Source organism: Gymnogyps californianus, chromosome 19 (assembly GCF_018139145.2).
Source record: "Gymnogyps californianus isolate 813 chromosome 19, ASM1813914v2, whole genome shotgun sequence".
NCBI classification, from domain to species: Eukaryota; Metazoa; Chordata; class Aves; order Accipitriformes; family Cathartidae; genus Gymnogyps; species Gymnogyps californianus.
The window spans coordinates 10,508,139-10,652,317 of record NC_059489.1 but is presented as its reverse complement, the minus strand read 5'-3'; the positions used below and the strand labels follow the sequence as shown (position 1 = coordinate 10,652,317).

Genomic DNA, 144,179 nt, shown 5'->3' with positions numbered 1-144,179 from the left:
GCTCCTGACAGCGCTGGAGACTACATGGATTTGGCACAGGCTGCAGCAGCGTTCTTCCCTTGCCATCTGATTTCCAAGCTCCAAAGGCCTTGGGGTGACTGATGAAACTTTGCTACACAACATTTTTGGTTTTATGTGCCGTTATATCACAATGAGCCTTGAATCTTGTTCCACGCAAGGGGCTGTTCACATTTATTCTTAACATTTTCCTAAAAGATTTTGCTACCCATCAATTCACCCCCACCCTCACAGATTTGATAGCCCATAACAGAGTTATTAGCCAATAGCAGGTACTCCATGATGCAACTTTCAGTCATAGTCATCTTTTATGACCAGGACTCATTCCTTAAACCTTTTCTTTTCCTTCTATCTTGCTTCGATTTTGGCTTTTCTTATTAATTAAATGGCAAGTTTCAATAGGCTAAGATTGAATTATAAGGCTTGTTTAGAGCAAGCAGAACGATCAGAGCAAAGGGTGGAAGCTATATATGTAATATATACATATACTTAAGATACAGAACTTTGCTTCCAGACGTTTGGAACAAATTAAATAGAGGATCAAATTAACTAGTGATTGAATTAAGTGGAAAGCATCTCATTACCTAAAAGACAGAAACATGTGTCATTTTAAAACAGCTAAAAATAAAGCAAGAATGGGTTGAAATGAAAAGCAGGAACCTTGCAAATGTCAGCCAAATTTGAGCTCTGTTGAGCCCTCCAAATGCGAAGGCTGTAAATAAGGTGGGTTTTGCTGCATAGTGGGAGCTGCCGGGAAATGATGGGCTTGGAAAACAGATGTTGCAAAAAGGAGCTGCTACACATCACATTTCATACGTTTGCAATCAAAGAAACGTGTGCAGGGTGAGAGAGGTCTCATCTGCAGACCACAGCTTAGCAGGAAGAGTTGGGATGCCCAGGACATCATCTTCACCCACAGGCAGGCACCCTGGGCTTTGGATCTATTACTTGGTTGAAAATCCAGAGTAACTCTGCTTCCTCTGTCAACTGGATGAACAGTTCACTGTCAGTCAACGACTTTAATTTGCTCTTGCTGCTCACTGCCCAGAGAATTATTCAATCAGATTGAATTTCAAGTATTTCACAAAGAGGACCAAACCTGGTGATACAAATGTATCTTTTTAACCCAAGATTAAGACATCTTGTTGCTGTCTTAATTCAGTACCTTTATTCAAGGGCTCACTCTTCTGTTTTCCAGACACTTAATTTCCCTTGAAATAGATGTGAAAACCAGAGAGAGCATTCAGATCTAGTCTTTTGTTTCACCATGAAAGAACCGAGATCATTTCACACGTTTTGCCCCTCCTGTGATATTGATGCTCATCTTCCTTCCTGCTCATCTGGACCTTACAAATTCCAGTCACTTCTCTTCCTGACACAACACTTCACTTAGCGATGCATCAGATGGAAATTGTAATGAGCTGCCACAGAGCGCAGGAAATCAGTTTTTCACTCCACCAAACTCCAGTCCCAGATTCAGGATGAGGAATAAGGCCTTAGCCCTTTCCTATCTAATGTCGTATTTTTTCCTTTTGTTCCTTTTATATATCACTTCTTGACAAATGCAAGTGGAACTTTTCCAAGATAAATAACGTTATCTTTGCAGAACCCTACGGCATCCCATGGCAACTCATTATTTTTCAATTAAATTTACTGTTCATTGGCAGTTGCTCTGCTTTAATTTTCTGCCATTTGTTTACTGAAGAACGAAATGCATAACACAAAGCCCTATAAAAGTCAGACTAAGTTAATTAAATGTGAAACTGGGAAACCCTAACTTTGCCTCCAGAGCAATTTTATCATGAGATCCCCTTAAAAATGTCACTTTTTGCAGAAATTTATTTAGACATATGCATCCACTATTAATTAAATGTGCGGTCCCTTCACAACTCTCTCCAAAAGACACTTAGCAGTATTCTGTAACCACTGATTGTAGAAATAAGAGTTCACAAGATTCACAAAGCCAGATGAAGAAAACATTTTTCAGTCAGACCAGCATTTTTAGACGCCTTACATGTTTCTCAGTTATTTCGGCTGAATGTAGGATACCTAAGTACCAGTTTGGAAGCAATGCACCATATTATCTTCCTTCTATTGTCAAGAAGACCTGATCTCATTCCTTGATAGGACTATGGGTTCGATCGATTGCAAAGCTGTCAAGTACGCAGGCTTTTATCAGCCATTTTACATACTAACAAAAATAGTCTGATTAGGGTCCACCACTAGCTGCACACTGCACGTCGCATGAATCAAGAAATGACTGCATGACAGATGTCAAAAATTAATCAAGACACAAACCTTGGCTGATGACGTTCCTGGACAATGTCAGAAATAATTTTTAAGCAACAGTATTCAGTATTTGAATGCCCCTCTCCATCTGAAGCTAGATAAATCACACCTTACAAGTACCTATTTCTCTGCATAGGTGATAGAGACCTTGGTATCTTCTCAGATATGGATGTCTACACTGCAAATCATTGTATCTGTTCAGGTGAAGTCCGTCCTCACAGTCTCAGAGCGGGGTGTCTAACACAAACCCACCACCCAGACACCTCTGCCAACCATGGAAACATGCGCCTTCATCCAACCCTAAGAGAGGTATGTAAAATAGGTGAGACGAATCACCACTTGGAAGTGCCAATTTCCCACCACTGTTTGTGGCAACAGCCTATACAATTTCCTTAGATAAGTCACCAAATTTTAGGTTGAAAGCTGGAGGCAACTTATTCGAATCTAAGAGTAGAATTTGACAGAATTTGACATGTCAGAAATAGCTTTCCAGTGCTAAAAGATTCCCAGCTTGGAATTTGAAACTCCAGATTTATTTCTAAAACCATCAGTCGTTCTGACAAGGAAAGGAAAAGAGCAATCTTTTCTGAGAGACACAAATTAGAAACAACACGAATAATTATCAGAGGACTACGAAGCTGGATAAAAGTCTCCATTTAAGTACCCAAAAGCTAGTCTGAACAAAACTGAAGCCAAGGCTTCAATGTTTTGTTGGGACAAATTACTTCAAAAGGGAGATGTACTGATTGCACCTATAAAGGTTTGGCTCAGGTTCTCACTGCAGGAATTAGCAAGCCAAACTCCAGCTCGATGGGAAAAAGGTTCATCCCGGTAGGAGCAACAGACAGAGGTCTGGCCAGAGCATATCGCATGCATCGGAGTGTGCGCTTGATCTCTCTGCTACTGATCTCCTGGGAGGCAAAGAGTTGTGCCTGAGACGGCAGCACCTTGAGTCAGGTGCAAGTGAAAGGCAGTGTGACGGTGTTGAGGTGAGCTTTACATCTTGTGCAAGGTGAGAGAAGCACAGTGTCAGCAGCTAATAAGTTTATAACGGGGTTTCTTCCTCAAGCCAAATTCAACCCAGATTTATAACTCCCCCATACCACTCTGAACTTTCCGACACTCCTCCTGAAACATTTCATTATTGCTCAATTACTGTCATGTTCTCTTAAGGACCTGAAGGGGGGAGAAGGTCTCCATTTGGAGACCAGATGCCATTTCCATAGATACTCACAAAACCGCGCTGCGCAGTTAATAATCCATTCACCCTTCAGAAACAGGCTTTGAGGGTATGATAAGTTAAAAAAAAAAAAAGTGAAAACCTTGACATGTTCTATGTGTAATGGAAACTAACCAGAAACTAAGATGTTAAATTGGTGGCGGGGTACCTTTGGCTTGTAGCGGGGCCAGACTGTCTGTCTGACTTGGAGGTAACAAAAGAAATTCTCCACAGCCTCAGCATAGCACTAACACCGGTCACACTTAAAGACACCAAACGTCAGGGCTGTCAACCCACCATCAGGAGACGCGCCCAAAACAGGCCCATAGCAACAACTGGCAGCGGCTTGTCCCAGGCACTCGTGGTGGGCTGGCCCCAGAATGGGAATGATGCACCACGCAGGAGGTTAACGGTGAGAGCACAAACCTGAGCCCACTCTCCAGGACACGCTTACCATCTACACACAAGCAGGCACTCAGCGCCCACCTAAGTTGAGCTCTGGAAATTGAGAAACCAAGTATTTTCCAGATCTAAAAGTGGGTTTGACCTCTTGTTCATAAGGTCTGGGTAGACTGGACTACAGGCATTACAGCCCACTCCAGCACTAGATATCTTAAATTCAGTATCCTTAACCAGAAGACACAGGGTTCGTAGATCCTACTGGGCTTAAACCCCACCCTTGAGCTAGGTCTCTGTCTTAGGATTCGTGAATCAACTGACAGCTCTCATGCATTCACTGGACAGACACTTCCACAGCACATTATCATCCAAAACGTTCTTTCTGCTTTGATACTTGTAACAAGTCTCTGTTTGTACATATGGAAACCACATTATATATTCCAGATGGAAATTCATACTCTATTTCAGTGAAGGAAACGAGAGCTATTTCATACTAGATGCATAATTTGTTGTGTGAATATGAAATACGTGACTGCCTCACATGTTATGTTGTGAGCTAATCATAAAAAAATATAATGAAAAAGGTCCCATCTGTCTCTAAATCCTATAATCCAACTGTTCTCGGCTAACTCCAGCTCTGCCAGTACCTGGTATACATACAGCAGGGAGAGTTTTCTGTGCCAGGGAAATACTGAAAACCAGAAGAGCATGTACAAAGCTGTAGCTAGTTTCATCCGAGGCAGTGAGAAAACATCTCGGAGAGAATAGAGACCTTATGACACCTCTTCAGCTGACTGAACTCATTCTCCAACTCTTCAAATTGTTCTTGACCTGCCTTTTTATCCGGGCTACCCTATAATTATCTTCTTAACATAATTTCCCCACAGTTCCCTGAAGAGCCTTAATGGGATCACTGGGAAAGATCCAGCTGCACATTAGAAAGTGTGGGGGCAAAGTGCTGTCCCCGAAAGACGATGGGAATATTGCCACTGACGTCGGCAAGGCTGCGATTTCAAAATGGAGCTTGCTGGCTGCAGAAGCAGCTCTGACATGCTAAGTCAGTAGATCTGTGGCAAACAGCACTAGGTGGGTCTGACATGCTCTGCCTCTTCTGTCATGGTCTCATTTATCTGCAACCAAATTCCTGAGCCTGACCTTACAGTTCTACTGCAATATCACCAAAGGAGCTCCTCCTCTGGCATCTAAGGGACCATTTACGGAGATTTACTCCATAGGAAATAGCAATATTTTTCTGTTCCTTTGTACTTAGCTTTCAGTGTGTTACCGCAACTGCTTCAGCTTGCTCACCTCAAAAAATAAAACGGATATGAAACGGCAGCAGGAGGGGTTACCAAGTTCCCAGGACCGTTAGGACATTTTCATCTAAAGGTGCAAAAAGAAACCCCAACTCTCAGCTGGCAGCTCACTGCAATTCTTCATGCTTTCAGTCGTCCATATTAACAAGTTCAGTTTGTTAGGTGGTTTGGGGTCTGGTTTGGACCTAATGATGGGCAAGGGACATAAATGGGACGGCTCCATGCTCTCCTATACTTAACGTCTATCACATGGTTGCCTGGAGTTTAGGGAGTGCCAGACCTTTTCACAAACACAGTGGCTTCCACTTCCCTCCATTAACTACATCCCTTCTCCTCCCTATGGGGACCATTGCTACCCCTTCGTCACCTTCTGCACCATCTGAGATGCTGTGCTACAGCCACAGCAGCATGGCTATGCTCAACCAGCCATGGAGGATTTGCATCCTTCTTGGTGCTGGATGAGGACAACGGCAAGGTGAAGGAGATCTGTCACTCATGAAGGATGGTGGCACTCCACAGCTGTATCACTGGATCACCATGCCCGGGACCCATGGTTTTAATGCCAGATGGTGCAGCTCACTTTAAAGGGCTCTTTTTTAACCTCAAAGAAACTATTTTCAAACAAGAGCCCTTTTATTGCTATGCCAGTTTTAAGCCATGCTGAAGTTCTTAAACATCTGGGCCGTTGCCTTTTAAATTTAACCGGTCCATCAGCAATTGCATTCCAGTTGTGTCTGTCTCTCCCCAGGCCTGCACTCGATTTCCTCTTCAAAATGGGCCTTATTTACCATCACCCCCTTACATCTCTTTTCCTATCTTTCACGTGAAGTCTGGCAGAAATGGTGTGGCAGAGGCTCTCTCCCCTGAGGGCTCCTCCTCAGACCAAGGAAACACACGGAGGGCATTAGCAGGGAATTTGTTAAATATGGCTCTTAGGGGAACATGGAAAGCAGATCTTGTTATTTAAGCAGTAAAACAAACATGACCAAAAAAAAGAAATTAAAAAAAAATGCCATAACTACCAAGCAATCCCCTCCAGCTCTTACCAAACGAACCTGAATGGAAAATTCCCTCTTGACCCCAGGTCTGGAGACAGAGTGCAACAGTTGGGCACCGAAGTGCAAGTGATGCCACCAGAAGGTCTGAAGTGAGCTGCTTACCCCCTGCCACAGTGCAGGCTCCAGGGCTACAGAGACCTGGAAGAGCTCCCCCAATCCACCAGAAACCAAATTACACATCAAGGGAGAAAAACATTCCTTCCTGGTCTCAAAGGTGAACAGAAGCAGCCAGGAAACACCGCATTTATATAAATACAGTACAAATAAAGAGTGATCTGATCTCTTTTCAAACCCATTGGAGATACCAACAGATTAGGTATGCGTTTCAAGCCCTAGGAATTCTGCTGCTTTGTCATACAATCCCTTCTATAAATTTATCAGACTTCATCTTAAAACAATCCCCCAAACCAATCCAAGGGTACCTCGGCCCTTTTAATCACAGCAATTCACTAGAATTCCTACTGACAGGGATGTCCACAATATTTCTCAGGTTCTTTCCAATTTCCATCCCTCCAAGCTGTAGATGCAGATTGTCCCCACCAAAGAGCAGGCACTTCCCTCAGCTCTCTCTTCATCCAGAGAGGAAAGGCAGCTACCAAAGCAGCAAGACCACTAAAATCCAGATCATCCTCTGGTCATTCCTCTCTCTCCCTCTCCACTGTTGAGGGCGATGACACTCTACCTTAGATGCCACAGCTAAGTTCGCAAGTTTAATGGGATGAATCTTTGCCGTCCTACAAGTTTAACCCACTTACAGGATTACACAAAAGCAGTTACCTGGATTAAGATAATTTTGCTGGCTTGAATCCATTTAACTAAGCAATGCAGATCACTGTAACCTAACCTCTTCTCCTTGGGGATTTATCACTCCATCACCTTTGTCCAACCTGTATTTTACCAGCACAGCACTTAAACCATCCCTTCAGAGGGTTCCAAATTAACAGTTACTTCAAGGTTTGATTCAGAGCCTACTCCAGTCAATTAAAGACTTAGGTACACTTCAACAGGTTTTAGATCTGATCCTTTAGAATCTTTTTTAGTTACAAACCATGTAAATGTTTTAATCAAGAGGTCATGCACTAACGAATTAAAAATTACCGTGTCTTGGCCAACCAGACCACATGGACATGTTTCTGACAGGATCTGTCTTCCATCATACCAGTGACTGACACCCATGAATTTTGCCATCTCTGTTGAGAGAAAGGCAAATTAGCGATGATGTTAATTTACAGCGCGCTCAGCTCCCAGAGGCTTCTCCAAGCCCATCTGCCTGGTGCTTCTTGTGCCTGCTCGCCTGGAAGTCTCCCCACATTGGGATGTGTCTGCTTACTGCTGACAGCAAAAATGGTGTAAGCAAATACCCAGAACAGCATGTAACATGGCAAGGAAGGGGAAGGGGGTGGTGGTTAAGGTGCAGGACTGGCCTTATGTGTCACGCACCTTTGGGAAACTGGTCAACTCTGGTCTTCAGTTTCAGTTCAGTTTCTGAGATCCACAAGAGGACAGCTGCTGCCTTCTATGTGTTTTCCAAGTCTCACCCCAATTGCACCAGTGCTCAGCTAGAGCCGTCAGATACCAACAAAGTGAAAGCAGCAACAGGAGCGTTTGCTCAGGTGGGCTTTACTTCTGGCTCTGTCACCTCTTCTCTTGACTTGGTTGTAAATCCCTCCTGGATCCTTTTTAACACGAGAGGCAGGGAGAGGGAAGAATCCCTTGGGTTAAAACAATGCATCTCATTCAAGAACAGTTCTTTGCCTTGGGAGGCAAACGCTGACTTTTACAAACAGCAGACAATGTCCTGGGGATTTTGGGTGACTGCTGCAATGTTTTCTAGGTGGCTAGTAAACAGCCAGGTAACCACTGACACCGTCTTGATGCAGGGTTTGAGGTTCCTCTCCTTTTCCCTGGGGACCATAAGCCATGATCCTACTGGAGAAACAAATTATTTATCATAGCAGGGGTGCCTCATTAAGATTTATTACAAACCCTTGTGATAGCCCAGGAAAACTGCTTCCAGGAGTCATCCAATATACCAGAATTAACAAGACAGCCCCTCAGATGGAACTATGCTATCCAAATCCCTTTACACTGACCTGCAGCCCAGAAACGCTACGATAGCCACAGCAGCTGCCCGACATTAACAGATATCTGCAACTTTTAACAAGAATCAGGCACAGAGCCGTTCCAAGCCCCAGCCATAAAACTGATGAACTGAGAGGAATATTGCAAAGAGAAAGAGGAAAAACACGGCATCATACCATAGCTATTTGATTGTGATTTATGTCCCATTCCACCTTGTCTTATCATAGCTAAGCCTTTCAGGAGAAAAACACTACACACACTGTATAGAAATGGCTTTTGGTCCTGGGTGTGCAGCTCTGCTGCCTCATACGACTGCAACGGGGGCTGTAGACAGTCCTGCCACACAAACCCAACACTTGCTCCCACCAAGAAAGCGCGTATGCAACTGCTGGGTGCATTGATGGCACCTGCACAGCCACACAGCGCTGCCCACACTCCTAAAGTTTCGCTACAGCCTTGAAAAGTGTGCAATATAAACCATGGCATCGATTCCCTTGAGAGCATCGCTGCCTTGGCTGCGCTGAGGTCTTCATCAGCAGTCATAAGCAGACTTCAAAGCACAGACAGCTGGGAGAGAGAGAAGGTGATACCTGGCACAGAGCTGACAACCAGATCATTTTGCCAGTTTTCAGAACCAGACTTCTCACTGTTTTGTTTCAAAGTGACATTTTTGTTTGCTTGTCTAAAAGCCAATCACGTTTTAAAGAAAAATGGTTGAATGTACAAGACAGAAGTAACCACAAAATGAAGCAAAATATTGGGGTAAAATTAAACAGTTCAGTTGTCCCAATATTATTTTGTTTTCCAGGACAAAAAAAAAAAAAGAAGCAACTTTGCTGTTTAGCGTGATCACTCTTTCTTTACTTCATGATTTCCGAGTTGGCCAGCCACATCACATATCTGTATTTCCCACACCTATCCCCTAACATGTTGGAGAAAGGCCAAATGTGTCTACTTACAGGATCAAACTGAAGTGCTCTGAATTGTCCTTGCAACAGGTAACCAGCTCTCTCCATTTAAGGAGTGTAGACCCAGCCCTCTGCATTGCCATTAAAGTAACTTTAAAAAGGTGCAGAGCCCAGAGCAGCTACTGCCTTTCAATGGTGAAATAACTGTTTTTGCAGTGAGCTCAGTAACACAAGGGAAAGCTGCCCAGTGTGTGAAAAGATCCAGGACACCATTTTTCAGTTTGTTTTTCCCATCAGCGTGTAATGTTATCCAGCTCACACACAGCTGAACTAGAACATCCCTTCCAGGAAGATATCCAGGTTCAAGATGAAGCATCCAAGCTAGAATGAATTTCTCCCTTGCCTTGGTCAGCTGCTCCACTGGATAATTACTGTGTTGATCCACAGTTGTCTTATTTTCAACCTAACTTCAACATCCATCCACTGGATCTTCTTATATCTGTTACACATCAGAAATCTTCTCCTGGTGCAGGGAATTACCTACCATGATCACATTGCCTCCAAACTTTCTTTTCAGCAAGCCAAACAGACTGAACTCTTTAAGCCTGCCTCTCATTCCAGACCTAGGCTCACCCCATTACAGTTGAGGTATCCTCCAACATGTATCCAAGAACAGAACAAAAGCCATCATGCCATTTGTAGGGTCATAAACTTTGTGCTTTGCCAACGAGCATTACCCACTGAAATTACCCCAGATGCAAACACCAACCTGCTAGAAACTGGGTCTGTCAGACAGAAGGAAATCGCAGGCTCCGGAGCTCCTCAAAGGCTTTCATGAGCAGCCAGTTGCTAACATTTCCTGATGTCAATTATCCATCAGCTCACGAATATCTGGCAATCTCCACTCAGTTAGTGGACTTCAAAGTCCGTTCTTTGCCATGGTGCTGTGCAACGTCCATGAGAGCTGTATGTGCCATTTGAGATGGTTTCACTCAAAATGGCACCTGTCCATGGGGAAGACGACAATTGTCCAAACAAATGGCTCATTCTTTCGGCACTTGCATGGGAGGTGTCCAAGGAATGGTTTTCATCAACAAAACTCTCTCTGGGTACCTTTGACAGCCAGAGCTTCCAGTCAAGGCATGCTGAGGTGAAAGTCCGAGGAATGCCATTCCTTCTTGGAGCAGATTCCTCCACTGTCAAATCACCATCCAAAGAAAACACATTAAAATCAATGCCCTTAAAAATGACAAGCTCTGAAAAAACGCACTCTGCAAACAGAGATGGTCAATCCAAAGCTGTTCAGGAGGCAACCTCCAGCTGCCAGGCTGCCTGTCACAATATTCACCCACAGTTTTCCTCCAGTGAAATATTGCTCACCTTGTTGGAGCCAGCGGGCTGCTGCTCGTTTGCTCAGGCAGTGCGACACAAGTGTGGAGCAGGCTGCGCCTCGCCGTATTTGTTCAGTCCGGAGAAAGGCAAATCTGTCCATTGACTCACACAGTCACTCTGCAGAAAGCACATCCTGATGTGGAGGGGGCTCGATGTTTCCCCACGGGCTGTGCTGGTGGTCTCCCAAACCATGCTGTACTGTCTCAGCCGCAGCTGTAATTATGGAGCCCAAGGAAGCAGATAATCAAGGAGCTGAATGATTTTGTGAGTGAATTTAGGGCTTGTGATAACAAAGACAGAAAAGCGCTGTAGCCAGGCAACGCATGGGGGAACACTGTAGTTTCTCATCTAGTTTGACCAAGGCAACCCAGCAGGAACCTGCTGAATCAGCCCTGACGCCGTGCGCAGCTGAAGCAGCGAGCAGCCATCCTCTGCAGAGCTCCAGCGATTTCCCCGGCACCCCATCCAGCTCTGCCGACACCCCTGCAATCCCCCCAGCACAGCAGCACTGATTCTGGCCTGAGCACTCACCGAGCCACCAACAAACCCCAGCGCTAAGGGCTATCGCTCAAAATATGGTCATACTTCTGAGACCTGAACCTTACACCTCAGGCTTCCTATGTACCCTGCCCTCTACCCAAACCATCTTCCTCCTAACCTACAGCAGTCTTCCAGCCTAGTCCTGACCTTCACGTGTGCAGGACTGCAAACTACAGTGAACCACGGATCAGAGGGGCAGCACAGATAATTACTGCTTTAAATGCAGAGACAGTCTAGCCGTTAAAAGAAACTGTTAAGGGAAACGGTAGATTATTCACCACACGGATAAGAGTGGAAGAGATGTTTTAGCCAGAAATGAGTTAGTGGGCTCAGTGGTGAGGTTAATGGACAAAATGTTATAGTCTGCTATTCAGCAGGTCAGGCTAGGTAAGGCTTTAGATGTTTCCAGCACTCATATGTCCGTATCTCTGAACAAATGGATGAGGGAATAATAAAGAGTCTCTTCCTGGCCACTCTACTCGTAAGTTCAATCATGGGGAAGTTGGGGAAAGTTTATAAAACAGTAGCATTTTCTCCTGTGTTTGACATGGAGGGAAGCCAGCACCGATCTCTATAGTCAACACCCCGTATCACATTCAGTGCTTTCTGGATCAGGTTACCAGCACTGACCTTCCAGTCTCGTTCATGCCACTGCAAAGAACAAAACTGTCCATCAGGCGCATCTTCACTCGGGAGAAACGGCTTGAGCCCAGGCTGTCCTCAGATGGCCCGGGCTCTCCTCAGAGGTCCCAGCATGATCAAAGGAAATATTGGCAGTGGAGAGGGGTTATGTTGGCGTGAGCAAATATCTGCTCCTTGAGCCAATGAAGTCCTCTGGGGACCACACTCTGGGCAGGCAGCAGCAGCTTCATCTGCTCTCTTTGTGCTCACTCCATTCCCAGCAGCAGTACAGTTTCTGCAGCAATAACCGAAAGCGCACGATGCTGCAGCTGGTGACTTGTGAAGAATCAACATCTTCCTACACCATCATCTGGGCACCGAGAGCTCCTGTTTCAGCAACATTTCTCCGATGCCTGTGAAGTAATTAGCAATAGCTCTTACCACGGTCCTCTAATGGAAGATGGCCTCATTAATTACATTACACTGAGTCAGCTTAGCATGCTCAGAGATAATAAAAACAGTTAGTCCTTCTTCCAAAATAAGCAGCAAACTCGCATTTTACACTTACACAAAGATCCCACGATAAAAATACGACACCTTGTGTTTAAATATTTTCCATCATATCTTAGACTATCTGAATCTCTAAATATTTCCCACAAGAATCAGTTCCCCCGCTCCTGAACTGCCTGCACCAGACAAAACACTGTGGTATTTCAGAGTATCCAGCAGAAATAGCAAAACGGATCTCGTTAAGAGGATGGAACAACTCTGCTTAGACTTTAATGAAGCATTGGTATTAATACATACATACCTGCATCACCTTAAAAGCATCAAGAGCCCTTAACAGTATTACCATATTTCACAGTATGACCTCTCCTGCCCCCACCCAAGGTCGCTGGTACAATACTCGCTCTGTGGAGGAACCTCCTCTGCTGGCTCATCAACTTCATCTAAATGAATGTGGTTGTTAATATCGACTAATCTACATATTGTTCGTGATGTTAATGCCTTTCACTTATGAACTCCACTGTTTCCCAATGCCTCTGCTGTATAACGCAATACATTTACAGCCTCAACATGCAAGTGAGCCTGTTTAAGCACTTCACAATATATGCTGCGCTTAACAGTACATCCACAGGCCCAGGTTCGTCCCCTCTGGCCTTAAATATATGAAAGAACACAATTTAGGAGAGTTACCCCTATGGTTATTAAAGAAAGGCAGAAGGGTTGAATCACCTTCCAGAGGCACCTCTTTTTCTTTGCTGATTTTTTAGGGAGCCTACAGCAACTAGGAATGGGAACCATCCCATGGTAACTACTACACGGTAAGGAAGAGGCCATAACGTCTTTAAGGGAGGAAAAATGGGTATATCTGGTTAAAGAAAAAATGTTTCTACTTAGCATCTTGAAGATGTTTTGAAATGCTTAAAGTTTTCCTTCCTAAGTACATTTGTTTCAAAAAATCATCAGTATTTAATTTTTAAAGAGGGATTTAAATGGTTTCAGAGCATGCAGCTGAAGCAAAATGAATCAAACTAAACATTTAGGGTATTCTATTTATTTTGCTGAATAATCTTCCTCTTACTGTGATCGGAAAGAAATTAAGAAACATTTTTTAGTTTAACAACCAAAAGTAAAAAAATCAATTATTCAGAGTTCTAGTTCTGCGCTCTTCTGAAAAATCTACCTTTTTGATGTGCTTGAGATCATTTAAAGATATTAAGAAATATAGCTATGTGCACCAAATTAAAGGGAGCATCAAAATATTAGATGCAAAATAAAGGCTTTAAAACAAATCTCCATAAAAATCAGTGAAAACATTTGACAATTATTTATATTTCCAATAAAACAGGTGATTTTTCAATTAAAATGGAGATACAATCTTTCTTAAAAGTAATGAAAATGCAAATACTCAGTCCTAGATAAATTAGGCTGGGAAACCGCATATATACAGAAAATAGGTCACGTTGCACTGAGCGAAAGAGGGAGGGAAAGTGGAAAACTAAAGGCAAAAGGCAAATTGAATTCAAGTTCTTATTTCTCAACAGCGTCCTTTTAAAAAACCCACCCTTTAAGTTTTCTCTCCAAACACTGAATCAACAAGGAAAAGGCCACTGGGATCTGACTTCCCTTTAATAATACATTGGCAGTTTTTCCTTCGGAGGGAAAAACATTTTGTAAGAGGAAAGACAAATAATCCCAACTAGATTAATAAATTTGTTAACAGAGAGCTGAAAAAGGAAGTACCACAAATCAGGACAGACCCTCTGTTTTTACTTCAGCACCTTTTCTTTTAGCATCTTTTTTTTTTTTTTTTTTTTTTTTAAAGAAAGAAAGAAATGCATAAAATAATATTTGGAATACCACGGGGTGTTAGGGAAAACAGAGCCTACCCTGAGCTGCCAGGAGGAGCTCAGCCCCGCTGGGCAGCTGAAGAACGAAGCACTGGAGAGGCAGAGATACGGTGGGGAGAAAACCCACTCTCCTTTCATTCTTGTTTTCACTCCCGTCTCAGAGGTCACCGGTTTATTTAATTAACCAAGTGGTGTCTCCCAGGGCTGCGAGGCTGATCCTGCTCTCGGTTATCCCACAGGAGAAGCATTTCAATGACATTTCCATGGTGTTGAAAGCATGGTGCGTTGGTCCAAGTCCTGGGTTTCTGGCAGGGAGGGGACCAAGTTAAAGTATATCATCAAGATTTCAGGTAACCTGGACTGGAGAAGCAAAAATATTAGGGAGGGAAAAGTACAGGTCAAAAATGGGCATCTAATGTCAGATACGTTAGATATCCCTAACACAGGGATCAGTCCGTGGGGTAGTGCATGCCGGAGCCCCCAGCCACACACAATTTCTCCATGCGAACAGGGCACATCATTGCTCTGTACCCTGCAAGATCAATCCAGCAACAGCCTGAATGAGGCAACAGTCAAGACTTCCCTTGAGTGTCTGCAACATTAAAAATTCCTATTATGCATGAGGAGCTGGATGGTCCTTCAGCAGCAGATTCACTCCTCAGAGAGGGCTTTTCCCCCCAGCAAAGTCCATCCTGAAATATGCCAGAAGCAAGAGCAAGAGAAGAATCAAACCCTCCCAGTTCAAGGAAAAAGATTCAGCCCCTGACATGAAACAGTTACTCTCTCTGATCCAGGCACAAAACTCCAAGGGGCAAAGTTACACCCTGGCCCCAGAAGAGCTTATCTTGCCCTAAGCCAGAGGCTGGATCACCTTTGCCTTGACATCCCCTTTTCCCTCATCTTCTCACTCATTTTGTACCCTTGCTCATCTCGTGCTTTAAAAACAAAAAATCCCTAAACAACCAAAATGTAGAAATTAATTCTTGCTAAAATTCTTTTCATGATTACTGTGTAAATAATAATCCAGTAAAATGAGTGATACAAATCTCCTTTAATGACTCATTCACCAGATTTCTGCCCTTGCCTTTCAGACCTCAGCATCAGTAGTGTAGTGTTTCGTCTTCTACCCATCAAATGATACTTAAATAATGCATAAAACTGTCTTATTAAATGCATGTTGAATATTTATTTGGAAGCTCATCACAAGTTGAAAGATAACCTTCATTTTCAATTCCCTTTGGGATAATCAGCTAATTGGGTATCAGCAGAAGCTCAGCCTTTTCAGTCTGCTGCTAGTCAGCGTTAGAGCCCCTTCTAACAATGCCCTCAACACGCACCGAGAGGCTCAGGCCCTCGTGCTGCTTTGTCCAACCCAAGCTAATCCACAAGGAGGACACAAAAGGAAAGATAATGAAAGTGGTCGCAGTCACCCTCCTCTTCTTCAGTCTCCTTTGTGCTTTTGGATTTGGGCCAGACACAGGCAGGAAAGAGCCAACCACTTCCTTGAGATAACCGCTTAAACCAAGTCCTGGCAGCTGTGGCTTTCACATAAACTCAAGAGCGATATGGGACCTCCTGGCAGCAGCGTGGCAAGATCTCAGGCTTGCTTGTTCCTAATATACTTTGCATTAAAGCATCTTGCGATAAATTCAGTTCTTAGAATTACAGGGTCTGGGATACAGCCTGGACCGTATCCGACTCTGACCAGCAGAGTTGTTTCCTGTTCATCACAATCAGGTAGTTGTTAATGAAGTCAGTTAAATAATCATGCCGCAAAGGCAGAAACCAACTCTACTTTCTATTGAAGAATCCTCTCTCCTCTTTTAAGAGCACACTGGCTCAGTTTCGGAGGGCTGCTCCAGACCCCCGGCATGTTACAGCTCAACATTGGAAGGGTGTTGGTAAATTGTCATTTATTCTGCGCTGCTGACTATTTTCTTTTATTTTCTTCGTAAAGAAAGACAACTGTATCAATGAATTAGGGAGAGGGAAGTGTATTATATCAACCTGGTAAAAAATATACGAAGGACTGGTCGAATGAGGGGCCAGCTCAGACACACCTCATTTCTGAGAGCATTACATTACATGCCCGCTGACGGCACAGGAGCCACCAAACCCTTTCGCAGATGGGCAGCTGCCAGTGTCTGACATATTCTGCAGTACAAGACCTGACAAATCAGCACATGGAAGAAATTTACCCGTGCCCAGAGCTTGTCGGGTCTCTGGCAGCTGCTGCAAATAGCTGCGCAGGGAGCAAACAGAAGCACTTGTGCGTAATGCTGTTTTCCAGGCTTGTCAAATTCACTTTAAGAGGAAATTCAGTCAAACAACGCTTGTACGGCAAACGCCCACTAATTTTCATACACTTGATTATTGCAAGCTAATGTTGTTCCCCTCCTTCTTCTCCAATTGCTGTTCACACTGAGAAGTGCTCCACCAGTGCACAGCAAGGCATCCCCCGGGATACAGGAATCACGCTGCTTAGCATGAACCGCTTCTACCTTCATGCTCAGGAAATATTTTCAATCGCATCCCTTTTCTCCCCAAACACCTGCATCAGTTTCAGCTGGATATTTCTTACTTGGGATCAGCAAGGAAATGCAGAAAGAGCTCCAGAACCTCCTAATAAACGTAGCCTCAGATTTTCACCAGCTATGCATTTCCTCCTGCGTAGAAAACAATAGCGCGTGTGAAAATCCCAGTGTGCATTCCCCAGACTCACCAAGTTGTAAAGCACAGCGTGGATTTTCTAAGAATCTAAAGTAAAGTGACGAACTGGTTTGTGATTTAAAACTATTTGACAACCAGGTCCTGTAAGAAAGATCTAATCGGTGGCATTTTTGTCCAAATTAAGTCTAATAATGACAAATGAGAGGCTTTACGCACTTCTGGAATGAGACCCGAGCAGCATGCAGAGAGCAGCCGAGGACTCAGCCTGCCCCCGAAATCAAACCTCGCGGCACGACATGTGGAGGAGAAAATCAACACACAGGGTAACTGACCACAGACACAGCCTGGAAGAAAAAAGGAGACATGAAACAGAGAAAAATAGGCACTTTCAGGGCTATTATCTGCTTGCTTTAGGCAGGCAGTACCTTAGGAGGCGAGGAACCACATGGAGGGCTGGTCTCTGGCCGCAGGGAGCTGGGGCCCATTCATTCACCTCGTGGCATCTATGTTTAGGCAGAAGAGTCTGGCCCTGGTGAATGAGAAAAGATCCTTTCAGCCCTCATCAGGTAACTCTTACTCCACTCTCCACATTTCATTTCACAGCAGGATTCCCCCATGCCGAATTAAAAGGCAGTTTCTTTTGCCAATCCACACATGCCCGCCAAAGACGGGGCTGCCCAGTGATGAGGTGAAGGGTCCGTGCGTGTCCAGCCACTGGGACCCAAACCCGAGTGATTCACACGAAGGGAGAGGAGCTGCCTCTCTCTGCACAGCAGCTCTTCCCTCCTCCCAGCCACAAGGACACAGGCATCCAGCGAGATGGATAAACCGTGCCACGGAGCCAAAGGTCCCTTCTTGCCTCTCTGCATGGATGAATAAAGGCTCTCACTGGAACCTTAAACATTTTCGCAATCCATCATCTATATATTAACATCCGACACGGGCGGGCAACAGACCAACTCTGTTTTTTCTGAGAGAGCTGACACTACATCTGGCCGTCTCCCATGAAAAAGTGATGACGAAACGCAAGCGTGTCCGAGGTGCATTCGATACCCAAGTCAGGCTCCTCCATCGTGTTCATCAGGTCTCTCCACCACATCCATCGCCAGGAAAGCGCAGGTTCTCTGGGCTTGTTGGGACTCGGACTGGAAACGCTGCACACAAAGAAGTCCTTAATTTCCAGATGTTTTGAATTTTCTGTATATTTGGAAAAAATAAAATGACTCTTTAATACTGACAATAGTTAGTGATATTGAATTTGGAACATGGGGGGGGGACTAGCCAAACAAACGCGTGGTGGATCTTTCACTGGTGTTTTACACAGGCAGAGAGAGAATAAAAAAATGTGGCAATTGTTATTTTGCAGGATATTTAATTCCTCCAACTAATTTTGCATGAGACTGGCTTTAGTTTTCATTCCCCCCTTCTTTTCTGTTTTGTTTTTTCAAGTCTTCCCCATATTCCCTTCCTTCTTGGAAAAAGGAAGAAAAAGGAGAAATGAAAAACTCACCCTTCCCCGCACTTCAACTTTTTTCAAACTGCTCTGTCAATCCATAATCAACCTTTTCTCCAGGTACGCACCAGGTAGCCTTTGACATGTTTTAAAAACTCAATGCCTATAGTAAGGTTCCTAATTCCATACTTCCAGCACCAAAAGCGTGAGCTGGTTTTAAATAACGCCGAGCGTGCAGCAACTCCCAATAAATTTCACATCCCTGCAAAAGTCCTGTTGTCGGGAACTGTTTTCATCCTTTCATTTGCAGGTTGCCTTCATTACTTCCTTCCCTTGGGTCACGAAAAGGCTGCTAGTGACATCTTCCATTTACCAGGTGCAGCAGTATAAACTCAGAGTAACTCCACTAAACTTAATGTGCTTAATGTAGATACTCTGGATTTGCGTTGCTGCAAATGAGATCAGAATTTGTCCCAGCCACAGGAGCCAGAAGGAGGTCAAATGCTTTACATACATTACCTCCTCTTCGGCATGCTAATGATTTGCAGTTTTCAAATGCTTTTCCCCAGACACTGCAGTTCCAGGAACGGCACTAAAAGCACTAAAAGGATACAAGGCAGTCTTCACCACTGGACCAGGCGTACAACCAGCGAAGCTATCAGTCTGACTGCGGCAAACCTTATTTTTGTGAGTTGAGAGAGGAAAAGATTTGGCAGGATCCAAAAGATATCAACAAACCCACCCTTACTGATGCCACTATCACAGAATCACAGAATGGTTTGGGTTAGAAGGGACCTTTAAAGGCCATCTAGTCCAACTCCCCCACAAGGAGCAGGGCCATCTTCAACTAGATCAGGTTGCTCAGAGCCCCGTCCAGCCTGACCTTGAATGTTCCCAGGGATGGGGCACCTACCACCTCTCTGGGCTATCCCACTTACTGACCACTGTAATGCCTTTCCCTGCTCCCAGAAAAATCAGTGCTGGCCACTCCAGCAGTCAGAAGCCACGCTGGCCGTGAGCACCTTCCTCCACCAGCCAAGGACCCGAGCGCGGTGAGAAGCCTGCGATGGCACAGGCACACTAGTGGGACACACTCCCCTCCCCGCCCCGGGGCACCGCCATCCCAAGGCACTGGGACACAGCCTGTTCAGCAGCCTTAAATCACAACTGCTGCTCTAGCTTCTGCTTAGCTTAAAGTGGACAAATGCCTCGCCTGATTTTCGGTTCAGCCATGTCCTGCCATCTGTTCATGGTTTTCCTGAGGTTACCTGTGCAGCTCGAGCGTCTGAACGTGGGCTGAAGCACATGTGGTTTTAAGCTGGATGTTAATTAGAAACATTTAGTGCGTCAAACCTATGATTAATGCAGAGTTTCAATTGAAATGAACCAGAGTCCCACAGATCTGCTCTCCTTCCCTACTGCAAGACTTTGGGGGGGGGGGGGGGGGGGCGGGGGGGGGGGGGCGTAAAGAGCTTTTTCAAAGCAAAACAAGGTCAGAGGTTTGGCCAGTGTAAAGCAGCCTATTTATATTGGAGGCAATGAAGGCTATTTGCTCCATCTTAAAATCTGGCCTAAAAACTGGAGACTGCATTAAAAATAATATGAAAAATGTCACAATACTACTCTGCTTTGTTTTCTTATTAACAAACATAGCTGCAAGGCATGATTAAGGGTGCTCATCATTCCCATTGTAATTATGAGGTACTATTTGTAATACCATTTTAAATTTGCCTCTCAGTAACCCACTGAAGAAAATCTGATTTCAGTTCACTTCATTATTATGTTTTTGGTGTCAGAATAATACAGAACTGCTTTGTTTTGACCAGTGGAACAGACTCAGTTTTCATGGGGCAAAAAGGATTGCAATGACTGCAAAAAAAAGAGCAAGAAACAATGAAGTATTTCGGAATTCATCAGGTCCAATATTAATTTCACGGTTTGCTTTTTTTAAAAAAAGCACAGACCATTTAGCAGATGAAAGCTGCCTCTCACCTCTGCTATTCTGAACTGCCAGGACTTCACCAAAATGTGCAAGAAGTATCTTTAGGTCAATTTTGGGACAGCTTTGCTTTGGCAGTGAATCGCAGAGCTCCAGATCTCAGAAGTCCAAACCAAATATGTTTTGAATTTTGCCATATATCTGGCTTATTACATTACTGATAGAGAGTCCCAAGATACTACTGTCAGTGAACTATGGAGTGTTTCTCAGGAGCAGCATAAACATCCGATAGCATATCCTTTACCCAGGCTATTCACCTCTTACCATTGAACGCTTGACAATATTCTGATAGGGTATCTGAAAAAAATAGTGGGTGACCATGAAATGAAAGGCAATCGTATCAGCATTTACACAAGGCAGTGACTTCAATTCTGGCCTATTCTAATCAGAAATTTTCTTAATATTCTTTAAAACTTATTCATAGGCAATTACAACAAAATAACATTTGCAATACACTATCAAGTTTTAAAGCTGCTGAATACTCCTCACCCTCACTTGTTTACACAACTTTGCCAAACTTTAATGATTTGAGATGAGATTTTACAGGTGAACAATCTGCCTCCAGCAATATTTTCTCTTTAATTTATATCTAAGATGACCTGCCCCTTTCTGGGATGAGGATAGAAGCAAAAATAACATCCTTCAGCCAAATTAAACAGTTCAAGCAACTTTCTCCTTAAAAATGCCTCATCACCTCTCCCACTTTGGAGCAGGCATTTTATTGGGGATGTCCCTGCGGTTCTCCCTGAGAAAATATGGGCAATTTACAAGCTTTTGTAAAGTCAGAGTTTGCAGAAGCTCAGAAAAACCTACATTTGCAGAAACCTCAACCCATCTGGGGCACGTTCCAGCCTGGAGCACAGGAATGGAGTTGGCCTTTCCCCAGCTGCAGCTCCGGCAACCGCTGCAGACCAGAACAGGTCAGGGGGCTGGAGGAGGGTGGACGGGGTCTCCTGTTACGAATCATTCAGTCTTAACTCACTGTCCCTCAGTAGAGCATAAAACAATCTTTGTATCCTGCTACCACAGGACTGCTGAGCGGGAAACCTTAGAGAGGTTTTTGTGAATAGGCCCTACTCTGAATGGCATCGAGATCAGGTAAGAGCAAAGTCAATGCTGCACATCACCGTTCAGATATGTGGAGGAAAGGTGTTTACTCTTTACGAATAAACCCGTATCAAACTAATTCTCCTTGCTGATGCTAATGAGAAAACCCAGGACATGATCTCCATTGAACTGGAACGAGGACCCGCAGCGTGGAGCCTCCAAGCTCAGCAGACAGAAGCACCCAGGCGCAGCACGCCCAGGCACAGGTCTGCAAAAGTGATTTGTGATGTCCCCGTTTTGAGTGACCCACCTGAATCATTTGGAGGGGGGATCAACAGCTTCGAGCCAGGCAAGGCCAGGCACTTCCCAAAAGTCAGCCCCACTGACTGTATCGGGACTTTGGCACTGAAGTCAGAGCACCTGGCTCAGAAACATACAGTTCAGCATAGCCAAAAAGAACAGACTGACCCATTAAATCTTCTACAAACAGCGCTGCAAGAGCCTTTATATTCTCTGAACCTTCGGCAACCTTGAGCAAGCATTCAATTCAGGCTGGTTTCTAGAAGCTGGCAAAATTGTGGGGCCTCTTTTCTGCTTTAAGCTGGCTTGTTTCCTCCAACTGTGCGCACACTTTAAAGGACTTCTCACGGTATCTGAGATTATGGTCACTAAAAATAAAGCAGGCAACAGGAGCTAATGGACTGCAAACGCAAGCTGTTTCTAGGTTGCAAGCGAAGGTACTGAAGTGTTTTTTCTTTCTTCCTCTGCCTTCCTTCTGCTTTTGCTTTCCCCAATTCCCTCTTTTCTTAACCCAAATCCCTTAATCTCAGTGCTGATAATTGTAATCACTCTAATACGTAGCCATCTGAGCAGCTCAGAAATGTCCATCTTGGGCCAGTCCCTCTCGTGGTGAGAAAGAATAAATATGAAAAGCACATGGACTCCTCCAGAATTTTAATTTAAAACAAATACGGAGTCAAGTGAGGATTAATCACATTTCCACTGAAGGCTGGCTTTTGTTGGGGGTTTCTGAATCCACGTTGCTCTTTAATCAAAGGAGGAAAATGATGATGGGGGCGGCAGTTGGAAGAGCTGATGGAGATGGGCTGGATTCTCTCCAGACTCTACTGTTCCGACCCACAACCACAATTGTGGTTAACATATCAGAGAGATGATTCCCTCCTTCGGCTGCTGGTTTTTGGCAAAATATCCAAGGATCATAGGGGGTCAGCACAGAAACATGCTGCATGGCAAGTGCCTCTTCCAGGGAGAAATGGCACACGAAGAGGCAGGCTGACTGCGCTGCAGGGCAATAGGTGACAGTGAGAGCAGTGGCTGTGGTGTGTGAACTTCTTCCCCAGTGCAAAAGAAACCTATTTTACAAGCAGCAGAGTGATGATGGGCCTTGGGGAGAACTGATGAGCTCATTCATGCTTGCAGCGGGTCAAAACTTTGAAGTCTTCGAGGGGCAAGCCGGGATAGGAATTAGAAAGCAGTGATTGCAATCTGAATTTGTACTACTCTATACCTCAGGTACACAGGACCTTGGCTTTCCAGTCACGTACCCAATTAGAGATCATAATTTTTAATTAACTTCCTTAGCAGTTCTTGAAGGACCACAGATTTCTCTAACAAGACAACCCAATTATTATACAGGCCAGGATGCTTTCAACTTTGCAAATGTTCAAGGCTGGCTCCCTCTGCCTACCTCCACAGTGGTGGCTCTTAGTCCACCAAATGTAGAACGGGTGAGAGAGGTCTGACTAGAAATGTCAGACCCACAAGTGAATCTGGTCCATGATGTAGCTGACTTTCTTTCAGGTAAGTATATCAAGCCAGGAAAGCAGGCATCAATGATATCTCACAGTAGCCAAGAACCAGGAGCGGGTTGCCATACATCAGAGCATCCTTGCCTCCCCTGGCAGGAGCTTCTGCACATCTACTGCCAACAGCAGTGGGGGCATCCAGCCCTGAGCTCCAGCAGGCGTAAAAGCAAGAAGCAGGCCTGAGTACAAACAAATGCTCTAATCTGAAAATCCAAAGCATAAGAAAATCTCTAGCCTAGGATGAGAATAAGGTGACCCACTCCAAGTACAAGGTGACCTGTTTTTTCCCCATTTCTGATAGTTCTGATCCTCCGAGTCTCCACGCAGCTGCACTGTGAAATCCATTTGAAACATCAGAGAGAGACGGCACATCAAACTAAAATAAATTCTTCTACCCACCCAGCCCCCTTGTAGGCCAACAAAAGGCTCCCCCCTTTCTCTGCTACACCCATTTCACTGCCCTTTGGCTCAGCAGCTCAAGTACTTTCTGGAAATCAAGCATGCATTTGATTCCCTTGAAAATCCAAATTGAGATGCTTGAGTTTATTTTATCCTATTTTCTTAAGCCCAAATAGAAAAATAGTTTTATACACATAAATAAAAAAAATAATAACCTGCCATTTAAATCCTGTTCAGGCAATTAGCTCAGTGCCTAGCTCTGTGCTAATGCGATCGCCTTCCTTTGTTTGTTCCTATTTATACTGCCTTTTAAAGTTCATTAAAATCACTGCTGCTATCTCACACAGAACAACTGTTCAAAACATCAGTGTCACACAGTCGGGAAATTTATGCTTTGAAGTTCTCTCCTTTATTCATTTTTATCAGGTTTTTTTTCTCCTTTTCTTTTTTTCTTTCTTTTTCTATTCTTTTTTCTTAATGACTAAACCAGTTTTATGCTCTTCACAGTTATTCCAAAATCTGTTCCTCCTGACATGGAGCTGATACATCATTCCTCGCTCATAACCCTTTTTCTCATTTTCATCATTTCTCTCCTCGCTTGCTTTGGCTCTCTGCTAAGTCCATCACAGCTTTGTTTTTATATCCTCGTCGCTGTATTTTATAGCCCAGTAAAACCTAGAAAGCTGCTTCAGAAAACACACATGCCAGCCCTTTGATGTTTGTGTTTGTGTGGCAGCTTGCTGGAACGTGTCAGCACTTGCACAGAGACAAAGCCCCGCGAACCTGCCGGCTGCCGGAGTCAGCCCTGCCAGACGCGGGGCTGCAGGCAGCGGAGCAAAGGCAGGGACGATAAAAGGGGAACAGGTGAACGCTTTCCTCTCCAACCCCAATTGAGATAAATTGCTTTTTTGCCCCAGTCCCCCACACCACAGTGAATTGCTGCTGCTTTTCCAGTATTAAAAGCTCCATGGGACAGAAGAGGCGTCTCCCCCAGGGGATCAGCCCTGGGGCCAGCACTGAAAATGCTTGTTGCCTTTGCTTTGAGCTCGCTGCTCCCCTGCACACTGCCAAAAAGCAAAAGGCAACATCGATAGATAGGGACCATTGCTCAGTGACGAAGAACAGCCCGTGCAGATCCTTGGCAATGGCAGAGTCAGGGCCAGGAGCAGGTGGAGGATGCTTGCAAAAATAATGGGGATTTGGCTGTGAGCTGGTGGGAGAAGGAAGAGAGGCCAGCTTCACTTTTCTGTATCCTAAGAATTGTGTTTGACAGCTTTGCAGCAAAACAACTTTCTTGTCCAGGATGCAATGTCCTGTCCCTCTCCACCACGTCTGCAGGGAGCCATGGGACAGCATCTCCAATGGCACCTACAGATTGTCTCTACTGTGGCCAAGGACAACATATTCAGCTGCCATAAATCCATCCTAACGGAGACTGGGGGAGCCCAGCCCAATTCCAAACCTTGCCTCAGCTTGGAGCAGGGTCCTCCCGTGCCAGACCTGGGACAGAGAGGTGCTGCCCCAAATGCTTTTGTGTTTAAGCAGACAATTCAGAGGGTGCAAGCAGGAACAGCACTGCAGAGGAGTGCCTGATCTAGGGTCCAAAAATAGACCAGTTTTAATGAACATTAAAAAGAGAATTATTTTCAGAGAGTTATTTTCAGACTGGTGCTACATCTGCCAGGTAACACCGCCTCTCCTGGGTACATGCACAAAGCCCAGCTTGCAGAGGATTGGGAGGAGAAATGTGGATTCATCCTGGATGTGTCCATCCATGAAGTCCAGATCACTGACTATCACTTGTTTTAACCAGCAGCCTGCTCTCTTCTGCTGGTCTTCAACAGATTTTGCATTAGACATGGAGGCCTATGAAGACCAAATTACCCGTATGATTATTCAGAAACAGATTTGTAGATCGTTTTAGTTGCATATACTCAAATTTTGTTTTGAATAAAACAGTTAAAAATACTGTTCAAGCTGAATACAGGTTATATTACTACGTAATTTTGTACCTATGCCCTTTAGAAAGTGATATCTCCCTCTTACCCAGAAGAACTGGAGAAACTTATATGCTGAGAATGAGCAGAAGACCTCTGTCGGGAGCCAGAATTGTTTTTCAGCCTGCAGTAATTAACAAGTGCTGTAGACCATCACTTAATACGATACAAAGAGCACTGCCAAATCTCAGGATTATATCTGGAGCTTTACTCTCAAGTCCCCTGTGTCTGAAAACATGTGATTTTAAGAAAATCTCAGCTTTAATTTTTTTAAATACTCTTCTAAATTTTACGGCTGCAGAGGAAAGCTCAAAAACATGAATAGTAAAGGCTATCAAAAGCAGAACAAAGAGTTCAGTATTAATGTATTTATTTCTTTTAACTTTTTCTTCTAAGCTGTCTCTTGAGTTGAGGGCCTGATTCATGGTATTTTGGCCACCAGCAGTTGGTGGTGCTCAATCTGTCATAGCAAATAATGGACGCCGTGAGCCACCCCTTCGGAGTTTTAAAAACAGTTCTGGCTCCCAGACACGAAGGGTCAGTCGATGGCTGGCACATGTTATCACTAACATGTTAGCACCTTCCACAGAGGAGTCACCACCCCATCTCTTCCAGGACTTCTGAAAGAGGAAAACATTTTTTTCTCCACTAAAACATGAGTAATACTAGCTGTGAGGTTATCTCATTTGGCTTAGCCAAATGTAGCAGAGTTAAACGGTTCCTAGTTCCTGGTTTCAGTCCACAGCTCTTTCGGCTCATCCACCACAAATCAAATGAGAATTTGAAGGGCAAACCTCCCTTTCTGGTGAGCCAAGGAAACCCTGCCCAGCGCCTGCACAGGCAGACACGTAACAGCGATGCCACGCTCAGCTCTCCCCACAGATCGCCGTCATCTTACTCTTCTGATGACAGCTCGGGAGCAGTAGAGAAATCTAATTTCTCAGCATCAGATTTACAGCTGAAGTGGGCCCATCTGACAAGGGAAGGCATTGTGCTTATTCAAGCTGATCAAGAACCTGAGAGCAATTTCTATGGAAAAAAGGTCTGCTTTAACAGACAGATATTGAAAGCAAACTCACAAATTGCTTAGGGCTTCAGATAAACAAAACACAAGGAGGATTTGATTTTCAGGTGCTTCCCCTTTCTTCTTTCCCCAAACCCGCACTGGTCTCAACAGGGATGTGGTGCCTAAGCAGCCCCTAAGCACCCACGAGGCTCCGCCTGGACCTCTGTGCCCCTCATTTTCACACAACAAGGAAAGTTGACAAGAACCATCTGCGGTTTGATCTAGCTTGCACACAAACACAACAGGGAAAGCTGACAAGAACCATCCAGGGTTTGATCTAGCTTGCACGCCCTCCAGGGAACGGCAAGTGTCTCCAACACAATGCCCAATACAAACTCGATGCCATCTATTCCACCGCTACAACACACCACCGCAGCAAGAAGGCAGCAGGCAGTGAACCACATCTCCAGGAGCCCACGTGGGCCAGCGCAGTTGGCAGCACCCATCTTACCAGTGCTGAAGGCCAAGGGCATTCAGAAAACCCCACAGCACGTGGTGCGTTAAGCTCAGACCTTGCCCCCAGTACAGCACGCTAAGGGTTAACATCAGAGTGCAATAAATGCACGATTAATTTAGTCCAGTTTTTACAAGGCTAATTTGTCTGCCTTTTCGAGATATTCTCCACCAGGGTCTTGAACACAAGTCTGAAGTAGGGGGTGGATGGAGACCGAGTGTATGAGCAGGGTTTTATGGGGTGAAGCGAAGGGCCATGAGCAGGCACCACCCCCTAAAAACCCTGGAGAGAAATTCTGGGTTGAAACGCCTAAACCAGGCTTGACCTGCAATGGGATGGAAAGGCTTCTGCTCTGGTTATTGTCATCTTGGGTTTGGGTCCTAAATGTTTACCTCTCTGTTTGGAAGCCCAAGGTTCAGACTCCCGGACGGTGCAGGTGCTGATGGACGTACGGAGAATTTCCAGACAGCGCTGGAATCCCAGCCGCAGTGCAGCCCTCCTCTGATTTACTGAGCTGTGCAACGGGCAGGGACAGATCCCATCCCTCCCTCTGCTCGCGGCGTTACCCCTTGCTAGCCTCCAATAATGCTGTGTCTCACCCAGAGGCGCTGCCTCCAAACATACAGACAAAACCCAAACTGAATAGCATTGCCATCAGAGGTCTCCAGTTGCAAAAGCTGATCCCAATTCCCTGCCTCCTCCTACGCTCCACTCACCAGTGCAGGGTGAGGTCTTTTCTGTGCTAGCTCCACACCGATCCTGGCAGTCGCCTGGCAGTGCTCAGCAACTGCAATGCAAGGTGTCCCTTGGTGGACATTCTCAGGCTCTCCCATGTCCTTCAAACTCTTCTGAAGGACCCTCTCAGCAGCATTGCTCTCATACGAGCCCATACTCCAGGACACAGAGGGTTGCACCCAGTAGCAACACTCTACAAACGAGGATTTTGGGGCTGCCCTATCACACAGGTTAGACCCAGGCAGGCCACCAGATCAGAAGCCTTTGGTAAGGAGCCTGCATGTGCAATGGAAAGTGAGTAACCAGAGCTAACACTGCGATAATATCTCTGAGAATAATCATGCACTGAGCTCCTACCATGTTGTTTATAAAGCCAAAGCAGGCAGCAATCCAGACGGAGCCACACGGGAATGGTGCAGGAATGAGCGCACGAGGCCCCTCGCTTGCACAGACAGGACATAAAACAGAAACACGGAATTTATTCCACTCTATACTGGGCTAGACTGGAGCTTCTCCTCCCTCCGCTCAGTGGATTAGCAGCCAGTAACAATGCCTCTCACAGCAACTCTCAGTTTTGTTTCCAAAAAGTTTATTCTGTTTGTAATTTCTCATACCTGTTAATCTCTCCCGGACGTCCTCAGCTGCTCCAGAGCAAGGGTGAGGCTGAGCCACGTGCCGCAAGGCTCACCGAGTCTTTCTTTGCCTTGCTGCCTGCCTGTCATCCCTGCTGCTGCTCACAGAGGCAACGCAAAGACAACGGATGGGTTTTGGATGCTCAGCTGCGGTGCTTCTTTCTGTGGGAAAGAAAATCAGTGGGAATTTTAAGAGCATGTTGAATGCAAGCACAGATGGTAAGTCAGTGTCAGCTTGTCCAGAGGACTCGCGTGTGGCTACAGCCCTGCCTCAGGCATTTCCAAGGGCCCCAACTGCTCATCTTTGCAGCTTGAAAGACCTTTCAAAGTCACTTTTGCAATCTCATGACTGCTTCCAGAGTCCATACGCTCCTTCTTCCCACCATAAAACTCCAGCGACCCTTTTAAACAACAAAACCAGCAAGGTAGCACTCAGAAGCAACCCTACAAAAACTAACAAGCCCTTGCACTCCAGCAACCGCAGGCTACTTTCTGGGAAGAAGGCAGGATATGGACACAAGGGAAGGGATCACACAGCAGTTGCTGCAAAGAAAGAGACTCCTGTTTCCAGCATAGAAAGGTTTCCTACGCACATAAATAAACCCTGTGGCCATGTCTTTTTGGTCACGCTGAGAATTTCCTCAGCTCCTGAGCCTTCTTTCAGTAGACACGGTACCTTTTCCATACGAAGCTCGTCCCACCTCGTACTTCAGGCTGCTCCTCAGCCACGGACCCAAAGTGACAGAAACGATGAAGCCGCATGGCTGTGTGGTTTCTGACAGCAAAAACCCACGCTCTGACACAGAGCATGGATCTAGACGTTTTATGGCAGTCCGGAGTATAAGAGCCTCCAAATGCTACTCATAAAAGGAACATGAAGAACTGCTTTTCAATACGATTCTCCTATTTTTTCCCCCTTTCCCTTTTTACACCCCCAATGGTGAATGACTTCAGCTCCAGTGGAAAAACAGAGAGAAGAACACCAGGAATTATTTACTTATTGCTGCCCTTTTTTCATCGCATTTTCCTCCCTTTAGGACTTGGTCCTGGCTGGTTTCCCAAGCAAGAACTGAGAGAGCCGATGGTTCATCCATCTCTGTTTAAATTACTTTTGTACTGCATTGAATAATTGTGCCTCCATTTTACTCCAGGGCTAAAGGTGACTGACTTAAAGGTGATTATCTTTTGTTAATAGCCTGCATTACTGAGTAAGATCTCAGAATTACCTTTGTAATTCTTCCCCACACTTTAATGTTGCTATTATTATTAATATTGCTCTTTAAAACATACTTTTCTCCTGTCATGTGGAGGCAGCAACTGCTGCTTCTCAGGGAGATGGTGAAAAGGCTGCCTGATATTATCAAGCAGAAAGAATCCCGTGCATCGCACCGCTTTTCTCCTTAAAGGTGGTAGGGGTTCGAGTCCAGCCATGAACAAGAGGTATTTGATTAAATCGATACAGGATGGACGCAGCCAGGCTTCCACAGTCAATACAGACACCACAGATTTGGGAGCATATTTAACCATTCTGTAGGATTTGTACAATATGTTTTATCTTTCAAATAAACCCATTTCCACCTTGGCATCCCACTGCAAGCCCTGGGGCTCGATGGGCACTTGCACCAGTAGTGTTTCTTTCCCCGGCGTGGGACTGGGATACCATCCTAAATCCAGTGGATGCAACTCCAACTTCAGAGGCAGCATCAGTGACTTCAGATTTTTTCATCCTTCTCAGGATTTACAGGAGCTCATCGACATTGCTTCAGGAAGGTCTTTAACCAAGCCAGCTCACACAGCGCTCCTGAAATACCCCATCAGGAAATCCCAGCACACCATAAATAATCGGTATTAGGCTTATATTTTTCATGGCCCAGACTTTCTGCAGTTTCTGCTCTAACAAATCACACTTGTCAAGCTTTCCCCGCATTGTCTGCTGAACACTGAGCACCAGCATTGTTTGATGGGTGTTTGCTGAGCACTCAGAAGGACAGGCTCTAGAAGGAGACTGTGCCCAGCACCACCGCCATAGCTTGAATATACAGTATTTCACACATACTTGCACGCTGTGTATTACTTCCAATGTCTTCTATCTGTTCTGTCTTGTCTTCCTTCTGTATTTATATTATTGTTTGCTGCCTCCCATACAGAGGAAACTAGCTGAAGGCTTGTGGAGAAGTGTATAATTTGGTTCAAGCGAGGCTAGCATTTTCTCTCATCATCAGAGTTGCACTCAGGTACGTAATGTGCAAATTCACCAGTGTATTGCAGGCAAAAGGTAAATGTCTTGCTATTAAAGATAAAATGTTATGAACTTTTAATGCTAACTATTATTATTAAACAGTTAAACATCAGAGGTGGAGAGAAGAAATACCTTTCCCATACTGAACTTCAGGCTGTGAGGTGCATAAACAAATGATGTATCTCTTTCACATAAAATGCATATTAGAATGCTGTTATTAAGCTCAAAACAACAGGCTTCAAAGGTAAGGAAATAGCCATGCCACCTCATCAATTAATCCCATACCATTTTTCCTGCCACATTTGGTGCCAACTGCTGCCTACATGACCCTAAAAGTTTAACACAGCCTCGTAGCCTGTTCTCCGCTCACCAGCGGTCAGCTCCCACAAGCCCAGCTCTTTTGCTAGAATCTCTGCTAGATTACCTTGGTATGCAAGGTGAGCGAGATCTGTTTTGTCAAAGACATCAAAATAGCATGTTTGGTAGAAATCTGAGGCCGCATCTTCCCACTTGCATCAGACCTAGCACATACAACTTGAATGCAAAGATGGCAAAGAGAACCGAGCCAGGAACTGTCACCCACCAAACCCCACGGCAAGTTCCTCAGACCAAGCCTGTTTCCGTGCAGACCAGTCTAATAAAACAGAGCCCTCCTGCAGAGACAGCTGCCTCTGCACGGACAGGCAACAGGTAACGAAATGCAGGAGAGCCTGTATCTCCCTGCCTTCCAGGTGCCCATCCTGCAATGCCATTTCAGAGAAGGATGGGTCTGATCCAGACCCCCCTTCCAGTGCAACCAGAAACCTGCCGCTTTGTCCAGGTCAGGCCGGGAGATGAGATTGTGTGACGCTACTGAAGTCACCCAGAAATTTAGTTTCACTCCCTGCTCTGACCTGGATCTGGGTTGGAAGCTAAACTCGCGTGCAAGAAATACAAGAGGCCAGATCCATGATGCAAATGTCCCAAACAGGCATGCAGTCTGGTTCTGCCACCTCCCTTTCAGCCTTTCTTTCAGCGCACAAGACGCCAGCCTGAGTTTCTGCCAAAAAAAGGCCCTGTGAGCAGCAGCTCTAAAGGGAAAGAAGCCGAGAGCAGCAGGGAAAGACCCCCAGCCTGCAGAGAGCAAACGTGGCATCCCTTTGCAGCACAAAATCATGCAGTTTCTGGAGAGCCACACATGCCCCCAGCCCACTGCGGCTCTCCAGGGAAGGCAAAGCCACACTTCAGGCTGGAAGCGCCTTCCCGCGCCTGATGAGTTATGCAGTTATTTAACAACTCATCGTCTGTCATTACTTACAGCTTTACACATAACCAGAACTTCCTAACTGGCTGCGCACATTATGGCCACGGCCGCCAGCAAATAAATGCCCATGGCTGATAGCCTTATTTCTATGCGGAAATTCCACCCTGGGTCTGAATACAAAATATTTAAGGTTAATCATTACATTTGTCAGATGATTAAATCCACTCAGTATTTGGCCTCTCATCATGCCCATTCAGATTAAAATCATCGGGGCTTGCCCTGCCCATAGCACCTTATTGTTCAGCGGAAGCTAGGCTCAGGTGGATAAAGTGCTGGTATATATCTCAGGCCTGAAAATAACCTTTCAAATAGTTTCCACTGTGAAACTTGCATTTTTGTGGCTGCAATCAGTCCAGAGCACTATCCAGGATGGCTGTTCAGCTGGCCCAAAACAGCGAGCTGGGCAACAGAGCCTGTAACACAAAGTCCCATTTCTCATATTGGTTTTCAAGTCGAGTTAGGCAAGTCAAGGGAAATGGTCTGAGCAGCAAGACAGAAGAAAAAGATATGAGAAAAAAATAGAGCGAAGAAAAAGATATGAGAAAAAAAATGTAGAAATGTCTGTTTGAGAAAACAGTACTTGGCTTCTGAGAATAAAAAACTTACTAGTCAGAATAGTCCTTCCCCAAAGCAGAAATTTTCCAGTGTTCCCATAAAAATGAAAGCCATAAAAAAGGATTTTCAATTCCAAAATATACACATTTTCAACTGAAAAGCTTTCAAATGTAAATAGTTTTGTTCAGCCATGATGTTCTGGCTTTGAGTTACTGATAAAGCATGGATGCTTTTAGAAAACAGCAGATACATTCCACAGAAATTTGTATTTAATTAAAATACTTTTTTTTTTCCTTTTTCTTTTTTTTTTTTTTAAATCAAAGAAAAGGTTTGGCAGGAAAGTTACAACAGGCTTAGCTGTGGTTAGGACTTTTGAATGTAGCCAGGACTGACTTAACTTCACCTCTGAATGACATCTGTCCTTTGACTTCGACAGGACATTGCCCTGCACCAGAACTGAGACAAGGGGGTCTTTCACCCACAAAAAAACCTAGCAGTCCCAAGTTTGATGCCCAAATATATTATTAGTGACAGGAAATCTTCAAGAAGTTCACTAATTCAGTTCAGCATCTACATTTTGATAACTTGTCTAAAGCTGCAAGATCTGGAAAACAAGACTGAAAATCCCCTAAAGCCGGGCCCTCAAGAAATATTCTGTATGTCTTTTTCTGAAGCATGTAGAAAAACCACAAGAATAGCCCTTCCTCAAGGTATTTTGAAACCTCAGCTCCTAGTTGGATTGGAGAAGGGCACAGGCAAGCGGAAATGAAAATCATCTGGGGAAATGTTCACAAGGCTGCTTAAGACCTTATGGAAGCCTCTGTCTGGATTTGGATGAAAGATGGAGACAAGGGCAGCTTCAGGGAACGAAGGAGATTAGAGGCAAAGAGGCTGTTTGCATTTTAGCAGGAAACTTGAGCAATCTTGAATTTCAAAATGGCTGAGAAAGGTGAAATTAGACCAGATACTGTCCCACCAGCAGCTGTGATGGTCTGAACTGGAAAAAGCTCTAATAGTACCTGAATTTAGAGGTGGATGAAGAATGAGACCCAGCTCTATTCTTCAGTCGCCCATCTAGTCTTTAACCCTCAGCACCACGAACAGGTTCTTCGCCACCTACTTTCAAACTGAACAACTGAGCAAAATTCACTCTGAACAGGGTGAAAAAGGAGATTTGAGACACTTCCCTTTTACAAAAACCTCTCAAATGACTGCATGCATGCATGCAAATTACATGTAAAGGAGGCCTGACTTACCTAATCAACCCCTTCTCTGGCACCAGGAAGCTGGCTGCCCAACATCCACATGGTGTTTCTGGGGGCTCTGGCAGCTCCTCTCTACGACACCGACGGGTACCAACACCACCCCCCAACCTTCCAGGGCTTCGTGCTTGGCTTACAGGCAGTCTGTTGGCTGAAGATAACATGGACTTTGGGCCAAACGTACAGCAAATGTTTTGATTTACAGAGTTGAGCTGTGGCAAAAGTGCCTGTGCAGGTGGGGAGGAAGCAGTCTGAAAGGAGGGTTTCCTTCCTCAGCTCCTTCCATCTGGCAAAAGGCTGCGGAAGTCATTTGATGCCGGGCAGAGCGGGTTGGGAAAGACCCCACGTTCACCGGGAACAGCCATGGCTTTGTACGGCTCACCATGTTTTTCTCCACAGCTGAAGCGTGAACTCACAAGAGGAACCTCAACGACTTGGGCTCAGTCGCTTGGTCACGGGCAGTCAATGACGAGAACAGCTCTAGATCTTGCCGTATACCTCAAAATACACATCCCCATTGCAGGAAGGACAGAGGACCAGCATCGTTACTCATGTCTCCCAATGATGACAGAAGACAATGCGTTGCCCTCAAAAAGGCTCATAGACCATCAGCTCCCATGGAACAATAACCAGTTTACATTGGGGCAGATCTAACTTTGCTCCCACACAAGGCAGAGTAGAAAAATACTAAAGTCTTGTTCATAAATCACTGTCAGCCTGTGACGAGGGCTGTCCAAGCTACAACGAGATTAATTGCTCAAGTCATGGTTCCCTCTCCATTCCCCTCCCTGCCCGCTCCAGAAGTTGGAGGATCTGGAAACCATAATCCAACAAACGTGGCTTTTCCTTTCCTTTAACCTGATGGGATTTCAGATGGATCAGCTGCAAAAACACTTCAAACCCATACGCAATCTTTCAGAAAATTGGGAAAGGGCCGTGGGTCTCCCAGGGCAAACAAGTGCCTAATTATGCAGCCAAAGATATGCAATGCTATCCCCAACTAACTGTTACGTGGCAGATGCCTCTCACAAATCACTCCTGCTGCTTATTTTTATATTTTTCTCTGTCTAGTCACCACATGCAGCCTAAAACAGATCAGCATGTAAAAAACTCACTGCTCTGGAGCAGCACTGAGAAAGACTCTCCTCCTCATCGGGGCAGGAACTCACACTGAAAATGGAGCAAATACTGGAAAGCGCATCAATAGCAAAATCACCCCACTACGATTATTATTTGACTTTATTACTTAAAATACATCTTAACATTCTAAAAACACATCCAGTTGTTGCAATAAGAAGGGAAGGGCTGAGATTTCACCTGTGTATAATACCACAGCTCCTTTTACTGCTCTCCAGAAGACAGGTAACCTGCACTGAACTGCATCTGCGACTGTCTTAAAACAATCAGTAAGAGACTAGAAAATGGATGCAACTCAAACGCATCTCAGTAAATGAGAGAGAATCTGATCTGGTTCAGTCTGAGCCCAGGTGTATGCAACAAAGCTTTGGGTAGAAACTAAGATGAGGATTTAAACTGAAGACTGTCTGGAAGATGTGTACCAGTGCTACTACAGGCATACTAACCTGTGCAGCACAGTGCCACAGTCACGCCTCAGCACAAAATACATCAGCACCCAGACCAGAACTGCCTTGCACCAGCTAAGCTTGGATCCCAAGCGTAACACACGCTGGCCTGGCTGCAGCCACTCCAAAACACTTACGGAGCATTTAAGGATATGAGGGTTTTTTAGCCTGTGAATTTTTCAGGACAGATGATGTCTCTTCACTACCTGCATGTACAGCATGAAGCACAATGGAGCTCTCCTCCTGCTTGGAACCGTTACGCAGGTGATGCCACAGCAGAATTTATTACCAACTCAAGCTTTCCCACTCTCAGATGTCACTGCTTTTTCTAAGCTTTCAGCCTTTCCCGAGACAGGAGGTGGCAGCAGGTCAGTGTGGTTCAGCGCTTTCCTTGCTATTGACCTCCTCATCCGTTGTGAACATAAAAACTCGCCTCCTCCCACTTCCACGCTTACCGGAGCCCCCGCCAGCCTCATGCTCTGCAACCCGAGCCCTTTCTGCAGGCCGTCAGCTCAGCCTTGACTGTTCTCAGTAGGAACCACATAGGCTCCATTAATCATCTTTTCTCCAAGCCTCCAGTTTTCCGCTCAGCCTCCCGCCCAGCCCTCGAGCATCCTGTCCTCCACGCCGCTCCTGGGCTGCGTCCAGGCCAGCCTCACGCTCACATCGTGACTTCTTTGCACCACGCACATCTGACACCATTTATTAAGCAACACCATTTACTAAGCTGTAACATGCTGGGCCGCACCGTATCTCTTTTCCTATTCAGACATAATTCTAGGAACAATCTAGATGAGATCATATATAGAGGAAATGACACTTCTTGCCTGTACTGAGGACCAAATGGCAGCATTGTACGTTGAAGTGCCACAGATGTTTGATACGGTTCTATTTTTAGCCATTCCCTCCCTTCCCAGATCAAAACAATGAGAGGGGTTTCTCAGTGACTTTTGCTATACGGTGTCTGCTCAACTGCAACTAGAAACATCTTCTCATGAAACCAAAGGTTTGAAAAGCCCAGGTACACACTGGCATATGGGCTTGAACACTCGTATCAGCTGTATTGGCATCATTCACTGTCCTCCTGGCAAACAGAGGAGACAGCAACTTCTCCTCTCCATTCAGGAATGAGACTTCAGCTCCTCCAAGGCCCCAGGTTTGTGAATGGTGCTTCACAGCTCCCCTGCATTTTCCACAGCCACGCAAAACCGCGGCAGGCAGGCAGACAAAACACCAAACTCAGCAGGACATGTGATCCTCTCTGAGGAAAATGTCAACTTTTCAGCCAGAAAGAGAAAACTCTGTCCCAGAGTGCTTTGAACTTAATGAGGCATGTTATTTTTAGCTTTTATAGATGAAAATGTCATTAAAAGCAAACATATTTCTGGGGAAAAAAAGCTAAATTCCCTGCAGCTTGGACTCTTTTGAAAGCCACCTCTACTTTCAACAGAAGATGATGGGTTATGATAATAATAAACACATTGGGCACCTTTTTCCTTTCCACGCAGGGCACTGCAGTGTTGCTTCCAAATAGATAACAATGTAATTTCCTTCCATTTAAAAATCCATTTGTTACTACCATGTAACTGAGAACCTGGTCTTCTCCTGCCAGAACGACCATCTGAAGTCTGGCTGAAGAGGCAGCACATGGAAACCTAACACAAGGCAGATGGCTCTGTACCCAGTCAGGCACAATAATAATCAGTCAAAATCCATACTCATAAATTGAACTAAACGGAAAGCTCTGTACAGGCAAGGGAGTTAGTTCATTTTGGGGTTAGTTTTATTTGTCCTAAGGGCTACTGGCACAGAGGATAAGTAGGAGGGTAACTTGAAATCAATCTTGCTAGAGAGCTTTCATCCCAGTGAAAACATCCATGAGTAAAGTAGTTTGCAGAAAACGATCATCTGGTGCCTGGGTTTGAATTATAAGAGCACAAAGTTAGGCTCTGACTCCATCTCTGGGCATTCAGGCACTCTGCACCAGAAGCACTTGCAATTCAAAGATGCAGTTTTGCAGTGCCAGTAGAAATCGGGCTTCTTTTAATACAGGACCTAAAGATGGATTTAGGAACCATTCTGGGAACCACGTTGTGAACATTTTTGCTTAAATCCTCGTCCATCTGATAATCTTCCACCACTCTTCAAGAAGTATCTGCCAAAGTAGCAATTTAATGACTTTATCCACGTGGATCTTGCCACCTCCTTGCTCTCCCCAGCCCCTCACACTGGTAAATGTGGCTCCTCAGAACTCACAATGTGAGGAATGTGGAATTTTCTCCAGGAAAAACACATCCATCTCCCAGGTCAGAGAAATTTGACTCAGTTGTAACATTAACAAAGCCTCTCTTGGACAGATGTGAAGAAGGGGGACATAATCAACATTCTTCCCTAGGTCTAATCTGCTGCTGCACTGGTGCCGATCCCAGAATCCATCTGAGCAACATCATTACCGTGTCTCCAAAGAGGTGTAGCTGGAGGACAGTGAGAGGCTCTAACTCTGCTTTACAAACCTTTCACTACAGAGGCAAACGCCCATGCCGAAACTCTACACTTCCAAAAGCTTCCAGATACCGCTTCCCCTCAGCCCCTACATCACTGGGGTCACAGGGGTATCATTCAGGGTTTGATTCACCGAAGGATTAAAAACATCACCAGGAAATGTTTAAACCAAGCACACATTGCATTCGCAGATGTTTACAGGGAGGACTCCGTGATCTGTTTTCTGTTTGCATCCTTTCCTGAAGATCAACCTGTACCCACATCTGTGCTGTCACCCTGGCAGCTGGAGGACACAGCAAGAGCCAAAGCATAGGTGGGAAAAGAGCGAAGGACTTGGATAAGAGGGTGCCCAGGGTCTGGCAGCATCCTCTACCTGCACGTGGGGCAGTGAGGACCATCCTGCAGAAAGGAGGTGGCTCTGGGACACTTGGCTGCCATCAGTCAACCAGTAACGGGAACAAGATTCTCAGTTCCTGGACTGTCCAGGATCCAAACAGGACAAGACAAATGGGAGGGCTGGAAGGAGCAGCAATTCCAAAATTGTGTATTAAATACAGCAGCTGTACATATGTGTGCTTAGGGAGCATGGAAGGCCTCAGGACGTTCTTGGCTTTCTTCTGAAAAAGACATACAATGAAGTCTTGCTCAATAGTAGCTCAGGAAAACATAATTTCTGACATGGGTGGGCTCCAAACCAGAGCTTTAACACTATTGACTTTAATCTCTGCCTCTCTGGAGTAAGTCTTGATGGATTTATTCTAAGCACCAGGTTAGATTCCCAAATGGTGCCAACCAGCTTTTTGTGGAGGCCAGTGGAGCTCTGCCAATCTGCACTAACTCTGTATTTACAAGGATTTTCGATAGGTAGAATTCAGAGATGTTGAGAGGTCCACATTGTAAAAAGTAGCACTAAATCAGGAGAGTGAAAAATGGGGCGACGGACAGACAGATTTCAAGAGACCATTCATAAGCCTTTGCTTTAGAAGGACATGGGCCACAGCCAGAACAAAAGACACACACATATAGCCCCACAGCCTAATTCCAGGAAACCAGAGTGAAGTGATGTCTACTTTATCACTATCATAAGTAGATGAAAATCCAGCAAATGCTTCAAGAGACAAACCCCCCTGACGTTAAGAGGGAAACTGCCCTCAACTTCTACCCACCTTGGATCAGGCTTAAAAAAAAAAAAAAAGTGTCAATTTTTTAAAAGTACTGAGGTAAGGAGCAAACTGATTGTCAGTTCAAGCAGCTTCATGTCTGTAGGTTAGGTGAGCAGCTGTGAAAAATCCTTTCCCTCCCCAATATGTTACCAGGCAGCCAGTTCAGCCAGTAAAGAGCTCCAGAGCACCCAGCCATGCCCCTGTTGTAACTCAAGTCCTTTACAAACCACTGCCTCCACCGCAGCAAAGGGAGAGCCAGCTCCGCTCTTGGGCAGCCTTTTTTGTCCATACAAATATGACATGAGAAATTTCAGTCCATAACTACCTTGCTAAATAGCATGTAATAGGTAGAAACAGTTCAACGCACTTTTCAGTCCGCTTTCAGTGCAGATTAACTCGCAAATTCTGTCTCTGAGCATGCCAGCACGTACCAAGCTTTACTCCAGGCAGAAGTGAGATCAGTGTTTGCTCTGTGTTTTTCCAGAAGGGGGGGAAAAGAAGACATTTGAAGGGTGGCATTCTTTTTAAAAAGGGGTCAACAATAGGTCAACAATACAAGAAAATAGGTCATGTCATCTTAATTGGGAAGTCATGAATTTGGGGCTGTCCCCATCCTGGTAACACAGCAAGGATCTTTGTTCCAAGCATTAGGCAAAAGCCAGCACCGTTAGCCAAAATAACTTTTCAAGCAAACTCTCATTGAATAAATCTTTTACACTGAAGGGAACATTTTTCAGTCCTCTGTTTTTTAACACCATTAACTTTAACTGTCAAGCCTGACAAGTACGGAAAACTGTTTTCTTACAAAAGTTAACATAAAAAACATTTTCCACTAAAAGGAGTTTTCCTCACTACACATTAACTCTCCATTTTGCCATTTAACTCTAATTGCTATTTTTCTGCATTCCAAATCTTTTTTCCTCTTCAAGATCTGGACTTTAAAGAGTCTGAGTAGACAGACGTTAACGCTTGTTTATAGAAGTTCTGTAACATGGATGTATTGTAATGAACTAATTATATTTAAGAGAAGGATCTGAGAATAACCATGACCCGTTAATCACATTCATTCGCATGCTCCTGTTCTTTTTCCCTACTGTTTCCAAGTGTCTAGGTGAATTCTTGAAAATATTCAGGAGTCTAAAAACATTTTGGGACTTTCAGAGCCAAATCATGACATGAATTAACAGCCACACAGGGTGGAAAGGGAAAAGGAGTGCTGGTCCATTAGGACATCAGCTTACAAGTGGGGAGACGCTGGCTCAGCAACCTGCAGGCACATGTCTCAGGAGGGGTTCCTCTCTCCTGACTTTACCTTCTGAATGCTGCATCTAGCCTCAGGTGTCTCCTTAGTCAGTCGAAAGCATCAGTACCTCCCAGTGACAGCGTGGGTTGAAGGGGGACAAATCTACGCTGCACAGACTGACGTTAACTGCCCGGGTGGGTGTGCCGTGGGAGTCCCTGCTGCTCCCAGCACGCTGCAGCAACGGGCTACATTACGAAAGGATAAAGCCTGAAGTGATTTAAGACATGTAACTTGATTTTAAAATGTCCGCACTAGTGGGATTTGTGTTGATTTACCTCTGTACGTTTCTAAACTGAGTTAAGTGGCTGCACAAATGGTCCAGAGATGTCCCCTAGAACAGGCTCCCAGGAGATGCAGCGATGCAGGCGCTTGTCTGCGTGGATGCGCTTCTCGTCTCCGAGCAGGTGAAGGAATCAATATGAAGCAAAGTGAATTAACCTGTATCTGGAACACTTTAATAAATAACAAGGTTTTCAGAAAATTCAGTCCCCAGTTCATAGGTTCTTCCGCAAATCCTCATCTAAGCTGGTAAGAAACAAATAAAACTCCTAACTCACTTCTAGATCAGCCTATTTTTGTGAAACCACCTCTTGTGTTACACTGCAACACACAGGCAGCTGAGCTGGTAGTGTGCATAGTGTCAGGGGTTGTTGGATTAATCCATGACAAAACTAGACGAGACCACTGTGATTTTCACTTCTGACCCCCTGGATAACCCAAGCCATAAGACTTCCCAGAACTGATTCCTTCTAAAACTAGAACAGATATTTTAGAAAAAGAAAAACATGTAAAAATTTCCAATGAAACAGAAAGCTTCGTGTTTCTTGGTGCGCTGTTGTGAGTGGTTAATTGCTCTCACTGCTGAAAATGTGTTTTATATTTAGTCTGAGTTCACCAACCTTCAGTATCTCTCTACTGGTTTTTACCGCATGTTTGTTTGCTGGACTGAAGTCAGCCTTTTTATTGTATTTGTTTCTCTCCACCAGACTGTTCAAGTCTCCCCGTCACCTTCCTCTCTGTTAGACGATGCAAACGGTCTCCTTCAGTCTCTGGTGGGTAGATGTGCTTTCCAGTCATTTAACAATTCTTACAACCTTTTTCTCAATTCTCTCCAATTGTTGATAACAACATCTTCCTTGAACTACCAAAGTCACAGCTGGCAACTGCAGAGGGAGCACCTTCCTCCTTGTCTCAAATACTCCTCTTTTTATACACCCAAAGATGACATTTCCCTTCTTTGCCACACTCCCATGAAGGGGTCTGTACTTGTCTGATGGTCCCCACAGCTTCACACATCTTTTTCAGAGTCAACAGTTCCCAGGATATGGCCCAGCTCTACATGGGTCCTATTAAAAGACATTGCTTGTTTTCGTCCAGGTTACTAATAGGATCTAAATCATTCTGCACTGGTGATCTGTCTTTTATTTCAGTTATCTCTTCTTCAGATTTTGACCTCATTACAAATATAGATCCGTGATAACCCCAGGACTCCATTAGAAGCATGTCTACTCACTGACGAATTCCCATTTAAAACTGGAGACCACAGCAGTTTCTTATCCATTTCAGAGGTGCCTAATTGGTTTTCTATCATTGCAGTATTGTATAAGAAGTTATTCATAGCCAAAGGCAATACTTTCACAGGACCACAGGGTGATTCAGGTTGGAAGGGGCTTCAGGAGGTCACCTAGTCCAACCTGCTCCTCAAAGCAGGGTCAGCCATGAGATCAGACCAGGATCCTCAGGCTTTTCTAGAAGTTTATCATACCGGTACTATTACATTTATCAACACAACTTGTAATCTTCCTGAAAAAAAAAAAATCTAATTAGACAAGAACCATATTCTATAAGCCCATGTTGATTGACATTACTTACATTAATCCCTTTAATTCTTTACTAATTACATGCCCTATCAGCAATTCCATTATTTTGTCTAGGATTAATGTCAGGCAGAAAAATCTGTAGTCATGTGAGCCACCTTGTTTATCCCTTAAAAAATAATGGCACAAAACTAAACTTCTTCCACATAGCTGTAACTTGCTGGTATTTATTATCACTAATTAAGAGCTGGTATACAATATTCTTTCAATACAAAAAGTGTTTTATTGTTAAAGGACATGATCCCACAATCTCCCTTTTCCCCGTAAAGAAACAGAAATATTTATTGAACTCTTCAAAATTCTGTACAATATTATAACAACGCTATCATTTTCATGTAGCACTGATCTATTGTAAACATAATTATATCACTCAAGAAAGAGAGCTGCATTTCTATGGGGATTTCATTTTCAAAGCCATATGTTGGAGCCTTGTGCTGCAAATACTAAAAATGTGCTCGGAATTCCTAAAATTATACTTGAAAATATCCAGACACAAAAACAATCGCATCTAACATAGAAGAAATTCTATATTAGGCCTCATTTTTACAGATCAAGGGGAACTGATGACAGAATGTAAAAATATAGTAGCAGCTTAGGTACAAGAGACTGATTTGATTACATTTGTTATGTGCAAATAGAATAAAGTCCAAACGAGTAATGTATCTACTTGATGATTTAAAATGCCAGCTTAACAAAGCTGAAAATAATTACAAAGCAAAACAATTGGGAGAAAGAATTTGAGCTGGAATCTGTGAATGATAATTGGGAACTGTTCAAGACCATTTTACTGCCTACGCAGAGGAACCACAATCCCACAGAAAAGAAAGAAGGCTGTGCTGGCTAAAAGCTGCTCTGGCTTGGAGGGCAAGTGAAAGCCAAATCATAAAGTAATAAATAAACGGGAAATTCTTCCCCATGGAAGACAAGAAACATTAATAGCAATGAATATAAGTCAGCAGCAAGGAATTCCACAAAATTGATAAGGGATGTCATGCATGGATTGAAGAAAAATAAAGATACTGAGGACAAAAGAGGAAATGAAGGTTTTGTCTTCTGTGTGCAGAAGGTCAAAGATTCAGATCAGTAAGCAGCAAACACGCTGCAACAGGCAACACAAGTCAAACCTCCTGCTGGCACGCTCAGTTCTGCTGTTGCTGGATCAGGTAGCCCCAGCAATGCCCTCCCACGCTGCAGTCATCCCTGTCCGTGACACAGATGATATCTCAAAACGCAAAAGGAGTGGCAAGTTGCCCCAAATGGGGTTGAAGACCATGCGTTTCCTCAGCTGGCCACTCTCCTGGGCTGTAGCAGCACGGAGGAGGCGACAGGCTGTCAGGAACAGGACCATAAGCAGAGGCAGAACTGAAGGAGGAACGAGCCATCACAGGATGCTCTCCCTGACAGGCCACTTGTGGTGGCTGTGGCACCCATTGGGTGCCTCTGTATTGTTAGCAGCAGGACACTGGGGTAGGGTTTTGCCCAACTAAAAACTGCTAGGCATCTTCTAGAGTTAAAAAAGACCATCGCTGTCTTCAGCTCTTTCCAGCTAACCTTTGACCTGTGTCTGCACAAGTTATGGATAACAACACACAAGCATTGTGCTGTGCTATGTTTGTCCATCCAACCCATCTCCAGAAAAACAAAGGACCAAGAAGGAGTTCCATGGAGCTAGTCCAAGGCTTCAGAACAACAGCATATAGAGCTGGCAGAGCCATTCCCAAAACAATCATTCCAGGCAGCAAACACTTCACAGCAGGTAGCATGTGAATGCTCCAAAGCCTCCCCAGCCACCACGTCTGCCAGGTTTCCCCTACCCAAATACCAAAGCACACGATGACGAGGAGATCTCAATATTGAGTATGTTGGGTGGCAGGGAAGCAGCAAAGACCTTTTTGAGAACAAAGGCAGTTACGAATGCCAGGAGTCAGCAGACAGTCCTGGAGAGACCCAGAATGTCCAAAGGTCCAACAAAACACTGAAGTGCATATCTGCATTCAGTGTCTCCCCGCATCACACGGGGAGTCTGAGCCAGCTCCCAGCTAGTGAGGCCAGGAGGAAACTTTTTGGGGCAGGTTGTCTGCTCTGGAGTCTCCTCTGCCTTGTTCATGGCAGAGAAGACAGTGGCTTAACCAAACCCCAAAAGGCTTGTCCAACAAGGGTACTATGAAAAAAAAATGAGGACCCGTGGTCCTAGTGAAGCAGCCCCAAATGCCTTGTTAATCTTCTGTCAGATACTCCCCCAAAGCTAAGGGTACTTCTGAGCACTGCAATAAGCAGATGATACACAACCAAACAGTCATTCGGCTGCTCAGGTTCGTATGACTGAGCCTAGCGAGGTCATGCAGACTTTCCTGTACATTCTCCCTCCAACCCAGAATACACAGGATGGTGTGCTTTAACATGGCGAAACAGGAGATGCAAACAGCTCTTCCACAAAAGCATGCCAGCTGCTCTCTACAGACACAGCAAATAACTCGCTCGTGGGTGAGGAGATGCTCGTGTGGCAATGACTTCTTTGCAAAGCAAGGTTTTCAAGGGAAGGCCCTTAAGGGTTAAATTCCCTCCCTGTCTCCTCTTCTCCACCCGCCTCCCTCCTCCCCACTCCAGCAAAGGATCCTTGTGAAAGAATCTGTATTCGATATGCACCAAGAGAGGCTCTGGTCTGGGCTTTTTAATAAAGAGCAATTCCTTTGCATTCTCAGGTGTCCCTTAAAATCAAGCTCTGATATTTCTGCTGCATTATTACCATGGTCTGTAGATGTCTTCAGACTCAGAAAAGCCATTTGGTCTGCAGGTATGCTTTGCCCCTGTAGTGCCGAACAGTTTCTCTCTGTTAAGAAAAGCCCCTCTAGAGAAATTGGTACTTGGAGCCAATTAATGGACCTCTTCCACCTTCTGTCTTGCCAGTTTTTCTTGGCAACAGCATCCAATCCCTGTGGCTAAGACACCGGTCGTTACAATGTGCCATTAAAAAGTGAAACTGGGGAAATAGCATGTGTAACCTCAGCAAAAAGGAGGTGCCTGAAACATTGCTGGCCTTTTTTCTAACCTGTGCGCCATTCTTAATGATGCACTTCATGATTCAGCTTTTGCGGCGCCACTAATTAACTCCGGAGAGCATAAGAGCTGCATGGCACAGAGATAAATTTAACTCTCAAGATGAGCAAAATCCCCATAATTACAAGCAGCAGAGAAAGGTGTTCCTGGAATCACGAGGAAATGGGGAGTGAATACCTGGCTCCCAAAGGTGCAACTGCTCAGCAACACCTCTGACCACAGGTCCAGCTCTAGATAACCACATAAAACTGGGACTTTAACAACCACCTGAGATCTGGGCTGAGAAAGAGTCATTCTGTACAGCCCAAAGTGAAGGTTCAAGCTCTTCAGCCTCTCAACCAAAATCCCCACAGACCTTCCTGGGCTGAGAAGAAAAGACTGCATTAAACTCCCCAAATTACTGCCCTAGAAAATCCCCTCTATTTCTCCAAGCAGACTGAATGAAGGGGGGGAATTTAGGTCCAGATTAAGTTTAAATGCAGGGCTTGGAATCAAGGGATCATGTTTGGGTTCAGATTCACAGATCCTTATCTCTTCAGATATGATAGGCTGACCTCCTGCATCGTCTAGGTCATGCAATTGCAATTAAAAAAAAAACGTGTATCGAGCCCCTTAACTTCTGTTTGAGCTACAGAGTATTTCTGAGGAAGACACGCATTCTTGATTTGAAGAGATCAAACCATGGAGAATCCATCACATACCCCGGTACACTGTTCCAGAGGTTAATTACTCTCACTGTTAAAAATTTGTACCTTATTCCCAATTTGAATTTTTCTGCCTTCAGCTTCCAGCCATTGGACCTTGTCATGCTTTTGAGTGCTCAATTAAAGAATGCTAAAGCATCAGATACCATTTCCATCTGTCAGTGCTTAAACACAGAAATCTCAGTAGCTGGTTCTCATGAGGTTTTTGGCAGGATCTGAACTACCAACAGTAACTTTTCTGTCTGTCTTCAAATCTGACTTGGAAGCCAAAAGGGTGAATGTAATTAATTTTTAATAATTTGTGATTTGTGAGAGAGCTGGGCAATAAATGGATCTGATTGGAAAAACTCTAATGAAACTTGTTTCTATCAGAATTCACCATTTTCTCCACAGTGAAATGTTTCCTTGGAAGAGTTCAGTTTCAAAGGATGGCAGTGAAGGCTGAGCAGGTTCTGTCCCTAAGTGCGCCTGGAGCCTGGACCATCATGGCATTCGCACTCAGCATCACACAGCGAGCCGGCCTCGTGATGTGGCTGCAACAGCACAGGGTCATGGCAAAAGGAAACTGCAGTTCCGCTGGGAGCTGGATCACAACCGAAACAACCATCCCTACTGTGACAGCAGTGCTGTCCCCCCAAACGGCTCTGGAAATGAACCCGAACACATCCCATGAGATGTGCTGGAGGGTTTTCCTCCTCCCACCTCCCTCCTTCCTCTGCTATGGAGCAAATCAAGTTCTTGACAACCAACTGGCAAAAATAATCTACATGTTCAAACGAGTATCGAGTGACATCACACCCCAATGTTATGGGACAGGCACCCTCCGTGGTAACTGTCTCATTCCTAATCAGTATCTGCCCAAATGAAGATATGGCGATGCTTCCACTAACAGGACTTTTTCCTCTGTCTAAAGAGCCACAAACAGCTTTAGACAACAAAAAACAGTCTTGAAGGAGACCTGGACAAGACTCACAAATTCAGACTGCCTAAACCTGAACGGATGGAGCAGTCAATGACTGCTTCCAAGTGAACTTTAGATGGATGGGTGGGAAAATGGGGATTTGTGATGGAACCAGACTTGCAATCTCATTTCTGGAGCTACTGCCACGTCTCCTGCATGCAAGGTGTTACTTCATTGCTACTCTGATACGCTGCTCACGAGCCAGCTATTAAGATGAACTATGCTTCCTACAAAATGGCACTTGCCTGCTTGAGGCAATGGTGCCATATTCTGCCATTGAATTAATTCGCTGTATGACAGGCAGACAGAGTACTCGAATACGCCTGGAGCCCAGTGATTTTGGCTTGCTTTCACAAGGGACATTTCCTCTATGCATGTGGCCTCCATTATGATCAGGGAAAAAAGGAACCAAGTTTACCTCCTAGACAAATATTTATTTGCTGGCCTATCAGCAAAGGGTCTCTTTGGGTTTTTATTGCTTCAGCTTGAACTATTACTTCCCCCACTGCTTTTCTTATTCAGCCCGAAAGCACAAGATACTATCACAAAGATCCGAACTCACAGGTGAGATGATATGCAAGACCTTACAGCCAAGAGCCATATGGACTTGGATAAATATTGCAGCAAATCCTCAAGGTCTGTCTAATTCAGCTCTCAAGGTCTGTCCAATTCAGCTACAGATACTTTTTGTCACGGTAAGTGTTCAGAAAATGAAAACAGGTTACAGAGGTCTATTCTCTCCTGTAAAACACTAAATGCTCACCTGAGGGAGGCTGATCCCCACGTCTGACATCTGCTTCTATAAAACCAGATCCAAAATGTCGCAGGGAAGAGGCTTGGGCAGGAACTGAGAACCATTTTGGTGGATGATACTATTCATTAAGAGTCCTGATGCAAAACCAGAGACACTCGTAAATGGAAAAGACCTCATAGATCCCCCCCACCTTTCCTCTGGCCACCACAGGATAGTTCCCACACCTTCAGCTGTCCACAATAGCTTAAAATGCCCTCAAGTGGGGAAACCCACCCTACAAAAGGCAGTTCTCCAAGGGAACTTGAACGCTGCCCTTCCCTGGCTGACCTCTGGGACAGCGCAGACCACCTTTGCCCGCCGCACGCTAGTACCTCTCCCAAAGTCAGATTTTCCAAGCCTGTGGGCAAGAAATCACACAGCAGGAGGTCGGGCTCATTTCTGACATTCTTCAGGTCATCGTTCCCAAAGATTCCTGTTACTGAGCCTATTTTTGACCCCATAACCTTGGCCAACTTAATCTTCCTATTATCAGGAGGAAATAGCAATAGTTTTTACTGTATCTACCTGTCTCAGATTTATTGTACCCAGATGGATGACTCTGGGCTGTGTTTTCTATTAAGAAGTATCTTTATTTTATCACATTAGTAAGAGAGGTATGCAGGTCCTGAAGGCTGTTCAGCCCAACCATCAGACACACAATATTTTTCTTTGCTAAAGAAAACTACAGGAGTTACCAAGGCCCTAAATTAGCAAAACTTCTAAGTATAAATGTAGCTTAAAAATACATGCTTAATTCCCATTTAGATCACGGGAAATTACAGCTCAATTCCAGCAGGCACCTACAGTTTTTTATACATACATTTATAAATATATAATTACATGTTAGCTGAATAAGTACACCTCAAAGCACGTGCTTGAATATATTGCTGAATCAAAGCTCAAACACCCTCCATACCAACCGTGCAGCAAAACACGATAGCGTTACTGGAAATACTATTAGCAGTGACCACGTCTTAATAAAATGCAGTTTTAATGCTAGGAAATGTCCTGTGTTATCTAACCTAATCAAAACACCAGTGGCTGCTAAATGACAAGACCTGCACTTGATCTCGCCTTTATACAGCAAATGCGGGAGGGAACACAAGCTCATAAACAAGTGAGGAAACACATTTAACCAACAACCGACAACTTACTTTCAACAAGCTTACCGATGTCAGCACATGCGATAAAATTAGCCTGTTGGAGTCTGCGATTTTGGCATGATTATCTGCTAATTACATGCTGTAAGCTGAGAGGGGTGGGCTTAGCAGCTTGCCGGGGGCTGCTGGCTGCTTGTCTTCCCACAAAACTTGCTCACAAGGCATCTAAAAATAACTTTATAGGCAAATCTTCTGAAGGGAGAGGCAGGGCAAAACAAAAGAGCGTAGACAGCTTAACCTCTTCATGCCCAAATATCCACACTTGCAGCAAGGTATCCAACATCCACATCAGCAGAACTGAATCCTTTGGCTCCTTTTCATCAAGGAGCCAAGGCCTAAACCCTATTCTTTTTCTCATTTCCTCCGAATTCAGCTTTCTACATCTTCATCTCTGCCCTGTCCCTTTAGTATCTAGCACATGGCCATTCCCTCTGTTCCACAAGTTGGATGCTTTCAATCCTGCATGGAAATCTTGGACTCTGCTACAACATACCTGCTAACTGAGAATAACCTGGTTTCACGCACAGAGACAACATGTCCCGTCTCTTCAAGCCCTGTGACTGACAGCAGTGCAGGTTACATGCTTGGGCGGATAATAGGAGCAGAGGTTTATCCAGCAGCTTTCCTGTGCCCGATCTTCTCTGCCCTGCTTCCATTTCCCCAGCAGCAGCTGCTGCTTTCCACCCAACTCTGATTTTATGCAGAGGACATTCATCCCAGTTCTTTTCAAAGGATGCAAGTTACCCGTGTCCTGGAGTACGTGTGGGGAAAATATGACGATGTTCATTGTCACAGGCATACAAGTGCATGATCGTTTTCAGTAGTTATTTGGATGGAGCAAATCTATCAAAAGGGTGAAATAGCAAAGTGGATGAAACACAAGCAAAATTTTATCCATTAAGCAATTCTATTAGGTTACAGACCAAAGAGAGTTATTGATTCAAGGAGCACAGCGTGAGTGACTAAATACTTACGAGCATCAAAGACCTGCTGCAGTCAATTACTGCTCACAGTCAGTAACTGGAGCTTCATGTTAGGAAAGGATGCGTTTTTCCAACATCAGTGATTTCGTGAAAAACTACGCTGTTGGCACTAAATATGATAAAGCATATATAAGGACTACAGACAAGTGATCATACAGGGAATATTTAAGCTTCTCAACAAACTAATTATACTGCTGATGATAAGCAAACCAGGAAGAAGCACAGAAACTCAAATACAGACTGCACACAAGACTTGCTCTTACGTGAAGGTTGAACTCATACTTTTAAATACAAAATTCAAAAGAGACCAAGCTTATCCATTTCTTGGATAATTGGTCATGTTTTTCATTACAAGTTCATCTCCATATTCAATCCGATGAACTTTTACATTAGACTAAAGGCAACCAACAACATTAGCAACTGTTACGGTTAAAGTCTCCCTGAGACAGGTGGGTGACATCTACAAATAAATACACAAGTAAAAGCAACAAAATGGCAACTTCCAAAAAATAAAGGCAGGCTCCTATGAGCAGCAGCAGCAGCAGAGAAGCAGTGTTAGAGGCAAACACTACAGCTAAACCTCATTAATCATCCTAAACTTTCCAAATGACTTCCTATTGCCATGCAGACAAGATGCAGTTTTTTTAAAGGCTTAATTTTTAGAGGTAGCTGAAAAGGAGATGAAGACACTCACACATCTCTTACACCTCTTCTGTCTTTCATCCAGAATGAAGACATGAGCCAGGCCTATTATGTATTAAACTGAAAAACAACCACACTTGCAAGTCTCCTGATGCTTGCCCATCATCACGCTTCCACTTGTAGAAGAGGCTAAGCTTGTTTCCCCAAACAAAACTCAGTATCTGCTGAGGGAAATGCAGAATATTGCTGGCAGAAGGGAAGCATTTTACACGACCATTTCCCTTTTTCCACATCAATCCCCCCTCCCTGCATAGCTCCTATGTGGATAGAATTAAATTATTTTTAAAGCTAGTTTTTCTTCCAATAGTATCACCACTGTTTTCCACTAGAAGCAAATGCACATAAACACAAGTTCCACAAGTTAAAGCTGATTTAACAAATCCCCCTATTCTCTGATCCTATCGTTCCTTGACAGGGCTGGCTAACGTCAGCTTTCACGAGTCAGAAGAAGCTGCCCCCTCCCCACTGTGTGGGATCCACTGGGAGCTTTGGCTTCAAAGTGTGTGTTTTGTATTCTTTTTAATTCTCAAACACTAAAAATGAATTGGGGAACTAGGACAGCTGCTGGAGGCTGTTGCAAGGTGGTAATTTAGCAGGGTTTATGAAGCCAGGCACCCTGCCTTTTACAGAAAACATTGTATTCCCCAGAGACATTTTAAAATAATAGGATAGGATATAGTTCTAGTATTTGCTCATGTAAATTGTTTTTCTTCACCCTTTTTTTATTCTGTTGGCTGATGCAAAGGATTAAAAGTATCAGCATGTGGAAATCATGCAGACAAACCCTCAATAATCCATTTTTACCCAACCTGCATATCATCAGGCCTTCAGTCTGAGAGCTCAGAGACTGAAACTGATGGGCGCCCTGCGACCTGAACTGATTGCAACATAAAATGTCACAAAAAAGGAACCAGCTTTTACATTTTATTCTCTGGTTGATATTGGGATTGATATTTGGATTATCGATATTGGGTTCTTTCCTGGCTAGCTGGTTTGGGGCAGGGGTTGTGGTGTGGTGTGTGCAGACAGTCCAATGTGGACATGTGCGTGCAACCATGCAAAGTCAGTTTGTGTCCTCCTGAACATCACGCGGATCCAGGCTACAGATATGCACATGCAGCTCCATGTGTGTTTTTGCGCAGGTGAGCAGGGACACAACTCCTGTCACCGCTTATGCACGTCTTGCATGGCTGCACGTAACATGCAACTGCCGCAGGAGGCTGAACGGGAGTTAATTTTCTGTGCAAACATCTTACTGGAAAAGGAAAACCCCTGGTGTATATGGCTGAGCTGCGCTTTCAACTTCACCTCCCGCAGCCTTGCAGAGCTGCCTCCTTCCACCCCGCTGCCTGCGGGGTCCCAGCAGACTTGGAGCAGACACAATTTCTATTCCATACCCAAGAGGCAAGAGAGGACAAGGCTGGCCCCAGCACCACCACCTCGCTGCTGGGTGTTTTGCTGTTAGAGCGGCAGCACTGCAGGTTTTGTAGTGGCCATCATCTGACAAATCTCTTTTTAAAAAAAAAAAAAAGGGGGGGGGTGTTAAAAGTCAGGGGTGTAAAGGCTCTGGCTTCTCCTAGGGCACAAAAACTGTGAGGTCATGGGGTTTTTGACACAATCCATTTTCTGCCCAGTGAAGAGGTGTGAGAGTGCTGAATCACAGACACAGCAGATCAGAAAAAACATATTTTGTTGAGACCAAAATGTTTAATCTGAACACTTGATTTGAACCAGCCTGAGTTTAACTGAAGATTTGCCACAATCTAGGCAGAATTCCCACATTCTTCCAGAAGCTCTAGGTTTGGAGCAAAGCTATCTAGCAGTATACCATGGGCTGAATGTCCTTACCATCCAGCAGTATACCATGTCCTTAGCTCTAAGTAAGACCCACCAAAGCAATAGGCCAAAGACTTGTCCAAGCCCAGGACACCACCAGTCATGCTCTGCGGCTTCCAAGGCTGCCCATGAAGCAGGCAGCCCTGCAGCTGTGCCTCTGTAAGAGCAGCTTGAGACCTCAGACTGCCAGACAAAGAGTCACTGAAACTGAATTTGTCCCAGCCACTGCTACTACTATCAAGAAGGTCACTCTGCCTGAGAACCTCCAAGATCCAAGATTAATTTGGGGTCATAAATGCTTTGTCCGTATGTCCAGAACAGATCAGATTTGGATTAAACCAAATGTTTAAGGAACTCCATAAACACTCTTCCCACAGGAGCTGGGTGATCATCAAGGAGACAACTTGTACAGTCCTTCATTAACCTCCTAACATGGCTGTTGGTCCCAACTGGTTTGATACTACCCCTTTCCATGAAAGCACATGCTTTCCTGCCACAACCTAACTGTGTACAATGTGCACGACACAGCCCATCATCACCAAAGCATTCCACATCTGCATGGCGTTTCAGAAGTCTGCAACATGCCAAATCAATTGTCCATCTGTTGGCAATTTCACAACATATAGAGCATGGACTGCACTCGATTTTCTTCACTGCATCACTCACCTATCAATATCCAAACTCCCTCTTCCCTCAAAACAAGTGTTTCATTTTATTAAAAAAAGACCAAGCCAAGCTATTGATGGTTTGCTACCAATTCCACAGAACAATTCAATACATATACAAATTTATACTTCCATTAATCAACACTTACTCATAGACGGCATGAAGGAGCAGCCTTCTGGGCACATACGTTTAGCATCAATTCATGACTATAAGCTAAATATATCTCCCATGGCTCCAAAAACCTCAAACAAAGAGCTCCTGTTCACTTGAGATGCACAGCCAGGGTCAGGTGAAGGTTATGAGTTATCCCCATCTCAAGGTTACTTACACAGTACATAAACTCCAGGATCAAGTTGCAGAGTCTGCAGCAATTGCTCAAAGTCAACCACCTTCAGTGGAGACCAAGTAAAAGCAGAGGCCTTTGGGTCCGCCCGGCTTCCAGGAGCGAGCTTGGCTGTTTTATCAGCTGTCTCCAGGGAGCCTCCTTAGATGTCAGGGCTTCTACTGCCAGCCCTGTGAACCACATCTGAAACAACGTGACTGCTACAATTTCTTGATATATTTGGGAGCAACTTCAAATTCAACAGAGCAGGAGAAGTGAGGTGAGGTCAGGAAGAGAGGTGTGAGAGGGCCCTGTGGAGGTCTGACTGCCTAGACACGAAACAAGCTGTTATTTCACCTTGAGACGCATCTCTGCCCAAAGGTGCTGTAGGGCACCAGGACCACAGTTCAAAGGACTTCTCTGTGGTGGGCTGTCATCTCATTTACAAATCAGCAAGGAACAAAGTCTACTCAGCTCATCCTTCACCCCAAAGGCTCAGTGGGTGAAGAACATCATCTTACAGAAGAACAGCTGGGAAAACCAAGAGCCCAAATTCTCCATGATTTTCACCTATATTAAAAAAAAGTATTTTCCCTAAAAAAAGAAAAAAAAAGTCTAATAATCAGGAAGGATAAAAGGATAAAAGACATGAACCACTGTTACGCCTTAAATCTGTGCATTCAGTGAGGCAATTACTGAGACTTCAACTTGCAAGTATATTTTGCAAACACAAGGTTTCCCTCTTAGGAGTGCCCACCAAGATCTCACTTGCTTTAAAGGGATTTCTTCTGAAGAATGGGCATAATTGCACTGCCTAGATTCACAGTCTGAGCATCTGGTGGGCCAATCAATATTTTGAAGATGATGATCAGCCTTTACATCTAAAAAATTAACTGCTCACTCCCTCGCCAGAGAGCAAAGCACGCATTTGGAAGCAGCCCTGTTCCCTTCCTGCTGCAGACTGCTCTTAGCAGCACTAAGTCCTGACAAATTTCTAGCCTGTCTCACAGGGGAATTGCAAGGCTCAGGTCCCTATTATTTGCAAAGTGCTTTGAAACCATTCTGTGAAAGCTTTATATAAATGCAAAGTATTATTATTGTATTACTTTTCCTAAGCTTTCACCCAGACTGTGGGACTCTCCACTTCTCACATGCACATGTCAGAGGGAGAAATCTTTTCTCCCTTACTAAATTGCTTTAACTTTTTTGCTTGAACAAACACTCATCAGCTTTCCTGTGGTTGTAGGAACTGCCCAGCAATATCCCTGCTGCTACAGGCGGCCTGAAGCCCCCCGGCTGCCCCCGAGCCCCCTCCCGATGCCAGGGAGCAGAGTAGGCAAAGAGTTCCTGCTAACGCAGCGTTTCATCCCAGGGCAGAAAACAAAAGTGCCGAGCCCCCGTGCCAAATGCTCCAGCTGCCGAAACGCTTTGTGCCCCTGGCGTGAGCGGCACTTCCCCGGCAAAGGCCGGAGGAGCCACCGCAGGGCAGGGATCAGCTGGCGCTTTCGCCTGCCCCGTGTAATGCATTTCCCTTTTATTCTTTCCCTCTCCTTTTACAGTGGTAGGTGGGAAAACAGAAGAGCAATCTCGCATCGACATCAGAAGCCATCAATCATCCTCTAAAAACAGCTGAATAATAGAACAAAAAAGAGAAAGAGAGAGAGAAAAGGGTCGGGGTGGGTCCTTGGGTATGAAAATGCCTGTCCTGGTGAAATATACTGTAAATTAGTCTGAGACAGGGGAATTTGGAGCCAGCAGGGTCCCCAAAGCTCGCTTAATATCAACTCCAGAAACATTACACTAATGTATTTTTAAATATGATTTACAGGACGCTCTATCTGCGAGCATCGAGTGGATGGAGGAAAATGAAGAGCTGGCCTGGCATGAGTAATGTTCTTCGGGGAGACAGCCGCTGCCTCCCTGCGGCAGGATGTAAAGCTGGGTGGGAAAGAAATAAAAGCACTTAAAGAGCAGCACAGCTTGAAGGTGGGCAGCCACCCACTGCACTTTGGAAATGCCTCTTGAAGTACCCAATTCCCTTTGCAAATCAGAGCAGTGGAGATTTAGGCACATGCTTCCCATCACCAAAAGCAATTTGAACAGTTCGAAACCTGCACGCCATGGAGTTTAAATGGCTTGGACCTGCCGCACAGCCTAACCTCAAGGGACAAAGTTCTAAACCTCTTTTGGCGTGCCTGAGGCTGAACCACAGCCACCTCTATGTAGGGATGCAACTGCCCATGTGCCTCTGCTCCCTGAAGAAAACGGCCTCTCCCCAGGACAAGTCCTCCTAAATACACTGAACAACTCTATTAGGATGAATCTCGGGTGGTTCAAATGGGGAAAACGAAGCCCATCCACAGGGACCCTTTGGTTGTACAGACTCCTTTGAAAATGCTTCTGCGATGGGCTGAACTCCACTCATTGGGATGGAGAAGAAATCCCCTCCTAGCAGCAAAAGATGCTCCTTCCATCAGCATTAGCAGACATTTTTGCACAGAGAGCAAACAAGCTGCTCCCCACGATAAAAGTCCAGCCAACTGTGATATAGGACTTGTCAGCAGAGCAGTGTCGAGTGAGGGTGTCCAGCCCGCTGTCCCCACATGCTGAGGACAAACAGACGGCTCCAACTGCAGAGGGACAGGTTCAGCAAGGCACTTAAGCGTACGCTTAAGTTTCAGCATGTTAGGAACTGTCCCCTAGCCAGCAAATCCCACGCCTGGGAAGCAAAGGAGACTCTGGCAAGGGACTGGAATTAAGCATGGTTTGGTGAACTTGGCCGTGATGCTGTCATTCTAGTAATTTTCACCTGCCTAGACTTCTCTTTTTAATAGCTCATTTTTAATTAAAATGTCCTTCAAGAAAGAAAATAAATACTTGCTCAGCTTAATGCTCTGTTTCTCATCTTGGTCGATTAGAGGATAACTGAATAAAACAAACATAAATAACTCCACTGTAACAATCTCCTATAGCATCATCATGTGATTCTGACAATGTATTTCAAATTATTAACACTCTTTGCAGCTCTATTCATCATCATCTTCAGTGTCAAGATACTTCAAGAGGCAAGTGAGCTTTTAATGAGCTCTCAGACCGAAACAGGAAAGGAAAAATATATCCAGTGCATACTACTTTAATGATCACCTAATTCATTTTATTGTATCTGCTGTTATGATTTATGAATTAGGCAGAAAGATCAAACATTAGAAAAACACTCACGTACACAATATCCAAAATAAGACAAATATGCATTTATATATATTGAATATATACACACGGATTTTATATATAACATTGCATCTTCACACTGGAGTTCGTTTTTCCTTATAAGCCCATGATGTTCTCACTGCACAAGTCGCTATGTAATTATGGATTTGTCATATTGATTTAAACTCCTACAGCCCATGGGTCCGCCTGCTCGCCTTTGTGTTTTATACCCACACAAAGAAAACAGCTCAGAAAGGTGGTTCTTTGGCCCCGGGGTATTAATGAGTTGTTCCTTACGGGCTCTGCCTCTCTCCCTCACTGACCCCAGCTCACCCCCCCAAGCCGAAATGATTTCCATCTGTCAGCTGCACAGGGGACAAGAGGCACTGGACGTTTCACAAATGCAAGTGACCCCTCTAACCCTCTCGGTGTAAGCACTTAAAACTTGCTCTCACTTTTTATTTATCCTGCAGTCATATCCCATGAATAAAAGGGAACAATTTCCTTTCCACGGCAATGACTACCTTTAGTTAGCTGGATATTCCCTGCAGATGCCTGTTGCAGGGTTTAAGAAGTGATTGGTGATTTCTCAGTGTCCTTCTGGAGACCCTGCAAAGAGCCTGGAGCTGCAGTGCGACACCGCATCAGGCTCTTTGTACCACCACAGCCCAGGAATCCATCACAGGGAATAAAACCAAAGAGACAAAGTCTTACCTCTACACATATCTGAAATAAAATCTTCCCTTTTTAAGAAAAAAAAAAAATAGAAGTTTCATGGAGATGCTGGAATATAGAGGATGGATGTGTTGTGTTATACCTTATATGTGCGCCAGGCAGGAGCTGGGTAGAAGCGCAGGGAGCAGCCCCTGCCCTGTGACCAGGGGCGTGCATGCTGCAGGCAGCGCTAGCCCAAAAAGCTGATCCCCCATGCCAGGAAGTCCGCCCCTGCATCCTCACGACTCAAGGAGAGCAAAAGCAGAGGAATGGACACCCCCAAGCTCCCTCTGGAGAGACCTTCCTCAACAAATGGCTTTCTGTGACTCCTGAAAGCCTACAGTCAAATTTATCATGCCAAATACTCACACAGGCTCCCTGCACCTTCAGCCACTCACACTCAGCATCACCCCGGCCACCACATGGGGCTGGGTGTGTAATCTCTTTCCAGGCATTAGCAGGGGTAACGCGAAATATCTGTGGCTTGTTTTGAAGCTCTCCCTCTCCTGGGGTTAGTGGTCATACAGTGACGGGAAGGGGGGACAGAGACCCCGAGCCCACCACCACCTTGAGAAGTCTCAGAAGTAGCTACCGAGGGAGAGCGCTCCTTCGGAGAGCAACATGGCTGTTTGCACACACAGCGATTTATAGCTCCGGGCTGCCCCAGTGCACCTTTCGCCTCACTTTGAGCACTCACTTCTGCGTCCCGTCCCCTCCCAGCACTCCTCGTTCACTCTTTGCTGCTTCAACAACCGTTCCAGTAATCTTGGTGCAACCTAAAGCTGACAACATGAATATGTGAAACCGAGGAACACTTCCATGCTGGAGTAGAGTTCACAAGCACACCCAGCTCTGGGCAGTACCCAGGTAGCTACTGATTCAAGCACAAGCCTTGGGCAGTGGCCCTTACCTTCTAAGCTGCTCATTTTAGGGTTGAAATCATGACAATCACAACCTGCACTTTGGAAAGCCTTCAGCCACCAAACACTCAGTCTCCAGAGCATAGTCAGCTTAGTTGGCTCAGTCCTTCGTCATAACATCACATGCTAAAGACCTGGGTGTTCAGAGCGAGCAGGTGAACACAGCAGCCAAGAAAACCTACAAAGCCCATCTCTATGATTTTATAAAACAAACTATTGTTTGCCATTACCTCTTTAAGAGAGCTTATCCTTCCAGCTCTAATATTAATTTCCCAATTAGAAAAACTGCTGGGCAATTTCATTAACAAATGCTTCTTCCTGTCACTGAAGGACTAGTTTACCAGCTGCTATCAGAGGGGAACAAAACCTTCATGATCACCACAGGGACTGGAGTCCCTCCAAGGCAGATTGCGGTGATTCTCCCGCAGGCCGGATTCTCCGAGTGATCTCTGATCTTGGTTTGCAGATGATAAATGACACTTTCTCTCATCCCAAGTATGCAACTCCTGTCACCACAAATTGAGCCGAACTCTTCTATTACTACGTAAGCCACGTATATCTGTCATATGCTTCTCCAATAGCCTGGTCATAACAGCAAGCGTCCCTTCATCTTTACTTTCCAAATGCCAGCTCCAACCACCTCCTTAGAAAGCTTCAAATGGCTTGTTCCTTTCCCACCAAGCACTATAATTCCCCCAAAATTCAGTCCAACACCTTCATAAATGCAATTACACTCTTCTTACCAGAAGAACCTGCCCACCACTATACCTTGTTGAACCTTCAGGCCTAAAAGTCCACTGCAAAGTGCTTTATGTGGGTCATTTTTATCCGTGCCCTGCTGCGGTACTTTGCAATGAGAAACAGAGAGGTTTCCCACTGCTGTCCATTTGTTCTGTTTTACTAGGTGTTTCTTCACAGCTGTCAGATTCCTTGCTGCAAATATTCTCCTCCAACTGAAAGCAATAAAAGATCAATAAAAACAGGAACTTTTCTGAGGGTGCAGGAATCAAACACCACCTGAAATACCCGTGAAAGTTCCAACCCAAAATGGAGACCTCTGAGACAGATACGTCAGCTGGATGGAGGAAATTGTGTATGCCAGTTTGAACATGAACCCTGGGAAAGCACGAAGGCAAATCAGCAGAATTGTTCACAGTGATCAGTGATCATGGTATTGCTCTCAGGTGAAAAATTTGTAAAGATATATTGACGCCTGGAAATTGGCCAGCCAATTCAACGCAAGGAATCTGTTCAAGAGAAGGGGCACGTGAAGTATTGTAACTATCCTAGCATCCCTCTGATGGTCAAGCGTGGCACGGCATAATTCAAGACGTGAAGTAAATGATAGAAGCAGAACTAATGCCACCATCAGCTGGTTCCTGAGATGGAAAAGGCACCTATGGGGAAATTAAAAACATCCTTCATGTCACTGAAAAAATAGAGTTTCAGCAGCCATTGGTTGTGCATTTCACAGGCTGCTCAAAATATCCAATACATCCCCTCTCTGCCATCAGATAAAGGAACTCCAGAGCATCTCACCAAATTCACTGTGATTTTCTTATTGTAAACAGAAACCATCACCATGAACAGCAGCAGTGAACAAGTGGTTTTGCACTGGGCAGAAGTGACACACACGTCCTGCCACCAAGCCTCTGCAGCTTGCAATTTATCCTACAACAACCCTGGCTAAAGTGGAAGCAGCTGGGAATTGCACTGACAGACACCTATTAACCTACATCATACATAACAGTGACAGACATAGCTCATTGCTACAACCCCCAGAAATACCAGAGTTAGTGTCAAAAAAAAAAAAAAAAAGACTATCGATGAGTATGGGCTACCCTCAAGCATGGTGAAAACAAACTGTGTGTGCATGTGGATGCAAGCTGTCAATATATTAAAGGAACTGATGACTTTGATTATATGGGACCACAGACACCAGACCAAAGAGGCAGTTCCCAAATAACCCAGAGATCGCTAGCAATAGCTTCCTTGGCCGTGGCCTCCCTCCTGAAAGCATGGAAGAACTGTGGAGTCTCAAAATATTTAAGGGTTTGATGAAAAGCTTAATTTTTCCCATAGCAATTTATGGATATGAATCATGGGGAAAGAATGCTGCTGACAGGGAGAAAAAACTGAAGCCTTAGTGATGTGGTACTGACATATCTTTTAGATTGAAAGGAAGATGAATGCTGATGCTAGAAATATTAGTGGAGAACAAGCAGACTCTGCTGTCAGAAATCAATAGATACAGACTTATGTACTTTGGTCACATCAGGCACTGAGATGAAAATAAACCCCAAGAAAGTAATTATGGAAGGGAAAGTGGAGGATCATTGCAGAAGAAAACAAGCAGCAAGGAGATGGAGAGGACAGCCGCGACAAGGTGGGCTGTCGACCGCTTGGAGCTGGTGGGAGCTCAAGGTGGCAGCTAAACACCCCTGCCACAATGTCACCCACACACGGAAAAAAGGACTGTGCTTTGCTCAGGTACCACAGTACAGCGATGAGACAACCAGGAAAAAAAGACAGTAGGGGCTGGGCGGGGAGGAAGGGAGAGTGGAGAGAGCAAGCAAGCAAGGTGAAAAGAGGAAAGGTTGCAGTATGCTCTGTATCCACTTAGAGCAAGATTTTTGGGCTTGATCTCGTGTAAATTTGTTCTTTGACCCTTTTCAGAGCTCTGTCAATAACCCCTTCCTTTCTATAGCTTTGCAAGAGGGAAGGAGGGAAAATCAAAAGTTCTTATTTGGTAAGAGTGGCCTTTCCCCACACCCCTCCTATCCTCCCATCACCACCACGCACCGATGCCACATACACAAGGTGACCACTAGCGCAAGCTCTGTGCACGGGAAGGACTGACCAGACTATGTAGGATGCCCAAACCTGGGCTGGCCTTCAAAGAAAGTCTTCAAGAGTCTTTACCCAATGCCCAGGCAGGACAGCAACAACACACCCGGTCACCCTCCAGGAGCTTTGCACTCCAGACGCTGAAAAGAAAAACCTAGGACAAGTCTTCATCTGAAATAGGATTGCTAGAGGGAGCAAGTTTTACATGCAGGAGTGTGTCTCTATGCATATACTTGTCTGTGCATGTGTGCAGGCCCACCCGAGATATACGACCAGTGTGTGCACGCACTCATGCACAAATGGCGTGACACATGGCACCCAAAGGTCTCACCGCTGCGAACAAATGCCACCTGCTTTTCTTCCCCGTCTCTTCCCCGGCCTGCTGGCCTCACAGGTCTCTTCACCTTCATTTGAACCCATCCCTGCTTTTTTCCAGCTCAGCGGCCGCTGCTCTCCTCCCGCATCGTCGGCGGTCACGGGGATGCAGCAGACCCTGCCACTGCGCAGGGCCGCCCCGGGGACGGTGCTCTGCAGTGGGGCTATCACAAAATCACACCTGCACAAAAGGCAGCAGCTCCTCATAAATTTCCAGAGATGAAATCTCTGACACAAGCTCTTAAAACTGTGATTTAAAAAGCATGGTCAAAAGCAGAAGTGGCAGAGATAGGAACCTAATTCATTCGAGCCAACTGCCACTTTCAGGAGTTGCTGCTTGGAAAGGAAAAGGAGCCCATGAACCCCAACAGCGTTTCCAGATCTCTGCCACTTCGAGACCCCTGCTAGAACCACGTTTCTGGGAAGCACCAAGTACCCGCTTACCTAAAATCCACCCTCTTTGGGAGCTCTCAAGCACCAAAATATTTTGACAAGAATCCAAATCCATTTCATGACAAAGGAAAATAAGAAGCAATTTGCAAGACTGAGAGCATCTAATTAGAAAACGAACACACCGCAGACTGTTTGAGCTGGTCCCAGAGCTGATGAATCAAGTGGGGGGTGATTTCTGGAGCTCCCGTGATCCGCCCGCGGGAAGCTGAAGATTACTGATAAGAGACTGTATCTGAAATACATTTTTTTTACATCAGCTACTCATACCAGACAAGTCTGAAGAAGTTGACTGTAAGATTCATGTAGCCAAGGTCTATTTTGCTCTTTCCAAATACTTAAGGATTAGCTTTGTGAGCACCAAGGGTAATTCTAACCACTGATGTTTTCTCAAAGGTACACAGCTGAGCCTTAACATTCTTCTTCTGCACCAAAACCCAAACAGAACTGTCTCTCTCGGGCTGCTGTTCAGTTCCGCCTGCTGTTTTGCCCATGAAAGCCACCCTAAAATGGTATTCAAAATCCACAGTTGGGAGATAATGCCTCAGAGTTCACTGGGATTAATTCTGATTTCCTCTGGCTAGAGTGTTTGCAAATAATACCAGTTTCTTAATTTAAAGAAAATAATTCAAGGTAAGACTGATCCCTCTCCCAAGCCAGCAGGTCAGGGAGGGGACGCCTTTTTCCACTGGGCCTTTGATCTTTGCTGCTTGACCTTGCTTTTGGCAACCTTGGGAGGTCAGGGAAATTGTTTTCCGAGCCCCGCAGCCTATTGATTTCTTTACAAGGCGAGGGACATTGGCATTGTCATGGTAATGGCAGACCCCTGAAGGCTTGTTAGGTGTACCACCCCTCCAAGACATGCACTGTGGAGGGCATGCCTGGCTTCTTCAGAGGCCAACAATCTGCCAATCAGTTCCACCCCATGAAAGCTAAGGTGAACGTGAGGAGACCTCACCACCTGTATTATAATCTGCAGCTGTATTGAAATTTTCCTGGCAGAGCTGAAATTTTAATGTTTAATTTACTTGAACTAATGGGTCACAAAATTCCCATCTACACTGGAAATTCTAATGAACCTTTGGATGGACAGAGAGACCTCCAAGCTTTGATCCTTTTCTTTGCTGTATTTTAAAACAAGCAGTTCCTTAAGAAGGTTAAGGAAGCAATAATAAAGAATTTTTAGTGTGTGTACATGATCATTCCATACTGATGCACTTCAGCTTTAATAATATTGTATTAAATTTTATTGTAACCTTGCTGACATTTACTGCAAGGGAAAGTGCGTAAGCTTAACAGCCTTATAAAATACAGCCCAGTAATGTACCTATAAAGCATAATATTTCTATACCAATGATGAGCTATTGCAATTGCATCCAATTTAGTGGCTCATTATTAATGAGTGCAATCACCTTCTCAGTCACATGCTCTGAAACACAGCATAGTATATTGATGCCATTTCACATTTTACAAGGCAGCTGCTCCAATTTTGCTCAGCGGTACAATGATCTGACAGTGGAAATTCTCTTCTCATTATGAATTAGCTGTAAAACGCACCTGATGATGAAGAGGTAAGTCCTCATGTGCATCACCATGGCTCTAGTATATTCAAAGGAGGGAAATTAGTTTACACTAGCTGAGATCAGGCCCATTAAAGCTGACTCGCCTCCTTCAACTCCTGTAAATGGCCTCTCGCTAAGAAGTGATACTCTTTAGTAAAATTTTGATAGAAAAAACAATTGTTGAAGTCCTTTTATGGCCTAAAATGGCTCAACAAAATTGGATCTCCGTAGAACCTGTGCAAGTGTCCACAGGCTGCTCCAAAAGCCCTTGGCCACCTTTGGAGTCCAGCTCCCCGAAAGGCTTTTAGGAATCCCACCTGGTGCCCAGCTGCACCGTTAAGTACCTAAATACCTTGGTAAATCTGAGCTCGGTGGTGCGTGTGGGAAAAGCTCATCAGTACCAAAAACTGGGACTTTGGTGGAATTTAAGCACCTCCTTTCACAAAAGCACATCTGAAAGTCCCTGCATACACAACCACTTATTCCTAGAAGCCCTTAAAACTCTCAAGTGACCTCTCTGTGGCCTCTTCATTTCCTAACATAAATTCCCAGGCTTTCCCAGACCTCCCCATTCTGGAGGGCCGAAGACCTGCTGGGATCCAGAGACCTGGCAAAGAAATAGCTAAACAGTCCTTATAATCCCAAAAGAGGTTTCCTAAGCGAGTCCTCTGGATCCTTCCCAAAGGCACCAAGGACAAGGCGATGCTTGAAGTAAGAACAGCCTTTCTTATTAAAGGAAGGACAAGGATACAAATTTCAGCACAAGCAACAGGCTCAGTTACCACCTCCAATAAATGTACTGTCTTTTCCTCAACCCTTACTCACCAACACTTTCAAAGCTTAGCTTAACACGATGCTTTCACTGTCACAGCTGCAGATTAGCATCATTCAAAGACCAAATCCTGGTGTTTCTTGATGGGCACAACTTTAAAACAGGCAGAAGGGGAACTCATCCACACTTGAAAACACCTACAAGCTTTATGACCATGGATTCCACATCTCCTTCAGCTGCACTGAGATGAAGCACAACAAAAAGATGATGGGGCAAGACCCTACAAGATGTGAGGGGTGCCCCTAGCACGAACCAAAGTTCAGGATGTCTGAGGATCTCTATCACATGACAAAAACGCAGTGCAATAAAGTTCTCAAGAGCAGCTGGGGATTTTCTGAGCTGTCAAGGTGACACAGCCTCAAAGCGATCGGTGCTGCTCAGCAGGATGAGACAAACACAGCTGGTACCTGGAGGAGATTAATTCAGAGTCATCTTGGCTGGAAGACAGCGAAAGATTTTGAGACACTGTGTATGTGGGGTAAAGAAAATAAGTAGTTCATTTTCTTAGAGCATTAAGCTGTAATGGCTGTCAAGGGGGATTACTGATATTGTTATGCCAGTGTCAGCACATGTTGTAGAACAGCTATATTTTGAATTTCCATACTTGCTTAATTTAATGTTCGGATAATCTGGCAAACGGAACAGGAGCCTCAAAGACACTTTTTCCCCCTCTTCCTTTTAAAAAAAAAAATCATTCTATTAAGAATGTTAAATTCTTGGGAGCATGAGCTGGCGTACATGGAGGGCACATACTAATCTCATTTATGCTGAGATTTGCTTTCTGTTAAGCAACAGAAAAACAGCTAATCAAGCATAATTCAATAATACATCATCTGCAGATGCAAAGACTCAGAAGATTGGTATGGAGCCTTGCCTATTTACATGAACTGATGATCTAGGCCAGGTGCATTTCATTGCCCACGGGCTGTGGGTGCACACCTAAATAACTCCTCTGATGGCTCCTCCCCAGCTTTCGGCTAGCTGAAATCTGGGACAGCTTCCAGCGCACGACTGAACAGCCTCCATGCTCCTCTACATGTGTCATCGGCCTGTGGCAGCCAAGACAGCCCGCTTCCCTGGGTAGGGAACACTGGCCCAGCTGCCATCATCCCTGTTGCCCAGTGTTGCCAGAGGCACAGCCCATTGCTTGAGGACAGTGTCAGGCGGAAGCTTAGACCAGCTGGTGACACTGCCATACCCTCTGCGTCACACCACAGAGCATTTCCAGACATCCTCAGAATAACCTTATGCTCCTCACGGGAAACTATAGACGGAAAAACAGCGTCTGCTCAGACACTGCACTGCCATTGCTGGATCAGCGTGGTCTTCCCTGTTTCTATGCTCGCAGCTACCACACGGCAGGAGCTCAGGAGAACTGACCCATTCGTTCTTGACATGGGTCATGTCATAAGAAAAAAGGCTCCCTGCCACAACAGCCCAGCCTACCTGCCACAACAGCCCTGCAAACAGAGGAACACGTTTGGCTCCCATGTGCCCTGTAGCTCCTACTGACACCGTACAAGGCAGACCAGAGTCTCAGCTCTGCTGCAGCTGATGCAAGGGCAGCATTTCACACCAACAGCAAATCTTGCATCACATTACACTTACCAGAGCTGTCTGGAGAAAAGCAACTTTGTTTTGCAGAGGATTTCAATACTCCTTTTCTTTGTTTCATTCAGATTCAAGCCAAAATTTAAGGTGTTTGAAATTCCCTACCTAAGAGAACAGAGATATGGCCCAGGGAGAGCTGCTGGGGGCTGGAGCCACCGTCTCGTGAAGCCCTGGACTCCTCGTCAGAGTCGCTGTGCCAAGGACCAACAAAGAGGTTCCTTCAAACCTCTGAAATCAAAAACATCCTCACTAAACAGACTATTTGGCAAACTGGCAAATTCTATCCCCTAAATATTTTTTCAGTGTTACTATTATGCAACTTCATAGATCATAATGTCATACAATAGAGTAAAAACCTCATGTTTCAGACTAACTTAAAAGAATGCAGGTATCACCTCTTGCCAATGCTTCCTCTGACTAATATCTGATACATAAGAAAAAGGCCATTTTGGGAGGTTGGAGGGTTTGAGGTGCAAAAATTACCAATAATAATAGATGCACTAGCAGAGAGATAGCACTATGCATGAGGATGCGTAGAGAGATATGGACTGATATGCATATAAACAGGAGAGAGGCCGAGAGACATTTCTCTTTGTTCTCCATCCCCATTTTGTTGTTAAGGCTCTATGCTAATTTCCGTGGAATTACTACAGCACATTTGTAAACACACATGAAATGCAGACAGCTCTCTGCAATCACTGCTGTCTTGGGCTATTAAGTATAATATTTAGCTCAGCCAGATGCCGCCAGAAGTTCGCCAAGCCCATAAAACAAGCTCAATCACATATTTTTGAAAACAAGAACATGAAGCCATTTTGGAAGAGTTTACGTATATGTTTGTGTATTTGTTTCCTTCCATCTGGCAAATTCCCTCCCAAGACAGAGAGCTGAAGCCCAAGGGAGGAAGTTTTTGTATTCAGTCACCTCTCAGCAACACCCTCCTGAAACAGGATTGCCATCAGTCCCCCTTAGCTAGAGCACATGCTGCTTCTAACGGCATAGAAGATGAGAGAAGATGCTGTTGCTTTTGACGGCACACAAAGGAAAACAGGACCCTCTGCTGGGTGCAAACCTCAAGGGTGGCTGGTTCCAGCATACTGCGGAGCCAGCTCTGCAGGCGTTCGTGGTGCTAAAACCCCAAGGTCCAGCCACAGCACGTTTCAAGTCTTTCTCTCCCCTTAAGGCTGTTTGAAGGGGCTCCGCAGAGGAAGGATAACACCACAGGCGCCAGACCCACAAATACACCTGCACACAGGCACGCTTCCAGACCTGAGCACCTCAGTAAGACGCCTTATGGGGTAGAGCCATCACATGTGCAGAGCTTGAGGCTGAGGATGTCAGAAAGGCATCACTGGATATGCTCTTCTGTCTACATGTGCTTTGAGGCTCAGGACATCCAGCCCTGTGCTGTTGCTTTTTACATTGAACTGAACCTAAGAGCTTGCACGGTCAGTTATCCCACAGCAAAACAGGGCAGGAACAGGAAGGCAAAGGACACTAAATTATTAAATCTCTTAAACTACAGCCCTAGAGCATATTTAATTATGTCCTGATACAGAAAGTGTTGCAAAGACCAGAAACTTGGAAAATCACAGGAGGCACTCAAGAACAGCTACAGCAGGAGCAGCCAGATGGGCTCATGGCCAGGGCACAGTCTAGCGCATGTATCAGCTCCAGTAATGGCCACCGTCAGCACAGACAGCAAGAAACCCACAGGAGAGAGGTGTGAAACAATCATCCTTTCAAGGAAAAAGGTCCTAAGCCCCCCCAGTGCCCCTGAGCCTGTCACTTGCTCTGACATTACCCACCCCCTCCAGCACTCCCACCCCAGCACTGAGTACAGTGATGCTCCTTACCTGCATAACTCCAATCCAGGATTTTTTCTTGTATTTTACCTATAGGAAGTTTTAGCTGGTTCCACAAACATTTAATGAAAATATTTTACAATTCAGCCACCTCTGAGTGGCACAAGCCCCTGCTGCAGCCACATGTGCTTTAGCTTTGCACTTGGTGTGTGTGCACTGAAGTGCCCCTGCACCCCACGTCCCACACAAGGTCCCGAGGGGAGATGTTGTCTTTTCCCTGTGCATTGGACCCTGCCTGGTACAACAAAAGGCACCTCAGGTGTTATCACAATACAGATACTAAGGATATAAGTCCAGCAACAGCAGATGCAAACAATTCAGACAGATGAGTGGCTTTAAAGTTAACACAGCCCTAAAGAAAATTACAACTTTGTCTCATCCAGAGAGCTCCCCCTCTGCTTCGCATGGCCACGTAGCCAAATCAGTGGCTCCAATATCAAAGAACCAAACCAACTGAACAGGCAAAAAACAAAGCTCTTGGCAGAAGGGCAGCACACAGGTCCCACCAAACACGTGCCCGCACCCTCCGCGGCTCTCCCTCGCCCCAGCCCAGTTGTTCCCCCTTGACTCCGTCCCATGCGAAGGGTGCAGCGGAGCGCACGGGAGCGCGCCCCTTCCCGCGGCTGCGAGCGAGCGGCCGGGGAGCAGCAGCTCCTTGTCCCATGGCCAGCCATTGTGCAGAGGAGCATCAGGGGTGGACCTGGCCGGGGGCCAGCGCCGCACGCACGTGTTCCTCTCGCAAACTAACCAGAGATTTGGTTGCTAGGTCTCAAGTTTATCCACAAGGCTGTAAGTCTGAGATGCTTGGCCCTGCCCAGAGCCAGAACACATGTTTGTGGGATATACAAACGGCTTGAAATAGAGGCCACAGAGGACCTATTAGAAATTCAATATTAGCTTTGTAAAATTGCTAATAATTAGCTACAGCTCTTTTCTCCATCACAGCAGCTGGTGACATGAAAGTGATTAAGTTTCTAATGAATAGATTAGGGTTACTGAATATATTAAATAACAAGGTTTTTAATCAACTGTTTATTGATTCCAGCAAGACAGTTCTGACGGCAAAAAAACCACTGGGTAGCAGTGGAATTTATTTATGGTCTAGTATTCTACATCAGAAATAATTAAAAATAGATTATTTTTCACCAAATCTAGAGCTTTTTTCTCTTTGAGGCAGCTCAATATGGATTAAATTAACGGCAAATAATAAATTAAGGGAGAATTGAAAGCTAAATTCAGAGTGGAGAGGTGCTCGCAGCTTGGCAGTCAATCTTTGTTTTCAGTTGTTGTGGCAAAACCAGCCACGTATTTATTGTCTGGTTTTAGCCACGAGAGACAAAAGGTTGGACATCTTGGGCAAGTGGTTTCTGAGACACCACCCCTGTTGTCCAGCCTCATAGGAAGGATCCATAAGGACCCCATCCCAAAAAGCATTTGGGGATAGGACCGTGTTAACTAACCAGAAGGCAAACCTTTATTCGCACAAGCTCTTTTATATGGCAAGAACTAAAAGTATTTTCCACCAAGGTGTAGTACGCAGCTATTAACACTTCTGGCTCTCCGAGGGTAGCTGGGGTCTGCACCCCAGCGTCACGGCCTGTGCCCAGCGCCGCGGGGAGCCGAGTGCCTCCGGCTGGGAGCGTGGAGGGGAGGTCTCGGCTACTGCAGGGGCAGGACACAAACACGGGTCTTCTCTGAGCGGGGTCCCATTAGAACACTCACAGCGCAGCATCTCCCCATCCCTGGGACCCTCCGTACCAGATGCAGCCAGAGAGCAGGGCTGGGGCCCCCGCACGCCACGAGGCACAGGGTAAGGGCTGCGAGATGGGTCTCTGGAGAGCCCGCACCCGCTGAGCAGTGTCACTACTGCCCCACAGCCAGGAGGGAGAGCTCTCCCCTTCCCTGCTCCAGGGGTATCTCCCCATCACTCAACCCATGAACCAGTGTTTATATGCATTTTCTCCCCTGCTATTCCCCTCCTTTCTCAGTTCATGGGGCGGCCCGGGAGCAGGGCAAGTGTGCTCACAGAGCACTCCTCTCCCAGGAAATTTCTGTGGAGACAAGCAACAGCCTGGAGTCCTGACTCCCCTTTTTGGATTAAGACAACAGTCCCACCTCATAGCCTGGTGCTCAGGTTATAGCCAACCAACCCCTGTAGAAAAACAGAGCTTTTCTGCTTGGCTGCATCCCTCACCGGGTGTCAGGGGTTATGTGTTGCAAAGCAAAGGATCAGCCAGGGGGTCATTCTCACAGCTGGAAAGACCTCTCCGACCAGCAACAACAGCTTTGCACTAAAAAGCTGTGAACCTGCCAGTGACATCTCATGTCCCAGCCCTTGTAAATGAAGCTGAGAAACAATTCCTCTCTGCTCATCGGAGACCTTTGCAGTGCTGCTCATCGATCTCCAAAGCCAGGCAGGAGACAAGCAGCACATTTCACATTCTCTTTAAGCAGTTTCCATTTCTGCTCCTGTCAGGTTCAGAGGACCACGACTGCATCCCTTCGTGCAATACGATCCAGGATGTTCTGCGGTTTTAATTACCCACAGTGGAAACCAGCCGGAGGAAAAAGAAGAAATGTTTAGGAGCGCTAACTTTTTCCATGGCTCCAAAGGGCTGAACAACTTTCTGCCAGTATATATAGCTACCTAGGGGTCTATTATTTTATTAAGGGATATTTGAAGTGCTCCATGACATAAGCAGATCCATAATACATATATACAGTGCATATGCATACAGAGCCATTTATAGAGCAAATCTTTCTAGCCCTGATAGTTTATAATGTAGAGGACCTTTAGTCTGGCATTGAACCAAAGCCAAATGCTGCATGTGCTCTTTAAATCAATGTAATGCAGAGAAGACATTTCTCTTTGGAGCCCCAGTGGAAGCAGGATTCTGTGGAAGGTTTTGCTCTCAAAATGGCAGCTGTTTGAAGCTGCCGTACAGGTCTGGATCAGTATAAGCAGTGCCTGTAAAAAAGGTCTTGGCATGCAGAGGGCTGTTGATGTCATCGAAGGGCCATGATAAATCAGATTGTGTTTGCCCATGGTGAGCTATAGGGTTACCACTGCTGAGCATGTGATGTGGGTTGGCATACAGAGACAGAGTATGTGAAAACAGGTTGGATCCGCGTGACTTTCACAAGCAACACAACCATGCCATGTGAGTGCTGCAATCCCCTCTTCCCTCCTGTTTCGTGTGCCTGTCCGCTGCTAAGTCTTCTTTCCCTCAAGAAAGTTAGCATACAGAGAAAAATAAAAACCAGATTGCTGACAATTACCTACTAGGCTTTCCTTGCACTAATGTCACAGTTTTAAGATCAGACACTGAGATGTGATCTGTAATATTAATATATATGATACCAACACTGCAATTACACATTTATGCCATGTAACTTGACAGGTAACCATGTATTTAGTCCTAGACAGTTAGATGCAACAATCGCCTACATCCCAAAGCCCAAATGCAATTTGATCAAGTTTTTCTTTTTTTTTTTTATTCTGCTGAGTCTCAGTATCTTAGCTCTTAAATACAGGAGGGGTGACAGAACCAAACACTAGCCATGTCCCAGTTCAGGTGAACATACCCATAGCACCTGCACACTTGGGACAGTCTTACACACTCAGCCTCCCTTGCTGCAGCTCTTCATCTCAGTGCTCCTGCCTAGGCTGGTCTGTGCATGTGTAAAAATATGTAAAAACCATAATGCTCTGAGGACTGGTTATTTTAGTTCTGGTCACTTAAGTCTGTATTCACCTGCTAAAGACACATCTCTTACTTTGTGTTCGGTGATGCTAGTTAAATTCAAGGAAAAGTCCCACTGCAGGAGAGATCAACTGCAGCAAGAACTTTCCTTTCTTATGCATGCAAGATTTTAATGTAATTTGGAGTTTTCCTAGGTTTTTGTTGATCATGCCCTTCTGAGCAGGATACTCGGGGAAGAAACAGCTCAATCTTTTGCCCCAACTCCAGTCAGCTGCCACTCAAGCTCTCACGCCTTGTAAGCAAAGGCAGCTTTTAGTTTGATTTTCCAGACAATTAACACTGAGACACCTGACCCCCGGATGGTGGAGATACCCCATGGAAACATGATGGGGTCTGACATATAGGAGTTCACAGCCACATATCAAACCAGAATCAGATCTTTAAAGCTGTTTGCATTTACCACCACCCAACAGGGTCTGCTCCAGGCTGGCTTCTCATTTAAAGGGACAGTGACTCAGTTGTATGGTTACATGTTTTCCTTAACTTACTTTTTTATTTCTTTAACTTACATGTGAACTGCGGTTCAGTTCAGCGTGCTGTCTCACTGTGTCTATATGGTGATTTTCCTTAGTATCCAGGTACAAGCCATCCACGCACACCTTATCAGGACAGAATTACATTTATTTGCCTGTGAGGCTCTAATTCAGCAAAGCCTTCGGGCTTTTATGACACTAAGTTTCAGCAGGCTACCCCGGCCCTTCCTGGCTTGGATGCTTTGGGAGGAAGGGGGAAAGTCTGGAGCACAGTCCTGCCAACAGGGATTCCCTGGGGGCTCCAGGGACATCTCCGGCTTCTGCTTCAATCTCAGACACGCCCAGGACAGAGGAAACTGGAGAGGTGATTTAGAGCATGCTTTCCACACCACAACCGAAGAGCACTCTGAGCTGAACTACAGTTAACATCTAAGTGTGCCGAGCAGAAAAACTTCAACAGAAAATAGAACAAACCCCAGAGGAAGAGGCAGCATCTCCCCCGTGTACCAGGACTGCTGCGGGAAGCAAGTCCCAGCTGGCATCGCAAGTCCCAGTTGGCATCAGCAGCACTGTGAAATAAATGAAGGTGCCTTCGAAGTATCCTTTTCCATCACAGCATCAGCCTTTTTTTTTTCCTCTCTCAATCCCAGAGGCAAACCAGCTGAATGGCACCACAGTGACAGCACTAACAGAAGCAGCATTTCATTTGTGCTTCCCTCCCAAAGCCCTCAAAGTTGGTCTTTTTTATGACAAAGTTAAGAATTCTTCCTCAGAGTCACTATCCCCATTGCTTGCACTCCTCCCGGTGTGTAGGAAGTGTCACAGGTAAAGAAACATATATCTTCCTAGTCTTTCTCTTTAAATATGTTTTTTAACTTGCTCCTACGCTGAACTGGCCAGAAGGAAAGCCAGGCTTGCAGGCATAATTCAATGTGAGAGATAAATGTGCAAGCACGGAAACGGCAGCAGAACATTTAATAGGGAAGGGGAATGTGGTCAAGGACACTGAAAAAGGGGGCCTGGGTTCTCCTGTGGTTGCATCCCAAAGACAGCAGTCCCTTCTCCTCCAAGCCTTACAAGACCAGATAACAAGACCCACGACATTCTCAAGAGACAAGTGTCAACCAAGAGTGCATCATCAATCTCCAGGCTTTTCACCTAAAGCACACTGTGTGGGGGCAAGTCGTTGCCCTTGAATCACTCCGATCACCTTGAAAGCACACCCGCACACACCCTGCTTGCTCAGCACTGCGGTTTGAGAGAGGCAGCATGGTGGGCTGAGGAAAGCTGCATGCCCCCAGGCACTCAGCTTACCAGCCACTCCTGCAGAAATCCTCTCTGCCCCTTCTTATCATCTGCAAACTCGTGCTCCAAGCTTAGTTTATCTTCTGCTAGAGGGGCTGGTATCCAGAATGTGCTGGCAGCAGCATACGGCTTCTTGACCTAAGCAGCCATCTGGGAGAGATGTTTCCAAGAGGTGGCTGGAAAATCAGCAGCGTGGAGCACTAGGAGAGGTATGTGGGGACCGCACACCCGAGTCTGGAAAGAGTCCCCAGCATGTTTCTGCAAGACCTAACCATGCTGGCAGCTGACTACACCTTCCTGTTAAGTCCCTAAACTGCGAGGTGTATGGGGGCTGTACCAGAGGGGATGGTGTGCATCCTGACACAAGGGCACATGAGCTATGGATTCAGTCTCTGAGGTTGTGGGGTGTCTCCTGGAAGCCACTGAGCTTCCAGTTCAGCTCAGCAGGACTAGGTTAGATGGCAAAAATGCACCACAGCAATCATCATGAAAACCCTCTCCAACTCATTAGCCCCCCCCCTTCCTTTCTTTCGCTGCTCCAATTTGATGAGTCCCTGGAAAGAGCAAGGTCAAAGAGGAAGAAAGTAGTAAATACTTTCAGGGAGACACTGCAGAGAGGTTGCACGGCAGAAAGACCACGAAGACCAAATCCATCCTGGGTGTTTTCACCATCTGGAGCAGCACTCACTCAAATACGCTCCTTGCAGGGATTACCCCATCACCTTCAAGCTCAAGTTACAATTTATAACACTGAAACTACAGGAAAATATAGTGCCAAAGCTCTACACAGAAGGCAAGCGTCACTGCGTTGCCCTAGGATAACCTCCCGCTCTGCGTTTTCCTCCCATCTCTGCAGTAACTGCAAGGTACCAGACATGCATCCACAGGCACATCCCACCACCGATCCACCCGGGTGCCCCTCCTCGCTCCAAGGAGATGCAATTGCACAGAGCCAAGGAGGGGTGCTCGAGGCTGCCCTTATCGCACTTCATCTGCATGAATTCCAGAGAGCCTCTGGGAATTTGAGATTTGTCGGCATTTCCCATCTCACATTTCCTACTGGAAATCCCTCCAGCTGGTGAGATGCTGTAATAGGTACCATTTAGTGAGCTAATGAAATCCATATGTAATTGTCAGAAAGATAATTGACACATTAGGACTCAGATTTGCATCTGGCCTTTTGCAGTTCACATCTCATGGCATGGCAGCTGCAGGGATGGCAAACGGGTAGCATTTGACAGCACTGCATGCATGTCATCTTTTCTCCCCAGATTAAAAGTTCTACCTGCCTACAAGGCTGGTTTAACATGGCACAAGGGAGGCCACTTATCTCTCCTCCCTTGATGACATTACACTGCTGTTTTGTGTCTTCCTTTCTGGAAGATTTCCACTAGGAAAATGCTTGCAAGGAGCACACTACCAGCACGCTGTACTACTACATGGAGATGAGTTAAACCGAAGTGAGGGCAGATAGGCACACTGACACACAAACTCAACTGCTCAAGTCATCACTGAACATAGCCTGCCCCGCCTGCCGCTCGGTTAGCCTTGGGTAAACAGCACAGAGTTGGACGTCAAGCGTTAACATTTATAAAGTTGGATGGAGGCAGACAGCCTTCTTCCTTATCATTTCCACCTGCAACTGAAGTTTTGACTATCCTAAATACTTTTATCACCTGCAAATTTTGCCACTTCACCATACACTTTGGCCATGGGGGACTCCATTAGTGACCTTTCTCCACCAGGAAAACCTACCGTTTATTAGTATCCTTTAGCCAGATACAAGCCCATGGAAGGATATGCCTTCATCTCCTACCATAACTTAGCATAAGAGCCTTTGATGAGAAAATTCGACAAAAGCTTTTTGGAAATCCAAGTACACTCTGCAGTCTGGATCAAGCTCATGGTGGAAAATGGCCAAAAATGCAAATTCTATGCAATCATCGAAAGTACATTTTCCATAGGTTGAGCATGAACGTCCCTTGGTAGAGGGGAAGCCAAACCTACCACATGGATCTTTACATCCAAGGCTCTTGGTTCAGGCCAAGGTATGACTGTAAAGGAGATCCTCTGATTTTCTGTAGAAGCTTCGCAATGTGTGAATGCGTATCCAGACAACCACAACACTTTTGGGCTAGGATGCCATCTGGAAATCATTATAAAGCACAGACTTGCTCATGGGATTTCATGCACTTCCCGCCCGACATGGGAACAGCCTGTTCCTCATTGTTCGGCTGCTTCTGTTCCTCAACATACCAACTATAGACAGGAGAGACAAAGCAAGTGTCTCCACACTGTGAGCTGCCTTTTTCTTCCTGCCCTTTTAAATCACTCCTTTGTCCCCAGTTTCCAGCACAGTAATTCTCCCCGTTGGCATTTTGCAATGACCATCCCTCCTGTCGGCGTAGGGCGATGCTCCACACTCGAGCCTGCACAGCCCTCCGGGACGAGGGCAGTTTGCAAAGCTCTTGGCTGAGGCCTGAAACCAACCGGAATGGGGAGGTTTGGTTTTTCAAGTCTTTTCATCGTCTTTTTTTTTTTTTTTCTTTTAAACTTATTTTGCTAAGCACAGAACAAGGCGGGAATAGCACAGAATATAAACTTCTTTCCTTTTCTAATTAATTTCACAAACTAAACAGGATCCATAGCTTTCCTGAGCTACCTCAGGGACCCTCTGGAGTGTCTCATATGTTCATATTTCAACCTCCTTTCCGTCTGCATTTTATGCATTCTTCCTCCAAAAATTTTGAACTCCCTCTTCCCTCTCTTCCCTGCTTTTAGGGAGATTTTTACAGGCATTGAGAGGCTTTGGATAAAACAAAGAGCCCAACTCTCCATTGCTACATAGTTTTTGCAGTCATTTACACTACTGAAAAGGAAAATAAAGTGTCACTAAGAACATTTCTGATTTATACTCACTTTCTGCTAACTAAAGGAGACTGAAAAATGCTACTCTGCTGCATATTCTGACTAGTTCTCCTGATTTGATCATGCATCTCGAAGGTGGAGAAGCAGCAGGTAATACATGTTCAAACAGCTTTGATAACTATCAGAAGACCTCCCAGTCCTGCACTGCAGAAGGAAAGTCTGACAAAGCAGGAACATCTGGATGTAGCCAGAGCAGTTTGTGCATATTTACTGAACAAGCTTATTTACCATCTAATTGTTTCCAAGCAGTTTCATGTTCTTAATGTTGTGTTAAGAGCAAAGGCAGAGCACTCAACATGTTTAATGACCGACTTAAAGCCCCAGTATAAGGAGTCACGCGATGGTGTGAGAAATAACTTCGCTCTCTAAGATTTCAGCCAAGCAGAAAAATACCTCCAAAGAACTTTCTGCAAAGGGGTGGATGGGTAAGAAGCTTGAAAAGGGAGACAACAAATGCCCAGAAAACTGAGGGCCAAAGAAAAGAAGCCAAATTATGTTTTTAAGAACTCATCATTATTCAACTAAACTCATGATTATGTTTTAACAGAGGGCCTGACTCATGCCATAAACAACAGTGGAAGTGACTGCTCAGCCCCATACACCACGCAGTTGTAGCCAACTTGAGGCCAGGATGGGCTGCTGGATGGATGGTGGGGCTGTTGAGCTGCTGATCCTGGAGCAAGTACCCCAAACTTGCTAAAATCGGCAACACTTCAACATTTTTTCATTGACAGCCAATGTGTTGCAAAGGAAGGAGAAAAAAAAAAACACCATTGTTTTTATTGCCTCTTGAATGTCAGCTGGCATACTCTGCCTTGGGATAATGTACCCTAATTATATAGCTAGCCTTCCAAACACACTCTTCAAGTCTGCCGCATGTGGCATTTACAGTTGCTGTAATAATACAACAGACAGCTAAGAAGCATAGCATAAGCACACCTCTGACCTGCAAGTGACCCACTAATTAGTGGATGCACAAGGTTAACGAATGGAGCACTTCATACAGGGAGGCGTGTTAGCAGCGTGAACTCCAACCTCAGTAAACTGGGAAATCTATGCCAGGAGGTGTTTACACATTCATTAGTGGCGTTGGCAAAACAAAACACAACAGAAAAGCCCCTTCCTGTTAATACTATGCTCAGAAAAAAATGAGAGGTCTCTTCTTTCTGCACGCAACAATTACTGCAGAGGTTGAATCGTAACTATGGAATTAGGCGCTGTATTTGGAGACCCTAGGCAATTAGATCCCAGTTGGCCCCAGATGCTTTGCCAGGGTTTGTCTACCATCACTACCAAGTCACAAATCCCTTTATTTTATCCTTTGGTTGGTAGTAAAATGGTTCTGGATGCTCAAGATTACAACTGGATTAGCACTTCCAGAGACCTGGAAGCATTTGGACCTGGGTTCAGAGGGCACATCTGGCCCAACACAAGGGTGCAAGACTTGGACAGCCCCAAGTTCTCCACTGGGGCAAGCAGAGCCGTGCTGCTTGCCGCAGAGTTGGCTGGAGCATCCCCCAGACCCAGGAGGCTGCATTTCCACCCCGGCTCTTCCTCTCCTCCCAGAGGCAGAATTATACCACAATAATCCAGAAAAGAGGCACATCTGACTTCTCCCCAGTGCTGACGGGTAGAGACAGCTAGGACTTAGGGTCAACCCCAGTCAAACAGCTGTAACTCAAGCCACGAAACCAAGCTTTGGTGTAAATGGGGTCAGATATCCCTGTTTGCCTATCGGGTGCTCGTATCAGGACAAAGGGAAGGTTGCTGTTGTCTCCGGTCAGATATATCAAAGCAGCTCCCAGCTCTGTAGTTGTAGTGGCAAATCAATAGCAGGGTTATTACTACAAACTGCTGATCCCACTCTCCATCACACAACGACACAGGCATGTCCCAAAATGTACTCAATCCTCAGTTAAACCTCCTAAGGCATGATCTAGACCTAACAAGAAATATAACAGGCAAAAATTGCAAAGAAACTGATGGGAGCACAGGCATCCCAGGCGGGATCCAGGGCTGTGCAATCACAGCAGTACACATGGGTGATGGATGGAGCATGAGCAGTTTGTTATTAAAAAAATGGAAACAGCTATTTCTGTCAAAAGAGTAATTTTGGTGGGAAAGCCCTTTTTTGACAGAACACCAAAAATCTGGAAGCTATTTTTATATTTTCTTTTTAAAGAAAAATAATCTAAACACTTCCAGCTCTATCAGAACAACCCCAATGGGCTCTAAGGATCTCCCATTTGGGAAAGGGAGGGTCAGCTCTGTTGACAAAACTGATCATCTTTAAGTTCTGCTCATATTTTTCCTACAGAAACGAGACATTTCTTGGGCAGCCTGTCACTCCCAGAGCTGCCTCAGTGCTGCTGGAGTGACACAGCCCAGCTAGGGACCAGTGCCACATGTCCCCTCCGAAGCACTGGCTAAAACCTGCACCCTCCATCACTCCTGCAAAGATGCAGAGGACCCAGAGAGGACGATTTCACTTCACATCTCCCACTCAAGAATCCTCTCTTCTCTGGACAACAGCGACTTCTTAGGGGAGAGAAAAAGAAAAGTCCAATTTTCCTGGCAAACTCATGGGCTCTATCCGATAAGTTGATCTCTCTCTGTTGCTGCCAAAGTAAGAAAAGACTTCCTGTGTTTGCCTCCTGCTTTAAGGGAGGTGAAAAGCAGAGCATTGCATTTCAGACAGGTATTTTTCAGCTACATTTGGGAGCAGAGATTTCCTTTGATCCTTAGTCCAAGCTGGGATTTTCAGCAAAGTTGCTCCCTCCAAGTTATTTGTGGTGAACATAATTCCCCTCCAGCTAACGCCCATATGGGAAGCAGCCCCCCAAACAGGCCCACTCCTGGAGGGAACAGTCCACAAGGGAGTTTCCACATCATCCCCAGCCCAGCTAAGCAACGTGAAAAGCCAAAATAAAAGCAATGGTGGGAATTTGTTTAGCAGCAAAGAAAACAACAAGTAGCCAGAGGCTGAGAAAAGAGAAATCAGAGCAGTGGAGAAGAAGGGGTGACTGCCAGCACCGGGGGGATTGGGGCAGAGATATCCCGGCGCAGTTTGCTGCACTCCTGATTTTGAACAAGGATAACGCAGCAGGGTGGTTTTCCTTGGAGAGGCTGGAGTTCAGCTGCTGGTAACTGTGGCTTATTCCTTCCACTCCAGCCTAGCAGGCACAAAGCAGCCTCTAGAGTGGGGGAAAAAAAAAAAAAAAGCTTTTTTCCCCTCTATTGGAAGATGAGGGGATTTTTGCTCTAATCCCTAAACAAACACATTTAATGCCATTAAACACTCGTTGGCATTACTGAAACATATCATTCTCATGCTGCTGCATGCAGAGCACAGGCTGGATTTCAAGAGCTGAGCTCCTGTGATCGCGTTGCACTCACAGCCTTCACCCGGTATTAAAAACGACTCCTTTGTCACCGTTCACTAGGAATAGGAGGAAAGTGGTGAGTGAGCTTCAGGGAAACGGACAGTTTGGAAGATTTTATGGTCCAATATCTATAATTAATTTCAAAGAACCAGTGCAAATCTCGAAACAAACCAGTTCTCTCTCCTTTCTCTTCTTGTTCTACAACCTTTTTCTCCTTTATCCCAGTTTGCCTCTACTCTTCTTACTGACAATTAGCACAGCTCAGAAAGAAGCATCTCTTCTCTTGCAGAGCAACGGGGTAAGGGAATCAAAGGGAAAAGGAAGATGACAGCTGGGCAGGATATTTCCCAGCTTCTGACACTCCAATACAAAAATATTTTCTCGCTCCCATCTTAAAACTGGAGAAGACAAAAAAACCCCAAACCTCTACAAAGTTGCATGAGCCAATATCAACTGAATGGACACATGTCAATATTTTTTTCCAACTGAAACCAAAACAGTTTGTTTCTTCTCTTCCCCTTTTTTTTTTTTAAATAAGGAGACAGATTAACCTAGGTTTTGTTTTATCGCAGATTACTGATAATTCCAAAGCAACACAGCATTTGTATGAAAAAAGTCATTGCTGGAGCTGGGAGTATTTAATTCTGTAACATTATAAAAGTCAAATTATCCCTTAAAATGATCCCTTTCTCATTAAGGGCTATTTGAAAATCTGGATTTCTCAAGACTTACATTTCCCAGACATTCCTGACCAGCTCTTTTCTGGGTTACATGGATAGAGATGATTATGTGGTTAGGAATTCAAATCACCGATATGATGAGTTGGACAGGGGTGGCCCAACTCCAGCATGTACTCAGAGCCTGCTACCACCTGATTGCTGCTCTGTGGCCTTAGGGCAAGATGAGCTCTGCAGATGCTCATCCTTTGCCCATCACTGTGGTAGGTCTTTTCCAGGCTCCAGATGAACCAGATATTTATAGCGATAAATACTTGCAAGAAAAACAGTTTTGGAAAGGATCTAAAAATCACAGTTTTCTAGGCTTAATGCAATGCCTCTGCACAAAGGGCATCTCCCACCCCAACTCTTCCCTTTACACCTTTCTCCAAAGCACATGGCTGCACAAAGACATGGGTATGGATCCACTTGGACAATTCCTGTCTTCCCATGAAGCCTTATAGGACAAACAATGCAGCGCAACTATCCCTCCATGGAAGCAGCAGTAAGGACAGGATCAGCCTGGTTCATGAAGACTGCACCCATCTCACACCCTTCTCCTGCTGCTGTCTTTCTTCCTCACAAGATACCACCTCCAGCTGCTCAGCAGCCACTCTCCCCTCCCTGATTTCAACAGTACAACCAGTATAAACAGCAAGTCTTTCCTGGTCAGACTTGCTTTGACTGGGACAGGTTAGGGAGCAATTACCGGAGCAGCTTCGCTGGTGGACTTTGGGGAGAGGGTGGACAAACAGCTGGAACAAATAACCACTGTAGCAAGCATAGCTGCAGCCGGAGGACAAGTCCCGAACCTTATAAATATCTCTCTGGTTTAGGGCATAGACACTTTCTTAAGGAAATTAGATAGATTCTGGCTCCATCTTCTCACCCAGCAACTGTGTGCTGCTCTGCCTCAGGCTCCCACACAGGGACTCTCAATGATGGAGACACCAGCACCTTACTGTCCTCAGCTCCTCCAACCCAGGCACCTTCAAGCACGGAGCAGTTGCTACAAGCAAAATACACCCAACTCCAACACACAGAACTGCCACCGAGCCTATGGCATCACTGCAATACTTGAGCAAAATAAAGCTGCAACCATCCCTTTAAAAGAGGAAGAAATTGGCTTTGTAGGACTATAATGATGATGAGGAGTTTAAATGTAACCGCAAATATAAAACTTTAAAACTCTCATAAACAGATTTGAAAGGGAGCCAGAGGAACTGGTGCAAATGTGAGCTACTCCAGTACAAAGTAATAACAAAGACACAACTATAAACGTGGGCAGGAAGGAAGAAGGAGAATCAGCGAAGAGTTTTCCTTTTTTGTGTATGCAGGAATTAGCTTGGAAATAGGACATTTTATAAGCAGGGCAAGATTAGTTTTATATTATTTTATTTTTTGCACTCCTGGTTAATTGGTGAGCACAACCAGAACACAGACACATGCCAAATGCAGATGTGTCAGCCCAAAGAGGTTCTTCAGATGGCCCTGAGCCAGGTAAACATTTGACCGAAAAGCCCACCTAATTCTACTGGGCTGAAGTCTGGAAAAGTGATTAACTACAGAAAGGCCAGTGTATTGCTTTGTACCTGGGGAATGCTGGAGCAAAGCAAAGGCTCTCAGGCCCTAATTAAAAAACTGCTTTTTCACTCGACGGAAAGCCGGAGCACCGTGAAACGAAGGAAGCTGGTGCTTTTCCAACAGGGCTCATAAAGCTGTCAATAAGTTGAGAAAGTGGCCTTGATGGTGTGAAAAGCCATCTCCAAGAAAAAAGAAAAAGATCTTTGCTGTTCAATAAAGCCTAACAAATCATTTAGGATCATATAAATGACAAATTTAACAGCAAATTAGTAGTGTTTATGAAATCTAGACAGCCAGCTAGAAAAGACAAAGATCAAGAGCAAGTAATTATGAAATCAGATTCAGTGGATTTTTTTTCCTCTTTTTTTTTTCCATCCTGGGCCTTTCTATTGTTACTCAGGACAGCGGGGGATTGTCCTTCTTTTGGAAGCAAAATGTTCCTTTTGGGAGCACGATGCCAACAGCAAACACGCCAGGCATGGCACGCTGCAGGCGAACATGGGCACATCGCCACCCAAGGGATCCCACCATGGTGACCATCCTCCGGCAGGATACGATTTTGCTGGGCTTCCTGCAGATCCACGGTGCAGTACAGACCTGGTTTCCAGATGTAGCTCTTGCAGCTGTGAGAAAAGTCCATCACCTTATCTTTACAGACTCCAGAGCTTCCAGAGAACTAAAATGGCTACTTCTCTTCATAAAATTAATGGCGTGCTTTTTATGGGTTTCAGCTACAGCTGGGAGCCTGATTCTGCTTAGAAGGGACTGTTAATACAATTACCAGGCTGGTTTTACACTGTAAATTCTCAGTTGTTTTCTTTGCACTGTTTAGGAGTTTCTCATTTAGACATGCCCTGGAAATCAGGTAGGGTTGTTACCGCAGCTGTACTGAAGGTTATGCTGGCACTTGCCTTATAAAAAACATATTTTCAAGGTTTATAATGGCAATAAAAGTTTTCCCTTCTTGCCGAAACTTGGAATTGACACTTCAGCAGAGCTCCGGAGAACATTTTTTGGAAAATTTTGATGAAAATACACACACCCCATGCAGTTTTCAGGCCCAGAGGCTTTACAGGGTAGACAGGACTGCGGGTTTGTAAATGAGGTGTGGGGGCATTTCTACAGCATCTGCACCACAGTATGAGTTACCCTCCACACTACATGCAAGCTCAAAAGGGACTTTAATCTCTTGTCCTCCGTTAGGAAGTGGTACCACATTAACTTAATTGCAGGCTGATAAACCTCCTGATGTGAATACAGTTATAAGTGTTTATTTTTAGGTATTTTATATCAGTGGAGTTACCCCCTTACGGGGAAAATAAGCTGTACCAGTGTAAGTTCTTACACTACTGAATGTACAGTTCTACACAGTTCTGAATGTGCAGTTATAAAAAAATCAGTTTTATCCAGTGTGACCATATCAAATATTAGCCAGACTTAATCAAGTGAGCAATGAAGGGGGAGAGAGGAAGCACAGCTCAATTCAAGCATATTTATTTACCACTAGAAAAGCAGTCAGGAAACAATTTTCCCTTCCCAGAAGAGTTTGAGATTCCCACACAAAATCAGATTAAAAATTGGTCTCAAAAATCTTCAGGTGCTGAAGGACAGGAAGGAGATGGGAAACTTCTCTGGATGAATAAAAAAAGGGAGGATGTTTTGTTTTGGTTTTACCTTTATGTGGTTTGTTTGTTTTCAGGCAAGATGCAACTTTCAGCCAAAACCGGATTTTTTAAATCTATTATTTCAGAAAATGTTAACTCAGGCCATTTAAGAAACTAAGCAAACGCAGGAGAAAAGGCCTTGCAAGGATAAATCCTGGTTAAAAGCTAGGAAACTGGGAATGGTCAGATCTTGCAAGGGAGCAAGGTCAGCATAGGAGCCCTGGAGAGATCTGTGCCATTAAAAATGCATGTTCATAAGTGACCTGGAAAAGGGCATGAGCAATGAGGTGGGAAAGTTTGCTGACAATACTAATTTTGAGCGCATTGTGATGAACTACAAAACAATTTTACGATACAGTGACAGGTAATAAAATGGCAGATGAAATTCAATGCAGATAAATGTAAAGGGACTCGCCCAGGAAAAAATACAGTCTAAACTTCCTATATAAAGTGATGGGCTCTAAGCTGACCATAACCACACAGGAGCACCACCTTGGGGTTGTCACGGATGGATCTGTGAAACATCAGCTCATTGCTCAGCAGCAATTAAAAAAATCCATCATTAGAAATTATTAGGATTAAAGAACAAGCCAGAGAATACCATTATGCCACTGTATAAATCTGTGCTTCACCTGCAGCCTGATCACCACTTTCAGTTGTTGTTCCCTCAACTCAAAAAGGATATTGTGGCATTGCAAAAGGCAACAAGGCTGGTCAGAGGTAACTACAGCTGCCAAACATAAGGGTCAAGCAAACTAGGACTCTCCAGCCTAGAAACAAGTTGACTCTTAGAAGGAAAGGACAAAAGTCTATGAAACCACAAGTGACATGGAGAGGTGGATACTGTTCACTCCCTGTTCCAATACAAGAATTCAGAAAGACCATCAAATGATGCTGCTAGGAGCCAGGCTCCAATCCAGTGAAGTAGATGACACTCTACCCTGAATATATTAGCTCTCACTGCCAAAGGAGGTTGTGGATGTTAAAGGTTTACCTTGGTTTAAGAGAAAATGAGACAAGTACATGGAAGAAAAGTCCACCAAGTGCTATTGAATACACAAAATACTCATTTATCACACGACAGCTCCTGAATTGAAAACTCTTGAAAGTTTTGAGCACTGGAAGAAGTTATTATGTATGCCTGCCCTGTTATTGCTCTTCCTGATGCCCGCACTTACGTCCACTGCTGGAGCCTGGTATTGAGCAAGCTGTGGTCATCACCTGTCCCAGCTTGGCCATTCTTAGCTTCTTTTCCCCTACTTTGAAATTTGTTACTTGCAAACTAACAAAATTGTCAAAAATTGCTCTCTCACACAGGCTGTTTTGCTCTCAAACAGCATTTTGTAAGAGAGGGAAAAATGTTCACTAGAAACCCTATCCAATGCAGTGTGGTAGCCTGCCTGGAGCCACCCAGCAAGGGACCCACCATGAGCAACACTGCGATCTCCCACTGCCTCCCCGCTGATAGTCCCTCATCCTATTTAGATGGGACTTATATCCAGGATCAGCAGGCAAGAAACAATCCCTTGCACCATTACCTTTTTTTTTAACCAATTACAGAGCAGATAAGAATTTCCCAAATACTAAGATTTCTACAACATTTTAAACTTGAGGGCAAAGATTGGCATAACAGATCTATAATCACCAACACTGTGTCAGTTCTCCTTGCATCAAGTTCTGTCCAGGACATCAATACCAAATGGTGGTGAAGAACAGCTGGACAGCCAGCCTTCAGTGCTGGCTTTAAGGAGCCACTGCTGAGTAAGACATCAGAAAATGAGAGCCAAGGGCTCTGTATGGCAACGCAAGAGCTATCTCTGGTCCTTCCCTTTCTTTCCTTTCTTCCAACATTTTTTCCTTAGTGTGATTTTCCTTCTCATTTACCTCAATCAATCTCTTCTCATTTCCAGACCAAAGCCAATTCTGCAGGGATTCATTACAGTTGTTATTTTCACAGGACAGCAGCCACACTGAGTGCTAAGTTAATTAGCCATCACCTTCCACTTAGGCTACTCAGAGCAGATTGGAACAATCGCTCCTTTAAGTCCATCTTCACCCCTGCCATAGCCAACCTGCTCAGGGGAGACCCAGCCAGTCTAGCAGGGAGTAAGAATGGACCCTGAAAAGCCCTTGCTGTGGTATTTTTAGGACCAAGGCCCCTACAGTAAGGATATGCTGCCACTGTGTGTCTGTTGATAAATTTATATGCTTTGGGGTTTAAATTAGAGTATGATAGCCTTTGACAGCACTGATACAGAATAGGGGAAAAAGTGGGTATGATCTCCAAGGCTTATGAAGGACATTCTTTTCCTGTAGATTGCGATCTAACCGTATAACTAGTAGAACAGGAGATTGGGACCATTCCATCTCTGTTTCAGTTTATCCCTTAGAAATGAGTAAGAAGTGTCTGGTTTGCACAGGCAGTTCCACAATGGAAAGGAGGGTCTTTGTAGGTCAGCCCTGAGGCTGGACAGTGGGCTCTGTTGAAACAGTAGCAACTGGACCTCTGATCATTCACTGAATGAACTTTTCCTGTATCAAAACCTGGCATCAGTCTGAGTTTCAGTATGCCCAAAGGTCCTTCTCTGATGCATTCTCCGTTTGGCTGTTCTGGCTTCCTGCACTGCACTACGTTTAGCCTTGGGCCAAGTTCTGATATCGTTCACTTATCATCCCAATGACGTTAATTCAGGCATCCTGTTAGCCACATCTGTCAGCTCTTTTGTGATAAGCGTATTTCTGATCATTGTGGTTACCCTTTATCCACAGCCAAGAAAATACCTCCAGCAACATCTCCAGCAAGCAAGTCTGGTCCACAGTTTTTTTGTGTAGTGGCTGATAATAGAACAAGGGACAATTTGGGGCTGGAAGAGACCAGAGCGGCATTGCAGAACCTGTCTGCAGAGTATCAGAGTGACCACCTTGGCCATAATTATGAGTATTATAGCTCATTTTTAGAGAAAACAGACATCACACCTCTGAAGCTTTCCAACACAGACAAGTATCTGTGCTACCTTCCTATCACTCCTGGCAACAGCCTCAGGTACCTGCAGCCTAGACGAACAGAAGGTGTTAAAGATGCAGTTATGTGTTACCAGAGGGAGCAGCAGCAGCAGACATCCTCTGTCCCTGTGGGGAGCAGAGTATGAGGCAGTCTTGTACACTGACATCACTCTTTCTGCTTCCTCGCAGGGAAGGTTCAGGGCACGTCAGGGCATTCCTCTGCAGATCTGAAAGCAGATCTTCCAGGGCTGCTGTCTCTCTCCCAGGAATAGATTCCTGACCTGACCTTACCTTATGGCAGAGACCACCACTGTGAAATAAAATATGACTTTTGAAGTTGTGTTTTTATGATCTATGAAATCACCCAGACCTCTTGGGTAAATAAATTCTGAATATGAAGCTGACCTCTTAGCTTTTAGTATATCAGTAAAGCCTTAAGGTTTTTCATTAAGCTTAAATAACATCTAAAAAGCCCTGTTTTCTAGTCTTAAAAATCCCAAGGAGGTAAAGCTTCATGGTAAATTTTGCTTCAAATATCAACCGGAGATACAAGTTCAATATGCGTAATATCTTAACTGCAGAATGCCAGAGGCAAGCAGCACTATTCACACAAGGCTTTTGTAACATTATTTCACTGTGCTGCCTATGTTGCCTCTTACATACTCTATCTCAGAGATTGGTTTCACAACTCCAGCTGATTTCAGTCACCAAGCAAGTGAGGAACTAACAGCCTAGGCCCAGAGAAAAGCACCAAATTTCATTCCTCAGAGTCCTCTCTTCTGTCAGTCACCAAAGCCTTACTGGCATGACCAAAGCCCAACTTGGCATCACACGACTGAGGGCCACAAACAGAACCACAAGTGGACTAATAACATGGAGAGAAAGGACAAGGGTGAAAATTAGATGCTGAAGCAGTCATCCAAAGAAGAATGCCTTCAGACAAAAGGAAAAGCAATGTATCAACCCCATCACTTCTTACAAGCAATATTCCAGGACATCAGAAGTTGAGAAATTGAAATCCAAAGAAACATGGAATTAAATTGCAGAATTGACTAATGCAAGAAGTTCTACAGGCTACAGACTCAGCAGGAAGCAAGACAATATTTGATATTACTTATTAAAATTAAAAAAAATCACATAAAAATACTAGAGGAGATATCAAACCCTGTTATCACTTAGCCTTAATTTCTCAGGAAGCATGAGGCACAATCCAGTCCCAGAGACAGGACACAAAACTATAGGTCTGACTGGTCTAATCTGACCAATTGGTGGCACGAGGTTTTCAAGAAAGATTTGAGCATAGTGAGAAGTTTAGTGACAGGCAAGACCAGAAGGAGCATTCCATGATCAAGGGACAAAAACTCCAAACATACTCTCCTCACCAATTTCTAGCACCTCTCCCTTATCGCCAGAAAATGGATAACATTATTTGGAGAGAAAAAATCCAGCTGCTGCCAATTATAACCCAGCATATCTATCTGTTCCAAAAAAATGTGGTTAAATACCTCATAGGCACAAATCATAACTTCCCTGAAGTCAATGCCAGTTTGCCACTGCCCAGAAGTGAACTGAGCTGTATTTTGTTGTGGTCAGATTACGGTAGGTGTTGTCCCTACACTCGTCAAGCATTTTGCAATTCAAACCCATTGACATGAACAGAAAGTCTCCTATTGACTTCCCTTGCACCTGAATCAGCCTCTACATCTCCACCTCTGATGGAAGGGGACGGGGGCCAAATCCTTTCCCCTTCCTACATGAGCCACTTGGTTCACATTAACAACAAAAGCCACATAAGACTACAAAGGAGTGATTCATATCGAAAGGCAGAGAAGGAAGAATAACAGTTCTCGTGCAGCAAAGTCTTTATTAGGAGACTGGAGGTGAGGAGGTCTCAGGATTGTCTGGAATGCACCCAGACCTTGCGGGATCCGTCTCTCTTTCAGTATGATGTAATCAAACACATCCATATGCCAGCTGGTTTGCGTAAAGTCTCTGCTGTTGCCCTCCAGCCATTCCTCCAGCCCCTGGTATGACACTTTCCCAGCTTGCTGACCTCACTTCCCCTTGTAAGGATTTTTGATGAAGTGGAGCAATGGTAACCACATGGGCTTACTCACCCTCACCCAAGTCATCTGCTCCAGCAGGCTTGTGCTCAGAGGATGCAGGATTTCACACATCAGCTCATAAGGACCCAGCAGTTCAGAAAAATAATACACACCCGGGATGGAGTGCACCTTGCTGCCTGCATCATTTTGTTTAATTTTTTTTTTTCTTTTTCAAAGAGATCTTCATAGTCAATTTTCCTTCTGCTTTCATTTGTTGACTCAGCTGCACTCACAGCCTGAGGCAATGGATCTGGCATGGCGGGGCCCTCATTCATGCAGTACAGTTGCTGGTAACAGCTGGGATCACTGTGGGTCTGAGGGTCTTTGATATATAGGTTCCAGTTTACGCAGAGAAGAAAAAAATCTCCTCAGACTGCAGGCCAAAAACAGCTCAGCCATGTAACATTGCCATGTTTGGGACTTCCACTTTTCCTCCACCCATCTGTCCTTTAAGGCATCAAAGAAGGAGAGCCAGGAGGTGGTTGGTAGCCTAACCAGAGCTAGTAATGTGGAACTGGGGATCAGTTATTAGGGTTAAAGAACAATTTCTTATTAGTCAACAGGTCACCTGCTGTCATCTGCCTGATCAATGACATATCCTGGACATTATTCTAACCATGCTTCATTGTCACCTTCTATTTTTGAGAAACACCCTCCCACACAACAAAACTTGACTGATATTTGACTGAAGGAGTTGTGTGAAGATACTCTCAGTACAGTCCTTAGTTGCAAACTATTCCCATCCTGATCCATTGGAGTGTCCATTATATTTCTAAGCTGCCTGCAACATCCTGGGCATTTTTATGGGATGGACCACTGGTTTAGGTTATATTGAGCAAAGACACTGTCACAGCCTTAATTTAAGAAGGGCTGCAAATCCCAGGCATATTTTCTGTACCAAGGTGTTCCTGCTAGTCACCTCACAAAGGAGCCACTTGAGCCATAACTGTGGCTCAGTAACCAAAAATGGTAGGCTGAAAACAAGGACAGACATTCAGGAAGATATCGGAAATCCCCTCATTAAGTGTCTTCTCAGGGCCTGATGAGTTCCTTGACATCCAGGAGAAACTTTGGCAAATGATACTTTCTAACGTGTGCACCATCAACCCACGGCTGGTGTAACTCTCCCCAAGTCACTTCTGTTCAGACACCTTCCACCATGTGCAAAGAGCTCTGCAGGTGGGATACACACAATTTATGGGTATCCAGTAATTATTTACTGGCTAATATCCCCAGTAGATTTCTAGGAGTTACATGCTACTAGGTTAAGTATTAGCACACCCAGTGAGTTTCTGCTGGCCAAGCAGTCAGGTGGGGATATGTTAGCCTTCTTCAAACAGGCCAATTCTCAATCTTTGTAGTTGCCGTCTTCCATTTTTCTACATTTTCCCTTACAGTTTTATAACTTTTCATGTCAACAGTTTCCCTCTTGAATCCTCAAATCATTATCTCAATATTTACACTTTGTTTTCCCTTTTCCTGCCTTGCACGCCTTTAGCTGATGGACTTTCTCACAGCTCAGAAACAATTTTCTCAGCAAAACTGAGCCAAGGTCACACAGCTGTGCTGCACCAAACCAGGCCCTGGGTCTGAGAAAGCTGAGCTCCTGGGCTGTAGGTTACATTGGGTCATCTTGGCAACCCAGGGCTCATTTTTCTGGCTTACAAAGATCTCTGCTGACTCCCAAGGCAGAAATCTTACATTGTCATTTGAACACTCAGTTTGAAGTGTGAGCAGCCAGGACAAAGCCCCAAGGGCCAGGCCAAGGCTAGGCTAAATCACACAGCAGCGTGCATGTGTCCTCCAGCACGTGAGGGAGAGCCTGCCAAAGACCCAACCACCAGACCTGCAAGCGGTGCATGCACCATACTGCACGGGATGGGTTACATCAGCATACGCCGTGTCCCACCACTGCTCCCCATCACTAGTGAAATATTACCAAAAGGAAAAATAATCATTACTTCCTCAAGGCTTTAATGCGTTGAGTGGAGAAGGATGTGTTGTTGCCATCGATGAACAGCAACCAGTGAACATCCGTGAGGTCAGCAGCTGCTGCCCGAATGCATTTCTTTCAAGGAAAAAGGCAAAAAAAGAGGCTGAGCTCTCACAGTGCTCTGTCCTTCAAAACAACAGCTGGGAACTCACCCCCAGGAGTGCTATACTGAGCCTCACTACACCACGAAGGCCATAATTGCATCTGCATAGGAAATTACTTCTCTAGTTGAGGGCCAGGGGATACCCACCCCAAAACAGGATGGGCCTGAGCCAGGAACAAGCATCATTTTCACATCTAGCCAAGTGGAAAGATCTAGACAAAGGATGGGGAGAGTGGATTCCTGGGAAAACACTGATGGAAGCAAAATGAGTTTGAAAAACTCTAACCCTTCCTGTCAAAAAGGAACTTTTGCCAAAAATATGTTGACCCTTTCCACAAAGAAAAAAAATGAGGTTTTGCAATAGGAAGCTAACATGTCTCAGTAAAATTTTAGTTCAACACAACCAACTTTCTACTGAGAAGGAATTTTAATGGACAGTTCTCAGCCTTATCTAACCATTTAAAACATCTGACAGAACATATAATAAGAGCAGTGGCTGGATGAAACTAACTTTCCTCCTTCTCTTCATGAGCACCAACGGAACCAGCACAAAATAGACTCCATCACCATTTCTCACTTTATCCCCCAGATTAGTCAAACAATTAACTGCAAGTAGCAGTCATTGTGGCTTCAATCTTCATCATCTGTGAACCAGTCCATGAGTTTTTGTGAGCCAATCCATGACTTCATTACTCAAAACTGCTCACCCCAGAGCTGGAATGAATCATTTTCATCCAATGGACTGTTCACTCCAGTGTGTTTGTTCTTCATTACCCATGTGTGAGACTGCTCATACAAGTCACACAATATCATTTCTACTGCCTCAGTGGATAACAAACTTTCTAAAGACAGAAGGGAGGAAACAATCTTCCTGTTCATGCAGAAGTACTCTTGTCCTTTCAGAGGACAAGAAGAAAGAACAGCCAACACCCAAACAAGGCATACAAGTAGGAAAGCATTCTTATGGCTGCTTGAATGGCCACAGGTAATGATCAGCCCTAGGCAAGACAACTGATGTCACTACTGAAAGAGAGAGATGCAGTCATGGACATTGCCTTGTGACAGTGAGAAATTCGCCTAAAGACAACTAGAAGAACGTCTAGAGAGCCCAGGGTATCCAATACAGAATACCAAGGTGAATGGACTCCAACACTACCCATGATGACATCCCACAAATGCAGCTTAGATTATCATTAACAACAGATTATCACTCAAGACGCTTAACCACTAGACAGTATGTTTAACCAAATGAGCCTTTTATTTCCCTGCTGCAACCCAAACAGCATCCTTTGGGCTCATCCCATTGCAAGGATTTCTGTGGCTCCTAGCACACATACTATGTTTGTCATCAATGGCTATCTTCTACTGCCTTTTCTGCCCTTGGAAAGGTTCATCTTTAGCAGCTTTCAGGTAGTGAAAGCTGTATCCCCATCCACCTAGAAGCATTCACAATTGGAAGCTTGCCATTAAAATGTCACTCCTAGGGTCCTACAGCAGAGCTAGAAGGAAGCTGGGCCAGAAACTGGACTGTAACTCATGGGAACGATGAGTCATTTGAGATGAAACCAGCAGTCAACATTTGACAAATGAACCTTCTCAGAGAAAAGTAAGTTCCTAATACACCTGTTCCAGATGAGTGTCAAGATTTAAATAGGCACCAGATTTGCATAATACCCTTAAGATAAGCAGCACTATGCCAAAGCCCTGCAATGCATGAAGGATTTATTTCGTGTCTTACACATTTCTGTATTCCAGAAGAGGCCATTCATCATTGTGCCAATACTTCAGAGATTTCACTGAAAGCTCCAACAGCTCTAGATTATCAAGGAATTATATATTTTTCCCCATTGAATAATCATTCCCAGAAGCCTGCTAGGAAAAAAAAAAATCCCATTTTCATCATGTAGGCTAATGACACTGCAAGAGATGACATTCACTTTTAATGACTACCCAGTCAAAGACATTGAAACCTCTTTTTGACCAGTTGAATGGATCTGTTCATTACTGCTTAATTTCCAGCTCTATTTAGATATGCACTCAACATCTTACAGACAGATGATCTTCAGTGCCCTGGCTACATAGGACCTCTACAAAAAGAAAAAATTCCAAGAGTTATTCCACTATCACTGTAATGAGAGATTCCTCCTGATTCAGGGACCATAAGAATGGATATCCCAATTCTTGTGGCCCGTACATTCAGCCTCCTACTCACAGGTCCTATCCACACTGCCAGCAGTACACATACAACTTGTGTGTCGGGGACCCCACACCAACATAGCCATATCCTGGCAAACCCAGATTAATCCTTTCCTGAATGCAGGTCTCCGAGAAATCACTGTTGCCTTCCTTGGCACTCAAGCTGCTTGACAAGGACAGGAACATGTCCAGCAGTTGACAGTGGCAACAGATTTAACCCAAGCGTGACTATTTTGTTCATCAGTATGTCAGAGGAACCTGGGAAAGCCAACACCAGCTCAACACTTGTGGACAGGTGGGATATTAAGAGAGGTAGAAGCTTGTATCCCAGTGGTTTGAGGGTTTAACTCGCTTAAGCTCCTCTTGAGACTGCCAGGCTCAGATATGATGGTGATGAGGCTATAAAACTTTCCTGTTGAGACTGACATCCATCAATCTAGAAGCTACATGAAATTTGTCCTGTCTGGAAAGAACTCTGCATGCAATATCTTACCTTCGGTGTTCTGTGATAGCCTTTAAACCTCCAGCCTCTGCTTTGGTTTAATTCAATCAGTTTTCCTTAAATAGGAAAGTGATTTTCAGGGTGCAAGGATCATGTCAGGCAGTGATGTTCAGAGTGAGAAAACCTTTTGATAAGAGGAAGGAGGTTACTGTATATGAGAAAAACTGTACCATCACTGCTGGAATGTCTGGAAGTTATTACTGTGTTATTTGTTTGCTCCGAATCTTCTGCTGCTTCTGCAAAGAGGCCCTTGGAAAAGACTATTAAAGAAAGCATGCTTATACGTTAAAGGGATGCTGTCACGGATCATGGACAGAAAGTGTGCACAAATCTCAATACTATGATCACTCTTACTTGCAATACCTGTTAACACTTGAAAACACCTCTGAAGACTAGTAACTAAATACACACAGTCACTAAAAGGAGGATGCCAGTGCAGGTAGTGAAATTAGTTCAGGGGCTTCCTTACTCTGCTGTTTTCAGCCCGAGTGCTAAAATCAACCTTGCTAATGCGGATCTTACGACCTTGCTGCAAGATCACCGATCTGTCTCTGCCACCCCACCCAATGACTTCTGAGCCCAGTGGCCTGTTTCACCCAGATCCAACAGCAGCATAGAGCTTTCAAAAGCATCATATACATGAAGATACGTGCTGAAAGACCACATGAGGCAGGTTGTAGCATAAGCCCAATCTTTATCAGGCACCAAGGAATCTCAATGAAAGACAAACATTTTGAATACTCCCAACTATGGGAAATATTTCCTGCAGTAGGCACCAAAGAACCCAATCCCAAGACCTGGCTCTGCAAGAAGGGAGCATTCTGCTGCTCACAAACCAATTTTTTTTCCTTACAGCTTTTCTGTATACTCACAGAGAGGACATGGCTAAACAGCTTTGCCAGCAACAGGTCCAGAAGGGCAACAGACCCTCCCTCCAGAGCCCTGCCTGCTCCCATCCATTATTCATCCCCAGCTGCCCTGGAGAGCTGCATTACTCCCTCCCTCCCACAGCAGCTATAACCAGCCCTGCACACCTCCTTCCTCATGGCACTGAGGATCAGAGAGACAAAAACATGTGGTAAAGTCTGTTTGCTGAAAGACACAGTACCTAGCTTGTCAAAACTATTCACAAATCTGAGCCAAATTCAGAGAGCTGTTACCTCCCCCTCTCTAAACAGCAATCAAGGAACAGCAGCATTTTACAGTCACCTTCCACGTGGAACCTGCCTGTTTTTGTCACAAGCTGAGATGCCTCTGAAAACACACGGAGATGGAGCAAACAGACTCAAAGCAGAGCAGCCTACAGCCAGGCACAGGGCAGACTCCAGCTCTGCAATCCCCCAGCCCCGCACCCCAAGCTGGATGACTTCATCTCCTCTCAGTGCACTCACCACTGCACAGATCCCAGCTGGGCTAGTTAGCAGGACAGCTGCGCACTGGTTTACAGTAGGAAGACTCTTTGGTAGAGCAACAACTAGAAGTGTAATCATTTTTTAAATGAAAACTGATCCAAACCTGACAGGGATGCCAGCACAGACTGAGAATCCCAGAGGAGAGGGCTTGCTTGGGAGATTTCTGGAATTTCCTGCTTCTGGACCAATTAGAAGTAGTACAAGATCATAATGATATATTCTGATGACAATGAGCCATGTCACTCATCATTTTGCTTTTGGCTTGAAACTTGGAATTATAGATGAAATAATGGGAAGAAGAAACTTTTTTTTTTTGCACTTGCAAGGTTTTCTCAAAGACTCTTCAGGGAGATAGGAGTGTTGTTCTTCCAGCTGTATTCTTTCACCCATCCCATCTTTATAGACCCTCACCTGGCAAGTTACATATGTTTCTGGAACATGTTCTCAGGAATTTGAGTAAAGGATATTATAGTTATAAACGAGAACATCCACACCGCCTGGCAGACAGTGCATTCACTGTGTTCAAAGGAGAATACATCACAGACATTTCAGAAAGCCTCAAAAAAAGGAAAATTCAAGGGGACATTGATGCATACGGATTAGGTATTTCACACTGTCAAAATTTCTGGGCACCTTGTAACCTTTCATACATTGACACCATCAATAGCCCTGGGAGATAGGGAAGAACTGTTATCCCAACTGTTCTGATGGGGGAACCAAGAGATGAAGAACATGGGTTCAACACAAACCAAGATCTTGAATACTGACTTTATAAGCTCTCAATAGATACCTTCACACTAGGCAAGGCTTCCTCTTTGAGCTGTATTGAAACTTAATGAGTATTAAATCAGTCATTGCCTCAGTTTCTGAGCTGGAAGAGGTGGTTCATGCTGACTAAGCTGCCATTCCCCGCCCATTCAATACTGCACATTGCACGCAGTTTCCAACTCTGACAACATTGTGGTTCCTACTGCTGTACTATCCAAGCAAGGACTTGGGTCCCATGTGTTTGGTACTGTACATTCATGTAACAAAATGCTGTTCTTACAATTAGGGAAGCAATGAAAAATTTAAGCTGGAAGGGACCCTGAAGGTATCCAGCCGAAGCCCAAAGCAGGGCTGTCTCCAAAGCTAGACTAGGTTGCTCAGAGCCCTGCCCAGTCAAGTATTGAAAAACCTTCAAAAGATGGAGATTTCACAGCCTCCAAGACCCCGTTGCATTGCTGCATCATCCTTCTTGAGCTGAACTTATTATTTAGCTTTGCCATTATGTTTCAAACCACCAATGGTCAACCCTTCCCTCTACCATGGCAGGCTGCACAGCCTTCCTCCCATCCACAGCAGTCACCCTGTATCCACCCATTGACTGCAAACCTTCTAGGTGCCCTTTCCCTTTGGGGCTGAGTAGCCCTCCTTCCCACCAGCCCTATCAACTCTCCCATTTTACACAACAGGGCCAGCAGGTCGAGGGAGGCGATTCTGGCCCTCTACTCCACTTTGGTGAGACCCCACCTGGAGTCCCGTGTCCAGCTCTGGAGTCCTCAGCACAGGAAAGACATGGACCTGTCAGAGCAGATCCAGGAGGGTCACAAAAATGATCAGAGTGATAGAACACCTCTCCTGTGAGGAAATGCTGAGAGAGTTGGGGTCGCTCAGCCTGGAGAAGAGGGGGCTCTGAGGAGACCTTATGGCAGCCTTTCAATACTTAAAGGGGGCTTACACGAAAGATGGGGACAGACTTTTTAGGAGGGCCTGTTGCAATAGGACAAAGGCTAATGGTTTTAAACTAAAGGAGGGTAGATTCAGACTAGATAAGGAGGAAATTTTTTACGATGAGGGTGGTGAAACACTGGCACAGGTTGCCCAGAGAGGTGGTAGATGCCCCATCCCTGCAAACATTCAAGGTCAGGCTGGACAGGGCTCTGAGCAACCTGATCTAGTTGAAGATGGCCCTGCTTATTGCAGGGGGGTTGGACTAGATGACCTTTAAAGGTCCCTTCCAACCCAAACTATGATCTAGCCTCATGGCAGGGAAAAAGGGATGAAGCCCAAAGGAAAGGTAGCTAAGAACTGGCTGAGGCCAGCCAACTTCATTTATATAGCCCACTCCTTGCCTGCATCTGAGAGGCCCTCAGGAAAGCAAGTGGCTGGGAATGGGCTCCAGGCCAGATGAATTGTCCTGGCAGGCCAGATGCAGCTCATGAGCCAGATACTGGGCAGCCCAGCTTGAGACTATTAAACAGCAAAACCTCATCACTGTTTACGGCCCAATCCAGGCTCACACGCAAGCCCTGTATCCCAAGCTCCTGACCCAAAACATAGGCAGCAGGTTTTCAAAATCTGGACCCAAGCCCAGAGCAGAATTTTCCAGCTCTGGCCACCTTATTTCACTGGTGCTTTTGCATTTCTGATGTCAATATCATTTTAGGTAATAATATGTTTCAAGTCAATTCACTGTCTGGCCTTCATGCACATACAAAGTCTGACAGGCAAATAAAGAAAAGGAACATATATTTGATAGATTTAAAAGCTGTTTCCATTTGGATTTCCTTTTAATGGAAACATTCTGTTGGTCTTTGGTTTTGTGGAAGTTGGGGGTGCTGGATTATTTTTTTTTTAAATAGAACATAACATAATTCAAGGGCCAAATTTGACTTAATAGGGTCCTGTCAATCCCTTGAAATACTGCCTTGGAAAACTGCAATTAAAAAAGTGTTTCAAAACAACAGGACAGACACTAAAATGGATAGGGTAGATTGTTGAAATGGCCTCCAGCTCATTGCCTGGCTTTTTGCAAATTCCGCATGATCTTTATATAAGCATACTTTTAAAATGCAAAGTAAAGTAAAAGGAAATACAGAAGCTTCATACACAGATGTCGTATGCTTCATGAATAACCCATAAGTAGTTGCCATCCAGGACTCTAGAACAGCACTATTTACCTGGACTAGGAAGTTCAAACCCGTGAGCACATGGTGACCGAAGCAACACAGGACATGTAACCTAGCACTGATGGGCAAGTACAAGAATTTTTACATGCATGTTTTTGCACACACAATTCAACACTTCAAAGCAAGTCTATAACAAGAGTAGCACACCCATCGTGTCAGCAGCAATACAGCAAGCCACTCTGATGAAAAAATCCCTAAGGACTAGAATATCACTTCTACTGTCCAAGGGCTTATAAAATATAAGTAATGGTGGAGAAATGGGTTTACAGAGAGAAAATTGCTGGATTCATTTCTCCGCACGCATTTACCACAATTCTTACTGAAAAACTTTATTTTGATAGATCCATGTTATTACAAGTATTTGGCACAGAGAAAAATGCCAGTGAAGTTGTCTCCCTTTCCCTTGCCCTCCCCTTTGAATGACTGAGCGGAAGCTTTGCTGCTCCAGAAGACGGCAGAACCAAAATCCCTCAGCGACAATCTGCCACAGAGAAACACTCAGGAAGGTCTCCTGCCACTTAGCTACACAGATGCCTAGCCTTCATGTTAGCTGCACATCGGACAAACACATAAATTAGCAGCAACAAGCTTCCCAGGAGCCAGAGTCCAACAAATTAGTGCAAGGAAAGAGTAGACCAAATTCTACCACATGGGAAGATTTCCAAATCTGCCCCGAGTTTTGTGTTATTCTTTGATTATACTGACATCTAAAGGTCATCAAATTAACTGTGTTAAACCTCCTGGCATCATTCTTTCTGCTTCTTTTCCCCTTATCTGATCTCATCTGTAAAAATCAATGAACATTTGCTACATTGTTAAGAAAAATGGAAAACTGGTAATACATTAAAGATCTTCACTGGTTCAGTTTTTAAATAAAAGACTTATGGAAAACATAAAAAGAAGTCTAAGTCTGTTAGTACAAATATATCTGAAGGATCAAGAAGGTAATATATGCTCTATCATACATCAAAACTGTGGACCTGATCCTAGATTTACCTCTCTGTTACACCATTGGCTTCTAAGAAGAAACTCCAGGTATTCAGCAATACAAGGAAGAATGAGTCTGGCCCATAAATCATAATTTTCAGCAGTAAATCTTCCTATTAGAAGAATTCCTGAAGTCTGGCTCACATAGACAGCCAGACCAGGATATTTCAAGGTGTCCAAAAATGATATCTGTACATCGTACCCTCAGGAGCCAAACTGTGACGGAGATCCCTCCATGCCAGACAGTTTACAAAACATTTCGACAAAGCTCCTGGAGCACCAGGTGAGGAGCTGAGCCGGGGATCCCATCCTGGTCAGAAAAGAGATATCTTCACAAGCATGATGGCTAACACAAACACAGCTCACTGGAAAACTTCAGAGCAAATAATGCAAACTGCAGTCTTAACAGCTAAACCTCCCTCCATGTCACAGGAGTAAAACATGCACGATGCCCTGTCCTCACGGGGGTTTGCACGTGTATTTGCTACCAGGCATGAATAATTACCCTTCTTAGCAGGAGTCAAACTCTGCCCTAAGCATGTGATCAGAGAGGGCAGACACGGCACAGGAGGGGACAGAGGTTTGTCCACACAAGCTAAAATGCCATTTCACATCTAGGTGACAGGCCCTGGAGCACCCTGCCATCTCTCCTCATGCCCTACTCAGTGTTACCAGCCTGCAGGGAAAAAGAATGGGGAATCAAAGAGCATTTGCCTAAACCAGCCATCACACAGGCAGGGATTAGCCGAGCTTTATGCACATACACCACTTGGTATCACACATCCAACAGCTCAGAGCAGCAGCAGCCCAAACGCTGACAGCTGAGCTGGACCAACCCAGTGCCCACGATGGGTACAAAGCAGCTCCGCAGCCAAATGGAGCCACAACAACTTGTACTGATGGGGCCAGGAACCAGCTCTCCAGAGAGCGAGGTAAGTGGATAAAGTCACTGCCCCATCTTGGTCAGCTCAGCATCCCTCCACAAGCAAACAACCTGGAAAATCAGGCAAATCCCCGAGGACACTTCAAAAAAGAAAGGCAGGTCTCAAAAAGGGTTAAACAGAGGGCAACAAACTTATTCACATATAATGCCTCCAAAGGGGGACATCCGAATGAAACAAGCCATTCACTCAGCCTTAACCCTCCCGCCGCTCCACCAAAGGAAAACGACCCCCTGAGTTTCCCTTCTGCAGCCAACGCAGAGCCAAGAGTTCAGACAAAGCCGTGCAGCCCGGGAGCCCCAGCCTCTGCCCGCAAGTGCTTTGAACCTTTATTATTATTATTTATAATCCTACACGCATGGACACAAAGAAGCCATCAGCTTCCCAGAGCCAGCCCCCTCGAGAGTATAAGCACCCCACACTCAAAGGGTAAACACCAGCTCTTGAGCCCCCACAAACCAGGCTGCCGTAAGCAGACTGGCACTGAATTAGTCACTAATCGGATTAGGATAAATTGCTTTAAACTGACATTCAGGAGTGAAAGGCTCCCACCGCCTCTACAGGGGCAGAACCCAGGGCTTCAAGTGAACCCGACCACTGCAGCTCACACCCAAAGCATGAAGTATTTGCCTTATTCCAGCCAGCAGTTTTATCATCTTAATTATGACTGAAGCAACTGGATTTGGGGGCTGAGGAAGGGGAGGGATTGGGGTTAACCAGGCAAAGCAATGGATGCTGCTCGCTCTCACAGGCAAAACACAGTGTGGCTGGGGAAATTGCCTACAGTATCGAGGTGGCAGAAGGTGGAGGGGTCTGAGGACAGCCAGGGTGAGCAGCAGTGAGGATGCCCTCAGCCCTGAAGTGCGCGTGTTGGAGCGGGCAGAAAGGTAGGGTCAGAGGCACACATGGTGGGACCTTGTAGGTGTTCAGCAACACCCAGGGAAAGCAGATGTCAGACCCTGCAAACCCAAGCAGAGATGCCCAAAGGACACATCTTGCTGCTGGGTTGTCTGAACAGCTGCCTCAGCCCCCTTGAACTTTGCTTCACACACACACTATTTGAGAGCAAAACCAGCAAAGCCTGGTTTCCTACAGATCTGTTTTCCCCTGTATGTTCTCTGATGCTTATTAAAGCCTGAACACACACTGCATTTCCTCCCCACAGTCACATCTCTCCACTACCCCATCACCTGCTTTGGACAAAGAGCCATGAGCCCAACAGCTCTGGGACCCTGCTCCCTCCATCAAATCTTGTCGCAATTGGCCTGCGGGTCAAAGGCTGTTTTAGAGGGCTGCAAATAGATAGCAGCAGACTTGCAAACACACAACTACGTAACTTTTGTTTCTTTAGGGGACAAAACAAAAAGAACAGCAAAAGATGAAAGCAGAGAGTGCAGCTGCTTTGTCCACAGTTACACTCAAATCCAGCACCAGCCCAGCAACAATCCTGGAGAATTAAAGCCCCAATGCTGCAAAAATGTAGTTGGGTATTGTAACTCCACAGGTATATCCACCCCGAACTTCAAGAAAAGAGCAGAGAGGCTGCCACAGGACAGATACCTGTTGCTCCCCTAAACCGTCACCCACAGAGTTAACAAGCAAGTGACAAGCAAAACCAACACATCCTTTTTATTTATAAATGCCAACCCTGCAGAGACTATACCCTTCACCAAATAGAGGCCCAATCCTGAAGCAGTGCAGTCATCGGTAATCAGGCAAAACATTTAGTGAGGATCACTGGGATTTTTGCCTGAGTAACACCTACAGGATTGGGCTCCAGCTGTTTTGACTTCCCTGGCAGACTGATGTCATTGGCACACTAAAACAAGGGCTTGAGTTGCTTTCCTCGCCACGACCTCCCTTCGCAGAATTAGGAGGTTTATTTGTTCTAAGATAAAGTATGGTGACACATTAAAGATGCCCCCATTTTCCTTCTTAGATCAGCTTGACATCTGGTTCAAAAATGTTATGAAACACTCTCTGAACCTGCCGTGGAATTGGATATTATGATATCTCACCAAGACATGGTTCGAGTGAACTTTCACCTCCAAGTGAAAGTTTGAGTGTTGAAAGTGAAAACAGACCATTCAGAGCCTTTCACTGGGACAGACCTTTCAGTGACACTGGATGTAGGGAAATAATTGCAGATGGTATTGTTGTGGGGGAAATATCACCTGCCATGAAATCTCACCCCAAGCGAACATTCAGTTGTTATAAGATCATATCATTGCACTGCTTCGTGGTAACACATTCAGGCTGCAGACTTGAGCAAGGTCATTCCACAGGAAACCCGCACACAACAACAGGGTTTTGTTCATTGTGGTTAATGATACTAGAACAGGGTGTGGAAAAAAAAGAAAGCCTATCAAAATATTTTTGCTACAGATAAAACAGCCTTCGATGAAAGGGATTGCTTTTTTCATATCCATTTACATGAAGACATTTCAGGTTTCCAATGGAGAAACAAAAGCAGCAGAAATGTGATGTTCAGTGAGAATGAGAGGGGCTTTTTAACAAACAATTGAAAAACTTGGTCTATAATCAATCAAAAAAGGAGAACGCTTGTCATCTTTGTTGAATTTTCTCACACATAACAACCCAACAATTTCTGTGTTCCTTGCAAAAATAGCTTGCTCAAAGCCCCTGGCTGATGCAAGATTTCCACATCTTCTTCTGTGGAAAGTATGTTTTATCCACATAGATGTGTTACAACAGAAGAGCGATGCTTATGAAAACCACACAGGTCTGAGCTCTGCAACCTGCTGCCTTTGCAGACTTTATAGCACTGAGAAGAAATCTTCACGTAACGACAAGCCAAACCCTCCTTCCCCTCAGGTAAGGAAGCAACTTGACATGGGAAAATCAATATGGGGGAAAATTAGAACCAGGCCATCTCCTAAGCCTTGCTTCTGCTACATGTGCATTTACAAATCCTATTTTCATAACCCAAAAAGATTGAAGCCACCTGCTTTCCAGGTGCTGGAGGCAGAAACCTTGAGAAACAGTCACTTGTGAAAGACGCTGAGTGGCATCCCTTGCTGGAGCTCACCACCCTGGGATGTGGCACACACTGTGGGGGCTGAGCAGCCTCTCCTCCCAAGATGTGCCCACAGCTGGAAGAGCAGATAAACCAGCAGCTATCTGAGCTGCGTTGTCAGCAGGGACCCAGATGCATGCTGGAGAGCAAGGGGATGCAGGGGTATTTTGGTAAGGGCCTGGAGAAAGAGCAGAGAAAACTTGTAGTCCACAGTGAGTGTGAAATAGAGGGTACCATGAGGCTCATCCATGATCAAAAGCGCTGCCTGTGAACTCTACTTTGGACTGAGACAAGCAAAACAGCTGCAAAGAGTCTGTTCAAGCCCTTGCTTCCATAACCGCTAGATCTTCCTTCAAATTTCTTTCTTTGATAAAAAAACTTTTTTTAACAGCCTAACTAGTAATACCCCCCAAAAAAAGAAACTCTTAAAAATGTTTTACAACCTGTTAACAGCCAAAGAAACAGCCCAAAACAATGTCTCCACAAATGCAGACGACTGTGCTTTTAATTAAGATTCACAACTTCTTTTATTGGAGGCAGTGAACTATAATGAGTTCATTCATTCACAGGAGTCGGCTCAACCTGTGCTGCCTCCATCATCTAACCTCCCCGGGATAATAATGACACCGTTCACACCTCACCGCCTTCCGCCGCACAGCATCATGCAGCCCCGCAGCAAGGAGAGGTGAAGCCCTGGATGGCCTCGTATGAGCCAGTGGTGGAGCTAAGCGACACCAGGAAACATTTTTGTGACTTCAGCATCATCCCTAAGTTTGAGTCTCTGGGAAACCTTGCTCTGCATGGAAGTGTGAGAAATACCAAACTGCCCCCAAAGGGGCTGTAACATGGGATAACAAATCCTCCAACAGTCCCTGTCTGTACCTTTGAAATGAGGAGGCACCCAGGGCACATCCCTTGGGGACAGTAGCACACATGGAAATGATGGGAAAGCTGAAAAAGTGCCCCTCCCTCTCACTCACCCTCACTGGGGAGCCATTAAATGCCTCTTGTTATTGCTTTAATTTGTGGGTGATTTTAATGGCCACAGGAGGAGACGGCTGGACAAAGGCACCTCCTCAACATCGCATCAGTCCTTGCTCCAGTGTCTCAGCTCATCCACACCAACACCCTGCCCCTCAGAAGCCTCCTGGGGTGCCTCTGGGAGATAAAACACCTTCAGATGAGCCCAGAAGCAGAGACAAGCAATTGCTGACATTGTACAGACACTAAACAAGAAGACAGAACAAAAGTGTTAATGTGGGGCTTACACATGAACCTCCTAAACTGAGGAAGGTCTCAGGTCCTCTGAACACTGTCTGCAAATTCAACCTATCAGTTATTGAGACCAGAGGCTCCTCAGCCCCTCCGAGCCATTTCCAGGACTAAAACATGATTAAGTTGATGCACACTGACCTCTGCAGTCACGTGTCACTGGCTTTATAGGGATAGGTATCTCTTTCTTAATGTAGTGCGGTTGCAGCCATATGGCCTAATGATACAAGGCAAGCAACAGCTCTGCAAGAGGGTTTGCAGGCATGAAAGCTTGTTTGTGTTTTCCAGCTATGTCAAGCAGACAAATAAAGCATTACCTGTGCCTCCAGCCTGAGCTTGGCCTGACAGTTGTCATGGTTTAACCCCAGCCAGCAACTAAGCACCACACAGCTGCTTGCTCACTCCCCCCTGGTGGGATGGGAGAGAGAATCAGAAGAGTAAAAGTGAGAAAACTCATGGCTTGAGATAAAGACAGTTTAATAAGTAAAGCAAAAGCTGCACACACAAGCAAAGAAAAATAAGGAATTCATTCACTACTTCCCATCAGCAGGCAGGCGTTCAGCCATCCCCAGGAAAGCAGGGCTCCATCACACATAACAGTCACTTGGGAAGACAAAACACCATAACTCTGAACATCCCCCCCCTTCCTCCTTCTTCCCCCAGCTTTATATGCTGGGCATGACATCCTATGGTATGGAATATCCCTTTGGGCAGTTGGGGTCAGCTGTCCCGGCTGTGTCCCCTCCCAACTTCTTGTGCACCCCCAGCCTCCTTGCTGGTGGGCTGAGAGGCAGAAAAGGCCTTGACTCTGTGTAAGCACTGCTCAGCAGTAACAAAAACATCCCTGTGTTATCAACACTGTTTCCAGCACAAATCCAAAACATAGCTGCACACTAGCTACTGTGAAGAAAATTGACTCTGTCCCAGCCAAAACCAGCACACCAGTAAGTCAGGAGTCTTCTTCCCGCCCACCTTCTTCTCTATCTTCTCCCTACAGTGGCTGGAAAGCATCTTTGTACATGGTGGTGTTCATACAAAAGGAAAGAGTTTCAAATAAATAAAAGATACTAGACTCTTCTACAGCCAAAAACCCAAAGAGAGTCTGTGTATGAAGTGTCCTGACAAGCCTTGAAAAAACTAGCATTTACAGGAGCACATTTCACAGGCAGCACCCTAATTAAGACCAAAAGCTTCTAGAGTTTGAACACATGAGCAACAGAGCCTGAATTAAAACTTCCTAGGTAAGACTGTAATGGACCCAAAAATTCCCCTGAGCTCAGGTGAGAGTGGGATCTGCAGTACCAAACAGGTTAGAGCTGCATTTCCATATCAGAGCAACCGTCAATCTGGTGGTAACCTACTGCTCCACCTCCAGTATTCACCAAGGTCAAATATTTGAAGGAAGCTAAAAAGGTTCCTGAAATGCCACCTATGCACCAGCAATCTGCAAATCTCTTTCTAACCAGAGCAAAAGACAACTGCCAGCCACAAGAGATACACAAAACATGGCCAAATCCTGAGGGAAAGAGCTGCTTGTAGGACATGGGAGCCTGTGTCATCACAGCAAAGTTGGTGAGCCCGCTTCCTCAAAAAAGCCAGCACCGTGGCATCAGGATTATATTGCACTTTATCAGAACTAAATCACTTGGACACAGAGGAGGAGAAAGGAAAAAAGACTCAGTGCTTGAGCCTCCTGCAGGTGTGATTTGTGCCTAGGACGCCAAGCAAGAGGCACACGGGTTTGCTGTGTTATGTAGCCAAGGCAAACAAGACACAGCAAGGTCCAATTCTGGCCCCCTCAGGATCCATAAACCAGCCTCTGGGAGCTGTGGGGGGCACGTTAGTCCTAATTGTGTGTTGTTTAACTTGGCTCCTCGAACAGCAAAGCTTTTGCTGTCTTGGCTAGAGTCACCAATCTCACACCTTGGTGGGACTTACCTCTTTTCTTGGATTGGCAATTAAAAAAATCCCTAATGTTGATACATGTTAAATGTTTTTGATCAAAACCCACTTATTTTTACAAGAAATAGTTAGGATGACGTACTGAGAACCTCTGCCCAATGCATCAGGGAGAAGCACACTACTCAGAGGGCAAGATCCTCCCTTTCATACTCCTTTAAAGTTTCACTGATTCCCATCACCTTTCTCTGGATTTTCGCCCCCAACTAGCAGCAGAACAGACTTGTGCCCAGCAGAGATGATATACGCCACTCTGCAAACACAGGTATAAATCCCAATATCCTCATTCCTCACTGCAGCCACTGACAGGCAAAGTGAGCTGAGGAGAGCCCTTCTGAGGAAGAAGCACCCAACACCCACATTGGGCCAGTCCAGTGATTTCCTTGACCCACAAGAAGTGAACAACTGGTATTTTTCATGCAGGCATAACCTTGCACCAAACACTCTGAAACTGTAGGATCAGAGCCCACTCTGTGCATGGTCTCATGTTGAACCCAAGAGGATAAGCCCCACAGAAGAACTCCTTTGCATTTGCTTGCCACCAGCCATGTCAACAAGCCCATGGATGCTGAAGCCTCAAGACCAGAGAGCCTCCACAGCAGCCTGGAAGCTCTGTGAAAGTACGTGAAGCTCCTGGCACTGGGTATCCTCCAGATCAGCCTTTCCCTCTGATTTCCCTCCACATTTCTTATTTTGGCCCAGTGGGGAACACAACTGTGTTTGCTCATGCAGAACTGGTCCAAGCTTGAGAAATGGAGGATGAGGTGTGATATTGTCACACTTCCAAAAAGCTTGAGGGATCTGTTAGCTTGGTACAGAGACGAAGAAAACTGAGGTGGGAAAGACAAACCAGGAGTTCAGTCCTTCCTCCCACAAGCTTAATGTTAAAACCACAACATTCAAAGAGAAGTTCACTTCATGGCAACCTCTGGGCTGGGGCAGGATGGCTCTTGCTGGCCCACCTCCAGCTCTGCTCACTCTAGAAGTGACTCAGGTGCTACTGCCCTGCCCTGATGGGCCGGCTGCAATGTTCACAAGCAGGCAGGGGCTAGGGATCTCTTTCAGCATGGCACCTCATCTACATTTTAGTCTATTACTGACAAGGTTAAAGCTGATTTGATGGCCTTGAGGTCTACTGCTCCCCTTCTCCCAGCCCCTTAATGGCTGTGTAAGCCTATTCCCCCCTCACCTGCAGGTTACCCAACCAAATCACATCCCTCCTGCCCAGGGGAGCTCCTTCACCCATCCCTCTCCTCTTTCTGCAGGAGCCAACCCTCCCAGCCTTCCACAATTTACCTTTGCAGTTGTACCTAACGCCTGCCTGTTTTAGAAGACAGGAACTGGGGATAAACACTCCCTTGCATTCCTACAGCAAAAGAAACCATCATCTGCTTGTGGTGTGCTGCATGCAGAGGCAGTTCAGAAATGCACTTTTTTCCTGAAATAAGAAATAACAAAAAACACACCACAAAAACGATGAGCTGCTTAGTGCATTGCAGGTTCCTATCTGATATGGTCAAAACTTTCTCAGCCCTGCCAACTCTCAAGCATCTTCCTCTGGCATGTGTGTCTTGGATTACCATTTCACAAGGGAGTTCACTGCTTTTTTCCTAGTTTCCACCTCCTTTTCTTATTTGTTCTGTATTTCCAGCACCTTTTGATCAGTTAATACACTGAACACAAGAAACAGCAACTGGATAAATCAGCAGCACACCTTGTCCAGTTACCCCCCATTATAAGCATGTCCAGATGCTTCACTGGAAGTTGCATGAAAGTCCATTGGGGATAGTTATCAAATTTAAAACATATCCATTCCACTCCTCCTGTTATCAAGTTGTAGTATTTCTCCTTTTAGCATCAAATACATATGTAATTTGCAATACACATAGCCCTCATCCCAAAACAGCAGGGAAGATGCAGAGTTGGACATTTACAGTATCTACAGACTAGACCAGACATAACACAAAGCTAGGGCCAAAACACAAGAAAACCTGTGGCATTTGAGAATGCAAGACCTTGTCCACATAAAATAACCCTGTTCCTAATCTTTTCCAGCATCCAGATTTCTCTGGCCCTGCTCCACTGGAATTTTTTCTTTTTTGAAAGTTTGCAAGCAGAACTCCACATGGGATTCCCAGATCGCATTGCCACCATGTACCATGACATTAGTGCTTTCTTATCACTGCTGGTGACAGCCTGCATACTGCATTTCTGATTATGTCAGTGTCTTGAAGGCATCTGTGATTGATTTACACAGACAGTTCCTTCACTTCTGTCATGGACAGCCAGTGAGCCTCCAATTTACAGCAAAAATTCCTGATCTTAATCCATAAATTCATCACCTTGCACTTAAATGTCAAACTACTTCTATTGCTCCACTTCTCCAATCCTCCTCCTCTGTTGATGCCTCCTAACAGTACGTCATCAGCATGTTCCCTCTTTCTGCAACAACTTCACTAATGGAAATATTTAATAAAATTAGCCATATAACCCACTTCACAAGACTACCTCACAACATCTTTTGTCCTGACAGCTCTCCTATCAACAAAATCTGTCACATGTCCTTTAAGCAGTTCCCTTTAGACCAACTTTAAAATCTTGCCTTAATCCCTATTTTCTATGGCTAAACTAATAATTTCCCATGTGGCACAGTAACAAATATTTGGTCAACCATGGATAAGATACCTGCCTTCTTCTAGACAGAGGAAAGATAGTGTAGCTTACAAAGGTGTCATATTTAAGCAACCCAATGCACCTAAATTGAAGCTGCATCCCATCCCACTTTCCCTGCCCCTATGTCTTTAACAATCTTCTCTCCAAGATTCATTGCAAAGCTTTTCCTGCTATTCAGGTCAAACCTGAAGGTCTATAGTTACCCATTACCACTAAGTCTTTTGTTACAGTCACTATAAAAACACAATTAAAGCTGGATTATGGTATGCTTATGTGGAACAGTATCTTAATCCACAAATGGTCCTGTGGAAGCCACATTTAGAGTCAGATCCTAGCTGGTGCAAATAAGAAAACTGGAATCGAGCCCAGAGGAGATTAATACAACAATATCTCACTAATTTACACTAAGGGTGAGGAAACCACATTGAATATTTCAGACTAAAAGGAGTAAGAGAAGTACAAATAAATGCATCACAAAATACTCCCCTTTTCAATTTCAAGTAGCTATCTCTGAGCAAACATCATGGTGCACTGAAATGAGAGGAGTATGCTATATATAGCTAATGAAATCTTGCTAACATTAGACATGGCTACAGCATCTGTTACTAAATCTTTGCTGAGGAGTGTAGATAGACCTCCAGGTTTCTAGAGAGCTTATAAGAAAAGCAATTTATTGAAGTGAAGCTTTGTCAGCTTCTATTGTACGTAAATACAACATTAAATTGAGGCTTAATATTTACTGCTGTGTCATCTCAGCAGGCAATTATCATCAGTGCCTGAGGCCAGACCCTCAGGTGACGTAAAATACTAGAGCACCAGTGATTTCACTGACTGTCCTTACTACTCTTCAGAAAGTTTTCAATCAAAGGAAATTATACCCAAGGCACAGCTGCAAGGCTCAGACCTGCTCTCATGAACTCAATCTGCATCCAACAGGATGGCCTGTTCGAGGAGATTTTCACCTTAAAAACACTTCAGCATCTTCCGCACACTGAGCATCAATCCCACAGACCTAGTTTGCAGAATCATCTTGCCACATGTGCCCCATACACCCACCAGCCATGATCTAAAGCAAAGCTTTGCAGGTGCAGCAGAAAATACCCTGCAGCAGGGCTGTAACTCTCTCCCACAAAGCAGGACAGCTTTCCTTGAGCTGTAGGTCCTCCAGGCCCAGTACACAGGGAAAACAGAGAAAGGCTGATTGTGTTTCCCCACGACCAGCGGGGATCTGCTGATTCAGTGCTATTGTCACTTTGCTCTCCACACTCTGCTGAGGACCTCACTCAAATATTAACCTTGGCCTCTATTCAAGACTAAACCCCTGCCCACCCCAGGCAGGCTCAGCCATTCACCTTGTTTGGGTTTGTTTCCCATGGGAGTTTATCGCTCCAGCAGGCAAGGAGGGGAGGAAGATGTTTTGCCCAGAGGAGGGCCTTTGCCAGCTCTGCACCGTGCAGCAACAGCAAGTCCCTGCACACAACAGGCTCTGCCCCACTCCAACATCCAAGCATGCGGACACCTTCGCTGCACGCCTGCACCCCCTCCAAATCTGTAAACCCATCTCATGACATTAGGAGAGCATGAAGGAAGAGGAAAGTAAGGCGAGAGAAAACAGAGGTCCCCAAGGATGGACACTCTCTTGTCTCTCTAATGGGTAGCAAGTGCCTTTGAACAATGTTTTATCTTAAAAGGGATCAGATTACTGTACATCCCCCTCTTTGCCTTTCTCCAGGAGGCAGGGGGGAGCAGCGATGTGAGGGGGGATGGAGATCACCGGCACAGCTCTCTGGAAGCATTAGCGTTTGGCCTGCAAACCCCAGAGGTCGCAGGGCCAGCGGGAGGGAGCCCGCCTTGACATGATTAAGTTGCTGGCTCTGGGCTAAGCACATTCAAGCAGCCTCCCTGCCGGGTGGGAACATTTGACACCCTCCTGCTGCTTAAACCCACTGCTGACCAAAATGAGCCATCAGCACTGCAGAGCAGGAGGGGAGCAGCCTCCGGCTCACGTGGCAGAAATAAGATCTTTAGTGGCAGCACTGCCGGGGGGAAGAGGTTGCCAGGATGGAGCTGACTTGCTGGTCCTGCACATGGGGCTTTGGGACCTCTCCACCCTGCGGCTCCTGGGCAGCCCAGCCAGGCTAACTCGGGTCGCAGGAGTCACACAGCAGTGCTGGTTAGGCAGCCCTGATGGGAGATCACATCGCACAATACAGCAATGTTACTTCCAGCACCCCCAGCAGCATTTGTGCACAGCCCCAGCCTGTTCCGGTGGATGCGCTGCTCACCCCGGGTCTCCACTACAGCCTCACACTCCCCCATGCAGGAACAGCATTAACACCTGTGGTGTTCACCATCAGCTGCAGTGTTCAGAGGATTCTCAACCCCTGCTCAGCTTCCCAGTCCTCAAAGGCCCCCAGCAACTATATTTCTGCCACAATAAAGCCCTCAAACATCAAAGTTTCCACCAACAAACATAAGCAAAAGTGTCCAGGTCTGGAAGCCAAGCACAGGTCAGGCCAAAACCCACCTACAGAAAACTTTCATATAACAAGTCTCCCCCAGAGAAAACCCTAAAGCCAGTGATCTACCCTGTAGCTGTAGGGTTTCAACACCCATGGGAGCAAGTCGGCTACAGCCCTACTGTGCCCCTCACTACTGGTGCAAACCCACACCAAGAGGTCAGCCCAGGAGAGCAGCCAAGGTGCAGGGAGGAGCCCTCCCCAGCACTGCAGCAACAGGACAGACACTACATCATCCCAAGACATGATGCTCTGAGTTTAGACCCTTTTGGGGACAGAGAAGGAGACTGTAAGATGATGTGGAACAGAGCTGGAGACCTGGGGACTTAGCACCTCAGACTATCCCAGCACAAAGCAGTACAGGTGACTTCCCAGGGATCAGCCAGTCGCTCCTACCACAAAAGGACCACCTTTGTGCAGCTAAGAACATTAGCTCAAACTGAGCACAGCATTCATTTCTGAGGCTGATTCTTGCCTTGCAAAGCCTCATACAAGAGAAGCAAGAAATCCAAGGCCACAGGTAGGTTGTTGCATCCACCCAGGCAGAAAGCCAGCAGTGGTATTCACTTAATGCAGGAGGCCCACAGCAAAATATCTAGTCCCTGACAATACCTTCTAGGTACCTAACTATCTTTTATCATCATGGTGTTAAGCAATAACAGTCAATAACTTCCTGCCATCTTGGAGAATATCCATCTGCACTTTGCTTTCTAGCGACTTACAAAATTTCTGCCTCGCAGGACCCCGTCCATTTCTTGTGCTGGTTCTCCCTTCAATTTCACACTTAATTAAGTCCCCGTATCAAGTCTCAGGATGGATTGCTCACTAGACCAGCAGCCAGAATTGATGTCATATCTAAATGATGGGGCCTGACAAAAAAAAAAGAGCAGGAGCGATAACAAGAGAGAGGGAGGGAGAAGAGGAAAAGCTGCTTTTATTTCAGGGTTAAAAGCTTAATCTTCTACTAAAACAGTATCACATGAGAGGGAAAGAGTCTCTCATCCATGTGATACTACTGACCCAGGCTTGGTTTAGAAGCTGTAATATCATTCCAAGAGAAAATTATGTTGGCAAGTAACTTTTCTTCAGAGGCAATTAAAAGGAAACACGACTCAGAAGGAAGACAGCACAGGATGGAAAAGGGGGGCTGAACAGTGCTCATTTGTGGAGGACACATGCTGAGCCTCTGATGAGGAACAGTGTATAACCAGACATCAGTAATGGGAGAGCCTACAAGGGCTCAGTGTGATGAAGTGCTCAAAAGCTTGGGTGTTTCCTCTGAACTTTCTCCAAACTCCTTGATTTAAGCTGAACAGGGCTGCAAACCTCATGAGCTAAACCCTTCTCAGGAGATTTCTGGAAGTTCCTGTTCTTGGAAGTATCACAAGGGGGCTTAGTTTTATTGCTGCTATTTGGCATTTCAATTTCCAGTATGGTCAAACCCAGGAAGGCCAAAGGCAATGAAAGAGCAAAGCTAACAACATTTTTTGAGCATCGTAAAAGGCTGAATTCAGGTTCACACTAATAGTGTTTCAGGTCAGTCTTACTCTGGGCTCATACAAGCAGGTCTTCATAGTAAGAAAAAGATTAAGTCCTCTCAAGAGCAATTCAGACAAATAATAAGGCATCTTCCAACATCTCAAAGACGCTGGTAACTTGTTGATGGTTAAGGAAACACGAGAGGACTGTATGGGCTTCCTTTGTTGATTGTGTATGTAAACTTGTATGTATGCACTATCTGTCTGGGACAATTTAACATCAGGCCATCATTTATATTCAAGTTAACTGGAACAAGTACTACAATAGCTGACTGAAGAAGTTCCTCCACTAAACTCACAACCCCCTCTCTGCATTTATTTACTCAGCTCCCCCTAACATGCTAGATAACATAGATGGGATAACACATGCTAGGTGCTGCAAACACTTACCATCCATTACACATCACCTGCTTTTTCATCCTTCATGACTTTGTTTTCTTCATTTACTGAAGTGTCACAACAGTGAATTTAGAGTCCTTTGGCATAAAAGGTTTGCTGCTTTGACACGTGGCCAGAGCACATTCCTGGCCTCAAAGTAAGGCTACAGACTCTGGTACTAGCCACCTGTCCAGAAAAGTGAAAGTGTCTTACTCATTAAAAGTAATGAGGTGGATTTAAGCTAGCCACCTGCCCTAGAGCTATAAAGGGACTTTCGGTTTGGTATTTCTGAATTAACAAGCAGAGAAAGAGCGGGCAGATTAGAAACAGTGATAAATGTGGCCCTTCAAACAGGTTTTGCTGCTATCAAGCCTCTGCAGTGGCACCTTTTCTATCTGGTCCTGTAGTTATCTGTCCATCCTTAGCCACACAGAGAGGTGGTATCTCAGCATACATGAAGGGTTAAGGCCATGACCTTCTCAATGTGGCCACCATGAGGTACACCTTCCATCCCATAACTCCCTGCTACTCAGAAATCTAACACGGCCAGAGCACAGCAGATTTCCAATACAAGAATGCTATAAAGTGTTGACAGCAAAGCACCTATCCAAACCCAAAAATTCACAGTATCTGGGAGGGCTGGAAAAAGCCATGAAAACTCACTCATAATTACTTCAAGAATTAAAGGTTCATTGTCTTGGTTTTGAAGCAAATACGGTGACAACGAACATTTAACACCTAAAGCACACTTATCAGAATCCACCAGTTCCATGCAAATTCTGTTGATTCCAGGGAATCTTACTCCACTCTTCACTAAACTGACATGACAGATGCAATGGACTGCGGTGGCCAAAATGGCGTGAGTGGTCAGGGTGACCCATGGACAGACTCCTTGCTCCCTTCCTTGTCCAGCCATCTCCATTCAAGCAGTTCCTACTTCCCATGGATGGGCACAGTCAGTCGGAGATGTGCAGGCCACATACAGATGATTATGAGAAAAAGAAGAGCTGTTTATTTTCACATATTCTGAGACCAGCTGCCCAAAGGAAGTCCAGATCCCAGACATCAGCTGGTGCAACGGCCATGCTCCATCATCCATCTCCTCTGCAACATCCCAGGCTCCTGCAGAAGCTATACACTGGAGCCATTTTATCGTATGTCATAAAAGCCTTGGACAGTATCTAGATATTTGTCTTTCTTGAAAAAAGGAAGCCTACATATACACCAAACAAAAACACAAATCTGTCCCCAAACTGGGGAAGATTAATATTCCTTGCAGTTCCCATATGAAGACAACTGGTAGGAGTCCGCAGCAGATTACACACAGGGGACGATTCTAGCACCGAGCAAACCCCATCATAGCTATTATCCAGGAGCAATGCTCTGATCCCAGCAACACAAGTTATTTACAGAACAGCTGAAGAACACAACACGAACTGCACACAGTCCCTGTGTTAACACCACAGCATTTTGACTGGAAACTGTGGATAAACCCAGGTAATAACTCACCACAAAGCCACTACAATTCTTTGCAAGAGGTCTGAGCATGGCCTCACGTCACCACTCTGTCAGGGGCAAACAGGCATCGATTAGTGCCACACAGGCCAGATCCCCTGGAGCTACAGCAAGAATTTGATGCTGCATGAGACTTCCCTACAATATGCTGCACTTTAACTGCACTCACATATACAGGGAGCTGTGTGCTTATTATTTCTTATTATTTTATTTGCTTGCCTGTTTCTAGCGGAAGGGGGAAGCTTCCCTGCAAGCCATCGCCTTTATCCTGACATTTGGCTTTTGTGAAAGCAATTTTGGATTGAGCCTCGAACAATGATTCTCACTGTTATGCTTGCTCTTTTGTCTCCTTGGACACGTTGGCAAAGTTGCTTCAAGCTAAGGCATGAATTTCACAGGGTATGAAGGGAGCAGTTAGTGCAGCGAGACAGCTGGAGATGGAAAGCATGCGGTGTGTCACAGTTTTTAATTGTTTCTGCTGTCAGAAAACAACCCAAGTACAGTAGCTCATGATATTTCCCGCACAAAATCCTAACCATTGCCTGCATGGGATCCATCCACTGGCAAAGCAAAGACTTTCCCAAATTCTGTATTAGACTGAAAGTAAGCATCCATAGGATTTTTTCTTGTCCCACCTCCCTGCATGGAAAGCTTTCACTCAGCCACTCTGTTCTCTGTTCCCATCAAGAATTTACACCTCATACCAATCTGCCTTCAGAAAAGAAACATTTCTAGGACCCCAAATAAGCTTTTTTTGGTTTTGGACTGTAACACTTTGCACTGCCATAGCAATTCTAACCAGAAGATAAGGGCATCTACTTGGCACTTACAGAGCACTTCACATTTTCAGTGTAAATTACTGCAAGGACACCTGCCTACACCCTTGGGTACGTACCTCTCTCTTCAGTACGAACCTAAATTTAAGAACATGCAAATAAGACTTTCCACGTTTTCTGAAAAACTTGGACCCAATGCATGCACCGAAATATTGTAGCAACAAGGTTGCCCCAGCTGTGGAAGAGATGGGCTTGAATCCCCTCTGGTGGAGAAACGGATAGACCAGACCCCGCTGAACTCCGCAGACACTGGGTATGAAGGAAACATGCCTCAGCAGAGTCGCAGAAAAGTAAGGGTGAATCTACAGGGAGGACGAGGGGAAATCATAAGCACCTATTTTCAAAAGGCAGATCTGGGCTGGGGACCATACACAGGACCCATCTAACCACAGGGCTCAGTCCCACCCAGGGGACCAGAAGCACTGACTCCATACAGCTGATATGCAATTCTTCTGGTTCCATGCAGCACTTGGAAGAAGTGAGAAGTCCCGATGTGCAGCCCTTTGGCTGCAAAGCCCACATCTAAGGCTCAGCATGGCTTATTGTCTTACACAGGCTCATTTCAATCCCAGGCTGTGCAGGAGGCTGTTGTGAAGTCAAGAGCAGAATCAAAACCACCAACATACAATGGTGCAAACCTGCCCTAACACAGGCAAAACTCAGGCTGGAAGTGAGAGCTGAGCCACCGGACTCTGGGGAGCTATTGCCGTTCAGCGTACTTGAATGGGAGCAGCACCACTATAGGCAGAAATCTCTGCTGAACTTAAACCCAAGTGGAAGATTACAGGGGTCACATTGGGTATATTATTCCAGTTGATATTTTGAGAACTGAAAATCTGAGAAGAGCAAAGTATACATACAAGAATCAATCACAGCCACAAATCCAAGCATTTGAACTTATAACCAGCTTTTTTTGTGTTCATAAACCAAGGAGGGAGAAGTAAAATCTTTGAAGATTTTCACAGAAAATGTTATTATGGGTTCAAAAAAAAAGACAGAGCAAATTTCATGGCTAGAATTGGACTTTTTGAACATATGCTGACACAAAAGATGGGAGCAATCTTTCAGTTTTCATGATTTTACCCAGCCAGCCATTTCACAGAACTGGTGCAGGGGAATATAGAACGTGGTCTGTGAGCCCAGAGGAATGAAGAACCACGGAAGGGTTTGAAGAAGGACTCTCCTTAGCACAGACTGGGCAACAGCCTCATCGTTCAGCTTCACAATTAAAAAAAGTAGGATCTCACAGTAAGACTAATGGACATTTACATCGGTGGTGTCCTCTCTCTCCAAACATTTGGTCCTGTTGCTATATACATTTGAATGCAAGAAACCCACTCGTTATCTAAGTACTTGGCCACCACCTCCCAGGAGAGAAGGCAGTGCCACACTCAGCAAGAGACACAGGAGCAGGCAGCCGAGGTCCAGAAAGCACCAGTGTCATGGGAGACTCCCTCCCCGGGCAGGCAATCACCCAGGACTCACAGCACTGCACAGGGAGATGCTCATCCATCATAACAACTACAATTCTGTGGTGTTAAATCCTCTACTTTCCAGTGAGGCTCCTCCTGTTCTCCACTGAGAGTCCCCTTCCCTGCTGAAGGCAATAAAGCTAACAAGGAAATCTATTCCATATTTCAAAATACATTCACTTCGGTCAAGTTTTTTCCCCAGCAAGAAAAGACAACATCCTGGGGTTTGTTCCAACACCTTGAGAGAAGTGAACTCCCTGTATTTTCATGCTAATAGACTTTTTTTGCTTCAAAAATGTTAATCTATTTAAAAGGTCGCTTTTATTTAAAAAAAATTCTTCATGAAAGGTTGCAGAGTGCCTTTGACATTGGATTACATCACGTTTCCTCTGACATCTGAGTCACAAAATGCTCAGAGCAGGATTTCCAAGGTTTCCCTTTATTTTCTGTTCCCATGAATTCCACTCCCACTGCGATCAATAGGATTATTGCCACAGGCTTCAACAGGAGAAGGGCTGGCAAATGCTGAACACATTTGAAGGCCCTAACCTCAAAGTCAAAATTTTCCAGTCAAGAAAATAGCACTTTGGTTATCAATGAATATGTCAAACAAGAGGCCCATTATGAACAAAGCAGGCTGGTAAACGATCCCAAAAGAAAAAAGAAAAGAAATGCTATAAGGTAACATGTTCCCTACAGCCTATGGCAGTTCGTTGTGATGAATTTGAGCTGGTTTAAGGTGCTGTTAAGTGAATCAAGAATTAAAGCAGTATTTCTGAATATCTGCAGAAGAAGGATGAAAGGGATGCCATAAGGCTGTCAGTCTCCTGCTTGTACCCCAAAGCAGGATCAATTCTGCCTGTGTCTTTCCTGCTAGATATTTCCCAAGCAACTATTAAACACCTTCACTTGTTCCATGCTCTTCCAAACTCCTCCAGAGCTTTGCTACCTTCACAGCTGGACACTCCTCTCCTAACACCTACTGGTTACAGCCCCTCCTGTAATGCAAACCTAGGGCGACACGATTAAAAGTCCTCCTGATCCTCTTTACAATAGCTTTTGCACTCATGAAGTCTGTTCCTCATGTCTTCTCATCTCTAAATTAAAACACCAGAATTTCTTCTTTTATAGGTCACATTTTCCCAGGGCTTTCTAAGCACTCACCTGCAGACTCTTCTGGAGGACCAGGCCTTTCCTGAATCCCTGACCATCAACCCTTGCTTGAAAAAACACTCGAGTGTTCAAAACCAACAAACTCCTTACACCAGCATTTCCCTTGATTTTCAGGGTTCAGCCCAATCTTTGAGCTAAAATCTCAGCATGATCCCCCTCACAGTAATCTCACTATTTTCTCCTTCAGTTTTGGCTACAACTAGGACATCTACTCTTTGAACTGTTTCAAAGAAGATGGGTCCATCTAGAGCAGTATCTGCAGTTTCATGATTTCATCTAAAATAGCAAGGACATTTCTGATGCAATTTGGATGTTTCACATGATTGCATAAAACCTTTTGGTCAGCACAAAACCAGCCAGGCCTGGAAGCGTGCAGTGGCAGCAGGATCAGTGCTCCCGCAGCTTAAAGCCCAGTGCTGTATGCTGTTACTTCAATGGAAGATTCTTTCAGAGCAGTATTAAGGTTTAGGACTTATAACTGAAGAGCTCTAATCCTTTCCAGTAAAGGCCAATGGTGCATGTAAGAGTATTAAACTTGGTATACATTAAATCCTAAACATTTCCAAGTTGCAAGCAGAAATAGATCACAATCAAAACCTGCAATTCAAATATGCTTACTTGAATGAGCTCAAAATCCAGGGTCTGATTTCAGCAGAACTCTTCTCCATACATTGCGAGCTCCAGATCTGGACTGAAGATATTAGATAGCAGTCTCAGTCCTTATCTTTAGCCCATCTGAAGATCAAAGAGAACTGGAAACAAAAGCATTCCAAGGCATTGAAGTGATACATTTGTAATGAGTTTCTCCTATTATCCCACACAGTTGGGATTTTTCGGGGGGAAGGAAGGAGATTTGGCAGCCAGTTAAGAAGCGAGGATGGAAACACATTTTAACACATTTTAATACTAATTTCCTTCCCTCCTCTCCCACTTTCTGCTCAAAACCACTGAACAGATCCATGAAATTACAGGAGATGCAAATCCTTTATCCACAGCTTGCAGTTGTTGACATGGAAGACCCCTGATATGTAAATAAATTGGGCTGGACTTTTTTTTCTTGTCAAAGCAGCATTGCTCAGCAGATAAACAGCAACAATGCAGCCTGTGTGATGGCCCAAATAATTAGTTTCTGCAACCAGGGCATCTTCTTGAAGCACCTCTTCAAGTCTAACTCTGATGGGGAGCAAGAGGGAAGGGGCTGCCCCTCAGCTGTAGGCAAGACAGTGTCATGGCTGAGAATGAAACTCAACTTCAAATCATCTGCCATTTTGAAAATGATGTCCCTTGATCATGAATTAGTGTCAAGGCAGATGATGAGGGATGAAGCAAGCAATGAATGAGCAAAAAAGAGCAGAGAGGGAGAGAGAGAAACAAGGAGATTCTCCGGAGGCTTACGAGAATCATGCCAGTGAAGAGACTGTGCACACAAGCCATCTCCTTCTCAAAGTCTGCATTTTGCCAAAAAAATAAAAAGACACTGATCCCTAGAAATGTTCCTGTCTGCTGGCTCCTAGAGATAAGGAAGCGATATTTCACAGTCTGACACTAATCATATTTGGGCATATTAAGTAAGGACGGTCCAGGGGCTTTCTTTGCAGCGTACATATTCCAAGTTCAAAGTGAGAGCTCGTTACTGTGCCTAAAAAAAAATCCTCTTAACTCAGAAAAACGAGACAAAGAGGGAAGAAAAAAGAGAAAGGGAGGGAGGTGCTGGGAGGGGGGGGGGGAGAAGTGTTGTTATCTTTGTATTGTTCTCCCTACCCAGCCCTGTCAGTGATGTCTGCTGCAACATTTTGACGGGAGGATGCTCCCCTCTTTTCCCCCCATCCATGAAAACAGAACAGGAGACTTGCTAATACAATATTCTATGGCTGTGATTTACACATCCCAGAGTCCACTCCACCTAAAGGTGCCACTACAGAGCCAGCTCCTGGGGTGAAATCAGTGGAATTATCCCCATCGGAGACCTGGCCCTGTTTGCTTCTACAGCAGGAAATTGCTCACCTGGCTCTGCTGCTCCCTGGAGCAGAGGTCACTGTCTGCCTCTCTGGCCTTGGCTCCTCATTCCACTCTGCTGCCCAAGGCAAAAAAAACCCTTCACTACAGCTTGAAACAGGTGGCCTCCTTTACAGGGACCCGGAGGCCAAAGCACAGCTAAAGGCAGACTGGGACGGAGAGCCAAAAGAAAACGTGTCCCAGTATGGACCAGCACTCAGGTCCCTCCATAGCACAGCCCATCCCATGATCAGCCAACCCTCAGCTTCTCCTCCAGGCTGCTTCACTCTGTTTCAGCTTTTGGAGAAGAGCCAGGAAGGTCACTATGTTGAATCTCAACATTATCCAGAATGAATGTTTCAACTCCCTTTTTGCTAAATCGTATTTTTAGTTGGAGATTAACCTACTTTTAATGAAGAGGATGAAATAACCCCCATATGAACTTCTATTTGTTCCACCAATGACAATTCCCACATATGTAATTTTTTATTCTGCCATGCAAGCAAAAATAAAACCCAGCCTGCTGCTTACAGCATGAGGTAAAGCTACCACAAGAAAAGGACTTGCCACAAGTCTTTCCCACACCTCCCAAGCTCTTCTGAACACCTCAGACTAAGTCCTGCAGACTGATCCAATTGTGGAATAGCTCTGCTAAACCCGAGTTGCTCAAAGAACCTATTCATTTCACTGAGATTAAACAGCTACAATTGATGGTTTTAGGAGCAGCACAGTTGGTCTGGGATTCTCAAACAGCAGATTATTAAAGAGAAGAAAACTGATCAGGATTGAAGCTGAGCTAAAAATCCCATTGGTCTCTGGGAAGCTATACAGGGAAATGGTGAGAGGTGGATTTTTATTACAATTGCTATCTTTGAAGCATTCACACAACACCACCCATCACAGTGTCTGGATAGAAGCATCGGAGTTTGCTTCCACATGATAAACCTCAAGGGGGTTTCATCTGAACCACCACCTAGGAGCTGGTCCTGCTCACTAGGGTAGACTTGTACCACAGCTGCCACCCGACTCCTAAATGAAAACTAACTTGGACATTAGGGGCTACGCATCAGGATTTAACATATTCCCCAGTTGAGTCTAGGCTAATCCAGCAACACAACATCCCTCCTGGAGCCCACACTGCTCATTCCCATAAATCCGGGTGTGTAGTAAAGCACTCTGAAAGGTACAACCTAAATTTTTTTCCCCAGTGGGAAAACCCCGCACTACCCTAGGCTTATTACATTGTACAGTGCCACTCACACACTGATTGCTCTCATTGGAAAGGTCAGCATTTCCAACATCAGCTCCTCCCATTCCAAAGATCTCAGGAACTGGAAATTTTCAGGTTAGGGATGACTTTGGTTTTGTGTTTTCACTTCACAGAGAAAAAGCCTTATGCCTTACCACGCTAAAATAAAATCATCATCTAGAGTCCTATTCCTCTATAGAAGACATGCCCTTAGCTGACTACCGACCAGTCCAAAAGCTACAGGAACAACAGGGAATATCACAGGGAATATCACTAAACCTGATGGCCGTTACAGAAGACACCACCAATTTCACATGGCCACATACCAGAAGTCCACAAGTGGCTCCTTGGTCTAATCCCACAGGGACAAGACTGCTCCTGTTTCCTTGTGTTTAAAAACCTACAACCTGAAATTCACTTACTAACAAGGTAAGCCTGGACACAGCCATTCCTGTACCCTGAAGCTACATCAGCAGGCCGGACCCGGGCTATAGCCCTGCTCCTTGTCTCCTCCCTGTTCATGCAGCAAACACTGCAGTGAACCTGCTGTGCCCTACAGTGAGCTGTGAGCACCTTCCGAGCTCCTTTACAATTCTGCTCATCAACTAGAAAATCAGTTTTACTGAAACCCAGCCTTACAGCTACACGGAATGGAAGGAATGAGATTAAAAGGGATTATGCGTTTCTTGCAAGCAATGAGGCTTGATAGCTCAGACAGGCATCGCCTTAACATGTCCTCCACTTTGTTTGAATAGTTATTACCCCTCAGCTCTTTGAGTACGAAGGTTTGTAGGGATGAGCCATATGCCATGCAATTAGGATTTCATTTCTGCTTATTGTTCACACAATTTGGAATGGTCTTTCGGATGTTTCCAGGTTGCTGACATTTTTCTGTATCTTCAGGCAAGACTGCATGTTTAGTAGTAAACATCCTGGAGGGGGAAGGAAAGCCTTAGATCCGAGTGGAATGGATGCTGAATCCAAACTTCCCTCCAATTTAAGCAGGGAAAGTTTTCAGAATTAGTTTATCCATTACTATAACACAGTTCCAGGCAAAGGCCATTCACAAGGTCCAGATGCCCTTAAAAATGGGACACAGGCTTTTGGTTCAGACTTTCTAGTCATTTCTGATTGAGTGTTCAGCTGTATTGCAACAGGATTCATGGGGTTAATAAATATAACCAGTTGTACCAAATAAAATGTATGTATTTTATGAGATGTCAGAGGAACAGGTCTTTTTCAGGGGGCTGTTCCAGTGACTCTTACTTGAGCAGAGACTTGAGGAATCCACAGCCAGACATTCCCTGACACACCACCAAGGTATCTGCATGACGGACTGCCCCACACCAGTGAAAAATGCCTGGAAGCATATACAAATACACAAGCCTTGAGTGGACCTGATCCTAGCACTGCTCCTCAACCGATCTTCATCTTATTCTGTAAGTTTAGCTTGAATGGATGCCTCTGCTCTCCAGCCTGGGGATGCAGCATTATACCACCTTACTGCTGGAAACACTTCTCATTTCGCACTGCTCATATCCTGGAGATACATGGCCATGATGTATGTTCTGGGATCCAAAAACAGAAATGTTACTTTTAAAAAAGCGATATTTGCAGTGGCAGAACCAGAGACACCAGAAGCCTTGGCCACTTCAAACACTGCAGAATATCTGTGCACTCACAAGCACCTCACATCCCACCTTCTCACGTTATCTCCACCACAGCGAGGCATCAAATCCAGCCAAAGCTTCCTTTTCTTCCCTTCAGCAGAGGAAAGCTGGAAAGGTACAATCCTCGCGATGGATGGATTGACACAATCAGAAGTAATTTAATTCATGTTTAATCTGCAGCTAATGACTGCAGGTTCCCTCCAACTCTCAGTCCCCTTCCAATTTTTCACTGGTAAATTGCTACGGTTTGCAGTTGAAGCTCTTCACAGTAGATTAGTTAACATTATGTTTTTATTAAAGTCGAAGTTAATATCCTTATTCTCTGAAGGAGACCACTGGGGTTGTTGGAATTATTTTTTCCCCTTCAGTTTTTTACTAAGGGCCTTCTCTGCTGAGTTGGAAACACAGAGCCTGCAGACCCCCAGCTGAAAGCTTAAGGGAGCCCCAAACAGTTACCTCTTAAATGATTATTTACATTAGAATATAAAAATCACTCTGCTGGATCAGACCAGAGGCCTGTCTACCCAGTATCCTGTCTCTGATGGTGGCCAGCTGCTCTAGAGCAGGGCTGGTCATAAGTTTTCTGTCAAAGCTTTACTGATAGATACATTTTTTTCATTACATAACATTCTTCACAAAAAAGCAGCCTGCTGCCTACAGAAAATGTTGACTTTGCAATGAAAAAAGAGGTCTCTAACCTGAATGATTTTGTATTTTGGACAAAGCTTTCCATTTGCTGATCAAAGATAATTGCTTTTCAGTGAAGAGTCAGAATTTTCTGGGAAAAAGATGTTATATGAAATTATGTTCATATTCATCAGTATTTTCCATTAAAATATTCCCAGTTTATAAAATATTCCAAAAATCTCTTTATAAAAATATCTTCAGCTCTGATCTGAAGAAATCCTCAAGAATTGTCAGACAGAAAATTATGGTACAAGTTTCTCCATAGAAGTTTCTCCTAAACCCCATAAAGCCAATGGCTACAATGCAATGAAGAATGATGTTTTCTGTGTATTATTGGCCTTTTCTGAACCGACTCAAAGTCATTCAAAGATGTCACAGGACCCAGTGGGCCACTGTTGGCCAAGCAACAGAAGGTGGGGATACCTGACAGAGACAGCTAAGGAGGGGGTTAACACCTCTGCCTCAGGCCATCCCCTAGACAAGCAGTTTTGAACTGGCCTGTGAATAACAAGGGCTCAGAGTTACTGAGCTCTCACAGAGAGCTCCAGATGCCCATTCAGGGCTAAAGCTCTGCTTCTTCCATGGCAATTTCAGAACCTTCCCCCTGCTCCTCTCATGCTTTCCTTCCCCATCTCTGCTCATGGCAGGACAGATGCTTCCAAGTCCCACGTTACATCCTGCTCTGTTCACCTCTGTGCCGCACACCAGTACTGCAAACCATCAAGAAGCGTAGCTCAAATCAACAAATGGCTGTTTTGAAGCCACTCTATCTATGGAGTATTTCCATCTTATGCCAAGAACCCTCGAGAGCTTCCTGCCTTCCCTCCCCACTCTTCACACACAACTTTTGTGACACAAGAATTAGAATCAAACCGTGCTAAATATCTGGTGTCCTTACACTGATGTAGATCACAAAAATCCTATAGCATCAGCCACACCACTCTGATGTGAACCCCGAACCAACACATAGCATGTCCAGTTGACCCATCCCTCATGGCTGCTCCTTCAGCTGCTGGAGTTCCTTCACCCTTCGTTAAATGTTACATAGATCAGTGAATTGCCTCTGACAACTGGCTCCATGGATTTAACCCCCAGCCCATCCCTGGCAAGCAGGAGGGGTGACAGGACCATCTTTCTGTCCTGGGACACCACACAGGGAAATGGATTAATGAACAGTCTGAGTCCATCCAGGAGAAGCAGCAATTGGCAACACAGCTAGAAAAAAAAAAGGATTCCCTCGGAGCAAAGACAGCTGAGCCATTATCATCTGGGGAGATTTAGGAGACAGCTCTAAATCCCACAGGGACCATATATTCAAGTTCATCTCTTCAATCAGGAGAGCTAGAAATTGCCTTTTTAAAAAAAAATTAATGCTGAACTGTCAAATAAGCATGAGATGAGGCTAGAAGAAAAAGCCTAATTTCTCTGGGCTCTCTGTGAAAAGAAGAGAAGCTGCCACACTGCACCAGAATACTTGTGAGCATGCTTTCTGCATGGACATGGGGCTAACCTAGGGTGTGCAGGGACCAGGGCTTGCCAAAAGGTGGTGGAAAATCTCTCACGAAGATGGACTTTGACAGAGAAAATAGCTTTTTCAACCCTAAAGTTAGTTTTTACAGAACTTCTTTCAGTTTAATCAAAACGACTGGGGGGAATGGATCAGTTCTACAAATTCTTAAATGTTTGTGGGGTTTTTTTCCCCTCTCTGGTCCAATACTGAAACTCCATGAGATGCTGAAACCTGAAATATATTTGTTCACCATTGAAAACTGCAGAAATTGCACAGAAAAGAGTACGGTGACAGGCTCAGATCTCAGATCCCTTCCCACCTCCATCCATAACCACAGCTACCAGGACAGGAGGGCTCCACTTCGCAGCCCAGGCTGGCCGCAGCTCCTAAACTTGCTCTCTCCATCCACAGCCACAAGCCCCGTGCTGCGGTTCACGCACCATCCCAGGGCCCAGCTGCAGAGCTGACTCGCAGTCCAAGCCCCAGGCTGCAAGAGGACCACTAGGAATCGGTGAGTTATGCCAGCAATACATAGGTTTTCTGCCTCTGAGCCCACATAGGATGCAAATCACAGCGCTAGCCAAACCCCAGGATCTGCCTCTCTCCAACCTGACACTCCTGTGCACTGGGTTTTTTTAATTAACCTTGGAACAGCAAAGGGTCTTTTTTTTTTTTTCCTTTTTGCCAAACACAGCCATATTTTACAGGGATGGTGACAAGCTAATTAACTTAATTCTTATGACACCTCTCTCTGAGATGAGGCTAGGGTTGGCTAGCTCTGCAATGCAGTGTTGGGCTAATTAAAAAATAATTACTACTTCACCAAGGACAAGAACAAGAAGTTAATTAAAAGAATGAGGTGTAGCCTTAATGAAACTCATCACATTGTATTCATTCAGATGTCCCACAGCCAAATTCCCCCCATTAGAATATAAATCCACGCTGTCTCCTTCACAAGTGTTTGCAAATGGGGTCCCCTCTCCCCCTCCCCCCTTTCGCCCTTCCCTGGTAGAAACGATACGAATTATTTCAGGAGCAAGAGAGTAAACTTGGGCTGAGATTTCACATGCCCTCAGGGGCTGAAGGATAAGATATGATCTCCAAATACTATCTGGGATTATTTGCAGTACCTCAAAAGCCATGTGCTGCATGGGGACTATACCATTTCTTTTTACCGAAGTCCTGTGGATAATTTGGGAGCACAGTGGTCCTCCACCACTGCAGCCAGTCAGAGCACGCCTCCTTCCAGACAGCATCCTGAAACAGTGGAACATGATGCAGAATAGGAGATCTCCTTGGGGAAAATGAGGTTTTACCTGAGTAAAATTGACCCATGCTCCAGATTCAGACCTCTTGCTACATCACTGGACAAGCTGATATAGTAAGCAAGCAAGCATTAGCTAGGGATGAAATCCCGCTCACGAACAGTTTGGTGTTTCAGGTTGACTTAAGTCCTTCGCAAGTCCAGGTCAAATACCTCTAATGCATCCATCACGGGAAAAAACTGAAATTAAATTTCAAATGGTAATTCACTTCTAAATGAGAGGCAGGTGCCCCAGAGTTGAACTATGCTAAATTTTCCAGAGGTAACTTCATTCTTTTAAATATATTTTTTTTAAACCAGAGTGTTTAGCCAGGAGTTAAAATGTGTTTGGCAAGAATATTTACTTTTTTGATGAGGATAAAAAACGACGAGGGATCAGACCAAAACAAAGAGGGTTTTCCCCATATTTTGGTGCCATCACTAACACAAAAATATATTTTGCAAGTCACAAACTGCATCCCCATTTATATACGAAGGTACTGTCCCTATATATATGTCTCATCTTAGACATATACCAGCTCGTCTCCCTTCTGGCATGCAAGCCACAGAGGCTCCCCCAGCACCCACCCCCAGTCCAGCTGAAGCCAGTGAAAGGTCCAAGGGATGCTCAGATTTCTCAGCACTTGGTGCATCCCCTCAGGGGATGACTGGTCACTGCTGGGAAGCTGCGAGGATGCAAGCGATCCCAAGCATTAGCTGGATGCAGCAGAGCAGGTCTGCTCAAGCAGTATTTCAAGAGTTTGCTGGGCTTGAGAAAATTCAAAGTTTGGAAATGATGGGGGCATGACAATAACATTCCTTGGCTGATCCCCAGGACAGCACAGAAGATGACAGCACAAGTGTCCTCACACATGTCACTGGCATCTGAAAGAGTATCCAAGGGCAAAAAAAAAAAAACATAAAAGGCAGAGAAAAGCCAGTTTCCTGGCCCTGTTCATTACACACCCATTAACAGCAGTGGGATCGGCTGCACTTACAACCCTGAGCGCAGGAGTCACCTGCGTGAGGCACAGTGCTTTTTCCAGGATGGATCCAGGAGTCCTCAGTGAAAGAGAGGACAATACAAAGACACAACCAGACCGGCCACGCTACTTAATGAGGAACTAGAAAGACCTTAAAACCATGTATTAACAAATGAGACATGAGACTGAGCAGACCAGCGCATGAGGCATTGACACGGAATGAGCCTGTGCAGGTGACAGCTCTCTGCGAACGAGGGGAGAAACTTCATCTGCTGGTGGGATCTGTTACTTGAGCACATTTAACTGCTGAAACTCCCAAAGGAAGAAACAAGGTGAAGGGAAGAGGTGGGGGGAATGGAGGGGTCCTTACACTGATGGCATCATCTTCCTGCACACAAGACACCACAGCTGCAGCAGACACAAGCTGCCCTTATCCAGCCTATGCCTCTTTCCAGTTTTCAGGGTCCAGCAACCACACCAAATACTCAGGCCTCAGCAGGGAGCAGGCATAGCTCTGCCCGGAGCCCAGCAGGTATCTCCACTTTCAAACATCTGCAAGGCCCACGTGAGGACCAGAGGGAGATCAGATGTAACTTCTCGCTGGTCACTGAACAAGAGCTAAGCAATCTCACTAATTTACATCATTACAAAAGGGAATCTATTCAGATTCAACTGATATTATACCATCAGTGCTTGGTCTAGGCTTTCTGGACCTGCAGTGGAAGTATTCCCTGTGACAATCCTGCTTCTTTCTTGTCTGTCCAGAGCTTTCCCTGAAGGGTGAAATTTCATATTCAAGCCACTTGACTCTCATACAAACACTGTCTACTTCTTACCACTTCTGTATTCCTCAACAAATTTCTTCTCTCCCGTCTAACACCCTTTGCTCCCTGGAAAGAAGCACAACTACAAAAGCAGCAGTTTTGCAGCTACACACATGCAGGTGTCTGGACGTGTATCCACACGGTCTGATAGACATATGCATGTAGACTGTGTTCAGATGCATGCAGGTATGCATGTGCCTATACCAGGTGGGTTTAAGTAACATCTTTATGCTTTCAGCTGTACCAGTTTGCTGCAAAGGAGGTCAGCTAAGCCCACCCTCCTTCAGGTGCCCCTCTGAGAAGGCTTTTTGCTAGAGGAAACACCAATCCCTAACACTGTTCATTTTGGGTACTTGCTGATCATTTATATTTCTTTAAAAGGGCTTTCACTTCAATAGCTCCAGAAACCAAGGAAGATGAAACAAGTTTCCCAAGGTCATTCAGCCAGTGTCCTCCAAACTGAAACCCAGCTTAGGATGCTATCAAAGAGCTCAGACCCACAGGGGTCCTAGACTTTTTGAAAGGTTCATCCACAGATCTTTCCTCATTTCAGGCTGTTTCAATCCAGCAGATTTACTGGCTTCAGTAGACTTACCAGAGTTACATCAGTACAAGTAGGAGCAAAACTATTTGCATCCCTCTGCCACAACAGGCTCACAGGAGGCTGAGCACCTGCGGTCTGAGCAGCACGGCCCAGTGGGTAGAGAGTTAGGACACGGGAAGACTCTTCCCCACTCTTTAAGGATTCACACTCTGGCCTCTGCAAAGTACCTCTATGTCCCTAGTTAGTGTCTATGAAGCAGAGCCTACAGCATTTAATTTTTGACATCTCCAAGGAAAGGCTGCCCTAAAGTATCGCTATCAGCACAAGCAAAACACCGCAGTATGAGCAGCTTTGCACTTCTGTTGTCTTTGGTGTGAAGTTAAGAACTGCTCAAGCCTACAAATTCAACAGTTCAAAAACAGAGCCTATTTGAAGTCATGGCTTCAGCTGAGGAATAGGAAATTCAAGTGCACACCTCAGTACAGTTCAAGAAATTAGTATTTTGTTGCACTTCAAATGGGATGACAATGCAAGAAGTCAGCCAAAGCACCTTGGAAAAGCCCAGTGGTGATTATGTGAGGGGGGAGAAAGGCTGCACAACTTTCAGTCTGCTTCAGCACTGGGTGGGAAAATCCCCAATTAAACCAGAAACACAGTACCTGTAGTCATCAGGCGAGAGGAAAAAATAGCCAGGAATGCAAGTAGAGGAAATTGATTCTTGGTGCAATCAAGTGTCTTCCTTCCTCCGCTTTCCTCCTCAAATATGAACTGATTTGTTTTTTTTAAATTCAAGTTCACCACAGGTTGTAAAATCTCTCAGCAGACCTGGCTCCCATGACCTGGTTTGTATTGTCCCATTTGGATCGAGGACACCAGCAAGAAAAGTCAGTTCATAGACGGGAAAGAACCAGTTTGAAATCCAACCCTTCATCCAAAAAAGGAGTATCAAAACAATTCAACATCAGAACACCCGAGTGTAAGCATTAGTGCTAGATGAAGAGATTTCTATCCCATTTTGCTCTGTGACAGTACTAAGGGGAAAGCTGTTCTTGCTTTGGACAAGGTTTTTGTGTGTCTGCTCTTCCAGTAAGCAGAGAGCAGCAGCGTCTCTGCTCCCAGCAGAACAAGTCCTCTGCAGGTCCACTGCTGATCTGCTGCAGTTTGTCAGGTCCCAGATGCACCAGCTCTCCATTTCATTCTTTCTGGACATCCATACTTATCTCTGGGAAGGGTGCAAGAAGGCCTGTACTACACTCCTTCCTAATCCCAATGAACCAGTGGTTGCTTCATGCTCTGAAGAACAAGGGTTTGTGCCATTTATTACTGCTCAAGCTGGGAATACATTTATTATCCACCCACATGTGAAAACTATTGAACCAGGACTCAGCCTGCCCATTAGCTGTGTAATCACCTGGGTACCAGGCAGGGTCAAGGTAAGCAAAGCTTTAAGGGGTTAATCCCAATGCAATATCAAGGTAAATACAAGGGCTTCAAATGAGGGAGTCAACTGAAATTATATTATAAATAAAAATAATCCTCAAATAAGCTGTTACCAAAGAGGCTAAGCTTCTGCATCCAATTTGTATCACATTCAGACAAGTGATGTTACAAAGCTGTGTCCATATATTATACAATTACAGGAATGTGGCTTTCATTACATGATTAAAGCACTCCTTGTTATGACACAGCCCATACTATCAACAGATGTTGGGCCAGCACATACCGCAGTCCTCTGCACTTTGGGTGCCACGTTGCTTCTGCTAATAGAGGCCACGCAAGGTCAGCAGGAAGCGCCTGCAGGCCCCCCGGCGTGTTGCTGATTGGGCTTAGCTTACACGAGGAACAGGACTCCCGCAAGACCCTTCCTCCCCAGCCCTTCCGAAATGCTCTCCTCCTTGTCGGCAGAAGCAAAGCAAACATAAACCAGATGGTCAAGCAGGTATTCCCAGCAAGGAAGAGAACACACTCGCATAGGATGCGAATGAAAAGGAGCTCGTATCACATAGGCTAGGCAATCTTTTCCGTGTTTTCAGGAAATAACCTATGCTCTGCAGACACATCGCTCCTCTCTCGGTCACTGACCAAAGTCAGGGGTAACTACACTGAAAACCACAGAAATTTGTGGTTTTGTTAACAGTTATCCAGGGGAATAAAAGAACGTGATTGAAGCTTCGGTAGTAGAAATAGGACCAAGCTTTGGAGCCCTAGCTCAAATGTTGACTTCTCCCTCCAAGAAAACAGGATTGGACCAAAAGCAGTCAAAAGTGAAATCCAAATTGCCCTCAAAACTGTTTTCATGTCAATATGTTCCAATTTACACAATTTCACTTTTCCCCAGAAGTTCTTATTTAGTATGTATTAAAAATACCAAAAACGTTAAGAGGATTAAAGCCCGATTTATAGGTTACACGACAGCTGAATAGTCATTTCAATATTGTTTAGATGGTTCAGATACAACTTGATTTTTTTATTTTAAATAGGCATCACAAATGAAAATATATTTGTAAGCAGTAACTTCCATTCAAGTAAAAAGCCATTTTTCAACAGCCTGAAAGGTTGTTTGGTTTTTCCCACACACACACTTCAAAACACTAATTGGTTATTATAGATGAAGGTGAGGTTCAAAACTGAGCAGAGGCAGAGGTTGGGGTTATACAAACTTGGAGACAGCCTGCGCTTCCTGCGATATCGGAACAATGCCATGAAACTCCTGGAAAGTTCATGCAATGGGAACCATTTGGCATCCTTCCACAGTAAGAAGCAGTAAAGGACAGGCTTGGATTTATATATATGCTAGATAGGGCCCTAACAGATGCCATGACCTGGAGCCATAGCCATGCACTAACAGCCATACTTCTGAATATCATATCCAATTATACTTATAGCCCCCCTTTCTCCCCCCAGCATGCTTCAGGCCTTCCAACCCTCTCTAGCTCTCCCCCACTTACAGTCCCTTTACATCTCCCTGGCCCATGCTGTTCCTCCACCAGCCCTTCAAATCCTCTCTCTACAGGGCTTTCTCCCTGCTACTCTACACCCCAAAGGCATCACTGCATGCTCCCACCAAATGCCAAGGCTTCTCTAAAGTGAAGAGAAGTTTTGAAGCAGAGGAGCCAATTTACAAGTCATCATATCCTTCAGTTGTCATTTATGCCCCTCCCCAGCTGCTCCAGCAAACAGCCCTTGTTGGTTGTGTTTTATTTTTGTGGTGCTCGTTTAGCAGCCGCATTCAGTATCTCTCCACAAAATTACACTCATTTAATTTCCCATGTGAATCTGTTGACTGTTTGCAGGAGTTCAAAACAGCAGCACTTCCACATAGTTCATGAGCACTTTATAACACATCTGTTAGGCACTGATGGGAAAGGTGCATCTGAACCACAGGCCCTTAAGTCTTCCAGAGAGTTCAGCTCACACGAAGAATTCACTTTGTTTAAATCTGCCCTAAGGAGAGGGACTGGAGAAAAGGAACAGGATTCACCATTGCCAAAATGCCTGACGTGTTAACTGCCAGCCAAAGTTAATCCAGAATCAAACAGAGCTCATTATATTTCTAATACAATCCCCTGACAGGTTCCCTCCATTTGGGCCACAAGACAGCCCCAGCTCCTCACCACAGCACTGGGTCCAGATCCAGCTCAGGTTTCTAACTCCCACTGAAATATCTGCATGATCCTGGGCTTTATTATTTTAGCTTAAGCTGCACAGACTGTACAATCAGCTGTACAAGTCCCATTTTCAAATCCTATTCACCAGCACCTGAAACTGGCTCTTGATCAAAACACAACCCAAGCCCAGGTCTCACTTTTGCTGCCTTTCCCAGCAGACAGCCAATACTCCCCTCTTCAAAAGCCATTTAATCCTTCTCCAATTCTAAGCTTAACCCAAGATTTCTTCAAAGAATTAAGTAAGTATAAAACTCATACTAAATGAATAAGGATGTGCCTACCTCAAAACTGTTCAGGCACCCAGCCCTGAACATGAGCTTAGACAAGTCTGGCAACACTATCATGGAAATTCCTCGTTAAGACATACCTGCAGGATATACACTGAAAGAAAAGGTATTTTATTCATTTGTCCAAACAGTTATTGTCTCCAGGCCAACAAGCAAGCAGCATTTTGTAAGGATAGATTAGGTGGTACTTTTGTACTGTAACTGAAAATAAACTCAGTATTTTATTTCCACATGACTGCTTATTTTAAAATATATATTTATTTTTTCAAATAGGGATAAATATCTACAGACATAATATATTGTCTAGAGAGGGACAGAAATAGGTTAGCACACCACAACATATGCTAAATGACAACTATATCCCATGAAAGCACATGTGATCACGTAAGAGATCTGCACTAATACAGATAGAGAAAAGAACTGAGGATGTGTACTGTAAGAGAAGGGTGGGGGAAGAGTGTGTATAATAATTCATTTAGCATTCAATCCATCCAAGGCATTTACAGACACACGCCATTTGACAAGCTCCCTGCCAGAGCTCTTAATCCAAGAGCTGACCGACCAGCAAATGCCTCCAGTTCTGACTGCCCAGCCAGACACCTGAAAGGGGCCCAGTGCTCAAAGGGCAAGAGCTCAGTGCTTCGCAATAAACAGCCCCGTCTAAAATGTGTTGAATGAGGCATCAAAGCTGAGGCACACAACATCACTAATTGCTTGTGAAAATCTAAGCTTCAGTGCCTGCAAACACTTAAGCATATGTACAATAGGGTCCTCCTGTTGACTCTGTGGTTGGCCTTGCTTGCATATGCTGGGAAGCTGCTGCAAATGTACATGCTTGGGATGGGGGAGTGCTATTAATAACAATAATATTGAGTTCTTACATAGCCTGGGGCACATCGGAGCTAGATAATTATTCAGGAAGGTGAGTCAGGAGAAAATAACAACCTCCCTCTTTCATAAAGAGCAAATTTCAACCTGACAAATACAGTGTAGTGAAAAACAGAGGAAGTAAACGAGTCCTGAACGAATTATATATCAGAAAAACTGCAGTCATTGTGGGCAGCTCTGGGAAAAAAGTCACTGCCCAGTGGTCAAAATAAGCAAACTAAAGGCAAATACTGTGAAATCCAAGCGAGAGCAGCACTAAGTCATAAGATGCACTCTGAGTGCACCCTGTCCTGGTGCAATACCCTGTCTGCACCATTTCAGACAACGCAGAAAGGGAACAGGCAGATTCAGAAACAACTCCCAGCTAACAGCGTGAATGATATTAGTTCTGGTGAGACCATCACACAGAGAGATCACAAAAATCATGATTCTTTCATTTCAAATTCCTACAGTTATGAAACAGCTTAAAAGCAGTACACAGAATGATGCATAGCAAAGGTGAATCCCATACCCTATTTGAATTTTCTCATTATACAAAAATGGGCCTTCTAGAGGAACTGAGGCATGACACATCCACAAGAGCAGCTCTGAAACCAAATTCACCAACTATCCCCACTGCTCAACCCCAGAAGCACAGCCAGGGTGGGATCAGGGATTAACAAATAAAATACCAGGGAAAAAGCCCTTAAGACATCCTCTCACGAGCAGGGCAAATGGACCAGACACAAGAAGGGCATTTCCCACCCTGCTAAACCCTCATGAGAAGGAATTGTCCTGTTTGCAACCATTTTCACCGCCTCCTTGTAATAAATGGGAGGCAAGCTCCCAACTGCCTTGAAGCTATCAGATTTACCCCAAATTATAGAAGGCAGCTGTTGCATAAGAAACAGAGCAACAGTCCTGCGCAATGGCCACTGGATCACTTCCCCTCCCAATCTTAAAGCTCTCACAGTAAGATGAAATCATCTGGAGGTGAGTATGTCCCTCCATAGCTAAGACCTTTGAAGGATGCTATGACAGATGTGTCCACCCTCACGGGCAGAAAGAGGTCACTAGGATTCCTCATGCCTTAGCTTAGGCACTTATCTTTAGACAACATTAAGGCTTTCTCTAATCAAATCAATAACAAGCCTTAATATATCTTAGAATGGAGTGAATTGCCTTCTGGAGACTCAGGTGTTTCTCTCCACTAACAAGGAAGTCTGCAGGACCAGGCAGCAATTTCTACATGGCTAAGATCAGGTGCATTGAAGTCCTTCCTAAATGATGAAAGTTAGCAAAATTAAGTGTTCTCTGCAGACATGTTACTGCAAACATTCCTCCACTAACAACTCTTTTTGGTCTTTTCTCTACAGCATCTGGTTCTGGCCACCGCTAGCAGCAAAGTGCTAGACTCTGTGGAAATCAGATTTGACCAAGCATGGGAATTCCTGTGTACCAATAAGTTATCCTTTGATTCGTGGCATATTTCAGATTAAAGTTCCAAGGAGCTACAAGGGGACAGGGAATTCTCCATTTCAGTCCTGAGGGCTGCACTGATTTATTATTTCTGGCACCACATAGTGCATTGTTTGGTTGAGATTGGCTGTTAAAATCCATACTTACAAAATGTAATATTCCTCTGGAAATGTCCCATTCTGATTTTTTTTAAATGGTATTTTTATTCAGAGGAAGGGGCAGGAACAGTGGAATTAGCCTAGTAATGATGTTCTAAACCATTTCAGCTGGTAAATTCAGGTAGACTAATATTTTATTTCTATTTAGCCACTTATTTCTTTAGCCAAAACCAAGATGAGACCCTTGTGAGAATTCTGGCAGAATAATTAAGGAGAGATGGCCGTACCTCTTCCTAATAAATTAAAGGCAAAAATGCCAAAGGACTGGAGCATGGCTCACTCCTCAGTGTCTTCTCACATTAGCACTGCTCAATAGCTAAATAAGGGTAGCTAAATAAGAGACAATCTGAACTCCAGTATACAAGTGGGCCAGACAGAGGTTCACAACCATGGGCCCCTCCAGTGAACAGATCGGTCCAGAGCCATCTCTCCGCTGGCTCAGGAGAGACCTTGGCAGATTATGCAGGCATAGGGCCACCAAAAAGTAACTGCAGAGGTTGACAGACAGCAGAACAGTGTAAAACCAGAGTTTTCCCGAGCTGTGTGCCATACTTCCATCCTGGTTGATCATGTGCAAATCACACTCATTGCTAAGTTATTAATAACTCCTTGATTTAATTCACAGAGGCCAGATCTTCAGCTCATGCTAATCGGTGTCACTTTACTGCAGTGAACAGAGGGGATCAAGCTTGCCACAGGTGAGATCGAACCCCCCGCCTGCCGACAGCAACCACTGTCTGGGAAATCCAGGCAGGACTTTGCAGTATGGGTAAAAGGCAGTTTTTAGGAATTGGCCTCCTTTCCCTTCAGGAGAATTTATCCTCTGTTTCCCCAGAGTGACCAGAGGCCTCCACGCTCCCGCTGTGATGGAGCAATCCCATGGGGAAAGGAGCTAAGGACAAGCAGAGAGCAGCGACAGCCTGCTCTAAACCTGAGCTCGCTTTTTGCTTATCCACCGTTACAGCCTCTACCAAAGTATTTTCAGAAAGCAGAGAAATGCATCTCCTGCAAGCAGCACTGAGAACAGGTCCCCACACCGGTAACTCCCCACGGCCCGGGAAGCAGTGCTGCGCTCCCCTGCAGCCCTGGGGCTGGGGACAGCTCGGGCACCCATGGGACTGCCACCAGGCTTCAGCCCGCACCAGCGTGAGCCTCTTCTGACACCTAGTGCCCAGATCGCTCAGAGCCTGGGCCAGGGCAGCACCAGCCTCTCACCACACCGGCCTGGGACACGTCCCTCGCACAGCACCCTGGCAGCCACAGGCACCCGTGACACAGGCAAACCACGTCACCTTAATTCGTTGTGTTTCAGGGCAGTGTCAGGTTTGCAGGGTCAACTACATACGTGCTTCAGGCTACTCAAAACAGCATCCATACAGAACCTGGTTAAAAATCTCGACTCCACAGAAGTAAACTTTGCTTTTGATTTTAGCAGGGTCCAGGAACACACCTTTTCCTTGTCACTGTTACAGGATTCTCTGGGTGTAAATACTTAATGGTAATGTTCCTGGAATCACATTACCGTGAAAAAGTGTGATCCCAGAAACATTTGCATGAGACAATAGTCTGTAGCTTTGCAGCATCCAAATCCAGATGTTTCTGGTGAGAAAGAAATAGATGACCTGAGAATTAAACCCAGGCCCCTTGGCTCCCCTCCAGATGCTCTACCAGCTGCTCACACCAAGTCCCCTCTGGTCAATTACTTTACTTGATGCTTCTAATCAACAATATTATATATGTGATGCTATAAACTTTTGTATTTAATATTAGCTCATAACTCAGCATCCAAAACCAGATGTTTTTGGTGAGAAAGAAATTGATGACTTATCAGAGGACTGAACCCAGGCCCCTTGGCTCCCTTCCAGACAGTCTACCAGCTGAGCTGCAAAGCTAACCAGTTACCTCCCGCTCCCCCCGCACCGCTTCTTTTCATGAAAGGAAAAGGAAAAGGATTTCACATCTCCCAGTGCAATGTGCAGGAATACGTGAAAGATGTTTTTATAAACACTTTTAAAACAGTATAACATAACATTGCTTTGAGTCAGAAGAACACACTTTTTCCCAGAGAAGGACTTTGCAGACAAGCTCCTTTCTTTCCTAATAGCCAGGCCTTGTTGAGGGAGCTCACGTGCAACTGCATGCAGAAGAAGCATAATACACAACTAATTTAAATCTGAACTTCTTCAGCTTCCCCATGCTCTGTTGAGGATGATTATGAGACACTGTCTGCAAGGCTGCCTTCAGGACAGCTCACTGGGTCATATGATGCAGCAAAATGCATATGTTAAAGGACTTAAAATGGATTTCTGCAGAGCTGAAAGACAGAATGCAGTCACTTCTGATTTATGGAACTTTTATATGTTCCAACCACACAAAGCAGTTAAGCAAGTGCTTTACTTCAAACCCATAGCAGATGCATTGAGTTCAGTGCAACTACTCATATATTTGAAGTTAAGCGCATACTTAAGTGCTGTCCTGTACAAGGCTACGCTTGGGGGAACCCAGAGCAGAGCACAGTACTGTTCTGCTGTTGCTCAGCTACTCAGGATGCTTTATCACAGCAATCACATATTTATTTATTAAAAGGATAGAGCAGTTTTTAAGTGTATTCAGAGTTTTGTTCTTAAATTATAGCTATACAAGATATGATGAAAAGCAACTTCCATGAAAACCCAAAGCCCACAGTCTTAAGAGCTTTGTTTAGGATTAGAGACAACATCCACTACAGATAGCATACAGATCTACAAATATTTGCCCACAATTGTCAGAAACAACTGTTAAAATATTATTGCAACTGAAAGGAATCTGAAAGTAAAACCAGCATGCTATGAAAATCTATTAGAGAATGTTTTCCAACGAGGCAATTTCAGCTTCCCTAACCAATGAAGATAGTATGCCTTGTCCAAGGAGAAAGTACTTTAAGAAAATATGACTGCAAACATGCAGAGAATTGGCAGTGGTGTTCAGAGAGTTGCATTCTTCTTCTTAGTTAAGTTGACTAGATTTTAAGACCAAGGTCTTGCCTTAAGTTAACTTAATTATAACAACGTTGTGATTTTGCAAACTTCAGTAAGATACAGTATTCATTTGCTAGGGCATCTCACCATATCCAGAAAATGAAATTAGGCAAAAGCTTGGATAGATCTACAACTGCTGGAAAAACAAATCTCATCCTCAGTGAAACAGATTTCTAAATTTGGCTCTGTTCTACTCTGAAGACTGAGCATTATCTTGCCAACAATTTCACCATAATCAAAGCAGCTGAAATCAAAGCTCAAATAAAACATTCTGACTAAACTGCAGTGGCATAGATAACTTTCCATTCAAGAACTGATACCTGAAACAGTACAATTCCATCGAGTCACCTTTCACCAAAAATTTCACATCTCTCTGGTCAAATTACTTTCCCAGATAGCTTCAAGCTATTTGGGAGGATATATTGTACCAAGGCTGTTTAGCATGAAGAGCAGGAAAAGAGAATCTGCATGGTTGGAGGTGACACAGAAAAGGAGAAACAAAGATGAAAAACAACAGGCTGAGAGAGCTTAAAGGGCCAAGAGGGTAGAGCCAGACACAGGGGCAGAACCAGCAGGTCAGGGAGAAGTCCAGGGAGACAACATGTCTGGAATCAGCACAGTCAGCATCTGGGGTTGACCAGACCACAGCACATGCAAGAGAAGGGCTGAGAGCTGCAGAGCATCACAAACATTTCATTTTCAATAGCTGGCACAAATCATGTTGGGCTTGACCCCAGTGAGATACCAAGACCTGTAGAAGCTGATGAGAGACAAGGGCACTCAGTGTCTCCTTGGGTGCTGTGCATTCAGCAGGATTGGGCCTGCACAAGAGCACTGTCCAAACAACTAAACTAAAACCCTGTGACAAGAACATCGTTAATATATTTACAAAGACTAATATATTAGTGCCTGATGCACTGCTGGGGGCAAAAGCACTAACTACAGCACCATGGGAGGAGGAGGAAGGTACATAGCACAGGCAGAACACAGAAAATGATGAGCGACTGAGACTGAGCCTGAAAGCGCAGGTCTCCAGGACCAGCCACACAGCACAATGCACATGTGGCCTCTGAAGACACAACTCGCTCATCTAGTCTTCTGCAGAGGAAGTAACATTTCAAAGTTCTCAATGTCTCAGCTCTCCTCACACTTACTTCACTAATGTTACTTACCCAGCACATCTCACTGGCCCAGGATGAATTTTAAGTCAGTAGCCTTCAGCTAAGCACTGCAGTGCCTTAGTCCTCTCTTGCACCTTTTAATCCCCAGCACAGCAGTTTCAAAGTATTGGTGTGACTGATTCTGACAGACTCAACCTGTCCTAAGCAATACCAAAAATTACAACACCTTTCCAGAGTTTCCAGCCTTTTGTTTTGACAGATTAATAGACACAGATATATATACTGTTTAAAAGGAGAATTATATCAATGGCATATCACAGGGTCTGTCCATCCTGGTTGAATGGCTACTGCAATGGAGAGGAGACTTTAGACACTTGGCCCTCATTTGGTGGTCTGAGTGTTGCAATACCCATCACCTGTGGGAACTGGGACACACATAACTGCAAGAAGCCCCTTCAGGGCCCTGAAACACTCAAACATATCTACATGAGGAGCAACCAAACTGGTGGATTGTAAGTGCTGTTTTCCACGGGGTGCTCCTGCAAGTTTTTCCTCTCGTTCAGCTGGCACAGCAACACACCATCCTGTACTCAGGCATCATCTTTCCTCTTCAGCCACATGTCGAAAGGCAAGACAGCCAAGGTGTGAGAACCTGCATCCTGTGACAGCCCAAAGACATGCAAACCAACATGACTAGGTATGACTATCCAGACTATGCTGTCAACTTCCAAGTCCAAAAAAAATCCAAGACCAAATGGCAAGAAACACTGCTCTTTCTTAAGATCAAGCTTCAAGGTGTGTGGAGGAAGGGCTAATGAAGTGCAAAACAGAAACAAGCACAGTCATCAACAAGTTGAGAGAGAATGGTGTTTCCTATTTCCTCATTAGGTGACTGCATTTTCAATACCAGCACAGGCTGCCTTTAATTAACCATGATTGCACTGAGCCCTAATTTGCAAGTTGTCAGTACCAGCACTCATTCAGAGAAAATCTACACTGCCCCCCCACCCCTTTCACAAGCCTACCTTGACTCCCAGATCATCCAGGGCTTCAGAGAGCAAATTCCAGGTCTTGAACCAGATCTGAAAGCAAAATGAGACTGTCTAGTTGCAGAAACTGAAGCTTTTCAAGGGTTTGGGGGTTTTTTTTTGCATAATAAACTGATGATACACAACATTTTGCAACAGTGTACAAATATAACTCATTTTCATCTTTTCCATAGATTGTAGATTTTAGAGCACTGAAACATGCTCTAAAATACTTCCCTTAAAGCCTCCTCTCCTCCTCCCAGTCTGTTGTCTGTGGATACAACATGGACCAAGTGATCAAATCTCCTTGTGGCTTCATATATTTTTTTTAATCATTCACAGACAGGACACTGTCCAGGAAAGAGCAGCTGGAATCACAGCTGCAAAGCTCTCACTAATGTGACACCACATAATCATACTTGATAGCTGAAGAGTTCTTTGGAGGAGGAAATCACTTTAGGAGATGTACTGTAATTGAGTGGGGCTCTACCAGCCTTCTGGCACTTGAGGATTTTTGTGCTTGGCGAGCTTTTGTTAACAAAATGCAAAGTCTTCCACTCAGACAAATGCACTCAACTGACAGAGATATTTTCAACAAAAAAATAAAATACATACAGGTATAAAGCTGGAAGGCAGACAGCAAGTCTTGAAAGAGTAAATTTGCTGCTAGTCTAAGTGAAGTTACTGCACAGTCTCCAGAGGAGATTGACCCTTTTTCACCAGGAACTAAGTTGGCCCGTGCTTAGGTCTGTGTGCCAGCCACTTACACACAAAACCCACCAAAACTGAGACAATCACTTTCATCCAGAGCTGTGCCCAAACCTTGCAGCCTGCATTGACAGCTTCCCTGTGTCCTCAAGGAAAGCATGCAACTAGCACATAGCATACACAGCTGTATTTACCCCAGACACAATCTCTGTATTTACTTGCAACCAGCCTCTCTGGGACAGAAAAAACAACGAAGAAAACCAGGCTCTTTGCAAACTTGATCTTTCAGGAAGGGAGAAAAGGAGGACAGCAGTACCTGGGTCTCTCTCTTACCAGCATTTTGCTGGAACTTCAGCATGGAAAAAGCCACGGGCACGCCTGGTCTGGTCAGAGGGCTACCTCCAGCCCTGCACAGCCTCACAAAGCACCCAACTTTCCCCGCCATTTTGGGAAGGGGGAAGAACTGCTCCCGCCCCTTCCTTTAAATCCTGCAGAGCCCTGTGCTGGTCAAGCACCCCTTAACCCCTTCCTGGCTGGTCGACATCCCTGCCATCTCAGTTAGGGGGGCTCCCACGGGGCAAGTAAAGGCAGATCCTGCATTATTGCACTCTTTGGGGTATGGTCCTGGCTGGTATAGCCCAAATTCAGAGGTGCTGTGTGCTGCAAGTTGCGGGTTTGAGCTGAATTCTCCCCGTAGCTGAGGCTGTCTGTGGTTATATGTGACCCTGCCTTAACATGGGAGAGGGAGGATTTTAATCAGTAGCCTAACATTTCTAACGATATCTATAAAAATGTAGGAAATTGCAAAACGAGGACCCAAGGACAAAGTTAGGGCCCAGGCAGGCACATGTAGTTTATAGCATTACACATATATGGAGCAACCAGAGTAACTCCTGGAGTACCTGAACGTCAGTCAGTGTGTGACACCCCACAGCTTGGGGACATAACAAGTAGTACCTGTTGGGTGCAACAGAGCCAGAGGGTCACAGTGTCCCTGAACATGAGATGGACAGACCCAGGGCATGTGACAAGGGGACAAAACAGCACTGAACTGGTGCCCAAACCCTACATCACTGAGGCAGGTGATGATAGCCTGCCGAGGGAATCGCCACCCCAGCTGCAGAGCGGTGGCAGCTTTCTGCAGCATCAGGGCCCCTTGGAGAAGGGAGACCCGGGGGTGCCCTATGGAGGGGAGGCAGATAGGAAATGCACACATTTCGTGTCGGCAGGATAAGACTTACCCCTCCGTGTCTGGCTCTTCTAAGTGGTTTTGAGGTGCCTGAATAGGATGCACATAGGACAGGCTGTCTGAAGAAGGCTGTTGTTCCCGCCCTGCAAGATGAGCCCAGGCTGCAGTAAGAGCACCTGGAATTTTACTGGGACACTGGCAGGACTGGGAGGTGCAGTTGCAATCAGCTCATTCACCTAATCCACAGTCACAGCCACAGCTTAATACCTGACAACCAGAACAGAAGACAGCAAATTAATTACGACAAGATAAGAGGGATATGCTCCAACTCACTGTTCCCCAAATCAAAAGAGCAAACACTGCTAAGATTACTGGCTTTGCTTATCAGGAGAACAAGGGAAACGACAGTAAAAGTTAACCTATGTGGGAATAAAACCCTCTTCCGGCAGCTTGTCCTGAGGACCATATGTGACATAGGAATGGAGGGGGGACAGGGACAAGAGGAGGTAAGATGTGCAGTGCAAGCCCTGAAGGGGGTTTCGTCCCTGTTGTCCCAAAGGACTCAGGCTAGCACCATTCCTGCGAGACTGTGGCCTCTCTTTCTGCATACCCAGTGTCTGCGCTGAGTTAGGACTTCATTTTAAAGTTATTCCACACTCCAACAGGGATGATGCAGTCTTTCTCAGCAAAGGTTTGTATACAACAAGGTGAAATGTCTGTAAGCAATGAGACGAGATGCCTATGAGATACTGTTTCTTTTCTGTTACTGCTTCTTTCAACCTGTGCTAAGAAGCTGAACTACAGACAGAAAGCATAGAGCAAAGCACAGGCGGGTGGAGGAGCAGAAGGAAGAACGCTGAAGCCTGTACAGCAAGCAGGCTGACGCATCTTTCTTCATGATCCGTTACCTCAGCACACTGCTCAAAGGTACCTGGCTGCAAACTTCAGCTGATGGGCATGGAAAACGTGCACAGCAGGGGTGTCTCCGTGGCCAAAGGGGGAAATTGAGCCTGGCTGCAGGCAGAGCACTGTGCTCGCTCACCACATGTCCCTTGTCAGCCTGTGCGTCGGTGAGACAGCTCCCTGGGCTCTGCCACCACTGTTTTTTAAAACTTGTTTAAAAGCACATTTATTTCTTGGAAGCTTCTGAACATCAGATGGAACTAATTAAAACCAGGAGGGCTCAGGGGAGCTGGGGAGAAGAGGGAGACATGCAATTTGGTTTCCACTTCAAAGTGGTTTAGCAAAATAAAAGCACTCAGGCCCTCTAACGCAAGTGCATGCCCATGGGGAGGGGAGAGAAGGGGGCACTCAGTACTCTCAAGTGGCCACTTCCCCCCTACTTTTGCTCACCAGGCTCAAAGGAGCTGTGTTTGGATGCTGTGCCAGCTGATTAGTCAGGGCATCAGAGGTTAATTGCAGCGATTCCTCCTGTGCCCTCCCAGCAATTTTGCAGAGCGGGTGGCACTGCAGGGGGAGGAGGTGGCATCCGTCGTCACCGTCACCCACCCACACAATCCTCCCCCTTGTCTGCAGGGGTTGGGATCGCCTTCAGACAAGACAGCAACTGCTGCTGCGGGGTTTCTGGGCAAGGGTGAGGAAACATAGCCGCCAAAGAGCGCAACCACTGCCACAGCCTGGCTGTTAGAGGGCAGAGGTCCCCTGGGACAGGCCTGTGCAGT

At 45.0% G+C, this 144,179-nt stretch overlaps 1 long non-coding RNA gene across 1 annotated transcript; it reads right to left on the bottom strand.

Moving 5' to 3' along the window:
• Positions 1 to 28,536: 28,536 nt before the first annotated feature.
• LOC127024149 (uncharacterized) lies at positions 28,537 to 141,675 on the bottom strand. The gene is made up of 3 exons (XR_007767527.1): positions 141,625 to 141,675; positions 140,598 to 140,654; positions 28,537 to 28,636 (listed from the first exon to the last, which is right to left on the bottom strand). It is a non-coding gene; the product is annotated as an uncharacterized LOC127024149 (long non-coding RNA).
• Positions 141,676 to 144,179: the final 2,504 nt, after the last annotated feature.